This window comes from Eucyclogobius newberryi, unplaced genomic scaffold (genome assembly GCF_026437365.1).
Source record: "Eucyclogobius newberryi isolate DKJ021-1_F unplaced genomic scaffold, fEucNew1.0.hap1 SCAF_11, whole genome shotgun sequence".
NCBI classification, from domain to species: Eukaryota; Metazoa; Chordata; class Actinopteri; order Gobiiformes; family Gobiidae; genus Eucyclogobius; species Eucyclogobius newberryi.
Window position 1 is genome coordinate 14,042,793 of NW_027315735.1, and position 144,179 is coordinate 14,186,971.

The 144,179-nt window shown below is 43.7% G+C and overlaps 4 protein-coding genes, 1 long non-coding RNA gene and 3 pseudogenes across 5 annotated transcripts; all 8 read left to right on the top strand.

Moving 5' to 3' along the window:
* The first annotated feature begins 15,480 nt into the window (after window positions 1–15,480).
* LOC140349579 (uncharacterized) lies at window positions 15,481–19,025 on the top strand (annotated as a pseudogene).
* A 15,174-nt stretch (window positions 19,026–34,199) lies between these two features.
* On the top strand, window positions 34,200–36,323 carry LOC140348555 (uncharacterized; annotated as a pseudogene).
* A 25,875-nt stretch (window positions 36,324–62,198) lies between these two features.
* Window positions 62,199–91,934, top strand: LOC140346858 (uncharacterized). Its single transcript, XR_011924340.1, has 3 exons — window positions 62,199–62,230; window positions 91,713–91,787; window positions 91,861–91,934. It is a non-coding gene; the product is annotated as an uncharacterized lncRNA (long non-coding RNA).
* On the top strand, window positions 64,146–65,847 carry LOC140347634 (uncharacterized; annotated as a pseudogene).
* Window positions 71,742–75,457, top strand: LOC140347641 (uncharacterized). Its single transcript, XM_072434226.1, is given in 2 exon segments — window positions 71,742–72,708; window positions 72,711–75,457. Coding segments are annotated over 2 exon segments (3,714 nt in total).
* Window positions 91,935–92,046: 112 nt separating the features above from the next.
* Window positions 92,047–93,498, top strand: LOC140348562 (uncharacterized). The gene is made up of 3 exons (XM_072434514.1): window positions 92,047–92,065; window positions 92,499–93,310; window positions 93,436–93,498. Exons 1-3 carry the CDS (start codon window positions 92,047–92,049, stop codon window positions 93,496–93,498), a joined length of 894 nt encoding a protein of 297 aa, XP_072290615.1.
* Window positions 93,499–95,298: 1,800 nt separating this feature from the next.
* LOC140348569 (uncharacterized) lies at window positions 95,299–97,025 on the top strand. The gene is made up of 2 exons (XM_072434525.1): window positions 95,299–96,861; window positions 97,008–97,025. The coding sequence occupies exons 1-2, from the start codon at window positions 95,299–95,301 to the stop codon at window positions 97,023–97,025; spliced, it is 1,581 nt and encodes a 526-aa protein (XP_072290626.1).
* An 11-nt stretch (window positions 97,026–97,036) lies between these two features.
* LOC140348577 (uncharacterized) lies at window positions 97,037–101,135 on the top strand. The gene is given in 2 exon segments (XM_072434537.1): window positions 97,037–101,082; window positions 101,084–101,135. Coding segments are annotated over 2 exon segments (4,074 nt in total). The 5' UTR covers window positions 97,037–97,060.
* Window positions 101,136–144,179: the final 43,044 nt, after the last annotated feature.

Below are 144,179 nucleotides of genomic sequence, written 5' to 3' on the forward strand. Positions count from 1 at the left end.
GCCTATAGCGTTCCTTATTTCACGCTCCAGCTCTTCGGTGTGTCCGGCCGCTTCTTCCTCGTCTTCATCCTCGTCTAAGGTCAGCTGTAGACTAGGGATGTTTTCCAGCTGGATGAAATCGCACTGTTCATCTGTGACCTCATCTTCAGATTCAGAACTTAGATAGTCATCTGGATAAGCGGACTTTTCGCAGAAATAATCCAAAAGCGTGGAGCTATAACAGCCGCGGTTAAGCTCCAAAGCAATAGCAGAAGGATCCATTTTTCAACTGACTTTACACAGCGTGTGTTGCGTGTCCCTGTGTTGCTGCTTATCAAGTAGCCATGCGGCTGGCGGCTCAGCCCATTGGCTGCCTGCAGTAGCTCAGCTGTTCATATGGAAATGCGGTCACACCCACTCTGCACGTCCAGAGAGCGCCCGAAAACACCACATTTTAAACGGCTTTATTTATGCTTTTAATGCTGCAAATACTGTTATCTGATACATCGAATGGCTGGTCCATATCTTCAACTTACATAATGCAAAAAAACGAAAATCACAAATTTGGGGAAAAAAAGAGAAAATGCTGTTTATCTCAGTTCCCCCGAGGCCGACATGTTCCGGAAATTTCACCGTTCTGCCACATATAGCAACATCTGAACATTTGCATGTGACTACTTACTAATGGACTCAGACTTGATTTTAACAGCCACATCAAATCAATAACATCAGCAGCTTTTCACCATCTAAAAAACATTGCCAAAATAAAAAATATAGTGTCTAAACCAGACTTGGAGAGACTTATCCATGCCTTTGTCTCCAGTAGATTAGACTACTGTAACAGCCTGCTCACTGGCCTCTCCAAAAGAGCTGTAAAACAGCTGCAGTACATCCAGAACGCTGCTGCTCGGGTCCTGACTAGAACCAGGAAGTACCATCACATTAGTCCTGTTCTCAGGTCTCTGCACTGCCCCCTGTGGCTCAGAGAAGAGACTAAACATGGACCGGCCTCCTGCTGATGTCCAGAGTCAGGACTAAACATGGACCGGCCTCCTGCTGGTGCCAGAGTCAGGACTAAACATGTACCGACCTCCTGCTGGTGCCAGAGTCAGGACTAAACATGGACCGGCCTCCTGCTGGTGCCAGAGTCAGGACTAAACATGGACCGGCCTCCTGCTGGTGCCAGAGTCAGGACTAAACATGGACCGGCCTCCTGCTGGTGCCAGAGTCAGGACTAAACATGGGGAATCTGCGTTTCAGTTTTATGCAGCTAAAATCTGGAACAGTCTTCCTGAAGATGTGAGACAGGCTTCTACTCTAACAATGTTCAAATCTAAGTTAAAAAATGTTTTCTTTTAGCTGTGCATATGACTGAAAGGATTTTACTTTGCACTCTTCTCTTTTATTTCTTAAACTGTGATTTAATTGTTAACTGGCAGACAGACTATTCTTTGACCTATTTTTAACATGTTAACACTAAAATACGGGTCTGGGACTATTTTGAGGTAGTACCCTGCACCTTTAAATTGTATCCTAAAATAGCACCTTTAAATGTATTAATATTTAAACACAATACAATTTTAACAAGTAAATACTTCTGCTGGACACAATAGGCCATTGTGCCGGTGTCCAAGCGCAGCAGCAGAGCAGGTGCTTGGGGAGTGGATTAGAACACTCGCTGGTTAGGTTGTAAAGACCAAGAAGAGCCAGGCGCACCTGCCCACTGATCAATAGCCAGTTTTAACACTAAAAGCTTTGTTCGAGTTTTGTCTGAGACAATTAGTTTCGCTAAAGCTAAATCTAGGGCAGGGCAGATGAGACTGGGTCCGTCGTAAAAGATACATACGCTCAACACAGACGTGTGCAGAGGCAGATCGCGCGCTGATATGGGAAAGAGGCAATCTAAAAGTGATGTGTCCATCCTGGAGACGCCTGTCATGCTGCAATGTCAAATAAATATGGAAAAGAGTGTCTGGAATGCTATGTATATGGTCTGTGATTTCTTTGTGATTTTAATGCATTTTTCCTGTCGTGTGAAGCACTTTGAATTGCCTTCAGGCTGCGAAATAGACGGGGGCCCAGGGTTTGAATTAAGAGGGGGCCCGCCGTGCCCCTGTATCGAAATTCCTCGAAAAAATCAAGATTTAACTAGTAATTTGGCCATATTTGGGGCATTTTCATAGCTTAAGTTTAATTTTGACAGACATGCCACTTTGCAGTATTCTCGCTTCTCATTGGCCGAGCGGTGTCCGTGATCTGATTTCGATGAAAGAGGGCATCTGATTGGCCGCTGCGTTCGGTCGCGTTCAGGTGTACTCGGAAATGCCCGGTCTAATTTTGCGCCAAAAGTGATATCTAGGTTGGCGGGCGTCGATCTCTAAAAAGACTGAATTGCGGACTGAGTAAAGTTGTTTGCAACAAAAGCTATATGTCAATGTGGAAGTATCTTGAAGGGGGGAAACCACCACCACCAAAAAGACAAAAAGTTACAGATGAACAGAAAGAAAAAAAAAAAATGATTATGAGAAGACTGAAAGGGACAGGCAATATATGGAGTCGTGGGACACACCTTTCCCCTGGCATCAGTATGACAAGTCGACCTGCTCCTGACTCTTCTAGCACATTCAGCAGATTGTGAACGAGGATTCAGCCACCTCAAGCTAGTGAAGACCATCTACAGGACCCACCTTACAGATAAGAGCGTGACAGATTCCATCACCATCAGGTTGGAGACACCTTCTGTACCCCTGTTTGATCCACTACCTGCCATTCACCTCTGGAACGAGGGAGAGCAAGAAGGTTGATCAAGTCTGTGCCTGACAAACCTGACACAGAGTTAGATCAGGAGGAGGAGGATGATCCTGTGGAGGAGTATGTTCAGCTCGCAATGAAGAGACTGGAGCAGCTGGACTCTGAGCAGGAGGACTCTGAGCAGGAGGACTGTGGCCTCTGCTAAAACCTTTGGTTAGTGGATTTTCTAAAATTGTACAAACTAGGGTAGTATGAACTTGTTTTGGAGAACCTCTATGACAGGGGTGTCAAGGGGTCCAGCTCAGCCCGCCAGATGACTTTGCTAAGTGTGGAAATTACAGAAAGACATAAATAACATTTCTATAAAAGTAGCTGCATTTCCTAATCAGTCCACTGGGGTTGCACTTTCACAGAGCATACCCACATAGACTGTAAATAAAACAAGTGAAGAGTAAGAGTAGCGATTTACACTGAGAACTAAACAGCAGATGGTGGCAACCAGCTTTTTTTAATGCCTCCGGTCTTTTTCTGTCAAAAGCGTGACACCCAAATGTCAGAGAAAAGTGCAGTTTTCTAAGAAAAATGGACCACATCCTATTTTTTTTACAACGGTAACTGGAAAAACTGTGTTTATTGTGTTTGCAGCAAGTTTCTGTGCACAAAGAATATAATATTCAACGCCACAATGAGACTCACCATGGCGAAAAATACAACCGCTTGCAAGGAAATCTGAGAACAGACAAGATAAATGAACTGTTAGCAAGTCTAAAAAAAACAACAGTCCGTTTTTACCCGGAGTCGAGAGACAAGTGAGGCAGCATTTAATGCTAGCTACCTGGTGCTAACGAAATAGCATCAGCCTCAAAGCCATATTGTGAGGGTGAGTTTGCTGCAGAAATCATGTGCCCTGAAAAGTGACAGGCTTTTGCCAACATAAGCCTGACGAGGAATACTGTAACGGATAGGACTGCTAATCTTTCAGCGGATTTGGATAGCCAAAAGAAGCATTAAGTCAAGTCATTTGTAGCATTTTCAGTTGCAATCGATGAGAGCACATTACAGAAGTTGCTAAACTGGCCATATTCATTGGTGGTGTCAATGAGACTTTGGCGGTCACCGAGGAGTTCCTTGAATTGGTACCTATGACGGGCACCACTACAGCGAGTGACATTTTTAGGACTCTGGTTGACACACTGGACCGGGTCAGAGTGGGCTGGCCCATGCTGTCAGTGTGGCTACAGACGGCACACCATCAATGATTGGGAGAAAAACAGGCGTTGTGACAAAATTCAGGGAGAAAGTACAAGTTTTGGGACATTTCTCTGTATTTTGCACCAGGAGGCATTGTGTTGCAAGTCGTTAAAAATGGATCACATCATGAAAGTGGTTGTCCAAACTGTTAACGTCATCTGAGCAAGAGGGCTGAATGCCTCCTCAGTGATAAAGACATCACCTGTGGCCTACCATACCACACTGAAGTAAGGTGGTTTAGCCAAGGTAGTACGCTGAAGCTTTTTTTTAATCTATGAGAGGAAATTAGACAGTTCATGGAAAAAAAAAAGGGCAAACCAGTGCATTAATTAAAAAACCCACAATGGCTGCAAGACCTTGCATTTATGGTGGATATTACAGAGCACTTGAATAACCTGAACAAGATGCTGCAAGGCCGTAAGAAAGTTGTCACACAATATTATGCCAGCATACGCGCATTTAAGTTGAAGCTGACTTTGTGGGAGACACAGTTGTCGAGTGGTGCCGCCGCTCATTTCCCTCATCTAAGAAATGTGCAAATGACCGGAATTACTGCTGACATGAGTCACTACAAAGGCAAAATGACAGAATTGCTGCTGGAGTTTGAGCAGCGGTTTCAGGTCTTTGGTGAGCTTGAGACAGAGCGGATCTGCCCGTCGACATACTGCTTGAGATAATTTACTGACAATGTGATTAGGATTTAAAGAACAAATTTGCCTCGTCGGACATTTTATCGGTACCGTTTGCCAGGATACCCCAAAGTGATGCCCTGGCAGCAAAAGTGTTGAGCATGTTTGGGACCACCTACCTGTGTGGACAAGTGTTATCTGTAATGAACATCACAAAAACAAAGCTTCGCTCAAGACTCACACACAAGCACTTGACTGATGTTCTTGAATAGGCATATATTTGGCTCAGGCTGATCAGTTGTTTTTAGTTCTATAATTGTTTTGTGTTCTGTTAAAGGTTGAATGGACGATTTTTTTAACCCAAATCTGAGTCTTATTTCCTCGTGGCGTGGACTGCCGATTAGTCCTGCAACGTATCAATCATAAAACGCACCTACCGCTCACCTACAGCCTCGTGCGGTTCGTCCCCACGTTTCCACGTGTCTAAGCACATTGATCTATCATAATATAGTTCCCTCAGTGTACGGGACAAAATGAAGACAGAGAAAGACTGTTAGAATGGACTCAGAAAAAGATCGTCCTTAAGATAGAACCCTTTGATTAAAAAAAAGGGAAATAAGGTTAAATACAGAAGAGAATATTAATGTATGTGATAATTGGAATTTGTTACACCAATTTGTTGAAGTTCATACTGTTATACTGTTTATTTTGTTCAAACGTGATTGCACTTTATTTGTAAATGAACTGCTTTCTGAATACATTTTGACTGTTTAAATGGCAAATACTTACATTAGTATTCTAATTTTAATCATATTAACAATGTATTTTTACAAAGCCCTTTAAAGTGTTAAAGGCGTTATAATTTCCATACATTTTTGGACCCGCCCTAGACCAAACTGAGAGTTTGGCCCGTGCTCTGGACCTTCAGTTCTTCTTTATCTGTAAGCTGATACACTGCGCTTTGTTTGGGTCAATGGAGGTGAATGTAAAACATTTGGTCATCATATAGTCTACTGTGTAGGCTACAGTGGCAAGAAAATGTTTGCCATTAACACCTCAACAGCGTCAACACTTGTGCGCGGCTTCTCACGTACCGGGGCGCCCCTGCTCTGCAACCCGCGCTCGTGACGCGCCTAGATTGCTACTTGTTGAATTTGGACCCATGCGTTGTCGCTGAAATCACATGAGGCTTTTGGACTTCTCTGGTAAGAACAGCAGATCTCTACAGAAGGATAGATGCGCCACTTTGAGACGCGGAAGACCGAGGAAGCAACGCCTCTTTTTTCACCGTGTACGGGAAACTCTCCTAACACAACCTTGCACTACTTGCTTTTATCTGTAATGGGCAGATAAACTAGTTTTAAGTTCAGTTTAAAACGCCAAAAATGTATGTTTCCGTTACGTGTGGTTCAGTGTGTTGTCGTATGCGTTGGCTTTCAAATTGACGAACACAAGTCGTTTTTGCATTTAGTATTTGAATTTGAAACAATGGAAGTGCATTTCAGACAAGATTGTTAAGGTTACATATGATTTAAATACACTGATATACTTTTCATTCATCCACTGTTTGTTAACCCTTCGGGGTCCGGAGCGTTTTTGCCCGTTTTTGAGTACCTTCAATTTTGCCCTGATATACTACATTAAGAAATGTTTACCAGACCAATGTTGGGCATCTTTTTTTTTCAGCACAACCTATATGATCTGTTAGTATGTCAAAGTGAAAAACTAACTATTTCAACATACTGGACCTAAACACACACAGAAACCACAAAGTCCGTATTGTATAACCCTCAGACATGCTCAACCAAGCATTTAAAAAGGTTCAAACTGAACCACAAGGTGCAAATATGAACATATACAAGTATTCTTGTGATATATACAAGCAATAAACCACTATTTACAATAAAAAGTAGGTAAATCCTCAGGCGTTTTTCTATTTGTGCTACTTCTCAAAACAGTTTCTGTCCAAAATGACACAGAGAGCCACATCAGAAGGCGCTCTAAACCAGGTCTAAACCAGGTCTAAACCAGGTCTAAACCAGGACTAATCCAGGACTAAACCAGGACTAAACCAGAACTAAACCAGAACTAAACCAGGACTAAACCAGGTCTAAACCAGGACTAACCCAGGACTAACCCAGGACTAAACCAGGACTAAAGCAGGTCTAAACCAGGTCTAAACTTGATCAACATGAAGTGTGCCCCTCATTTTGCTTTACAACAACTGTATTACTGACAATGAAATACTTGAACTACTAAAACTCTCCAAAACTATTCAAAAACTGCATTATTCCGCTCGTTCGTTCTTCCTCTTTGACTATTTGTCATGTGACTAATGTTTACGTTCCTCGTGTGCATCCTGAACATCCGGGTTAGCACAAGGCTAACGTTTTTTCGTTTCGTTTTATCACTAAAGACGACAAAGTTATTATAAGAAAAGAGCGCATATTTTTCCGCACATTTTTAATGGAATTGAAATTTTCATAACTTTGGTTTTATCTGGTGGATTCAAATAAAACAAAAACTCAGACGTTGCTACGGATCTCCACTTCCGTATGACGTCAACGTTGCTTGGTTTTCATGCTACAGGGTCCTAAAGCCGACCATGTTTTCACACGCGCCGGCGCGGGCATCGACCCCGAAGGGTTTAAGGTCGTATTAAGTGTTTTCTTCCTTCACTTTACTGACCCAGATCCTGTTTTGCAAAAAATAGTAAGTATGCTATTATTTGATTCCTGTGAAAGACCATCAACAAAAATGGTATCTCCATGCAATATTTGTGGCAAACTGTCCAGCACGCCAATGGTGTTCATAAGACACACAAAAATTCACAACAGTTTACCTATGGTGTTGATGCACTGTTGCATGCTGTTTTTCCTGGATGACAATAATGATAAAATCAAAGAATCTGTCTTAAGCCATAATTTCACCCCTCTGAATACTTTAATACTTTAATTGCTCATGAAGCAACAGTGAAAGGCAAGACAAATATGCTTTTGGCAATAAAAAATACATCAGATGACCTTCTTTTTGGGCAAATTATTTTAGTTCTTCTGCAAAATAAGGAATCTGTCAACCTTATCACCAACAACTGTCAAACACTGTTTATCCCTGACATAGGAGTTTATGCCTTTCAACCAACAGGAGATGTGTCATGCATTAGTCAACAAGAGCTGGTTGATTTTACCTCTGTACACATGGCGTCAGATGCCAATTATTGTTCCTCACCATTCATTTCTTCCTATTTAAAGACAATGTCAACTTTAAATGAGTTGCGGAGTATCATCCAAAGGACCCTACCAACCTGTTCAGAGGAGACCCAAGAAAACATAATTGAGTGACTTGTTAGTTCTGGCATCAACTGCATTGATGACCTGAAGTATTTACAACAAGAGGATATCAAAGATGTTCTACCCGTTATTCAGCAAAGAAAACCAATGGAGGCCTTCAAAATGGGTACATTATTATTATGTTTTAATTATTTTACATCTTATCATTGCTTTTTCTTCATATCCCTAATGATTTGTGTCATGTGTCCAATTTAATGACGGAATCCATAACGCTGAATCTTGAAGATGTGACATGCGCCCTGGCTAATCATTGTACCAATCCCAGGTCCATGCAGCTCATCCTCCTCCTGCCACCCATTCTCTAGCGAATGTGAGGAAAGTCCAGGCACCTCCCAAATACTAAAAACATGGTCAGAAACCTTCCAAGTTCCCTGGAATCTCATGCCAGCAGACATACAATATGCTTGCCTGACCAGCCATTCCCAACACGTTTAGGCAAACTACTTGGGTGGGTCTGGGGCTCGACCGCTGAGGTTCAATTTCTAGGGCGGAGTTTAGAGAGCCAGAACCAATCACATAAACCCAGAAGTGACGCAAAAAACGCGACACGCTTAACCGGATATTACGTAGCCCATGTCAACAAGGCGTGTTCCGCGTTATCCGTCCCCGAACGCAGAAAATGTCTCCTGAATCGCGATGACGCCCTTCGTATAACCGCATCTAACGCACGTTCATCACGGCGAGTAGAGCGGACTTTCCTGATTGTTCAAACCGAAGCGAGAGCAGAAGTAAACACTCGGTCATGTTTTGGAACGGGGGTGGAAAGCACTACTTCCGTGTCTCAGTGTGACGCGTTGTCGGTAAATGGATTATCGACGATTTCATTGGCTCTGACTCTGATTCCAGACCCTTACGAATTTGAACAGAATGTGGCCGGGGCTGGCGGGTCAGGCAAACAATATGCTATTGCAGAGGAAAAAAAGAGTGTCACCAGGAGGACGCTGACAAATGGTGGGGATAATTGCAGACAAATTAAGAAAAAATGAGCTGAACCCCAGTGTGCAGTGGGGTGTCAAAACATCGTGAGGCAATATCCAAAAACATTCGCGGATCAGATGAGCAGTGGCCAAATAGTTGGAGGAGGATATAATTCTCTTCTACTGCAAATTAAGCATAGAAAATATTAATTGATGCACCAGCTTCAGGCAGCCTCACCTCAGCAATGGAAAGAAAAGAGGACCCACAGACACTTATGGGTGTACACGTTTTCAACCTGCTCTACCACCAGAGGAAACCGAAGAGACACTGGAGACATAAAGGAAACAATTATTGGAAATATATGCAAGAGAAGGGATGAATGGAATCGAGAGCGCTGATGTCAAAGAAATAATCGACGTGACTTTTGCCTTACAGTGGCTACACATTAATGCTCTTCCAACTCCAAGTATCGCTGAGCTTAAAACAAAGTGGCCCTACCTTTTCACCCAAAAAGGCCTGTTCAGTCATTTTGAACTTCTAACTGTGTTGAGCACACTGGCGATGGCAATGAAGGAATGTGGGAGGGCTATTATAGAGTTCTTCAGACAAGTTAAAGAAGTTCTCAAGTTGACCGCAGATGTGGAGGTCCCGTTTGTGGTGTTACAGCTCCTGATGGCACACTTTGGAGAACAACTCGACGGCTTAGTCCTGCTAGCACAAGTAAGTAGCCTACAGCACAGACATGGGGTTGCAGTGTAAAGTAGGACATCAGGCTTTCAATTCTTGGTGCCCAGGTCTGAGTCCAGGTCCGAGTCCAGGTCCGAGTCCGAGTCCAGGTCCGAGTCCAGGTCCGAGCCCAGGTCCGAGCCCAGGTCCATACTCTATACTTGCATTTCTCAGTTTGCCTTTAAACCACACATAAAATACAAATGTAAGATGAACAATATAACCAAATAAGTTATGTTTGTTGTTTTTTGTGTGAAAGGAACATATGACGTCTGCTTTCCCTTCCTGCCACCCCTCGTCTCATACTCTGTGGTATGTCACCTGAAGTTTTATTCATGTTATCATAGTTCTCTATCTTCTTGAGTTGTATTTTTGAAGGATTTATATATTGTCATTTGACAGCAGAATAAATACTGACTTTACACTTTATATATATATTTCACACTAAAATCGTTGTAGTTTTGCCTTGAGGACAGCACTGTCTCTGATGGGATCCAGACAACCTTCAGAACAGGACTTGCAGCTGTATTTTCCACCTATTATAATTTTAACCTGCAGTACGCGGAAGAGGCAACCTGCACTTTGGAGTTCATTCAAAGGTTAGAACAGTAATTATCAAAGTAATAAATACAAGTTATGTTCTATAAGTAATAGATAGACTGACTTTAAGCCTCTTCTATTTTCCAGGCGTTTCATAGGGATAAACCCTGAAAGGGGCACCAAGATTACAAGGGGAGAGGTCGTCTCCAGAAAAACTGGAAAAGTGACGGTGAAAAAGGCATCCACTGTAAACCCACGTGTCTCTTGCCTGACGAGCCATTCCCAACATGTTTTGACAGACTACTTTACAAAACCTGAGGGTCTGGGATCCAACCCAGTCACGCCAATTTCCAAAGGGAGTGATTGACAGGCGGATTAACCAATCAGACAAACGCATTGTCCGTTCGTGTCCAAACAAACATGGAGGATTACGAGGAAAGGATGAAAATAACACAGACTGAGAAACGTTGCCGACTTCTGCTGAGTCAACACGCGACGCACTAAACTAGACATTGATTGATATATTATTCTAGACAATAAGAATAGCTTTAGAATGGTGGGCGGGACTAAGGCCTTATTCACACAGAATCATCTGTATTCTCGTGCGTAAAGGCTGTAAAGAGACAGATTTTTGGGCAGGAGGCGACTAGATTTTACGCATAACGTTTTCTGAGATATATGTATTATTATACCAATATAAAAATATTATATATATATATTTATTTTTTTCACCTCTATATGGGAAATTCATGGGTAAACTCATATTTACACATACGTTGTTTTTAGCAGTTATAATGGGTATTAGTGGCCTACAAAACATCAAAATGTATGTTTTATGATCAAAGAGGAGCTAAAATTGTAATAAAACAGTTTGGCACAGTTAGCACATATTTGGATAACTTTCTGAATATACTTTTTGATACAAAAAGGTCAACAGCACCAAAATGCCTGTTCCCAGAGATCTGAAACTTTACACAGTTGTTGTCAACAAGATAAACAGCATGTACAGTGAACAGCATAAACACACAATGAAGTATGTCATGCTCAGGACCATTACAAATTGACAATATTCAGGCGAGACTAAAAAAAGGATGTTTTGTTTATGTTTGGGCCTCTGCAGTGTAAGTTCTGAAGCCCTGACAGTGTTCATGTGCACATCTGCAGAAACTAGAAGGCCTAAGCTTTCTAATGATCACACTTGCATGTGGGCTGTAAGATCCTCTTTTAATAAGCAATGCCATTTGGGTCCAACCATTGTGCACAGGGCGAAAATAGGTGGATGGTAACAGGTTAAAATAAAATCCTGCTGCTGCTATGGTTTTTATGTTACTATTTTATTTTTTGGTATTATTCACAGCCAATTAATTTTGATTTGCTTATTAAAACAATCAAAAATTAAAGCCGCAAGCGGCATCCAACGGCCCTCGCGGGCCGCCGGCCTTCCGACTCTGCTCTCTGCATTTTACAAAGATGGCGCTAACGCGCCCTCATTGTCTAAGAACTAAGACAGCGACACATTATACATGGCCCAACCACTACTTAACCAGTGCAAATGAACACAATTGTGGGTGAAATTGAAAGCTCCGCCACACAGAGACCATAACACTTAAGGGTCGTACAGACCGCGGCGGCTGAATCGCGCCCGACGCAGAAATTGAGCGCGTGTACATTTGAAAGACAAACGCACCGGATGCTCGTCCTCGACGCCCCGGACTCATGTCCGTAAAATACATTCAGCAGCAGACGTGCGTCTGAGTCGTCTGCACATGCTCAGTGGAGGAGTTGTGCTGTGTTGCTTTTCTCGTGGTGTAAATGGAGTTTAATATTGGACCATGGCTTTGGTTTAATAACTTTAGTCCAAAAGCGGAGGCGATGGGCCCCGGGGCCCGCCTGGGACCCGCAGAGACTTCAGAGCTGAACAGAGTTTAGTCAATATCATTATTTGCTCCAAGAGCTGCGTTTAAAGGATTTTTTTATTTGTTTAGTTTGTTTTGGGTCTTTTTCCGGGTCGTGCGTATCACGTCAGCTCTGATTGGCTGCTGCGACGCATCTGCTGCAGAAGCCTGAACACGTCGCGCCAGCCGTTTTGGGCTTTTATACGCACGCTCAAAGCGCCGAGAGCGTACGAAAACGCACCAATCGCGCGGCAAAAACAAAGAAATCGCACCACGGGAAAAGCAGGACGTGCTCGACGCTCATTTACATGGACTTTGAATGTAAACTGGACGCTTCGCCCGCCGCGGTCTGTACGGGCCTTTACAATAAAAATATGGATTCATTTTGATGCCCCGCTTGTGTGATACTTCCCAAAGTTAAGCTTGATCGGGCTATCGCCCACGGAGGAGTTTGTTTAAAGGTTGAATGGACCATTTTCTTGGCCCAAATCTGAGTCTTATTTCCTCGTGGCGTGGACTGCCGATTAGTCCTGCCACGTATCAATCATAAAACTCACCTACCGCTCACCTGCAGCCGCGTGCGGCTTGTCCCCATGAGCAGCACGTTTCCCTGTGTCTAAGCGCATTGATCTAGCATAATATAGTTTCCTCTATGTAGACGGAGAAAGACAGTTCAAGCTGACTCATAAGACAGAAATCTATGGGAGACGAGAGAGATGATGCGCTCCGTCGCGCTAATAAGCAAATGCACGTGTGTGTTGTATCAGTCCACACGGGGGAGTGCGCGTGTGCACTTCCACCTGCGTTCTCAAATCGCCGAAAAATTGTCCATTGTGCCTTTATGTGTGAAGCGTAAATGTGAACATTTCAGAGATTTTCCGTTTGTCCCATTTGTGACAGTATATTTACAGCACTTTAACTCTGGTAATAAAAATGTTGATAACATAATTGTTGTAAATCTTGGTGTTCTGATTTAAAACAAACTCAATGACAAAACCAATATGAAAAACCCTTTGCACTCTTCCGAGTCCTGAACTGAAGATGCTCTACCAGCCAGACTTTGTAAAATGTCCCCATGCTTGGAGTCTACTCTAACAGTCTCTTACTTTATGACTGATAAATGATTTGACCATTTTAAAGTGAAATCACTGCAGGATTCATAACTGGGTCTACTGTATTCTAACCCATTGCTCAACCTGTTTAGCCAAACTTCATGCCATTTTTTTGTACCGGCCGCGGCAAACTGTGATTGGCTGTAGTGACGCTGCGTGCGCGTAACGTGTTGTAAACGTAAACCACGTGACCGGATGTCGCATTCACGAACGTAGGGATTTGTAGTTTTTTACAAAAATAAAATAAAATAAATATATATATATATATATATATATATATATATATATATATATATATATATATATATATATATAATAAAGTAATATTGCATGGGTTTCACGCAGAAAAAATACATACATTTCTATCTTAAAAACAATGGCACCCAACCCCGCGCACCCCCCCTAGATCCACCACTGTCACTTATATTCCAAGCAGGGAGACAAACTCTATAATTTACACAGCAGCAATGATTTGACAATAAATATTACTTACAAACATTTATTTTGCCAAATTATTCTTTACACTGTCAGTTTTGTGTTAGGTCTCAGCAGTACTTCCTGTAATTTGAAGAAAATATATATTCATTTTTCATTTTACATACTGTTGTGCACAATAACACTTAATCTGTTACAGTAGAAAGATGGCGGCTTCATGTTCACTTTTCATGAGAACTCCATGTTTTCAAATATTTTCTAGCTTTTCTTAACACATTATGTCTCTGTGCTCTGATTGGTCCAACCAAATGCATCTTTCAAACTGATTGGTCTAAATGTTCAAAGGATGACTCTGCCCTCTTCTGAAGCACCTGGTCCTCCTCACTCGCTCCTGTTTCTGACTGGACTGAGTTTCATTTCTTCACAGAATTATTCTATATTTGGACTTTGGATCTACACTCGTTCGACTGTTCGCATCTAATTGTCCAAAAGCTCATATTTTCGGTTCTTTCCTTCCTCGAAGAAAAGTGTCTCACCGTGCGGTCTTCTACTCGAAGGTAAGTTTTTTTTTAATACAAAGCTGAGTTAATTTTGTGCTTGAATGTTGAATTTGCCCGTGTATGTGTTCAAACAAGCCCAGATTTAGTCCCTGTTTTAGTTCTGATTCAAGTTTTCAAGTTTTCAAGTCCAAGTCCAAGTCCTGGTTTAGACCTGGTTCAGTTTTGGCAGTGTGTGTGCGTGCGTGTCTCAAACTAAGGCCGCAGTTATTTTATTACTTGCTTTACAGATTTTTAAATGAAATATATTGCACAGGTGGACAGAATATAAATATACTTATTTAAATTTCAAAAGATGTTTTCTTCTGGGTTTGCCTAAAACGCACCCCGGGAGGAGAGGAGGGGAGGAAGGGGGGAGGGGAGGAGGAGAGGAAGGGGGGAGGAGAGGAGGAGAGGAGGGGGGAGTAGAGGAGGAGAGGAAGGGGGGAGGAGAGGAGGAGGGGGGACGCAGCGCGCAGGAGCGCGTAACAGTAGATTTAAATTTAGCTCCGGCTGAGGGTAACAGCCCGGTAAGTTTGTTAAAGGATAAAGAAAATGAAGCTAAATGCTTTCCAAAAGAGTTTCCCTTTGGACGCAATACGTTTCATACCCCTCGGAAAACACGTTTAACCTTGTGCCGATATTTTGTTAACCGACTAATGCATGTGGATGGCAGATTTGCAGAAAATTTTAAGTTTCTCTTTTTGGCATTATACATGTTGGAGGTTGAGCAGGTTGTGTCAAAAGTGTCCATAGCTTTGCGGAAGGGACATTCCGGTTCTGGTAATGCTGCTGCAGGTGAAGGAACTTTACAAGATTTACTACAGTTTGATAATGGTTATCGATTTATGACGGCTATAAGAGGAACACCGCCTTTCTGGCAATTGGCACAAAAAAATTTGTTTGCAAGCATTCGTCAGCTCGGTATTCCGACGTGGTTTTGTTCATTTAGTTCTGCAGATCTCCGGTGGCCAAGCCTACTGAAAACACTCTTAAAGCAGGAAGGTAGTACCCGGAGGGTTGCAGATTTGGACTGGGCAGAGAGATGTGACCTTTTGCGTCGTCATCCTGTAACCGCGGCTCGCATGTTTGACTCCCGTTGGCGCCGATTTTTGCGTAAAGTTATTTTGGCACCAGCTCAGCCCATCGGTAAAATCATAGATTATTTCTATCGTGTAGAATTCCAGCAGAGAGGTAGCCCACATTGCCACGCCCTCTTTTGGGTAGAGAATGCCCCTAAACTTGGTGTCAACACTGACGAGGAGGTCCTGAACTTTGTGGATCAATATGTCACGTGTAAACGACCCTCAGACCCAAATGTATTGGAAAAAGTTACTTCTGTGCAGCAGCATTCACAACGTCACTCCAAAACATGTAGGAAAGGTAAAAAGGTGTGCCGTTTTAATTTTCCCCGCCCGATATCGACGCGTACGTTTATTAAACAGCTGGACCCTGAATCTGTCCCACTTGTTACAAGGGAACAAGCTGAAGTTATTATGACTGCGCTTAAGAAGGCTACTCTTGATGAAAATAACCTGTCTCTTAGTGCTCAGGATTTGTTTGCGTCCTTGGGGTTATCGCAGTTCACTTTTGAACAAGTCTACAGTGTTGTAGGCGGACACACACACATAGTTTTGGCCAGGGAACTCGACGAAGTCTGGATTAATAACTACAACGAGAAGTTATTAATTTGCTGGAATGCCAACATGGATATTCAGTTTGTTGTAGATGCGTGGGCTTGTGTCGTGTACATTATTTCATATATTTCCAAATCAGAAAGAGAAATGGGTTTGCTCTTAAGTTGTGCGCAAAAAGAAGCTTCCAAAGGTAATCTTAGTGCAAAAGAGGCATTTAAAAAATTAGGCAGCGTTTATCTTCATAATCGAGATGTCTCTGCGCAGGAAGCTGTCTATCGTGTAATACCAGGGATGCATCTTAAAGAGTTTTCACGCAAGGTTGAATTCATTCCAACAGGCAATAATATAGTTCGCATGAGCAGACCCATAAGTGAAATAGATGAGGAAAGGCCGGACGATATTTGGATGAGAAACACGATTGATCGTTACTTGGGTAGACCACATAACGAGACATTTAATGACATGTGCATTGCGACATTGGTATCCGAATATCGCTTACTTTGTCCATCTGACAAATGTAAAAAGCCAATTATGTTACAAAATGGTTTGGGTGCAATTACTAAGAGAACACGGACCAAGCCTGCTGTCCTCCGTTATGCGCGGTTTTCTGAGACTAAAGTTACAGAGTTATTTCATCAAAGTATCCTTCAGTTATTCCTGCCATATCGCATTGAGGCTGACCTTAAGCCGCCTCCGTATGATACGTTTGAGGAATTTTATAAAAACGGAGAAGTTCGTTTGAGTGATGGGTCCCTACATACAGTTAAATCCATTGTTGATTCAAATAGGCGTTGCTTTGAACTTGCGACTGAGGACCTGGAGGAGGTCCAGGAGCAGATGGACGGTGATGACGTCTTAGAGGATGCATGGGGCTTGCTCTGCCCAGAGCAGGAAGTTGAGAGGTTGGAGTCAAAGGAGGAGAACAGAGAGAAGATGCAGGGAGTTAACTCTGAGCATGAGCAAGAGCCCATTCCCGAGTTGGCCGTGAGCAATCAGCAAATTGGTCATGTGGAGAAAGCAAATGTCATGAGTCGTAAAGAGGGTCTTTCACTTGTGAGAACTCTGAACGAGCAACAGCTGTCTATTTTTTACAAAATACGGCAATTTTGCTTAGAGAAAGTTGCAGGCAAGAACCCTGACCCATTACACGTTTTTATTACGGGTGGAGCAGGCACTGGGAAAAGTCACCTGATAAGAGCGATTCAATATGAGGCGTCTCGGTTATTGGCTCCTACATGCCATAGTCCTGATAATGTCAGCGTTTTATTAACGGCTCCGACAGGGATAGCGGCATATAATTTACATGCGGCTACTATCCATTCAACATTTAGTATCGGTACAAGTATTTCCCTCCCCTACACGCCGCTGGGGGAGGAAAAGCTCAATACATTGCGCGCTAAATACGTTGATCTACAAATTGTAATAATTGATGAAATATCTATGGTTGACAAAAAGATATTTACGTACATTCACGGTCGGTTGCGTCAAATGAAACAATCAGGTGACTTTTCTCCATTTGGAAATGTGTCCATCATAGTTGTTGGGGATTTCTATCAATTGCCACCAGTCATGGGTCATCCTCTGTACAAGGAAGACGTAGGCGTGAATTTCTTTGCAGATTTATTCAGAATTGCGGCGTTAACAACAGTTGTACGACAAAGCGATACAACTTTTGCAGAGCTACTAAACCGGCTAAGAGTGCGCTCAAGAGGAACACCCATGCTTGATGACGATCGAGCTTTATTACAAAGTCTTGAAACTGGCGAAGATCCTGATGTGTTGCACATTTTCACCAAAAACGAGTTTGTGTCAAATTATAATATCAAAGTATTAAATAGAGTATGCGAGGATACAGTGACAATCAGTGCGCAAGATTTTGGTTATGACAAAAAGACAGGGAAATTAAAACAACTGAAGGGACATCTCCATAAGTCCAAACAAGCCAGTTTGGAGGAGACTTTAATCCTGGGGGTAAATGCACGCGTTATGCTGTGTAAAAATGTAGATTTAGCCGACGGTCTAGTAAATGGGGCATGTGGCTTTGTTACACATATAGTTGAAAATCCACAGGAAAAGCAGCCTCCTTTAGCAATATATGTTAAATTTGACGACGATCGTGTAGGTGCGCAGAGAAGGAGGCAAACACGTACCCCTGCAGACCTGACTGGTTCTACCCGCATAGAACCAGAGGAGGAACATGCCAATAAGAGAGGCGAAAAGCGGCGGCAGTTTCCTCTAAAACTCGCGTGGGCGTGTACAGTACATAAAGTACAAGGTGTAACCGTCGATAGAGCCGTAGTATCTCTTAAGAAAGTATTTACGGCGGGTCAGGCGTATGTGGCCCTTAGTCGTGTTAGGAGTTTAGAGGGTCTGATAATTCAAGACTTTAAAGGAGATGCCATTTATTGCAACAATGGCATCAGAGCGGCCCTTGAGAGCATGCCTCCCTTCGTGGTCCAAAGTATGCCCTGGCACTTGGAGGCACATGTTCTGACATTCTTTTTCATGAATGTCCATGGTTTGGCTCGACATGTGTCAGATTTGGCTTTATGCACACAGCATTGGCGGCCTAACTGTATTGCTGTGGTAGAGACATGGTTAACTGTAGATTCATCTTTTCAAACCAGTCACATTGAAGGATATAACTTCCACAGTCGTCCCCGTAGTTTATCCTACCAGAGCAGTGGTCATCTGGCTCTGACTCGTTTACTGGGCCAACAGCACGGTGGAGTTGGCATGTACTGTGAAGAAAACCTTAACTATGAAGTCGCAGTACAAGACTTTAGTTTAGAATGTTTAGCTAATTATTTTGCAGAGCACAAAATTATAGTTGCCGTGGTTTATCGGCCACCGTCGTACCCCATGTCTCTCTTTAAGTATAATTTAGATAGATTATTGAATTGGCTTGAGTCACATTGTGCCACTGTGGCAGTGTTGGGGGACTTTAATGATGACATATTGAAATCTTCAAGTCTCTGCAATTTTATGATGGAAAGAGGTTATGTTCAATATGTCAAATCCCCCACAACTGAGAGGGGGACATTAATTGATCATTTGTATCTCAAATCTACAGAGTATGACTTGGACTCTGTAGTGGTGCCAACATTTTAGCGACCATGAAGGGATAGTGTGCTCTTTTAAGAGTTTAAACATGTAAAGCGCTTCAATTAGATGATGGATACATTTCTAAATGAAGTGGGCAGTTGTTGCTTTTTCACAACTCATCACATTGCTCATAGTTGTATGTGGGTTCTCTTTTAATTATTGGAGATTGTTATTAGTGTTGCTTTTATTGTCCAGTAATGTGAATAACTTTTTTAAAGTAACTTTTTAAAGTTGTTGTAAAGTGAGCATTGATGAAATACATTTTGCAAAGCTTGTTGTATGTTAAATGTAGTTTGGAAATGTTTTATGAATCGTGTGTGTGTGTGTGTGTGTGTGTGTGTGTGTGTGACTGTGTGTGACTGTGTGTGTGTGTGACTGTGCGTGTGTGTGACTGTGTGTGTGTGACCAAGACTGTGTGTGTGTGACCAATCCTGTGTGTGTGTGTGTGTGTGACCAACCCTGTGTGTGTGTGTGTGTGTGACCAACCCTGTGTGTGTGTGTGTGTGTGACCAACCCTGTGTGTGTGTGTGTGTGTGTGTGTGTGACCAACCCTGTGTGTGTGTGTGTGTGTGTGACCAACCCTGTGTGTGTGAGTGTGTGTGTGTGTGTGACCAACCCTGTGTGTGTGAGTGTGTGTGTGACCAACCCTCTGTGTGTGTGTGTGTGTGTGTGTGTGTGAGTGTCTGTGTGACCAACCCTCTGTGTGTGTGACTGTGTGTGTGTGTGTGTGTGTGTGTGTGGATTGTTATTAGTGTTGTCTTTATTGTCCAGTAATGTGAATAACTTTTTAAAGTTGTTGTAAAGTGAGCATTGATGAAATACATTTTGCAAAGCTTGTTGTATGTTAAATATAGTTTGGAAATGTTTTATGAATCATGAGAATTAATTTTGCGGCCTAAATGTCTGTCTGCCTCTATGTCTCCGTTCCGGTTGCGGGAGGGGTGGGGTGAGTGTGTGTCTCTGTGTGTGTGAGACCCCCTGTGTGTGTGTGTGTTTGTGACCCTGTGTGTGTGTGTGTGACCCTCTCTGTGTGTGTGTGTGAGACCCTCTGTGTGTGTGTGTGTGTGTGTGTGTGTGTGTGTGTGACTGTGTGTGTGACTGTGTGTGTGAGTGTGACCCTCTGTGTGTGTGACCCTCTGTGTGTGTGTGCGCTCTATCTCTCTCTCTCTTACACTCTCTCTTTCTCTCTCTCTCTAACTCTTTAAACTGTGTGGTGGGTTTTAGGGGGTGGTGGGTGGGTTTTAGGGGGTGGTGGGTGGGTGGTTTAGGGGGGCCCATCCGTGGTCTGACACCTTGCCGTGGTGGATGGGCTTGTGTCCTTTCATGATCCCAAGAGCTAGGCCGGCAGGGGTCTACACCCCTGGCAGGTTCAACCATGCCGGACAGGTCAAGGGGGAGAAGGCAGACTAAGATCAGATCATCAAACTATAACTAATGTAATGACTTTTCCAAAGTATTTATTTTACTAACTACCCCTTTTCCTCCTCTTTCAGGACACACAGACCTGCAGACTCACCATCTACAACAGCCAACATCTGTCAATTGCAGTAATTATTATTCTATAAGTACATAGAATACTTAAGAAACATTGCCCATTTGTTTTCCTTTTCTTTAACCTTCCCAACAATGTATTTTTTTCAAAGTATCAATGTATTGATTTATATTACCACTATGCATCAAGTTGTTAATAAAAGGCCAGTATCAAGTTCTTTGTCTCCTTTTCTTTCAGTGCCAATGTAACATATTGTTAGAGTTACAAATGTGTATATACTACTATAATATATATTACTACCAGTAAAAGAAGTTGAACTAAAAGTCTAATTAAACTTTGGTCCTTTACTATCCAATTCAACTACAAAAGGTGAAGTGATTCACAATGTGAAAGCCTCTTATCCTGATCTTACCAGATTGAAGTTGGAAAAAGGAAAACTTGTGCATTATGTAGCTTACTCCTCATTTTAAGTTATTGGGTAAAAGTGGACGAAGCGAGTTACCTTCTGTTTTTCTATTTTGTGCACAAATGACTAGACATTTCTCAAGCAAAACACAATCTTGAATGCATTTGTTGTTTTCCCTGACCCTCACAGCTCATGTGTTTGGTTCCTGATGCTGAAGATGCAGGACAACTGCACTGGTTTGGATAATAAATGTGAAATCACCTTACTGTCACTTGGCCAGGAAAAACACAATTTTCCCGCTCTTTGGACATAGACAAGAAAGCTACAGCATTCTATTTCCCTAACACAAGATGGTCATCATTTTGCCCAGTTAAGTCTTAAGTTCTCAAGACTCGTGCTCCTGGAAAAAAAGATTGACCCATTTAGTGAATTTTCAGCAAAAGTGAGCCAGATGAATGAACAGTAGGTTTTAGAGTTGCTGTCATTACTTTATCTGTCTGTCTGTCAAAGGTTGACAGCAAACCATCTGTTGCAGTGGATGAAGAGATTGTTTCTGAATTTTGTGCAAAATGTCATGTCTTTTGGAAAAACTCTATTGGCCACTCTGAAAGCCAAATAGTCCAAATTCTAGGAAAAGCCGCACAGAGTCCGTAAGACTTAGAATAAAATTATGGATACATTTTGATGCCCCGCTTGTGTAGATTATACTTCCCAAAGTTAAGCTTGATCGGGCTATGGCCCACGGGGAGTTTGTTTCAGTGTGAAGCGTAAATGTGAACATTTCAAGGATTTGGCGTTTTTCCCATTTGTGACAGTATATTTGCGGCTCCACCAAACAGAGACCGTAGCACTTAGAATCAAAATATGGATAACTTTGATGCTCCGCTTGTGTAGATGATTTTCCCCAAATATGAGCTTGATCTGGCTATTGCCCACAGAGGAGTTTGTTAAAGTGTGAAGCGTAAATGTGAACATTTCAAGGATTTGGCGTTTTTCCCATTTGTGACATATATTTGCGGCTCTACCGCACAGAGGCCCTAGTACTTAAAATCAAAATATGGATCACTTTTGATGCCACGCTTGTGTAGATGATTCTCCCCAAATATGAACTTGATCGGGCTTTCGCCCTAGGAGGAGTTCGTTAAAAGTGTGAAGTGTAAAAATGTGGTCATTTGAGAGATTTTGCGGTTTCCCCATAGGGATAACATGGGATTTTTCTGTCATCGCTACGGCTACGCTGTACAAAATATGACTTTGGCTCCCATACTTTTATTTTGGGGATGGCAAATGAGAATTGTGTGCAAAATGTCATGTCATTTGGAAAAACTCTATTGTTTATAGGCCACTCTGAAGGCCAAATAGTCAGAATTCTGGGAAACGTTTGCGGCTCCGTCGCACAGAGACCGTAAAAGTTATCCTTAAAATTTGGATAACTTTAGATGCACTACTTGTCTAGCGGACGTACACCGATTTTGAGGTTGGTGGGCAAAACGCACTAGGAGGACTTCGTTAAAGTGTAAAACATAAAAATGTGGTAATTTGAGAGATTTGGTGGTTTTCCCATAGGGATAACATGGAAGGTTTCTGTCATCGCTACGACTACGCCGTAAAAAATAAGGCATTTTTGTGATTGGCTTTTGTGATCGGGACGGCAAAATAGAATTTTGGGTAAAGTTTAGACAATTTTGGTAAAACTAATTTTTGACCTTCAATGTTAATTTAAAGGTCACTCTGTAGGGGGCGCTATCGCGCCCATTTCAATTTTGTCATCATAAACTGGTCCAAACTAGAAAGTTTAAGAACTGATTCAAATTTGGTCCTAATCGGACTCTTTTTGATCAAATGGGAGCAATTTTTAGATCTGCAATATTCCAAAATAAGTTGTCCAACTTTGCGGCTGCGCCGCACACAGACCGTAAAAGGTATCTCAAAAAATTGAATAACTTTAGATGCCCCACTTGTCCAGAGGACGTACGCCGATTTTGAAGTCGGTGGGCAAAACGCCCTAGGAGGAGTTCGTCAAAGTTTGACGTGAACAAAATGGCTAACACAGCGTGTTTTCATTTTCAAAGGAAGATGGCAGCCATAGGGTAAGTCTGGGGGCGTGGCCACAATGATTTTTTTTTTTTGTCCTCACGAGAGGAATGCGTGTCCCGAATTTCGTAGCTTTACGACAAAGTTGACCTCGGGGCGTCTCCCATAGGCGCAATGTATTTTGACTTTTGTCGGTGGCGCTGTCGCGCCATTTTTTAACGAAAAAAAAAATGGCCCAGAAAAAACAAAATTTTTCGCCGATTTTTAATTTTGGGCAAAGTTTGGTGAGTTTTTGAGCATGTTCAGGGGGTCAAATTAGAGTTCAAAGCGCTGAAGAAGAACAAGAAAAATAATAATAATTAAAGCCGCAAGCGGCATCCAACGGCCCTCGCAGGCCGCCGGCCTTCCGACTCTGCGCTTTCGACTTGATAAAGATGGCGCCCTTATTGTGTTGAATTAAAAAAGAACTTGACAGACGGCGACACATTGGACATGGCCAATCCAGTGCAAATCAACACAAGTGTCAGTCAAATTTGCTGCGCCGCCGCACAGAGACCGTAGCACTTGGAATAAAAATATGGATAACTTTTGCTGCCCCGCTTGTGTAGATGATATTTCCCAAAGTAAAGCTTGATCGAGCTATTGCCCAGGGAGGAGTTTGTTAAAGTGTGAAGCGTAAATGTGAACATTTCAAGGATTTGGCGGTTTTCCCATTTGTGACAGTATATTTGCAGCTCCACGGCACAAAGACCGTACCACTTAAAATCAAAATATGACTAACTTTTGATGCCCCGCTTGTGTAGATGATTCTCCCCAAATATGAGCTTGATCGAGCTATTGCCCTAGGAGGAGTTCGTTAAAGTGTGAAGCGTAAAAATGTGGTCATTTTAGAGATTTCGCTGTTTTCCCATTTCTGACATAAATTTGCGGGTCCGCCACACAGAGACCGTAGCACTTAGAATCAAAATATGGACAAGTTTTGATGCCCCGCTTGTGTAGATGATATTCTCCAAATATGAACTTGATCGGACAATCGCACTAGGAGGAGTTCATTAAAGTGTGAAGCGTAAAAATGTGGTGATTTGAGCGATTCTGCGATTTTCCCATAAGGATAACATGGGATATTTCTGTCATCACTACGGTTACGCCGTACAAAATATGACTTTGGCTCTCATACTTTTATGATCAGGATGGCAAATTAGAATTTTGTTCAAAATATCATGTCATTTGGAAAAACTCTATTGTTTATAGGCCACTCTGAAGGCCAAATAGTCAGAATTCTGGGAAACGTTTGCGGCTCCGTCGCACAGAGACCGTAAAAGTTATCCTTAAAATTTGGATAACTTTAGATGCACCACTTGTCTAGAGGACGTACAGCGATTTAGAGGTTGGTGGGCAAAACGCACTAGGAGGACTTCGTTAAAGTGTAAAACATAAAAATGTGGTAATTTGAGAGATTTTGTGGTTTTCCCATAGGGATAACATGGGAGGTTTCTGTCATCGCTACGACTACGCCTAAAAATTTTGGCATTTTTGTGATTGGCTTTTGTGATCGGGACGGCAAAATAGAATTTTGGGTAAAGTTTAGACAATTTTGGTAAAACTAATTTTTGACCTTCAATGTTAATTTAAAGGTCACTCTGTAGGGGGCGCTATCGCGGCCATTTCAATTTTGTCAGCCTAAACTGGTCCAAACTAGAAAGTTTAACAACTGATTCAAATTTGGTCCTAATCGGACTGGTTTTGATCAAATGGGAGCAATTTTTAGATCTGCAATATTCCAAAATAAGTTGTCCAACTTTGCGGCTGCGCCGCACACAGACCGTAAAAGGTATCTCAAAAAATTGGATAACTTTAGATGCCCCACTTGTCCAGAGGACGTACGCCGATTTTGAAGTTGGTGGGCAAAACGCCCTAGGAGGAGTTCGTCAAAGTTTGACGTGAACAAAATGGCTAACACAGCGTGTTTTCATTTTCAAAGGAAGATGGCGGCCATAGGGTAAGTCTGGGGGCGTGGCTACAATGATTTTTTTTTTTTGTCCTCACGAGAGGAATGCGTGTTCCGAATTTCGTAGCTTTACGCCAAAGTTGACCTCGGGGCGTCTCCCATAGGCGCAATGTATTTTGACTTTTGTCGGTGGCGCTGTCGCGCCATTTTTTAACGGAAAAAAAAATGGCCCAGAAAAAATAAAATTTTTCGCCGATTCTGAATTTTGGGCAAAGTTTGGTGAGTTTTTGAGCATGTTCAGGGGGTCAAATTAGAGATCAAAGCGCTGAAGAAGAACAAGAAAAATAATAATAATAATATTTTTAGCAAAAACAATATAGCCGTTTTCACTATAACAACAAATTATACATCGTTTGAAAGCTCTAAGCCTTCCCGATGCCGCCATGGGGTGGAATCATCATTACGAGCGCTTACGCGCTCGTCAGTCCCTATTCCGTCGGGATGCCCCGCCCTCTCCCCATAGACTTCCATTGATTTGAGCAGATACAAGCATGGCCCATGCCTGCGGCATGGATTCTCGCGTACGGGACGATGCCAGGAGGGTTTTTGGAGGAATGCAGCGCTTCGCGCTGCTGTTGTCAACAATTAGTGAATGGGCTACGCCCATTCACTAATTGTTGACTATTTCTGTCATAGCAGGAGTAAGTATGCATGATCCATGCCTTCGGCATGGGCTAGTTCACTGTACTTGCCAGGGGCGACGGGGTACCAAACATGCGGGCTGCGCCCGCATGTTTGGTCAGACAGTTGCAATGCTGCCTTCGGCAGCATTGCGGGAGCAATAGGCCCTCCGCCCTGCTGGGGCTCGGGCCTAATAATATTTTTAGCAAAAACAATATAGCCGTTTTCACTATAACAACAAATTATACATCGTTTGAAAGCTCTAAGCCTTCCCGATGCCGCCATGGGGTGGAATCATCATTACGAGCGCTTACGCGCTCGTCAGTCCCTATTCCGTCGAGATGCCCCGCCCACTCCCCATAGACTTCCATTGATTTGAGCAGATACAAGCATGGCCCATGCCTGCGGCATGGATTCTCGCGTACGGGACGATGCCAGGAGGGTTTTTGGAGGAATGCAGCGCTTCGCGCTGCTGTTGTCAACAATTAGTGAATGGGCTACGCCCATTCACTAATTGTTGACTATTTCTGTCATAGCAGGAGTAAGTATGCATGATCCATGCCTTCGGCATGGGCTAGTTCACTGTACTTGCCAGGGGCGACGGGGCACCAAACATGCGGGCTGCGCCCGCATGTTTGGTAAGACAGTTGCAACGCTGCCTTCGGCAGCGTTGCGGGAGCAATAGGCCCTCCGCCCTGCTGGGGCTCGGGCCTAATAATGCAAAAATTTTATAGGGGGGGAAAAACATTATACTGTTTTTGAAATTAGATTTAACGGGGTATTAAAATAAAATCAATGAAATCACAATGACATAATGTTATTTCATGAACAGTAACAAGCTGTTAAATTTGCAACAGTAATGCCCTGATAAATTAACGGTTAAAAAATGGCAACTATACTGCCAGTTCTTTCTGTTTTTTTTGAACAAGGGAATTCTTTACAGTGTAAACCTTTACAGACTTCTTGTGCTGCCCAGCTGTAACATCCTCACGAAGGACACGGAACACACAGTCCTCAACTACCAAAGATCATGGCTAATTGTGCCCGACCAGCTTGCGGCTATCAGGGAGATTGTGTGCATGTCATTAATTTTAGCATGTAGCAGGGATTGCAATGTATCTTGTGACTACTCACACCATGAGGACCGGGGGCACTTTAATTTCGTCTGAGGCATTTGGTGGATGTAGTAGTGGTAGAATCATAAGCTCTGGAGAAAGTCTAGAGAAATGAGTGAAACGAATGTGTCTCCCGAGGAGAACGCATAGCTGCTGCGTAGCTGCTGCTGATGCTGCTGCATGTGTAGCCATGTGCTTTGCAGGTCATTGGTTGAAAAAATAACAACACTGAGCAGCTGCAGTTCATATAAGTAGGTAACACCCCCAGGGGAGCACGGAAAAGACCCGAAAACTATCCAACTTTAACAGCTTAATGTATACTTTTAAGACAACGTCAGCGTCTTTGGGTCACTGAAAAGCGCTATATAAATAAAAGTTATTATTATTACAACCAATACTGTTATCTGGAACATGGAGTGGCTTCTATGTGACTTCAACTTGCACATTCTGCAAAAAAACAAAAATCACTAATTTGGAAATAAAAAGCTGTTTTGCACGGTTTCGTCTGTGCCGACTTGTTGCGGTTTTACGTATGGCCAGTCACAATTAGTACACGCAGAATAATGTCCAATGGGAGAAAGTACAATAATAGAAAATGTGTTTGTGGGTTTGTTTTAGATCCTGTGCGTGGGGAAAATGTAAGACGTTCCTTGGATGTTTGGAATGTCTTTAAAAAGCTAGGGAGGAAGCTCAGAGGGTTACCCCCCACGAGTCTGAAGGTTCGCTAGTCCGAAGGTTCACTGGTCCGAAGGTTCACTAGTCCGAAAGTTCCTCATAGGCTAAAGTGAAGGCGCAGACGGCATCGGGATGTAGTCAGTCTGTAAAATGCGCACGAAGCACGAAGACACGCACTGGGGCTCGTCACGTTTAATGTACCAGCTGCTCACAGGAGGCACCCCAAGTTGTACTGTGTATGTGAAAATAACAAGGGAACATATCGAATCCTCCACTCTATGCCTTCATTTGATTATAAGTATAGAAATACGCGTGATCCGATCACCGTAGGATTGTTAGTCAAAAAGGAAATTCAGCTCGCCAAGACGGGAGTGTCTACAGAGCCGCGGCGCGCGGCCGAAACGGCTGGGCTATTTGAGTTAATTCATTCATGAATAATACGATAAGGAGCTCAGGCTATGCACAGAAACAAGTCGGTTATGGAAAATATTTGAGTTTAATCATAAAAAGTGCATCAACACTAGAAAAGTCTTAAAAGCCAGTGTGTAGGGCAAAGGGAGGCGAGGAGAGCCCGCTGCGCGGACACACACCTTCGGACTAGCGAACCTTCGGATTTGTGAACCTTAAAATTTTGGGTAAATTTCGGACCCGTGAACCTTCGGACTAGTGAACCTTTAAAATTTCTAAATTTTCGGACTAGTGAACCTTCGGACCAGTGAGCCTTCGGACTCGTGGGCAGCCACCGCTCAGAGACGCAAGTTATTCCATCTTTCTGTGACATGTCAAGGTGGGTGGCACCTTTAAGGTTCTTTGGGGGCGGCGTGCACGCTACCCTCAAATGCAGGTATGCGCAGCGCGCGCGTGCACACCCACCTGTGTCTCAAGTGGGCTTTGCGGTGGCAGCGTGGTGCCACAGCTGGAGCAGATTTGGGCAGACATTTCCCATCTTGTGTACGCGTTGACAGTTTTTAATCAAATTGGTCTCCACGGTTTCTCGCGCATTGTTTAAGTTTTTGCCCTAGTTTCACTCCATCTCCTGTTCAGGGCTGTACCCACCTGGCGCTACTGCGCCCGTTCCCCTCCGTGTCGGGAGGGTGTGTGCCTTGGGCTTGTGTGGTCTTGGGGCTCTCTTCGGGTGAGTATGCACGTTGTCCCGCTGGCGCGTTGGTCTATGGGCCGCGGCTCATTATACATTCTGATACTCGTCCCCTTTTTGCTGCCCGTGGGTGCGCGCTCCTCTGCTCGACAGGTAAGCCAAGTCTTCACCGTCGCCTATGCACTGCTTTCAGTAACGCCCGTGTGTCATTCCTAGGCACGAGACGCTCGGCCGCCCTTCAGGCTGCCACCTCCTGTGGGGAGGCCGTTGTTTTGTCCACTATTAAAATTAAAACATCTACTTGTTCTTGTTAACCACCTTTTTAGTAATTCAAATTAGACTGTTTATAAATGCATGGGCATAGGCACAACGCACTTTCAACACTGCTGTGTGTCTCCACTTACATCTGGGTAAGTCCCGCCTGTGTGTGTTGCATGTGTTTTGTCATCTATTTTGTTGCTTTGTTTGAATTTTGTTTAATTCATTTTGTTTGATTTACATGTGTGCTCGTCCCATTCACTGAATTTGTCTAACTTGTATTTTTAACCTCTTTAACTATGTCTATTTTAACTTTTGAAATATTTAAATTAAACAAATGTACTTTGTAATAAATCCACCTCTCTTATTGTCCAGACCTAGCGCAGCCTTAAATCTGTAGTTTAATTTGTGGTCCCTGGGCCCCATTCCCTGGGTGGCGTTGTTGGTTCCACTATTTTAGAACTGCTATCTTCCACTCATGTCACATTTCCATTTTGTCCTTTTGGTTCTTTCTTCTTATTTGATGTAGAATATTTGCACTTGAAAGGTGACTCTTAAGATGTGGTGAATCATTTCTGGCATTACTGTTAACAAGCTGAAACCAGGAGCAACTCAATGTACAATATGTGGATATAAATAAATGTGTTTCTTATCATCCACAATATAACAATGACTTTACTTTACAGATAATGTGGCACAGTGTACTACATCATGTCCACAATGACCACACATGGACAACTGGCTGCTGTGACCACGAGCCACTGACGAAGAGCGCAGTCTGGAGACGCCATTGTCACAGTTCTGCCTTTGCCTTTTGTCTATCCTCAGTCCAGTTCCGTTTTTCAGCCAGATCCAGTCCATCCTTTGCTTCCTCTCTTGTTTCCCGGCTCTCCACAGCTGCCTCTCATCCCCTCATCCTCTCAGGGTCACTTATATATGCTCCTCTGTTCCTTCAGCCTCTGATAGATTATTGACTAGTCAAGACAGACACAAGCACTGCATTTATATCAAATCGGCTGCCTTGTATTTGGAATTGGATTCTCCGTTACTTATCATCTGTATTTCTATTTAGAGATTTCCCCCAGTTTTCTTGATCTCCCCAGTCTCTGAAGCTGTGGGCGTGGCGGGTTACAGTTGAGATTAACGATGTGATATGTTTTCTGTTGTTTTCCTTGCTAAAATACACCCACTCGGCAGCACTGTGTTTAGCCGTGTCTCTCTTTATTTGCATGTGCTTTTCAATTCAACTTCCTGTGGGTCAAACAAATGGGTTGTACAGAAACAAGTTGGGTAGGAACCAACTAAATATACAAATGCAGCAGGCGAAATTACTAAATGTACCCAAAATAAAATGAGTGCAACACAATATAAACAAACCCCAAATAATGTAAATTAAATAGAAATTAATGTTAAATAAAATCATGTTACAGAAGATATTTCTGTTCCGTCAATAAAGAAGTTATTTACCTGCCTTCTTTGTCATGTTTAAGGCTTTCCTGTTTAAAAGACACATTATGTTTTATCTTTGTTGCATTTGAATTCTGGTTATCTGTGTGAAAGCCATGGACAAAGCCATTTCAACTAAGTATTTAAATCAGGGGTATCAAACTCGATTGCACAGGGGGCCAAAATTCAAAACACACTTTAGGTCGCGGGCCAAACGGAATAAACATTTATTGAAGACACAAAAACAAAATGTTTTTTTTAACACATGAATAAAAAATGACAGGAATGTTCTGGAACAAATAAACTTAAACTTTAAATAACTTAAAATATCTTGCTCTCCATAAAATATATCCTGTCAAAATGTATACAAATTAGAAATATGAACATGCTGCAAAAGACGCCTGAAAAAATAAATAAAAGCCGAACCTGGAAATATGAATAAAATGTGTGCTTTTCAGCAATAACAACGAATCAAAACATTCCGTTTTCTTTGCTCTCGCTTTTTTGGCAATGAGTTTGTCCATGTTTGGTGTGAGGTCCCGTGTTGTGGAGATTCTCAAGATGGACTGCAGGTGCTCATCAGTGAGACGACTCCTGTGAGCAGTTTTGTTAGTCCTCATCACATCAGCTTCTCACACAGATATGTGCTACCAACATGCAGAAGGTTCGAGCCGCACGTAGACGGAGCTGGGGCATTGCTGTGGTAATGGAGTGAATAAACTCTGGGGGCCTCCAGCTTCGCCTTTAGTGTCCCATTACACTGCAGCTCAATCAGCTCCATCTGAATCTCCACAGATGCAGTTTCCACGTCGACGGCAAATGGGTTGCGAAGCAACTCGAAATTCTTATTTTGTTTTTCAAAGTCGTCAAAGCGCCGTGCGAACTCTGCAGTGCGCTCAGTTTATCAGCAAAGTGCATATTTGGGAACACCGTTGTGCCGACTTGGTTCAACATTACTTGGCAACAGGGAAAGTGGGGCAAGTTGCACTGGTGCATTTGTGTCTCCCATAAAAGCAGCTTCACTTGAAATGCCTTCAAGTACATGTCAGTGATCATGAGGTCACGTCCCTGGAGCTAGAGGTTTAAGGCATTGAGATTAGCTGTTATGTCAGCCAGAAACGCCAACTAACATTTTGCTGTCCATGAAATGTCCATGAACTGACAGATTTCGATGCTGAGCTCAAATGACAACTTTTCCCCGACTTAGCCAACGCACCTCTGTGTGATAAGGAATGTCGACAAACTCTGAATCCACCTCCTGTAGAAAGTACTGAAATTGCCGGTGATTTAAACCTGTACTTCGGATAAAGTTTACGGTTTGCGTTATAGTGCTCATTACATGGTCCATCTTCGGGACTTTGCCACATAGTTCTTCCTGGTGTATGATGCAGTGATATGCGATATATATATATATATATATATATATATATATATATATATATATATATATATATATATATATATATATATATATATATATATATATATATATATATATATATATATATATATATATATATATAATTTCAACTTGATAAGTAGTTTTGTGCTACTTATTCCCATTTGGAGTTGTACGCATATACATGTATAAATAGATGGTAATCTTTCTTTCTACACAGCTTGATGATGGGGACCACCTGTCTGTGGCTCTAGACATCGCCATGGCGGTGGAGTACATTCACCTCCAATAAAGTGGTCCACCAGGATCTTAAGCCGGCTAACATAATGGTAGGTGGTATACACATTTTTGTGTCCGCAACACAAGTTGGTTCAATCACGATTTCTTAACCCTGTCACGATACCTTTTTCATCTTCTATTTTGCTCTGCCGAAAAATTATATTGTATTATTATACACATGTTTCACATTAGTTGCAGACTCTCATAGATGCATCTGACATAAACCTATCTTAATCAAGAATTTGCAACTATGTGGTAGGAGCAAAATGTCCCAGAAGATGCCTTAGCAACTGTGTTCTAATCAAAGACTAAAGACTAAATACTGCCAAAATCATCTTTGCTGCCCTTAAAGTAAAATACAATCTTTAGTCATCGCATGACGCAGAAGTGTAGTTACTTAAAGTGCAGTCTAAATTTCTATGACTCTATCATAGAATTGTTCATTTAAAATTAAATTTAAACTGATTTTAAACTATAACCTGTCTTTATTGCAGGTGGAAAAAGCAAGCAAAAAAGCATTTGTGGCTGACTAGGGCATGGCAAATTTAAAGGACACGGTGGTCATGTCAAAGCGATTTGTGCGATTAGGGGGGACTTTTTTATACATGGCGCCGGAGTGTCAACTTCAGTATGAGGAGGCAAACCTCAGAAGTGACATTTGGTCTATGGGAATAACCTTCCTGGAACTGTTCACTGGGAAAGTTCCATATGACTGTAAACGAGCGCAGGAACTGGCCAGGAAGTTGATGAACAAGGAGCACCTGGATGCTTTGAAAAGCATAAAGCCCGAGCACACGTTTGTCTGTAAGCTACCGGAAAAACGATGACGGCTTCGCATGTTGTGGAGGAGCTAAAGTCCAACATGAACCTGAAGGAGCGTTATGGCCCGTTCAAACCGCAAACGCCTATTCGCGCGTTATGGCGAAGTTGGACGCAAGTACGCATGAAGAAAAACGCAAATACGCCGCGTTCTCGACGCAGCGGAGCAGAGCCGAAATATAGTAAGCAGACGCGCGTTTGCCGCGTGCGCATGCGCAGTGGAGGTGTTGTCAGTCTGGCTTCTCTAATGGCGGATCAAAGTTGAAAAAGTGCCTTTTGCGTATTTGCTCTTCAAAGCCCAAAAACGGAGACGCTCGGCGGCGTGTCTGGATCCACCAGTGATCCGAGTTGAGTCAATAACATCATTTGCTTCAAGACTGGATAAACATCGCTCACAGCTGTAGTTTCGTTTGTCCCGGGTCCTGACTTGTTTCCCGCATTGGTGAGCGGACATGTACCAGGACAACAACAACTACAGACGCCTGTCCATCAGGTCAGTACAGAAATATTCATGTCTGAGCGCAATAATAAAGTGTGTGTGCTGTGTGTGTGCTGTGTGTGTGCTGTGTGTGTGCTGTGTATCTGCTTGTGGTTGTGTATAAAACCAATGAAAAGTACATAGATAGTAAAAATTAAACATAGTTTTCATAGCATTAATATGTTGTTTCTACAGGACAATCACCAGCAGCTTCAGGTCCACAACAGAGGACTGGACGTCCACAACAGAGGACTGGACTGGACGTCCACAACAGAGGACTGGACTGGACTGGACGTCCACAACAGAGGACTGGACTGGACGTCCACAACACAGAGGACTGGACGTCCACAACACAGAGGACTGGACGTCCACAACACAGAGGACTGGATGTCCACAACACAGAAGTGTTTTTGATATAGGGATTTTCATATTTATAGCAAAGACCACATGCTCACTCAAGATTGAGCCCAAATGTCATCTTGTTTACACAGAATGAGATAAAGTTAAATGAATAAAATAGTGAGAAGCTTCTCAGCTCTTAAGTTCTCTGTTCTCTTTACTTCTGCACCTACTTGTGCGTTGTAACACTGAAATGTCCCCACTGTGCGGACTAATAAAGGATTATCTCATCTTGTCCTTGTTTGTTTTTGTTTATGATCTTGAATTGTGGTAAATTAAATAAGTACATCTTTAAATAGCCACTGAATTTCCCACAGACTCCCCAGTATTATATATATGAACAAGATGCATGTAACAGAACACACATTTATAATATAAAATAATTTATTTTGTGGAAAAATAGAACAGTAAATATATATATATATATATATATATATATATATATATATATATATATATATATATAATCGTCTGCCATTGTTGTGGTGCCGGTTCTTCTCAGGTGAAATGTGTACGTACATCACCGGAGCGTCATCTCTGATTGGCTGGTGTCCCGCCGCGCCGCAGAAAAGCTCAAAATTCTGAACTTATTTGCGGCGAACCGTTTTGATGCATTGATGCTTATACGCCCGTCAAAGCGTCTCGAGCGGAAAACGCAAAAGCGCGCCCGCCTCGCCGCGCACCTCGGCGAATCGCGCCGCAAATAAGCGGAAGCCGCGCCGCAAAAACGCAGGAGGTGCTCGACGCGCGTTTACATAGACTTTGAATGTAAACTGGACGCTTTTGCCGCACCGGTCTGAACGGGCCATTATGGCTACAGTTGGTAGCCATAACGCTCCAAACGACAAGTGAGAACGACATGACAAAGTACGAACGACAAAGGACAACTGAGAACGACAAAGTACGAACGACAAGTGACAACGATACGACAAGTGAAGACGATGACTGACGAAAAACGACAAGTGACAACGATGAATGACAATGTCCTAAAATGTACACCGTACTGATGGGAAACTAGTCCCATTGCTATGACTTTTAACCAATTTGAGATTAGTCCAATGAGGCATGAGGACATTTCTCATGATGTGCGGGATCTGCAGACTTTTTCCACTAACGACCTGACTAGATACTGTTTCAAACCATAGTTCTTCCTGTATGCGGAAACCACTCTACTCTTCGGCAGGAGACCTTGTGTTCTGATGAACTCATGTATAATTCTCTTTAAAACCCAAATTGAGTTTCTGTGCTATTGAGGAGAAGGTGGTAAATCAAAGGTATAATTGATTTTCCTTCCTCTGTGTCCTCTTTTTCGAACGTAAAATGTCTCAGACAGCATTTTTAAAGACAGGTCTTTTAAAATGTTTTGTTATATCCCCTACATCTTAAAGCCTCGTACAGACCGCTGCGGCCGAATCGCGCCCGACGCAGAAATTGAGCGCGTGTACATTTGAAAGGTTTACGCACCGGACGCGCGTTCGAGCTGTCTGCGCACATGCGCAGTGGAGGTGTTGTCGCATGAGCAGTGGAGTTGTTGTCGGTGTGGCCTTTCATTGTGTAAAATGGCGGATATCGAGAGTGTGTTGTTTTTTGCATTTTTGGTTTTCAAAACCCTCACACGGAGGCACTGGGCACGGCGGCGACGTGCCTGGGTACACCAGATACTGCAGAGGTGATCTGAGTTTGGCGAATACTACCATTTTCTTCAAGAGCTGCGTCTCGACGAACAGTGCTTTCAGCTCTATTTTTGTCTGTCCCGGCCCCAGTTTGACGACCTGTTGTCCCGCATTGGTGCGAAGATAACATACCAGGACACCAACTACAGACGCTCGATTCCAGCTGCTGAGCGCCTGTCCATCTGTCTTCGGTCAGTAATTCATTAGATGTAATAATAACAAAGTGTATTGTTAAACATATATAGGTAATAAAAGTAATCAGTGTAAATAGTCCTGTAATAGTTATTAAAAAGTCTTGTTCTTGATGCATGTTCTTGATAGATTTGATAAAAGTACAAGTAAACTGTATTTAGGCTATGTAGTTATTTGTATGTTTGTTTTTTGATCCAGATATCTTGCCACTGGAGACTCCTACAGGACAATTGCCAGCAGCTTCAGGGTTGGTGTGTCCAGTCGCCTCCATTGTCCCCGATGTAGCAGCTGCCATCTGGGACTGTCTTGTGGGCGAATTTATGGCTGTGCCCACACAGAGGACTGGAGGTGCATTGCAGCAGAGTTCAAGGAGCGGTGGAACTACCCTCTCTGCTGTGGAGCTATTGACGGGAAACATGTCCGGCTGAAGGCCCCTCCCAACTCAGGATCCAGCTTCTTCAACTACAAGGAGGATCACTCGCTGGTTCTCCTTGCTGTGGTCGATGCTCTGTATCGGTTCCGGGTTATCGATGTGGGGGGATACGGGAGGACGAGTGATGGGGGGGACCTTGGCCAACTCCGCATTTGGTCAGGCCCTGCATGAAGGCACTCTCCAGCTGCCCGGAGCTGAAGCCTACAGCCCCATGTTTTTGTAGCGGATGAAGCCTTCCCGCTGCAAAGACATCTCATGAGACCCTTCCCTGGACGTGGGCGCCTCCCCATTGAAGAGCGGGTCTTCAACTACCACCTCTCTCGGGCACGGCTGGTGGTTGAAGACGCCTTTGGGATCTGGACCTCACAGTGGAGGATGTTTCTGCGGCGCCTGGAAGTCCACTCTGAAGTTGTAGCAAAGTGTGTGAAGGCGACTTGTCTCCTCCACAACTTCATGCGAGCCACAGCGCCGGAGCATGTGCCTGGAGCGTGGGGAGCTGGAGCACAGGAGGAGCCACTTCCAGGTGTGGGACCGATCGGGGCAAACAACGCATCCCAAGAGGCCCTGAGGGTGAGGGATGTGTTTAAGGCCCATTTTAATGAAGAGGGAGCAGTGCCATGGCAGCCAACAGAATAGTCATGTCCGCCACAGGACTGACCCACAACGGCTCTTTTAAGAGCCACCCACTACACAATAAAGAGCCTAACGGACATTTAAATAATCAAACCGTCCTTTTAGGTAAATTTATCTACAGTCTGTTGTACAGTTGTACTATTGTTTTGTAGTTCAATAAATAAACAGTGATTAGCTTCTCAGTTCTTGTCCTTGGTTGTTTTTGTGTATGATCTTAGATTTTGGGACATCTTTAAATAGACATTGATATTTCCAACGGTCAACAAATGCCATACCTTCAGACCGAGTTTTAGAACTTCATATAAACGTATATATTTAAAAAGAACGTCCAGACAGGATTATGATGGGAGCAATATGAAATACGGAAAAGGTGCAAACACTACACATGTTTTGAAATATGAAATGTAAGTTTATTATACAAATAAACTATATACTAAAAGCCTTTCCTCTCGCGCAGAAGATGCCAGCTAATTGACATGCTCCAATGTCTCCAGATTTAAAACAAAAGAACTACAATTGTAGCACATTTTGTAAATTCTCATTTTCAATAGCTCCTTTTGCTCAGGAGGACACTTCTCCATGAGAGGAAGTAGACCCATGAAGAAGCTTTCATCTGGAGATGGTACACGAGAAGGAGTTTGAGTTTGAGGAGGTCTACTCAGAAGCGCCGTCAGCAAATCCTTCTCGTAGCTGTTGTCTGGCTCCCTGGACCACTTTCTCCTCCTGCCTAAAAAAAAAAAAAACCACACATTGCCATTTAGGTGACACAGGTTAAAAAAGCATATTTTCTCCAACCAAATGCTTTCACACACCTGTCCAGACAGTGGTGCTGAAGCAGTCCCTCAGAGCCTCCTCGCTCTCAGCAGACCACCTCCTCACCACACGGGGCACCACAGGCTGCCTGTGCACGATACGTAGGCCGCAGATGTACAAGGTTGTGGTCCAAGCTGCCCAGGGGAGGGAGGGGGGCGGAGGAATAAGCCTACTTGGTCTTGGCAAAGAACAAGTCCAGTGTTTTATTGTCTCTGGTGGGGCAGGTAACTGGGTATATGTTGGCAGAACTAGTTTGGTCGTCTTATTCTGCAAAGACCTAATGTTTCCCGTAACTATGACGGAGATTACCGGTCTGTAGCATCCATGCTTTTCCCGGAGTTTGCATCCCGCTCGCCGACTCCTCAGTGTTTTCCGTCGCATATCAGCCGGGATAGCATGCAACTTTGAATCAAAGCGGGTCCAGCGCGTGTCTGCGAGCCCTGTCCGTAAAAGTACAAAAATATTTACAAAAATACAATAAAAAAGCACAGAAAGTATGAAAGAGAGAGAGAGAGGGCGTTGCAACAGGCAGCCGGCAGACGCCAGCGCCGGAAGTCACGAGGAAACACTTTAACATCTATTGCATGTAGTTATAAGCTGTCAACTTAAAACTTTGAACACACTTTTGGATTTCCCCCCCAAAAAACATACATAATTTCCTAAAAAAAAAAATCTATAATAGAACTTTATAATACCTTTTACATAAACAATTTAAATTAGGACAAAATACCTTTACTGGACATTCCTCCCTGTGGATGGCGTCCCACAATGTGGCGCCATGCACACATATTCAGTTGCTATCAGAAATGTTTGGCCCACCTTGGCCACTGCCATCATGCGCACAATATTTGGATGGGAAAGGTGTGTATCAAAAAAGATAAAAACAAAAGAAATACATGAGGTATAGCAATATGTACATCCAATTCAAGACATTTTAATGCCACTGGACAATTTTAGCTTTAGACACAGGGGGACTATGTTGATTTTATTATTTGGGGTCTGCAACCTGCTTGACTTAATATAATCATTATTTAAAGACATAATATGGCTTTCTAATACAAATACAATTGAGTATAATTTTTTCTATATCTAGAGCTTATCTAGAACTGCGCAATTTACAGCTTGACGTTTTTACAAACTTTTAGTCAAAGGGATTTTCAGACTTGATTTACATTGCGTGCCTTTGACAGATTTTTAAAAACTGCACGCACAAAAAGATTGATCAATTCCATTCTACAAATGAGCAGGTGTATACAGTGAGGAAAATAAGTGCGAATTTTAAATTATGGAGCGGGCTTAGATTTTCTTCATAGGTGTGCACTGTGTTTCCCGCAGCCCTATTTAGCGTGGCTGGCCAATACGCCCTTTTCCTGAATCAATCAAAAGCCGCATCACAGACCGCGGTAAAGTGGCCCGTCTTTTAAAAGGTGACGATAATGTGGCCCGCACGAGAAAGCTGTTGCGCATTTTGCTTGTTAATTACAGTAATCGTAAAAACAACGGCAGTGGTGTTTGAGTTTAAGGACTAAACAAAACATTGAGACTGAAATCAAAGTTTGAAAAATAAAGTTCATATTCATGTTAAGTGTAATTCTTTGTTAAACAGTGTCCAAATGTGCCTATTACATATACTGTATGGACGTTTTTTTTAAATCATTGATGTCATATTTTTACTCCTAGGGTAAACGATGCATCAGTACTGCAATAATAAAATCAAAATATAGCCGCAAGCGGCAATGATCGGCCCTCGCCACGCCGCAAGAGGAGTCCTTGTCCTTTTATTACGCCTACTGCTGAATCTGTGACGCTGTCACATCTTCTCCCCTTTGTTTTACCATCAAAAAGCAATTTTATTTTGAATTCTTGGCAAAATGTGCTTTGCCGCACAGACACCGTGACTCTTTGAATAAAAATGTGTCTAACTTTTACCCCTGAAGATGAGTCTCACCAAATTTCAGGTTAATAGGGCTAACGCGTAAACATGTTCTGGCAATTTCCCCATTGGAATAACATGAAAGGTTGCGGTCATCGTTACGGCAACGCCATAACAATTATGACATGGGTCTCATTGACTTTTTTGATGGGGATGCCAAAATTGAGTTGTGTGTCAAATTTCATATAATTTCGCAAAACTAAACATTTAACCTCCATATAAAATCTGTAGGGGGCGCTGTGGCGCCAAATTAATTTATTTCACTTCAAGTAGGTTTAGGGCAAAGAGTTTAACAACTGATTCTAATTTGACGCAATTCAGACTTTATTTGCGCAAACGGCAGAAATTTTAAATATGGGAGATTTCTGAAATTCTAGCTACAGTTTGCGGCTTCGCCGCACAGAGACCGTGAGAGGTATCAATGTAATTTGGATAACTTTTGATGTCCCACTCCTCAGTAGCAGTTTCACCAAATTTCAGCTTTTTAGGGCCAACGCCCTGGGAGGAGTTTGTAAAAGTAAGACGTTTGGAAAAACTCCCAAGTCATAATTAGCCATTTTTGAACCAATATGGCCAACATTTGGTTGGGCGGACGGCGTTGCCGTGATAATATTTTTTACTTCTCTTGTCACCATCTACCTCTGCGCCAAATTTCATGATTCTACGATAAGATTTTTTTTTGGGTCATTTTCTATCTTAATGCATTTTTGGTACATTTGGGGGCCCTGACGCGCCAATTTTTTAAATTTTAGAAAAGGGAGATAGCCAGAATGTAGAGAGGCACGATTTTTAGAGGTGTGCAAATTTTTGTGACTTTTCGTCAATGTTCACTGGGTGAAAAATAGGGCGGAAGAAGAAGAAGAAGAAGAAGAAGAAGAAGAGTGCTCGTTTAGTGCGCACTTTTGCACGGGCTTCGCCCGTTTACAACGGTAATGTTCCATTTTCCTACTACTAATTAGTATGCACGGGGCGTGCATGAGTGAAGGAGTGCGTTAGTGAGTGTTTGGAAGTGGGCGAGCGCTTTGTGCGCACTTTCGCAGCCGTGCTTCGCACGGCCTTACGAGATTAATAGGCCTCTCGCCAGCTTGTGGCGCTCGGGCCTAATAAGGAGGAAAACAGATTTTCTCGTGCAGGCCACATTACCATCGACTCCTTAAAGGCGGACTACTTTAACGCGGTCGACACTGCCCTAATTAATCTACAGAATTTAAATAATACAATAAAAACACCATGATGGACCCCACGGTAACATTTATTTGTCCATATGAAACATAATTTGTGTTATTTATGGAATGTGATTTAATATTGAAATTAATCTTCAATTACTTTATCTTTTGTAGGGCCCCTAAAATCACAGCACTTATTAATAATGACTGTCTATCTACTACAACCTTTATTTTACCCAGCAGAAGCCTACTACATGTTTTATGATTAAATATGATGAATTATGGATATCACTCTTCAATAACTTTATTATTATTGGATGTAGCATCACCAAATTAACGGCACTTATCAATAATTGAAATATAAATACCTTTTATTGACTTGTTGCATTACCCACCACAAATCTAGCTTGTAAATAAATATGTTGTTGATAAAGTATTCTTTACTTGTTTGTGTGCCTCTTAAGAAGTAGCTATGTGCCCTTTCTGTAGGGAGGTTTGCCCTGTTTTTTAAATCTCACTAAACCCTTCTGAAATCCTGGGGGAAACACTTGGTGCATTTCCACTGTGTACCATGGAGTATAATTGCAAACCCGAATCTAAAAAAATGCGGGCACTAAAAGATTAAAGTCATAACATTGACATTAAAGTCATAATTACATCAGATTACATTCGAAGCCAGAAAAAAAGTTCTAAATTTACAAGGATATTCATAACATTTGGTCTGTTAGCTGTAGTTTTATGTGAAAACATTTGAAGTAACAAAAACAATATTAAAGCCGCAAGCGGCATCCAACGGCCCTCGCGGGCCGCCGGCCTTCCGACTCTGCGCTTTCGACTTGATAAAGATGGCGCCCTTATTGTGTGTTGAATAAAAAAAGAACTTGACAGACGGCGACACATTGGACATGGCCAATCCAGTGCAAATGAACACAAGTGTCAGTCAAATTTGCTGCGCCGCCGCACAGAGACCGTAGCACTTGGAATAAAAATATGGATAACTTTTGATGCCGCGCTTGTGTAGATGATTTTTCCCAAAGTAAAGCTTGATCGGGCTATTGCCCACGGAGGAGTTTGTTAAAGTGTGAAGCGTAAATGTGAACATTTCAAGGATTTGGCATTTTTCCCATTTGTGACAGTATATTTGCAGCTCCACGGCACAGAGACCGTACCACTTAAAATCAAAATATGGATAACTTTTGATGCCCCGTTTGTGTAGATGATTTTCCCCAAATATGAGCTTGATCGGGCAATCGGCCTAGGAGGAGTTCGTTAAAGTGTGAAGCGTAAAAATGTGGTCATTTTTGAGATTTCGCTGTTTTCCCATTTCTGACATATATTTGCGGGTCCGCCACACAGAGACCGTAGCACTTAGAATCAAAATATGGGTAAGTTTTGATGCCTCGCTTGTGTAGATGATATTCTCCAAATATGAACTTGATCGGGCTATCGCCCTAGGAGGAGTTTGTTAAAGTGTGAAGCGTAAAAATGTGGTGATTTGAGCGATTCTACGATTTTCCCATAAGGATAACGTGGGATGTTTCGGTCAACGCTACGGTTACGCCGTACAAAATATGACTTTGGCTCTCATACTTTTATGATCAGGATGGCAAATTAGAATTTTGTTCAAAATATCATGTCATTTGGAAAAGCTCTATTGTTTATAGGCCACTCTGAAGGCCAAATAGTCAGAATTCTGGGAAACGTTTGCGGCTCCGTCGCACAGAGACCGTAAAAGTTATCCTTAAAATTTGGATAACTTTAGATGCCCCACATGTCTAGAGGACGTACACCGATTTTGAGGTTGGTGGGCAAAACGCACTAGGAGGACTTCGTTAAAGTGTAAAACATAAAAATGTGGTAATTTGAGAGATTTTGTGGTTTTCCCATAGGGATAACATGGGAGGTTTCTGTCATCGCTACGACTACGCCGTAAAAAATTAGGCATTTTTGTGATTGGCTTTTGTGATTGGGACGGCAAAATAGAATTTTGGGTAAAGTTTAGACAATTTTGGTAAAACCAATTTTTTTACCTTCAATGTTAATTTAAAGGTCACTCTGTAGGGGGCGCTATCGCGGCCATTTCAATTTTGTCAGCCTAAACTGGTCCAAACTAGAAAGTTTAACAACTGATTCAAATTTGGTCCTAATCGGACTGGTTTTGATCAAATGGGAGCAATTTTTAGATCTGCAATATTCCAAAATAAGTTGTCCAACTTTGCGGCTGCGCCGCACACAGACCGTAAAAGGTATCTCAAAAAATTGGATAACTTTAGATGCCCCACTTGTCCAGAGGACGTACGCCGATTTTGAAGTCGGTGGGCAAAACGCCCTAGGAGGAGTTCGTCAAAGTTTGACGTAAACAAAATGGCTAACTCGGCTTGTTTTCATTTTCAAAGGAAGATGGCGGCCATAGGGTAAGTCTGGGGGCATGGCCACAATAATTTTTTATTTTTGTCCTCACGAGAGGAATGCGTGTCCCGAATTTCGTAGCTTTACGCCAAAGTTGACCTTGGGGCGTCTCCCATAGGCGCAATGTATTTTGACTTTTGTCGGTGGCGCTGTCGCGCCATTTTTTAACGAAAATGGCCCAGAAAAATCAAATTTTTCGCCGATTCTGAATTTTGGGCAAAGTTTGAGTTTTTGAGCATGTTCAGGGGGTCAAATTAGAGCTCAAAAAGCAGAAGAACAAGAAAAATTAAAATAATAATATTTTTAGCAAAAACAATATAGCCGTTTCCACTATAACAACAAATTATACATCGTTTGAAAGCTCTAAGCCTTCCCCATGCCGCCATGGGGTGGAATCATCATTACGAGCGCTTACGCGCTCGTCACTCCCCATTCCGTCGGGATGCCCCGCCCACTCCCCATAGACTTCCATTGATTTGAGCAGATACAAGCATGGCCCATGCCTGCGGCATGGATTCTCGCGTACAGGACGATGCCAGGAGGGTTTTTGGAGGAATGCAGCGCTTCGCTATTTCTGTCATAGCAGGAGTAAGTATGCTTGATCCATGCCTTCGGCATGGGCTAGTTCACTGTACTTGCCAGGGGCGACGGGGCAGCAAACATGCGGGCTGCGCTCGCATGTTTGGTCAGACAGTTGCAACGCAGCCTTCGGCAGCGTTGCGGGAGCAATAGGCCCTCCGCCCTGCTGGGGCTCGGGCCTAATTACGAGAGAGGCCTTTATACCATGCCGTACACACTGAAATTGAACCTAAGATGAACATTTCAAACCCCTCCATATTTTCCACGTGGGAGAACTTGCAAAATCACAGGGTTTTCAAGTACTTTTTTTACTCACTGTACATCATGTCTGAGATCAATACAGTAACTAAACAGTGAAATCCCACAGTGAAATCCAAATTCAGTCAAATCGGCATTGATACTGTATATTGGTACTACAGGCAGACCTTCACCTCATGGAGAAAATCTTTCTCACGCACCCACAGACCGATCTCGATTACTTTGATCGCTGTTGGGGTGCTGTACAGGGAACCTCTGTAAAGCTTGCCAAAGGTCCCTTCCCCTAAAAAAATCGTCTTTTTCAGGGATCCACAAAGGGCACCTTTGGCTCTGTTCATATGTAAATATAGTGCCACATGAAAAAAAAAACATTTAAAACTTCTCACATTATATACTTCAAGTTATGCAATTTGTTGTTAGATATCAAAATCTTTGTTACATTATTACCCCTTTTTACCTGATTCGTTCCCGTGCCTCTTTTCAGTAACTTTTTTAATCTTGTCCTGTAACATTGCGATAAAAACAAGCATTTTTGTCACAGTGCCTTTCCACACAGTGTTCTCGCTGGGCTGAGGGGTTTGTGCATGGCGGGTCACAGCCGCAGCAAACCCCCGCCATGCTCAAACCCCTCAGCGAGAACACCGATTCATCCGTATTTATTTAACTATTTATCTATATTATACAGACGACATCACAGCTTTCTGATTTTGATCAGAATCAGAAAAAAAGGTTTATTGCCATAGCAAATTATCTTAATTCACAAACATACGATTTTGCTTTGGTCTATAAAAAAATGTCTATTTACTCTTAAATCAAATAAATGATCTCACCTGATTTTCATCCTGAATGGATGCAAGGCCTATCAAAATAAAATGGGATACATAAATACACACACGCACACATTATCAATTTTTTAAATTTCACTGTGGGTAATACTTTTTCTAATGTACCTGCTGGTGTTGACGGCTTTGACATGATCGAAATGGAAATGTCCTGTAAAGATTACATATGTTAAGTTATAGAGACTGTGTGTGTCCCTCGTGTCCCTCGTACAAATAATGCCAAAAAGTCACATCTCCGAAAAAATATTTCAGGCGTCAGACCAAATAACTTAAGGAAAATAACAATCACAAATGACACAAATAAACAAATGAATAAACACGTAAAATGTGGACTGCTAAACATTAGAGCAATTTCCTCCAAATCGCTGTTAGTTAATGAATTAATTAGTGACTATAACATAGATCTTCTAGCTCTAACTGAAACGTGGCTTCAACAAGACGACTATGTCAGACTAAATGAGTCCACCCCACCCACCCATGTTAACTTTCAGACCGCCAGGAGCACAGAGGTGGTGGTGTGGCAGTGATCTCCCACTCAAGCCTACTCATGAGCCCTAAAATTAACAATGCATTTCACTCATTTGAAAGCCTCATGCTGTCAATCACATGTCCAAGTATGAAAAACCAAAAAGGAGTTTTGTTCATAGTTATCTACCGACCTCCTGGTCCCTATTCAGAGTTTTTAACAGAGTTTTCTGACTTTATATCAAACTTAGTGTTAGCCTGGGATAAAATAGTTATAGCTGGAGACTTTAATATCCACGTGAACATGAGTGATGACGCTCTCAGTAATGCCTTCAGCGCCTTGTTAGACAGCATTGGTTTCACTCAGAATGTAAATAAAGCGACTCACACTCACAAGAACACTCTGGATCTTGTCCTAACGTGTGGAATAGAGATTAGTGACCTCATTGTCCTCCCTCAAAACCCTATATTGTCAGATAATTTCCTAATTACCTTTCAGTTTATTCTTAAAGATCATCCTGTCCCACAAAATAGTCATAATGAAAAGGACAAAATCTGAAAAATCTATCTCAAAATTCAAAGAAATAATAGAGCCAATACTCTGACATGTCATGTGATCCTGCTGAGAACAGTTTTAGTCCCAGTATAAGTGATCAATTTGTCGACTTGACCATGAATTCTCTGAAGTCTGCTCTTGACGTTGTAGCGCCGTTAAAACAGAAGGTCATTAGGCCAAAGCGCGCCTCCCCATGGTACAACCAAGAACTGCGTTCACATAAACAAAGAGTTAGAAAGTTAGAGGGATTATTTCGTCGCTCTCACACAGAAGAATCCCTAAAAGCATGGAAAAGCTGCTACTGTCCTATAAGCAGGCTCTGCGTAAGGCCCAAACCAGATATTATTCAAATCTAATAGAAGTCAACAAAAGTAACACTAAATTCCTTTTCAGCACTGTAGCTAGGCTAACAAACTGTCACAGCGCAGTAGAGCCCTCAATCCCAGCTACACTCAGCTCTGATGATTTCCTCCTATTTTTTAACAATAAAATAAAAACAATCAGAGATAAATTAGATGAAATTACCCCGCTATTAGCCCTGAACTAGCCCAAGCTGTAAATCTAACGTCCCATATAAATCCACCTGTAAACTTAGAAAGGTTCACAGCTGTTGATCAAGCAGAGATAACTTCAGCCATTATGTCCTCTAAAAGCTCAACTTGTGTCCTAGACCCCATTCCAAGCAGACTCCTCAGACTTTCTCCCCCTAATTATAGACTCTATTCTTAATATAATAAATACTTCACTAGAAAGTGGCTATGTTCCACAGTCCTTCAAACATGCAGTCATTAAACCTCTTTTGAAAAAGCCTAACCTAGATCCTGACCTATTGGTAAACTACAGACCTATTTCAAATCTTCCCTTCGTCTCTAAAATCCTTGAAAAAGTTGTAGTAAAACAGCTTTGTCGCCACCTACAGGACAATAACTTATTTGAAGTTTTCCAGTCAGGGTTCAGAGCCCACCACAGCACTGAAACTGCACTAGTTAAAGTCACAAATGATTTGTTATTAGCCGCTGACGATGGACTGGTCTCAATCCTGGTTCTGTTGGACCTCAGCGCAGCGTTTGACACCATCGACCACAACATTCTACTGCAGAGGCTAGAATGTGATGTAGGTGTTGGAGGAACAGCCCTCAGCTGGTTTAAATCCTATTTATCTGATAGGTACCAATTTGTTAATGTAAACCAGAGCTCCTCACCATGCTCTAAAGTAATTTATGGTGTGCCACAGGGTTTGGTACTCGGTCCAATTCTGTTTACTCTTTATATGCTGCCATTAGGCAACATTATCAGAAAGCATGGCATTAACTTCCACTGCTATGCAGATGACACTCAGCTGTATTTATCAATGAAACCTGATCAGAGCGATCAAGTAGACAGACTTAGTGCTTGTGTGAAGGAGATAAAAACCTGGATGACACTAAACTACCTGCTTCTTAACCCTGAAAAAAACGAGGTCATTGTGCTGGTCCTAAACATCTACGAGACGCTCTATCTGAGCAGATAGTCACACTGGACAATGTTAGTGTAGCCTCTAGTTCTACTGTAAGAAATCTTGGAGTCTTATTTGACCAGGAGCTCTCATTTAAAGCTCATATAAATCAAGCTTGTAAAACAGCCTATTTCCATTTGCGCAACATAGCCAAAATCAGAAGAATCCTGCCTAAAAGCGATGCTGAAAAACTTGCCATGCATTTGTAACGACTAGATTAGACTACTGTAACTCCCTGCTCACAGCGTGTCCTAAAAGCTCCATAAAAAGCTTTCAACTGGTTCAAAATGCAGCAGCAAGATTACTAACTGGAACAAAAAGAAGAGAGCACATTACGCCAGTGCTGAAGTCTCTTCACTGGCTCCTGTCGAGTTTAGAATCAAATTTAAAATTCTACTCTTGAACTACAAAGCCATAAATGACATGACCCCATCCTACCTCAAAGATGCTATAGAACCATATCATCCAAACAGAGCTCTTCGCTCTCAGAATGCTGGCCTTCTGGTGGTGCCAAGAGTCTCTAAAAGTACTGTAGGAGGTAGAGCCTTCTGGTGGTCCCAAGAGTCTCTAAAAGTACTGTAGGAGGTAGAGCGTTTAGCTCCCAAGCTCCTGTGTTATGGAATCAGCTCCCGACCCATGTTAAATATGCTGACACAGTCTCTTCATTTAAGTCCAGGCTTAAAACGTTCCTCTTCGAAATCGCTTATGGTCAGACTAGTTAGGAACAGAAACATCAAATCAAAATCAAATCAAATAAAAATCAATTTATTTTTGTAAGGCCCAAAATCACAACAACAGTTGCCTCTGAGGGCCACAGGGAGAAATGAATCAACAATGTCTGTGGTGGCGATGAAGTCAGACAATGTCTGTGGTGGCGATGGAGTCAGACAATGTCTGTGGTGGCGAGGGACGATGTCCCAGGGTCCTCTGTCCTTAGACTCTCCTTCTCGGCCAGGAAAAACTACAAAAAAAACCTCTTTGGGAAAAAAGCGTAGAAACCTGGAGGAGTTCCAGTGAAGGAGAGATCCGACTCTCACAGACGGACGGACGGACACGAGGAGACTGGAGCTGGACCCACTCTTCAGGCAGATGAGGGACCGACTGAGGCGAACTGGACCCACTCTTCAGGCAGATGAGGGACCGTCTGAGTCGAGCTGGACCCACTCTTCAGGCAGATGAGCGACCGTCGGAGTCGAGCTGGACCCACTCTTCAGGCAGATGAGCGACCGTCGGAGTCGAGCTGGACCCACTCTTCAGGCAGATGAGGGACCGTCTGAGTCGAGCTGGACCCACTCTTCAGGCAGATGAGGGACCGTCGGAGGCGAGCTGGACCCACTCTTCAGGCAGATGAGGGACCGTCGGGGGCGAGCTGGACCCACTCCTCAGGCAGATGAGGGACCGTCCACACAGGGCAGGGACCACTTCACCAGGGGAGGGGCATCTGGGTCCACAGGTCCTCAGGAGTGAGAGAAAGAAAAGAAGGCGGTGAACAGTTTGCAAGTGGAATCAAAAAATAAATATTGTTTGATAGCATAAGTAGTCAGAAGAAGAAGAGGATAGTGCTCAAGCTGTCATACTTCCCCCAGCATAGTTACTCCTAGGGCAGCGTAGCTAAAGCTGTGGGTTTATGTTTCTGTTCCTAACTAGTCTGACCATAAGCGATTTCGAAGAGGAACGTTTTAAGCCTGGACTTAAATGAAGAGACTGTGTCAGCATATTTAACATGGGTCGGGAGCTGATTCCATAACACAGGGGCTTGGTAGCTAAACACTCTACCTCCTACAGTACTTTTAGAGACTCTTGGCACCACCAGAAGGCCGGCATTCTGAGAGCGAAGAGCTCTGTTTGGATGATATGGTTCTATAGCATCTTTGAGGTAGGATGGGGCCATGTCATTTATGGCTTTGTAGGTCAAGAGTAGAATTTTGAATTTGATTCTAGACTCGACGGGGAGCCAGTGAAGAGACTTCAGCACTGGCGTAATGTGCTCTCTTCTTTTTGTTCCTGTTAGTAATCTTGCTGCTGCATTTTGAACCAGTTGAAAGCTTTTTATGGAGCTTTTAGGACACGCTGCAAGCAGGGAGTTACAGTAGTCTAATCTAGTCGTTACAAATGCATGGATAAGTTTTTCGGCATCACTTTTAGGCAGAATTCTTCTGATTTTGGCTATGTTGCGCAAATGGAAATAGGCTGTTTTACAAGCTTGATTTATATGAGCTTTAAATGAGAGCTCCTGGTCAAATAAGACTCCAAGGTTTCTTACAGTAGAACTGGAGGCTACACTGACATTGTCCAGTGTGACTATCTGCTCAGATAGAGAGTCTCGTAGATGCTTAGGGCCAAGCACAATGACCTCGGTTTTTTCAGGCTGTGGGTTCAACATAAACCCACAGCTTTAGCTACGCTGCCCTAGGAGTAACTATGCTGGGGGAAGTATGACAGCTTGAGCACTATCCTCTTCTTCTGACTACTTATGCTATCAAACAATATTTATTTTTTAATTCCACTTACAAACTGTTCACCGCCTTCTTTTTCTTTCTCTCACTCCTGAGGACCTGTGGACCCAGATGCCCCTCTCCTGGTGAAGTGGTCCCTGCCCTGTGTGGACGGTCCCTCATCTGCCTGAAGAGTGGGTCCAGTTCGCCTTCGTCGGTCCCTCATCTGCCTGAAGAGTGGGTCCAGCTCGACTCAGTCGGTCCCTCATCTGCCTGAAGAGTGGGTGAAGAGTGGGTCCAGCTCGACTCAGACGGTCCCTCATCTGCCTGAAGAGTGGGTCCAGCTCGACTCCGACGGTCCCTCATCTGCCTGAAGAGTGGGTCCAGATCGACTCCGACGGTCCCTCATCTGCCTGAAGAGTGGGTCCAGTTCGCCTCAGTCGGTCCCTCATCTGCCTGAAGAGTGGGTCCAGTTCGCCTCAGTCGGTCCCTCATCTGCCTGAAGAGTGGGTCCAGCTCCAGTCTCCCTCGTGTCCGTCTGTCCGTCTGTGAGAGTCGGATCTCTCCTTCACTGGAACTCCTCCAGGTTTCTACGCTTTTTTCCCAAAGAGGTTTTTTTTGTAGTTTTTCCTGGCCGAGAAGGAGAGTCTAAGGACAGAGGACCCTGGGACATCGTCCCTCGCCACCACAGACATTGTCTGACTCCCTCGCCACCACAGACATTGTCTGACTTCATCGCCACCACAGACATTGTTGATTCATTTCTCCCTGTGGCCCTCAGAGGCAACTGTTGTTGTGATTTTGGGCCTTACAAAAATAAATTTATTTGATTTGATATATACATTTTTGACATATCATCAATTAATTTAATTTCCCAGGACAATATACCATCGAACACCTATAGTTTGGACTGAATGTCCTCAGGAAGGGACAAGAAGTCGCCGTAAAAGAATGAAATGCCATTCCAGGAATCCAGAAAAGGCTTCCACAGACGCATTTCTGACCTGAACGCAGTGCTGAGGGCCACTTTGTCAGAAGAGAGGTGGCTGAAGCGGCTTTGGCGAGACAAGAAGGGCCTGCCCTGCGGGGCCGAGCGTTTTCTCTTTAGACAAAGGAACGCCAGGATCGGAGAAGACGTTAATGAGAGTATATAGCCCTGAGCGGGGGGCAATGACTCGGGGGTCACGACCAAGAAGTCATCGAGGAGATGCAGCACATACGGAAGTTTGAAATTGTTAACTAGAATCCAGCACAAGGCCTCTGACAAAGAGTCGAAAATCTTAGGGCTGCGGCGACAGCCGAAGGTGAGTCGCACTGCGAATTAGTACGCTCCTTGGGGAGAGAGGAATCCGGTTTGGAAATGCCGAGTCCGAATCGGATGGGTTTATGGCTAGTTCCGGATCTATGCTGATTCCGCTCTGGGTCTACGCTGCGACTTGACGCACACTCAGTCAAGAGTGCAGAGAAAAACAATGATGCTTGAATGGACAGGTAGAAATAGGTTGCTGGGGAAAGGGGCGTTAGTTAGGAGGCGTGGCTAGCTGAGAGTGAAGGGGTTGCTTTCTTGGTGGACTATCCACAGTATCCTCTGAAATATAACAACAGTGTTCATTAGATTAAGAAGACGGATATGGTGATGATTTTATTGTGAACACAGACGTTAATGCCTCTGTTGGAGGGCAGCATATCTACCCTCAATTTTAGATTTTAATTTATACTGTCAAATACATCTAAATACTAAAATCTTTAACAGAGAAAAAACGCACCAGCCTTTTGATGTCGAATTATTTAATGCTTTTTGCATTTGCAGCCTCATAAAAACCTATTTGTGACAAAACTGACACTTTAGATTATGTGTCCCAATTGTGTCAGCTCATTGTGCAAGCTATATGGTTAAAAATTGCCAGTGTTATATTTTACAATTTAATTACACTTCTAAAAATCAATGTCATCATTGGGCTTTCTCAAATGCAAAAACGTGTAAAACTTAACACTCTCACTTGGTATATGGATTTTTTAATAAAATATATTGAACAGGCGGACAGAATATAAATATAATTTCAATTTCAAAAGATTTGTTCTTCCGGGTTTCCCCAAAACGCACCACGGGAGGAGAGTGAGGAGACGCAGTGCGCAGGTGAGTGGAACTGTAGATTTAGCGTCTTTTTCATTGATAGAACATACGCTTCTAAGTGTGCACCCTTAATCACGTTAAAACGCGCTGGAGAAAATGCGGTAAACGGGTTTAAAAAGTGTATTTGCGATATAAGGGATTTGGCGCGGCGAGCAGCAGACAGGGAAACGGGCGCGCGCGTCTTCACATGGTCTCCCCGGGACCGCGCACTGGACGGACCAGCTCCGTCACAACAATGCTGTCCAAAATAAATGACTCCCGCAGGATTTTGGCGAAATTTTTTTTCACGCGGTCTTATCTTTTGACTTAATACAGCTTTTTATATATAATTTAATGCTATTTTGCGTTGTCGGTGGAACTTTATTTTAAAAAAATTGAAAATAATTTATGTTATATTGTAGAATAACTAATCAAAGTAGGGCGGATCCGTAAACCTAGTAATAAAATAGCCGCGGCCTGAGCTGATGAAAGTGGCGTTACTGTGGCATGCCAAATTATTTCTGTTACTATTTATTGGTGACTGATGTAACATACATCCACTGCAAAACCAACCATAGTTCAGCCTAATCTGACATTCAGACATTTCACAAATATTCTTACCCGTTGATTTTTCATGTGCAACCATGAAATCTTTTTTCCAAGGTTGCGGCATGTCACCAACTGTGGCAAATTCTGTTTCAAAGTCAAGCTTTGGCCACCTTGATCAGTCCTGGTGGCATAAGGTGAAGGTGCCACCTTGCTGAGGATGTCGACATTATTTTCCTCTCCTCTGAAGATGAGGGTTGTGGTCGCATTTCGTCCATCACCTTACGGACAAACTTCCCCGGCATCTTTTTGGTTCGGACCTTCCACTCCATTGGGATCAGTTTGATCTAAAGTTTGATCATGTTCATAGGTCATATCATTAACATTTCACTGTGTTTTGCTCTATGCAAATGCTCCATTTACTACCTTGAAGGGCTTTGCCGTTGGCTTTCCCAATGGATACTGCTTTCGCTTTGTTTTTTTGAAAACCCCCAAAGCCTTTTGGAAGGCCATTTGTGGAGCTGAAATTGAGTTGTTTGTGCAAAGTCAAAACTTGAAAATGGAATGTGAAGTCACCAAATTTTGAGATTTACTTTTGACCGCATTGCAGCCAATTTTTGTCAACACTGCATCGACAGACATGCGGTGTGCTGAGCACGAGGTGTCTGTGGTGCAGTTTTAAGTATTGCATTATATTGTGGCAAAAAGCATCATTACACAATTAGTTATAGCTGCGCACATTGTCTGAATGTTGGTGGTTCAAATTAATTTACATGGGCCTATGACCATTGTATATTAGAACACATGGTTGGTTAGAAAATACATACAGTGTGTTGTACTGATCTCCTTCGATGTACTTGGTTGAGCTGCGTCTGCAAAGCATAAAAAGATCAAATCAAATCAATTTATTTTTGTAAGGCCCAAAATCACAACAACAGTTGCCTCTGAGGGCCACAGGGAGAAATGCGACAAGATAGAGAAAGATAATAACAGATACATTTACGAGACTTTAGTGCCTCAATCACACAGCCATTTGGACAGTCTGGTAGCTACTTTCCCATAACTATGGATCCTATGACTGGGACTAGTGATAACAAAACCTAAAGACGAAACCATGCTATTGTCATGTGACAGAGCTGCCCAGTCAACCAACGGCCGTGCGCTACCGTAAATATGTTGCTTAGAGCCCAAGTAGGGTTACTATTACTGCATAAATGTTGAACCGACCTAGAAATGCATGCATGTCATTAAACATGCACAATTACCTTTCCACTTGCCCATTCGATCCATATTTAAAAATGTCTCCAATTATGTGAGACACCAGGTGTGCACTTCTCGTCTTGCCGACAGCCTACTCGTCGCTCATGTCCAATTCCGCATACGTAGCTCTTTTTTGCAAATGTTTTTTGGTTGGATTATGTAATACACATGAGAGGGGCATGAAATTAAAAAAAGCGGGCCCATTTTAACTGCTGATCAGTTGGTGCTTTGTTGCAGAGTGGGCAACACCTGTTGAGCAGGAGGGAAAAAATGCTGGAGTTTGTGAAACCTTCCAGTATTTTTTTCTTTCTTCTGGGAAACTAAGGGATAAAATAAACCACCAAAACTGCATTTTATTCATGGCCATTGTGTTTTTGTTGTGGGCCCGCAACATGCCATTCATTCAAATATTACTGTACTTGTCGCTTGGTTATGTAATTGACAGTATGAACTTGATGAAATTAATACGTTTTGAAAGATAAGTGGTAAAATAATGTTTGAAAAGAACATCGCATTTTGAACGGGTAGCGAGTGAATTAATATATTTAATGATCACTTTCATATAAAATGTTTCTAGTGCTTTACATGTACTTTTACAGCCTGCTCTGTTAGAATATAGCAGCTTCTGTCCATGCAGCTGTTTTCTTCCTATTTTTTAAGGACGGCAGGTTTAACTCTTACATTACCAAGACGTAACATTGTGGACTGATATCTGTGGTTTTGGACTGAAACAGATATCACACAATTACATGAATATTGGCTGATACCAATACTGGGCAGTTATATTTATGAGCCCCTAAAAATATTTTGCACAAGGCATTGTCAGAACTATCATAACCTAAAATGTATGTTTACTTTATTACCTTACATTGTCCAAAGTGTCCTAACTTTATCCGTCAAACTTTTGTAGATGACATTATCTTACAACTATTTAACTTGGGATTTAAGCAGAGAGAGATCTGCTGTATGTTGACTTCATGTGGACATAAAATCAGGTGCAAATATTTGAAGTAATAAAACTAATACAACAAGTACTCCTGCTAAAACAAAATATAAAATGCACTATTGTCGTTTGCATCTAGTGAAAGACATCTACGAAGACGTTTAAGAAACCTTGGACTCAAAAGCCGAAGTGGTCACAAACCTCTGGCACAAATAAGAAATGCAGTGCAAGTAAGTAGTGTACATTGTATAACGTTGTAAAACAAGAAATATTTGTTTTAATTTTCCAGCATGAACTGAAAATGTGGTCCCCTCAACAAGGGATAAGAGCCATGCTTAAAGTAATAAGGGATGCGACCTTGCTACAGGTAATTTTATTGTGTGTTCTGTATTTTTGTGCTTGATAAATGCATATATTGTGGAAGTTTTCTAACTGGTTATTTCAATGTTGTATTTACTTTTGGAATGACATAGCACAAGTGATGCGGGACTTAGATTCTGTAGGTGTCAATCGATATCCTGGACAGAATTTAATTAAGACTGAACTACATAAGCAAAGGCCCAAATGACACCTGGCACATTGACGGTATCTAGAATATAAGTGTGAATAACTACTACTTAATATCTGCTGATGTACTTGTATTTCACCCTGGAGAGACGCAGAGACGACAAAGAAAGGACTGTTTAGCAAGCTTTATTACGTGGGTTATTTGGCGCTCAGACCCCGGCGGAAGACATTGCGATCATGGGCACTCCATGATCTATTTGTATTAGATGTCTCCCCCCAGGGCCTGGAGACTGGTGGTGGTAGATATGGTGAGAGGGTAGAGAGGATGATTAGGATGAGAGGGATGCAGAGGAGGAGGAGGGGAGGTGGTGGGTCGCAGTACGGTCTGAAGCGGCCGAGCCATCTGAGGTGAGGGTTAATATGGGACCGGCTGTGCGCTGATTGGGAGCGGAGGTGCGACGTGCGACGGGGAGGAGTGACTTGGTGCGTTGATTGAAGATGGGGAGAAGGTGCGAGGGGCGATGTCCTGGGAATCCACTGTCCTTAGGACTCTCCTTTTCAGCCAGGAAAAACTACAAAAATCTCCATGGGAAAAAGTAGAAACCTGGACGAGTTCCGTGGTGAAGGAGAGATCTGAACTCTCAAAGACGGACAGGCCGGACTGGGTGCGTTGGTTGAGCTGGGGAGCAGGTGGCCTTGATGTAGACGGTGGAGTTAGGTCTTCCAGGCTGAATTTACGCAGGCTTCATTTGTGACTTTCAGATTGATCTCTCAAATTATATTTTCAGTTGTGTAAAATTAACAGAAATATTAATAATTAAAGCCGCAAGCGGCAATGATCGGCCCTCGCCACGCCGCCACGCCGCAAGAGGAGGGGGCGCTAACGCGCCCCAATGGTCCTTTTATTACGCCTACTGCTGAATCTGTGACGCTGTCACATCTTCTCCCCTTTATTTTACCATCAAAAAGCAATTTTATTTTGAATTCTTGGCAAAATGTGCGGCTTTGCCGCACAGAGACCGTGACTTTTTGAATAAAAATGTGGATACCTTTTGATGGTCCACCCCTGAAGATGAGTCTCACCAAATTTCACGTTGATAGGGCTAACGCCCTGGGAGGAGTTGGTGAAAGTATAAAGTGTAAACATGTTCTGGCGATTTCCCCTTTGGAATAACATGGGAGGTTTCGGTCATCGTTACGGCAAAGCCATAACAATTATGACATGAGTCTCATTGACTTTTTTGATCGGGATGCCAACATTGAATTTTACAGAGATGGCGCTAACGCGCCCTCATTTTCTAAGAACTAAGACGGCGACACATTGTACAAGGCCAATGCTGTGTGTAACCAGTGCAAATTAACTCAATTGTCGGTCAAATTTGCAGCTTCGCCACACAGAGACCGTAACACTAAGAATGAAAATATGGATACATTTTGATGCCCCGCTTGTGTAGATGATACTTTCCCAAAGTTAAGCTTGATCGAGCTATCGCCCACGGAGAAGTTTGTTTAAGTGTGAAGCGTAAATGTGAACATTTCAGAGATTTTCCGTTTTTCCCATTCCCATTTGACATTATATTTATGGCACAGTGACAAAACCAATATGTACAAAGCTGATGGTCCCTTTGCACTCGAGTCCTGAACTCAAGAGCTTGGCAGACTTTGTAAAATGTCCCCATGCTTGGAGTGTACTCTAACAGTCTCTTTACTAAATGACTGATAAATTATTTGACAATTTTGGGGTAGAGTGACCCTCCACTCTGCACAAATGACATGTTTCACGTTAAGAAAATATAAATATGAAAAGAACAACATGAATAAAGTGAAATAGCTGCAGGATTCATAACTGGGTCTACTGTATTCTAACCCATTGCTCAACCTGTTTAGCCAAACTTGCCATTTTTTTCGTACCGGCCGCGGCAAACTGTGATTGGCTGTAGTGGCGCAGCGTGCGCGTAACGTGTTGTAAACGTAAACCACGTGACCGGATGTCGCATTCACGGACGTAGGGATTTGTCGTTTTTTACTGTTCAAGTAATATTGCATGGGTTTCACGCAGAAAAAATACATTTCTATCTTAAAAACGCGGGTGCATGCGCACCCCCCCTGGATCCACCACTGTTACTTATATTCCAAGAAGGGAGACAAACTCCATATAATTTACACAGCAGCAATGATTTGACAATAAATATTACTTACAAACATTTATTTTGCCAAATTATTCTTTACACTGTCAGTTTTGTGTTAGGTCTCAGCAGTACTTCCTGTAATTTGAAGGAAATATATATTAATTTTTCATTATATATACAGTTGTGCACAATAACACTTGATCTGTTACAGTAGAAAGATGGCGGCCAAGATAGTGGCCAACAAGAGGACAGCATTTCCAAAATGGCGGCTGCATGTTCACTTTTCATGAGAACTCCATGTTTTCAATTATTTTCTGGCTTTTCTTAACACATTATGTCTCTGTGCTCTGATTGGTCCAACCAAATGCATCTTTCAAACTGATTGGTCTAAATGTTCAAACGATGACTCTGCCCTCTTTTGAAGCGCGCGTCTGCTCCTCCTGTCTCACTCGCTCCTGTTTCTGGCTGGACTGAGTTTCATTTCTTCACAGAATTATTCCATATTTGGACTTTTGGATCAACTTTCATCGGATAGTTAGCATCTATTTGTCCAATAAGCTCATATTTTCGATACTTTCCTTCCTCGAAGAAAAGTGTCTCACCGTGCGGTCTTCTACTCGAAGGTAAGTTTTTTTAATACAAAGCTGAGTTAATTTTGTGCTTAAATGTTGAATTTGCCAGTGTATGTGTTCAAACAAGCCCAGATTTAGTCCCTGTTTTAGTCCCGATTCAAGTTTTCAAGTCGAAGTCCAAGATCCTGGTTTAGACCTGATTCAGTTTTGGCAGTGTGTGTGCGTGCGTGTCTCAAACTAAGGCCGCAGTTATTTTATTACTTGGTTTACAGATTTTTGAATTAAATGTATTGCACAGGCGGACAGAATATAAATATAATTATAATTTAAAATTTCAAAAGATGTTTTCTTCTGGGTTTGCCTAAAACGCACCCTGGGAGGAGAGGAAGGGGGGAGTAGAGGAGGAGAGGGGGAGAGGAAGGGGGGAGGAGAGGAGGAGGGGGGGGACGCGGCGCGCAGGAGCGCGTAACAGTAGATTTAGCGTGTTTTAGACAGACAGAACTGAAGCTTAAGTGTGTGCCCTCCTCCACCCCCCCAGTCACAGCAAAACGCGCTGAAAAAAATGTGGTAAACAGGTTTAAAATGTGTATTTGCGATATAAAGGCGGGACTGTGCGTGCTCCCCTGGGGCCGCGCTCTGACCGAGACTCTGGTCTAGTCCAGGACTCTGACCGAGACTCGGGTCTAGACCTGGTCTCAGACCTAGACTCGGGTCTGCAAGCCTTGAAATAATTATTTTTGCGTCCCTGTCAACATGACAGGTACTGATCATAGCCTGATCATAGTACCTGTCATAGCTAATTCTGAATCGGTCACAAGGAAAGGATAACAGAATAACATCATTAATGAAAAATAAACTTTTATTAACATGTCTCGTTATCATCGCACACATGCGCTCCACGCGCTCTCTGCGCGCACACACGCGCTCTGTCAGGTCTGTCATGTCTGTCACACGCGCTCTCTGCGCGCACACGCTCTGTCATGTCTGTCAGGTCTGGTTTAGTCTCTTCCTCAGGTTCTTCTCGTTTGCACATTTGAGCCTTTAATGTTGATGATTTTCAATATTCGTCCTTATTCCTCCACATTATGTATCAGATGCCTCGCCAAAAGGGAGTCAAGCGCTCTTTGGCTGCTAAGGAGCGCCGGGCGGAGCAGCTGAGAGCAGCAGAAGTGCTCTCTCAGATTCAGATCGTGCTCCCCCCTCGCGTGACTCCTCCTCGCAGCCCCTCCAAACCCAAGCCTGTCTTTGGTAAGTTAGTCTCTGCACTTTGACCTTTCTGTACAAGTTTGTCTGATGATTGTTCCCTTCAGCTGGTACTGGTCACCGCCATTCTCCATGGAAACAGAACTGGCCAAAGTCTAAGGTTACCAACCGTTTCTACAAGTTAATCCAACCCAAAGTGTGTCCCGACAAGAAGGTGAGCATGGATTCCTGAAACAAGATACTACTCATTTGACAGGGCTTTTTATTTATTTATTTAAGGACATAGCATTTACATTGGATGAACCAGATGCAATGTTTTAAGTGTTATAGCAGAATCTGCTAATTTTCAACACCTGTCCATTGGGCAAATTTAGAGTTTCCAATTTCACCTAACACGTGGCTCCAGATCGTGACTTAATGCTGGAGTTTTCCCCTTATTTTTTCCCATGTGACCCCAGATTTTTGTTTATGTGATTAAGTATTTACCAAACTGTAATAATTCAGTCAAAACTGCCGGGTTAAATGTATTAATTAGCATAAAAGTGTACAATTAGGTCCAATGTCTCCTCTGCTCCGTGTCTCCTCCTCTGCTCCGTGTCTCCTCCGCTCCGTGTCTCCTCCGCTCCATGTCTCCTCTGCTCCATGTCTCTCTCACAAATGAGTTATCGCTTTATCGCATGCGCCCTTGACTCTTGTGCTTGTGACTCTAATATTTTGGGGTCTACAGTGGCCGTGGAATGTAGTTTTAAATTGTACATATGTTTTCTAGTTTGTGTTCGTGATCGGCCACTCCCATCTGCGTGCCATCGTGGATGGGTTCGTTGAGATGCCAGAGGGATGTCTTTACTTTGGCTTCAGTTCGACACCTGGAGGTTCATCTCAGGATCTCTATGATCAGCTGCAGAAGACTAAACTGCGCATAGGTGAAGTGTTAGCCGAATTTAGTTTAGCTTGTCTGCTTAACTATACTGACTTCAAACTTCATTTAACAGAGCCTGATCTGGTGTGTCTCCTCGCTCCGTGCAATGACTTGGGAGCTTTTGGTACCGTCACCGAGGCTGGCAAGGCGTTTGCCCATCTCCTTAGCTACCTCTGTGCACGGTTTAAGAAGGTAAGAGGGTTTCTTATTATAATATTTCAATTTATACATTTGATTTCACTTCACCGGATGTTAACATGTTCATATCTGACACAGGTTGTGGTCATGGACTTCCCGACTCGTATCGCTCAGGTTGTGGAGCCCCAAACACTTCTGAGGCAAAAGTTTCAAAGTGTTGCAGTGGACTTGGGTATGTTCACAGTATAATCTCATTTTCATACCTGCAGCTTTGGTGCAGACGTGTGAATCTGCACACACTTTTATTATATACCAATAATATATTTAACACAGAAATCTAAGCTGTGGAGCAAGGATGGTGTGAGTAGTCATGTTATCTCTGACTCTTTGCACAGCTTTGTGTCTGCTTTATCAATCCATTGGCTGTACTTTAGCTCCTCAGCATATCTTAAAATTAAACGAGAAGCCTATCTTACATTTTGCAAGAACAAACTCTGATGTTTCCTAACCAGCTGAAGTTCTCTGATCCGTCCTAAAGTCTAACCTTAGCTCTGTTTATTTGTAATGAATGCTTATAGTTTATTTCTCTCTCTCAGATTCATCTGAGTGACAATCATGGGATGGTGATCTTCGTGAAGTTGTTGTGGCAGGCCTGCTACATACAACTGGAGTCACCTGCTCCCACTGATCCCATTCCTGTGCCACTTCCACCCCCTGATGACTTCACTCTGGTTGAACGACGCAGAAAGGTGTGTGTGTGTGTGTGTGTCTGTGTCTGTCTCGCTAATAACAAACAAAACAAAAAAGCATTAAAGAGGAACTTGTACAGGCATTACTGTACAAGTTCCAGGTCACACACCACTGGTCACTAAGGAAACTGTCAGTCACAACACGTCACTGCTCTGCCACTTGGACAACGTGCGTTTGTTTTGGTCAGCTAACAAAACATTTTGACACTTTGTTACCTCACTGACGAGGCCTGGTTGACAAATGTTCTGTCACTTCTTCCTGAGGAATAAAAAAAATCACTAACAAACTTATTTTATCTCTGAATACTGTTTGATTTTCTGTCTGTTACAGAAGAACCGGCCAAGGGCCCTGCAGACCTCTCCTGTGGGACACCGGGCTCGGCTGGTTCAAAAGGAGGTGATTTTGGATAAGGACTTTATGTGAGTGGCATTCTTGGTGTTAATATTGTGGGCTAAAACATTTTCTTAATGTCCACAGGTGGAGAGCGTCTTCTCCATCCCCCTCTCGCCCACAATGTTCAACCCCTCTATCTTGATGGAGATGAACAAGATTGTTCCATCTCGCCTTGGCTTTGTGAAGTCAAGTCGCTCGTTTCCAAAGGGAAAAAAGGTAATTCCTGTCGAGTTGTGTATAATAATTTTGTGCTTTGATGTAGCAAATGTTTAACGAAGTTACCATTTTCCTTTTTAAAAAGACGTCTCACGCGAGACGTCGTAAAGCTGTTGCCCGGAAGTGCCAGCCCAGGGGAGCGGTCGAGGCAACGGCTGAGGAGGTGATTCCCTCCTGCTCACCTCCCATTACATCGGGGACAGAGGAGCAGACGGTGGGTGTAGCATGAACGCATTTATTTAATGTCTGACACTTGTAATAACTCACTTGTTTTTTGTTTTGTAGCCTGTTGTGGAAGTGAGGGACCGCCGCTCACGTTCACGCTCCTTTCCCCGTCTGGGAGTGAGACCCCGCTCACCTTCCAGCACCTCATCCGCATCCCTCATCCGCATCTGAGGGGGGCCAGGTCAGTGTCAATGTGCTCATATTTACATGTCAAAAGATGCCACTCACTCATTCTGTGTGTGTGTGATTCTGTAGGCGGTTTTGGAGGTGAGAGGTCGCTCACCTGCCCGCCCCTCCTATGCAGACGTGGTGAAAGGCCAAACACCCGTCACCTCCACATCTTGGATGGCAGGGAAACGCCACGCACCTGCCAGCTCCACATCCGGGATGGAGGAGGATGTCTCGCGAGAGACATTAAAACCTGCCTCAAAGCGACGTCGCTCCCAGCGGCCGGTGAGACTTTGTACAGTTTTTTGCCCTGTATATGTATACATATATATATTATTTTTTTTATGACTAATTGCAACTTTTTATAACAAAGATTGAGGCAGCACCTGTTCTTGAGGTGAGATCCCGCTCACCTCCCATTACATCGGGGACAGAGGAGCAGACGGTGGGTGTAGCATGAACACATTTATTTAATGTCTGACACTTGCAATAACTCACTTGCACTCACGTGTTTTTTGTTCTATAGTCTGTTGTGGAAGTGAGGGACCGCCGCTCACGTTCACGCTCCTTTCTCCCCGTCTGGGAGTGAGACCCCGCTCACCTTCCAGCACCTCATCCGCATCAGAGGGGGGCCAGGTCAGTGTCAATGTGCTGATATTTACATGTTAAAAGATGCCACTCATTATGTGTGTGTCTGATTCTGTAGGCGGTTTTGAAGGCGAGACGTCACTCACCTGCCCGCCCCTCCTATGCAGACGTGGTGAAAGGCAAACCACCCGTCACCTCCACATCTGGGATGGCAGGGAAACACCACTCACCTGCCAGCTCGCAAGAGAAATTAAAACCTGCCTCAAAACGACTTCGCTCCCAGCGGCAGGTGAGACTTTACACAGTTTTTTGCCCTGTGTATGTATTATTATTTTTGAAATGACTAATGGTAACTTTTTATGAAAAAGATTGAGGCGGCACCTGTTCTGGAGGTGAGACCAGGCTCACCTGTCACCACCTCATCTGAGGTGGAGGTGAACCGGGTATGAGCTTTCCCTTTTTCATTTAATTGTAAAAGGGGTACTATGTATGTTTTAGGTGGATGATCTGAAACACTCTATTGACTGTAGATTTATTGTTTTGCCCATAATGTTCCACATAAGACAAAGTTTTTTTTTTTCTCTTTAGTTTAATTACCATCTGTCGAGGAATCAGGGCATAGATTCTCAGCAAACACAGGCAACTGGCCGTCTTCCACCAAACCTACCATGAACATAATTCTTGCTTTTTATTTTATGTCATAGTAAAGTAATAAAATGTATCAAGGATTTAATTAAGTCAGATCTCTCCTTCACTCCTCGAGGTTTCTACTTTTTCAAAAAGGGATATGGTTTTTTAATTTTTTTTAATTTTGGGGGCTACAAAAACAAATAAGATTGAATTAATAGTGTGCAATTTCATAAATGTACTAGAACATTATCTAAATTATGAATTAATGAAAATGAAATGTTCCAACAATTTCATAAATAACATTCGTCATCCTGTATATGCATGGAGATGGGGGGATTCCAGAAACATCACCTACCAGTGTCACCATCTTTGACGTCTTCCTAGAGGATGATCTTCTGGACCAGGTAGGCTACAGATCTTATAATTTGAATGTTAATTTTTGTAACTATTGTTTGTCTGATCCTGTGCCTTTTTTATAAACACTTGGTATGCACTTTTTACATTTTCTTTTTTAGCTTCAGTTAAATCAAATATTGCCAGTATAAAATGTGCTTACTTAAATATGGCTCAATTATTTGTTAGAATATTATGACATGTTTTCTTAGATTCTAATTGGGTTCCACTAGTTAGCATCTTTTATGCATCAACGTCACAATGAGGCTGAAGATTATTTTAACAGTAAGAAACTAGGCACTGAAGACGGGATTTTACAGCTTTCACTCCATTCCCAGAATGGAAATCCACAGAGCAATGTGACACTGGGGCAGCTGGACGTCCACTCTAGGGTCCCTCCATCAAAAGGAGTGTGAGTCCAGTTCAGTACTGCCTCCACTGGGGGCAGCTATAGTTCTTAATGACTTCTCCATTCCAGTGAGTGTTGACAGCTCATGCAGTAGCTGATTCCACACAAAACAGTGACTAGTTCCTTAGTAGGTCCAGACAGAACAAACAGCAGAAGGTCCTTATGCAGCCATTTTGTTTATTTTGAGTCTCATTCAAGAAAGTCTCAACCTTTTCTTTTGAGCTGGTCAATGTACCAGACTTTGCCAAACCAAGTACTTTTCTAGCAAACCTGAATGTGTTCTTGATGAAGTGCTCTCTCCTTTTCCCTGATCCTTTCAGCTCTCCTTGGTCTGCAAATACGTCAGTTGAGTAGATGTGAGCTATTTCAGGTCTTTTTTTTTATCAGTGTTTGACAAATTGTCCATCTAGGTGTTCATTGCAGTTTGTGCTGAAGGTCCACTCCCAAGTCTGTCAATTAAAAGCGCTAACATGCTTCATTTTTAATTTTTTTTACCCGGGCAAATCTCTGGGTGAAGTTCTATCTCCACTGAGGGCAGCTATTCTGAATACTTTTTACAGCGGTTTTGCAAAACATGCATGTTCACCTCCTGTCTTCCCTGGTATTATCATCTAGAAATTGGCTTTATTTTTATCTTGATTAAAACTTTTCTGATGTTTTTTCTCTTGCTTAAGGTTTATTTTTGACTCTTGTCTCTTGCTTTTCTCAACCTCTCTTTCATGACTGACATGAGTATTGAAGTAATTCAAAACATTTTCTGCATGCTTTTAAGATGACTGAAAGATCGCAGCTCCGGATCTCACCAGCTCCTGGTCCAGGTCCTGTTGCTCCCAATGAAGACGACAAAGATAAGTCAAATGATTCTTCCGCACCGTCACACATTAGGAGTAGTTCAGATGAAGATGGGGAAATAGTACTTCCAGTTTACAACACCAGCCAGTCCATCCAGATTCCTGACAACATTCGAGGTGATTTCCATCAGGGTGAGGACTTCTTTGAGTATCGGGGTGTGCAGTGCATGGCCATTGCATTAGTGGCTTTGGAAAAACACACGGTTTCCTCTGTGTTTTCTTGGGACCAAGAACAGTTGAATTCCGTTTTGATTCTTGGTAATGAGCTTTACACTGGGATCCGTAATGCTGGCAAAATCACCAAAGGGGAAGAGACATTGATGGTTTCCAATTTGCCAGTGAATCAAACTATCGACGGTCAAGAGTTTGAGTTTCGCTATGGCAATGGTGTTGGTGGTGATGCTGATGTGGTGCAAAGTGACGCAATTCATTTACAGATTGAATATAGTTTGCACTCTGGGCTGGAAGTAATTTTGGCAGAGTATGACTTGTGTCTTTTCACACTTTGCGGTTCTACCTGTGCTATCATTGTAGAGGATGGACGTTTTGCAGTTGTTGATTCCCATTCTCGGAGTGCAACGGGAATGCCAGTTGCGGGTGGAAAGAGTGTGGTTTCTTTCGGTTGTTTAGGTGATTTAGAGGGCCATCTCTGTCGCTTGGCTAAATGCTATAAAAGGTCAGATAAACCGTTTGAGCTTCAAGGGGTTGTTGCGAAATGCTTGGCTTCAACCGAAGATCAACCAGAATCTCTGAATCCGGTGGGTATTTCTGGGTTTGAGAAACCAGAGTCTCCAAAACCGGTGAGTATTTTTGGTTCTAAAGAAGTGGAGTCTCCAAAATCAGTCGGTGTTTCTGGTCACAAAATAACCAAACTGTATGATGACGCAAATTCTGATTTAGAATTTGTAAATCAAACTGTGCTCATACTTCCATTTAATCCCCTGAGTGACACAGTCTGCCAAGCTTTGTGCCAGCACTTAAAGATTCAATTTGAGAAGTTGAATAGCAAAGTTCCCTCTAACATAGGCCAAATAGGCATCCCTTGTCAAAATGAAACAATTGTTGCTGATGGGAATTGTTATTTCAGGGCCATCTCTCAAGCTGTAAGTGGTACACAAAAAAAACACAGAAAAATTAGACTGGCCATTGTTCGAGAACTGGAAAATAATTCAGCCCAATATCAACCTGTTATCAGGGATGGTTTTTTCGGTCACTAATTACATCAACAAAAGTAATATGCGTTGTGTCAACATTTGGGCTACAGAAATTGAAATACAGGCCACTGCAAATTATTTAGGCATTGACATATTCACCTTCCTCAATGGTCAATGGCTTAAATATAAATGCAATGCAAACTATTTAAGTAACAAGGCAATTTATTTAGAAAACTGTCATGGAAATCACTATGAAACTGTTGTCTGTGTTAAGGTGGTTGACAGTCAAACATGTTATAACTGTTGCAAAGTTTCTGAGGGGTATAACATCAGATCAAAAGTGGACTCTAAACAAGTGTACAGTACCCCATCTATGAGGGATAAGAAAAAAACAAAACGGCAAATGTTTTACCAAAAACATAAAGAGGATCTAACAGAAATGTTACAAACTAAATATAGAGATGATTGAATGTACGCAAATATAAAATGGATGTCCAGCATAGAGAGAAGAAGTTGGAGAGTAAACATTTGAGTAAACTCAAATATGAAGATGAACAACACAGAGAGAAGAAGATGGAGAGTAAACATTTGAGTAAACTCAAATATGAAGATGAACAACACAGAGAGAAGAAGAAGATGGAGAGTAAAGAGAAATACAGAAATAATTTATTACATAGACAAAAGGTTAGGACTGAAACAAAATTAAAATACGACACAAATCCTAACTTCAGAACTCAGGTCAAGAATGCAAACCAACAATGGAAAAAACAAGTAAAAAACAAAAAAGCAGACATTGCTTATGTTATTGATCAATTCTTATTAAAGATTAAAGAGGGTGGTCCAGAATATGTGTGTTGTGTTTGCTTTAAGTTGTTTTTCAAACAACAAGTAAAACCCTGTGACAATATCGATATCTTAAATCTTGCTCCAGCTGAGGGCAACAATCCTCTCAAGTTGTGGTCTGATGAGGACCATGAAGCCAAATGTTTCCCAAAGTTGTTCCCTTTTGCACGTAATACATTTCATACTCGGAGAAGCATCCCTGTGACATTATTCCGGTATTTCCTCAATAGAATAATGCACGCTGATCGCAGATTTGCCCATAATTCAGAATACATTTTTTTTGCTCTGTCTTTGATTGAGGTTGATCAGGTCGTTTCTAAAGTCTCAATAGCATTAAGAAAAGGACACTCTGGTGCTAAACCTCCTATTGGTGAAAATGTCAAAGAATCTCTTAAAGAAATGTTGGATTGTGATGCTGGGTATCACTTCTTGCACCCGATTAGAGGCACTCCAGCTTATTGGCAGACAGCACAAAAAGACTTGCTTGCTTGTGTAGGATATGCAGATGTCCTCCCCCTGTTGCCATGGTGACAGGAATGCGGGCTAGGTGTTATCTACTGCCCGTGTGGAGTTTTACACCCCTCAGAAGAAAGAGGATGTAATAGTGACAACAGAGACGCTCTGAACTTTGAAAATAACTTTTCATCAAATGACTCCTTTTGGATTTCAGAGAGTAACGATCTCTTCAAGACAAACGCTCAAACGCTGAAAGACTATGCGGTTTAAGTGGTTTTAATAGACAAACATCAGATTGCAAAAATGTGTCCACCAGATGACTTTACATGTACATATTGTGATATCGTGTTTAACATGTCATTTTAACTGTTTCATAACTTGTTTTGTGGACAATTTTACCTTTTGTGTAACTCTTGTGGCCTAAAGCCAGATCTCGTCTCCTTATCAGCTCTGACCCCAGCGTGCATGCTGATTGGCTGAAGCCACGGCGCCAAAACCCCCGCGGGGTAAGACAAAGGAAAGTGCAGGGAGTTACAGACCAGTTCCATCCGAGCTCCAGAGCGAGTTCCATCCATCCATCCATCTTCTGCCGCTTTATCCGGGGCCGGGTCGCGGGGGCAGCAGTCTGAGAAGGGACTCCCAGACTTCCTTCTCCCCAGACACTTCCTCTAACTCCTCCGGGGGGATCCCGAGGCGTTCCCAGGCCAGCCGAGAGACATAGTCTCTCCAGCGTGTCCTGGGTCTTCCCCGGGGCCTCTTCCCGGTGGGACATGCCTGAAACACCTCCCGAGGGAGGCGCCCAGGAGGCATCCGAAACAGATGCCCGAGCCACCTCAGCTGGCTCCTCTCGACGTGGAGGAGCAGCGGCTCTACTCCGAGCTCCCCCCGTGTGGCCGAGCTCCTCACCTTATCTCTAAGGGAGCGCCCAGCCACACGGCGGAGGAAACTCATTTCGACCGCTTGTATCCGCGATCTTGTTCTTTCGGTCACTACCCAAAGCTCATGACCATAGGTGAGGGTAGGAACGTAGACCGACCGGTAAATAGAGAGCTTTGCCTTTCGGCTCAGCTCCCTCTTTACCACAACGGTCCGATGCAGCGACTGCATCACTGCAGCCGCTGCACCGATCCGCCTGTCGATCTCACGCTCCATCCTTCCCTCACTCGTGAACAAGACCCCGAGATACTTGAACTCCTCCACTTGGGGCAAGGACACCCCACCCACCTGGAGAGGGCAAGCCACCTTTTTCCGGTCGAGAACCATGGCCTCGGATTTGGAGGTGCTGATTCTCATCCCAGCCGCTTCACACTCGGCTGCAAACCGTCCCAGTGCATGTTGCAGGTCCGGGTTTGATGGAGCCATCAGGACAACATCGTCTGCAAACAGCAGAGATGAGATCCTGTGGTCCCCAAACCGGACACCCTCCGACCCCTGACTGCGCCTAGAAATTCTGTCCATAAAAATTATGAACAGAACCGGTGACAAAGGGCAGCCCTGGCGGAGTCCAACATGCACTGGGAACAGGTCTGACTTACTGCCGGCAATGCGAACACAGCTCCTGCTCCGGTCATACAGGGACCGGACAGCCCTGAGCAAAGGGCCCCGGACCCCGTACTCCCGGAGCACCCCCCAAAGGACACCCCGAGGGACACGGTCGAAAGCCTTCTCCAGATCCACAAAGCACATGTGGACTGGTTGGGCAAACTCCCATGAGCCCTCGAGCACCCGATGGAGGGTATAGAGCTGGTCCAGTGTTCCACGACCGGAACGAAAACCACTCTGCTCCTCCTGAATCCGAGGTTCGACTATCGGTCGGATTCTCCTCTCCAGTACCTTGGAATAGACCTTACCCGAGAGGCTGAGGAGTGTGATCCCTCTGTAGTTGGAACACACCCTCCGGTCCCCCTTCTTGAACAGAGGGACCACCACCCCGGTCTGGCAGTCCAGAGGCACGGTCCCCGAACGCCACGCGATGTTGCAGAGACGTGTCAACCAAGACAACATCCAGATACTTTAGGTACTCAGGGCGGATCTCATCCACCCCCGGAACCCTGCCACCGAGGAGTTTGCGAACAACCTCAGTGACTTCAGCTTGGGTGATGGATGAGCCAGCCTCCGAGTACCCGGTCTCTACTTCCTCTTCGGAAGACGTGACTGAGGGATTAAGGAGATCCTCAAAGTATTCCTTCCACCGTCCGACGACATCCCCAGTCGAGGTCAGCAGGCCTCCACCCGCACCGTAAACGGTGTTGGTGAGACACTGCTTCCCCCTCCTGAGGCGCCGGACGGTTTGCCAGAATTTCTTTGGTGCCGACCGATAGTCCTCCTCCATGGCCTCCCCGAACTCCTCCCAGGCCCGGGTTTTTGCCTCTGCGACAGCACGAGCCGCGGCTCGCTTGGCCTGCCGATACCCGTCGATGACCTCCGGAGACCTACAAGCCAGAGTGGCCTGATAGGCCTCCTTCTTCAGTCTGACGGCATCCCTTACTTCCGGTGTCCACCACCGGGTTCGGGGGTTGCCGCCACGACAGGCACCGGAGACCTTGCGACCACAACTCCGAGCAGCCGCATCAACAATGGAGGCGGAGAACATGGTCCACTCGGACTCAATGTCCCCAACCTCCCCCGGGACATGGGAGAAGCTCTCCCGGAGGTGCGAGTTGAATATCCTACTGACAGAGGGCTCCACTAGACGTTCCCAACAGACCCTCACAATGCGCTTGGGTCTGCCAAGTCTGTCCGGCTTCCTCCTCCGCCAGCGGATCCAACTCACCACCAGGTGGTGATCGGTTGACAACTCTGCCCCTCTCTTCACCCGAGTGTCCAAGACACGCGGCCGGAGTTCTGATGACACGACAACAAAGTCGATCATTGACCTCCGGCCTAGGGTGTCCTGGTGCCATGTGCACTGATGGACACCCTTGTGCTTGAACATGGTGTTCGTTATGGACAATCCGTGGCTAGCACAGAAGTCCAATAACTGAACACCGCTCGGGTTCAGATCGGGGAAGCCGTTCTTCCCGATCACCCCTCTCCAGGTGTCACTGTCATTGCCCACGTGGGCGTTGAAGTCCCCCAGTAGAACAACGGAGTCCCCGGTCGGTGCACTGTCCAGTACCCCTCCCAAGGACTCCAAGAAGGCCGGGTACTCTGCACTGCTGTTCGGCCCGTAGGCCGCCACAACAGTGAGAGACCTGTCCCCCACCCGAAGGCGGAGGGACGCGACCCTCTCGTTCACCGGGGTAAACTCCAACACGTGGCGGCTGAGCTGAGGGGCTATCAGCAAGCCCACACCAGCCCGCCGCCTCTCCCCGCGGGCAACACCAGAGAAGTGGAGCGTCCAGCCCCTCTCGAGGAGATGGGTTCCAGAGCCCAAACTGTGCGTGGAGGTGAGGCCGACTATATCTAGTCGGTATCGCTCAACCTCCTGCACAAGCTCAGGCTCTTTCCCCCCCAGCGAGGTGACATTCCATGTCCCCAGAGTTAGTCTCTGTGTCTGGAGATCTGGTCGCCGAGGCCCCTGCCATCGACTGCCGCCCAGATCTCTCTGCACCGGCCCCTTATGGATCCTCCTGCGGGTGGTGGGCCCACGGGAGGGCGGCCCCACGTCGCTCTTTCGGGCTGTGCCCGGCCGGGCCCCGTGGGGTAAGACCCGGCCACCAGGCGCTCGCCATGGAGCACCCATCCCAGGCCTGGCTCCAGGATGGGGCCCCGGTGACGCCGATCCGGGCGACGTAAACAGCCTTGTTCGTGTCGTCGTCATAAGAGGCTTCTGAACCAATCTTTGTCTGACCCGTCACCTAGGACCTGTTTGCCTTGGGAGACCCTACCAGGGGCATGAAGCCCCCGACAACATAGCTCCCGGGATCATTCGGGCACTCAAACCCCTCCACCACGTTAAGGTGTCGGTTCAAGGAGAGGTAGTTCCATCCGAGTTTCTTTTGAAGCTCGACCCTTCATCCAGGGTCCCACCAGCAAGGTCCATGAGGCCTTGGGAGCAGGCCTCGGGCCTAGTTAGCGTGAGCGATGCTACGCTACGGGACAAAGACTTTTCCAAGAGAAGCTAATGTTCCCTCCCGGAACTATGAAACCTGTGCCCGTTTTTAAAAACGTGATTGATGCTGCATCACGCAAAATCAAGCAAGGACCTTTTGCAACTTTTTCAAGTCCACAGCCTTTTAGATCAGCCACATCGGTGGAGCAGCACGACGGCCTTTTCATTCGGGAACGCAGATCGCAGAACCGATCCAGTCCTTCTTTGGCCAGACAACGTCAGAGCCAAACTCCAGAGCAGGCCCTTGGACCCCACGCAGGCCCTTGGACCCCAAGCAGGCCCTTGGACCCCACACAGGCCCGTCTCCTCAGGATCACAGCTTCTGGTTCCGTTCGTATGAATGCACCTCACAGGCTGGCTGAATTTCATCTGAGAGTTAACTCTTGCATACACCTAGATAGATCTAGAACCATCATGTCTAGTGTTTTCCATCTGTTATCGACTCATTTGCATATTCCTGATTCATATTTATCTGTTTAATTCTTTGGTCATTAAATCTTCATAACCCACATTTGGTTAAGTGTTCCTTCATTTCCAGAAAAGGGGTCAATGTCACGGTTACGTCCTCAAACCTTTAGATCAACGAGCAAATTAATTTCTAATTAATTAATTAATCTAGATATCTGATATTAGAGTTGTTAAATTGCCGATTATCCGGCTGGTGCCCCATTCTTCTCTTAAAAATACGATTCAAACTTACCCACACTTAGGCAGTGTGTCATGTTTGAATTCTTGAGCAATTCTTTAATCAATATCAAACCTGAATGCCCCGCCCCCTTTACAAGTGGGTGGACATTCATAACCTTACAGTACTTGTACTAGTATGTTACCCTACACTTGTTTGCATCAGCTTGGGTTGCCTACTTGGTTCTGCTCTTTTAGTTCAGCAGATCTCAGATGGGGAGAGCTTCTTGAAACCCTTTTAAAAATAGAGGGGAGACAAGTTACTGTTGAAGGCTTGACGTGGGAGGAGAGATGTGATTTTGAGACGCAATTCAGTTGTGGCAGCAATGATGTTTGATCACCGTTGGCATGCTTTTCTAAATGATGTCATCTTGTCTAAGGCTGAGCCAATAGGAAATGTTCTTGACTACTTTTACCGCGTAGAGTTTCAGCAAAGAGGCTCCCCTCACGTACATTGCTTGTTTTGGGTAAAGGGGGCGCCGAGGATTGGGGTGGACCCCGACGAAGAGGTTGTGGCGTTTGTTGACAGATATGTGACCTGCAGACTACCAAAAGATGATGATGAGCTGTTGGAATTGGTTACGTCTGTGCAGCAACATTCAAAGCGGCACTCTAAATCGTGCAAAAAGGGTAATACTGTTTGTCGCTTCAATTTCCCCAGACCGCCATCAATGCGTACATTTATCAAGAAAAAGGACCCAAAGGAAAAATGCAAGAAGTGTGACCTGAAGGAAGAAGATAAAAATTGCACTTGTTTAACGCCAAACCGCATGACTAGAGAACGTGCTAAAGCAATTATGACTGCCATTAAAAATGCATGTAAAGATGACAACAACCCCTACGGTTTGGTGGCTAGATTGTTTGAATCTTTGGGTCCCACCCAGGCCACCATGGAGGAGGCTTTGAAAAGATTAGGGGGCAATACTCAAGTTATTTTAAAGAGGGAGCTTGATGAGCTCTATATTAATAATTGGAATGACCCGTTGTTGAAAAGTCATAAGGCCAATCTGGACATTCAGTTGGTTGCTGATCCATGGGCGTGTATTGTATACATTATTTCTTACATTTCCAAAGTAGAGCGACAAATGGGGTTGTTGCTGCGCAATGCTGCATTGGAAGCTAAAAAAGGTAACCTTGATGCAAAAGACTCAATGAAAAAGATGGGAACTGCTTACCTCCATAATCGGGAAGTGTCTGCTCAAGAAGCTGTATATCGTCTGTCAAATATGCATTTGAAGGAATGTTCTCGAAAAGTAGTCTTTGTGCCAACGGGTGACAAAGTTGTTCGACTGAACTTTCGGATTCAACAACACCAGACAACATGTGGATGACAAATCTTGTTGATCGATACAAGAACAGACCAAACAATACCACCTTTAATGACATGTGCATATGCACATTTGCTTCAGAGTACCGTGCTCTTCCTTCAACTGAAAGATGCAAAAATGCCATTCCACTACAAAAGGGATTAGGCAGCGTTGTAAAACGAACACGGGGAAAACCAGCCGTTGCTCATTATGCACGTTTTTTGGAAAACAAGAATCCTAAAGTATTCCATCAAAGTCTGCTTCAGTTGTTTTTGCCATACCGTAAAGATGATGAACTTAAACCATTGAGATATGAAAGCTTTCAGCAATTCTATGCCAGTGGCTCAGTTCAGTTCAGTGATGGAACGCTGCATTCTGTTAGTTCAATCGTGGATGCCAATAGAAATAGGTTTGAGGCACAACCTGAAAACTTTGATGACCTTCAAGAAATAATGGCTAATGATGACCTTTTAGAAGATGCATGGGGCCAGCTTTGTCCAGAGCAAGAAGTTCAACGATTGGAGTCAAAACAAGAAGCTTTTGAAAATCAACAGCGGAAGGATCCATCGGAACAAGACCCGACTCCAATAATTCCTGATTTAGCAATACGTACCGAGGATGTTTGTCGCCTGGAAAAGTTGAACAACTTGCCCCGAAGTGAAGGTCTAGCTTTAATCCGATCTCTAAATGAAGAGCAGCTGTCCATATTCTATCAAATACGGCAATGGTGTGTAGACAAGGTATCAGGGAAGGAGCAAGAGCCATTTCATGTCTTTGTCACAGGTGGTGCTGGAACAGGAAAAAGTCACCTTATTAGAGCTATTCACTATGACGCAACTCGGATCTTGGCGCCAACTTGTAGTCAACCAGATAAGGTATCAGTCTTAATAACTGCACCAACAGGCATAGCAGCTTATAACTTGAATGCAGCAACAATCCATTCAACATTTAACATAGGGATAAACGTCACACTTCCCTACTCTCCGCTGGGTGATGATAAGCTTAATTCATTGCGTGCCAAGTACAGTGACCTTATGATCCTGATCATTGATGAAATCTCCATGGTACATCACAAGTTACTGGCCTACATTCATGGGAGGTTGCGGCAAATAAAACAGACTGGTGACTTCTCCCCATTTGGAAAGGTTTGCATTCTAGCTGTCGGAGATTTTTATCAGTTATCTCCAGTCTATGGTCAAGCTTTGTTCATCCCTCTTGACATAGGTGATTTGTGGAATGGTCTGTTCAAGGTTGCAGAACTTAAAACAATCATGCGGCAAAAGGATGTCCCCTTTGCACAGTTGCTAAATCGCTTGAGGTTGCGTTCTAAAGGTACGCAACTGCGCAGAAGGGACTTGGAGGCCTTGAGACAACGGGAAACGGGCGAAGAGACTCCTGATCTACACATCTTTGCCAGGAGATCCCAAGTTTATGCGCACAATATTGAACGGCTGAAACAACTTGACTCGGACTACATTACAATGTATGCCCAAGATTTTTCATTTGAGAAAAATGGCAATGCAACACACACCAATCTGGAAGCCACACTTGAAATTGCCAAGAATGCAAGGGTCATGCTTTGTAAAAATGTTGATCCTGTTGATGGTCTTGTTAATGGCGTGTGTGGCACTGTTACACACATTGAAAATCCAAATAATTTGCGCCTACCTGTAGCAGTTTATGTTACTTTTGATGACCCAACAGTTGGTGTGCAAAGAAGGCGTCGGAGTCAGGGGCCAGCAGATCTTGTTGGTTCCACTCTTATTGAACCAGAGGAAGAAATGGCTACTAAAAGAGGAGAGAAACGTCGCCAGTTTCCTCTCAGACTTGCCTGGGCCATTACAGTGTACAAAGTGCAGGGAATGACCTTAGATAGAGCTGTGATTTGTTTGAAGGGGGTCTTCACTGCAGGACAGGCGTATGTTGCCTTAAGTCGTGTTAGAAGTTTAAAAGGACTCATAATCCAAGATCTTAGCGAGACGCTTATATACTGCAATGAGTCAGTTAAACTTGCAATGGAGCGCATGCCTCCATTTATTGTGGAACCTACACCTGTGAGACATGAGGGTGATGTTGTTACGGTCTTGTTTAACAATGTGCGAGGCTTGGAGCAACATATTTCAGATCTTGCATCATCTGTCCGAAGGTTGCAGCCCAACATCTGCGCTGTGGCAGAAACATGGTTGACCGATGGTTTTCCATTCCATACCATCCAAATGGAAAACTATTCCTTCTATAGTCAACCTCGTAGTCTATCCTATCACAGCCAGCACCCTCCTCTGCTTTCATTGCAGAGCCAACAGCATGGTGGAGTTGGCATCTACTGTGATGACCACTACATCTATGAAATCACAACACCACCATTTGATTTAGAATGTTTGGCTTTTCATTGTTCAGAGTTTGACATGATGGTAGCATGCATTTATCGCCCACCATCATACCCCATGTCTCTATTTAAGTACAACTTGGAAAGGTTCTTGTGTTGGCTGAGTTCACAAAGTGAAAATGTTGCAGTTGTGGGAGATTTCAATGAGAACCTCTTGAAGGCTTCAAACCTTTCAAACTTCATGCTCGATAAAGGTTTCACTCAGCATGTCTCATCTCCCACCACAGAAAGGGGCACAATAATTGACCATCTATACATCAAATCTACACACTTTGAAGTAGAAGTTGTTGTGGTGCCAACTTACTACAGCGATCATGAGGGACTCTTTTGTACTTTTAAACGTGTATAAAAATATGATCTTTTCTTTTCTTTTCTTTCTTTTTCATTTATCCTCCAGACGTATCTGAATGTATTTTTGTTTGGCCTGGTGGGTCCAGACGTCCTGTTTTCGCTTTAATTTTCTCTAGGGAAAGTTTAGGGGTTGTTTTTAATGTTAGCGTAGGGACAGCGGCGCTCTGGCAGCTTCTACGGCCCTATATCGGGTTGGCCTGACCAGAGTTTCGTCCTTATTTTATGTTGGCTGGCTCACCGTGGTCTTTCCTTTTTTTTTTACTTTGTGTATTTTTGGGCACAGAATTTGTTGGGGCTTTTCCTTCCAAAAATAATACTTTTGGGACTTCAAATGTTGCGTTGGGACTTCACGTGCTGCGTTGGGACTTCACGTGCTGCGTTGGGACTTCACGTGCTTCATTGCGTTGGGACTTCACGTGCTTCATTGCGTTGGGACTTCACGTGCTGCGTTGGGACTTCACGTGTTACGTTGGGACTTCACGTGCTGTGTTGGGACTTCACGTGCTTCATTGCGTTGGGACTTCACGTGCTGCGTTGGGACTTCACGTGCTGCGTTGGGACTTCACGTGCTGCGTTGGGACTTCACGTGTTGCGTTGGGACTTCACGTGCTGCGTTGGGACTTCACGTGCTTCATTGTGTTGGGACTTCACGTGCTGCGTTGGGACTTCACGTGCTGCGTTGGGACTTCATGTGCTTTATTGCGTTGGGACTTCACGTGCTGCGTTGGGACTTCATGTGCTTTATTGCGTTGGGACTTCACGTGCTGCGTTGGGACTTCACGTGCTGCGTTGGGACTTCACGTGCTGCGTTGGGACTTCACGTGCTGCGTTGGGACTTCACGTGTTACGTTGGGACTTCACGTGCTGTGTTGGGACTTCACGTGCTGCGTTGGGACTTCACGTGTTGCGTTGGGACTTCACGTGTTGCGTTGGGACTTCACGTGTTGCGTTGGGACTTCACGTGTTGCGTTGGGACTTCACGTGCTTCATTGCGTTGGGACTTCACGTGCTGCGTTGGTTCTTCACGTGCTGCGTTGGTTCTTCACGTGCTGCGTTGGGTCTTTAACGCTTGCTTATTGTTAATGGCACCCTCAGGCATGTGTCTTGGGTTGTTTTCAGTTCTTCCCAGAATAGTTGAGTCACACCCCATCTCACTCACCCTCGTTTGAGTTGCAGGATAGGTTAGCATAGCACAGCATTGCATTTATTATCCACAAAGGGAAATTAGTCTCCTTTTGTAGTGTATTGTAGTATAGTATGTCTCTCATGTCTGTGTGCACGTCTTTCTCTCCCACTCATCTGTGTCTTGCTCCATGTCTGTCTCTATCTTTCTCGCTCTCTCTCTCTGACTCTCTCTCTGGCTGTCTCTCTCTCCCTCTGTCTGTCTGGCTCCCTCTGTCTGTCTGGTTGTCTCTTTGTCTGTCTGTGTCTGTCTGTCACTCTGTCTCTGTCTGTCACTCTGTCTCTGTCTGTCACTCTGTGTCTGTCTTGTCACTCTCTGTCACTCTGTCTGTCACTCTGTCTCTGTGGGTCACTCTGTCTCTGTCGGTCACTCTGTCTCTGTCGGTCACTCTGTCTTTGTCTGTCTGTCTTGTCACTCTGTGTCTGTCTTGTCACTCTCTGTCACTCTGTCTGTCTGTCTGTCACTCTGTCTGTCTCTCACTCTGTCTCTGTCTGTCACTCTGTCTTTGTCTGTCTGTCACTCCGTCTGTCTGTCTGTCACTCCGTCTGTCTGTCACTCTGTCTCTGTCTGTCTGTCACTCTGTCTCTTTCTGTCACTCTGTCTGTCTCTTTCTGTCACTCTGTCTCTGTCTGTCTGCCACTCTGTCTCGGTCTTTCCGTCTCTGTCTGTCTATGTCTGTCTATGTCTCTGTTTTTCTCTCTCTCTGGCTCTAGCTCTGGCTGTCTCTCTGGCTGTCTCTCTGGCGGTCTCTCTGGCTCTGGCTGTCTCTCTGGCTCTGGCTGTCTCTCTGGCTCTTGCTGTCTCTCTGGCTCTGGTTGTCTCTCTGGCTCTATCTCTCTGGCTCTGGCTGTCTCTTTCGGTCACTCTGGCTCTGTATGTCCCTCACTCTGTCTCTATCTTTCTGTCTATGTCTCTGTCTATGTCTCTGTCTTTCTGTCTATGTCTCTCTCTGGCTGTGTGTGTTGTGTGGTGTGTGTGTGGGTTGGGTGTGGGGATGGGTGGGTTGGGTGTTGGTGGTTGGGTGGGTGGGTGGGTTGTGTGTGGGTGGTTGTGTGTGGGGGTGGGTGTCTGTGGGTGGTTGCGTGTGGGGGTGGGTGTCTGTGGGTGGTTTAGGGGGCGGTGGGTGGGTGGGTGATTTAGGGGGCGGTGGGTGGGTAGTTTAGGGGGCCCATCCGTGGTCTGACACCTTGCCGTGGTGGATGGGCTTGTGTCCTTTAATGATACCCAGATTTAAGCCGGCGGGGGGCTACACCCCTGGCAGGTTCAACCATGCCGGACAGGTCGAGGGGGAGAAGGCAGACTAAGATCAGATCATTCAAATGACACTGAAATGACATTATGGTGGCCTTAAATAGAATAGTCTTCATACACACATTCTGTATTGAAATTCTATGCTAATCATATCTTTTCTTTTTTTCCAGGGTGCTGTGACCCATTTATCACAAGCTGAGAAAGAACAACCATCATTGTTATATATTTTATATTTTTTTGTTATCATTACACCTTTTTACTTTTTAAAGCTTGTTTTTTGTATGTATGGTTTTTACATTGTCAATATAATGATCTGTAAAATGTATTGATTAATCTATTGCATAGTTATTAAATTAACAAATGCCAATGGTCTGTCTTTTTATCACTTGCAATAGAGTTGTTTGGCCTTGTCACAGATAGAAATGATCAGGTTCAATAATTGATGCAGCAGGAAATTGGGATAAAACTGGGGAAGGACAGTGCAGCAAATCGTGTTGGCATTATTAAAACACATGGCGCACAGCCGTAACAAATGTGACATGGGTGTCTTTGACTTTTTTATTGTAAAGCCAAAATATATTTTTTTGCAAAATCTGATCGATATTGGGAGAACTAAATGTTATGGTCCCCATTCAAAAAGCGATTTTGTTTTGAATTATTGGCAAAATGTGCGGCTTTCACGCACAGACCGTGACTCTTAGAATAAAAATTAGGATAACTTTTGATGGTCCACACCTGAAGATGAGTCTCCCCAAATTTCACGTTAATAGGGCTGACGCCCTAGGAGGAGTTGGTGAAAGTATTTATAAGTGTAAGCATGTTCTGGTGATTTCCCCATTGGAATAACATGGGAGGTTTCGGTCATCGCTACGGCAAAGCCATAACAATTATGACATGGGTCTCATTTACTTTTTTGATGGGGATGCCAAAATTGAGTTTTGTGTCAAATTTCAGATAAACATTTAACCTCCATATAAAATCTGTAGGGGGCGCTGTCGTGCCAAATTAATTTATTTCACTTCAAGTAGGTTTAGGGCAAAGAGTTTAACAACTGATTCTAATTTGACGCAATTCGGACTTTATCCGCGCAGACGGCAGAAATTTTAAATATGGGAGATTTCTGAAATTCTAGTTACAGTTTGCGGCTTCGCCGCACAGAGACCGTGAGAGGTATCAATGTAATTTGGATAACTTTTGATGTCCCACTCCTCAGTAGCATTTTCACCAAATTTCAGCTTTTTAGGGCCAACGCCCTGGGAGGAGTTCGTAAAAGTACGACGTTTGGAAAAACTCCGAAGTCATGTTTAGCCATTTTTGAAGCAATATGGCCGACATTTGGTTGGGCGGACGGCGTTGCCGTAATAATATTTTTTACTTCTCTTGTCACCATCTCGGCGCCAAATTTCATGATTCTACGATCAGATTTTTTTTGGGTCATTTCCCATCTCTCAATGCATTTTTGGTACATTTGGGGGCGCTGACGCGCCAATTTTTTTTATTTTAGAAAAGGGAAATAGCCAGAATGTAGAGAGGTACGATTTTTAGAGGTGTGCAAATTTTTGTGATTTTTCGTCGATGTTCACTGGGTGAAAAATAGGGGGGTTGGTCCCGAGAAGAAAGAAAGAAGAAAGAAGAAAGAATATTAAAGCCGCAAGCGGCATCCAACGGCCCTCGCGGGCCGCCGGCCTTCCGACTCTGCTCTCTGCATTTTACAGCGTTGGCGCTAACGCAATTGTCTAAGAACTAAGACAGTGACACATTGTACATGTACAATGCTGTGCTTAACCAGTGCAAATGAACACAAATGTCGGTCAAATGTGCAGCTCCAGCGCACAGAGACCGTGACACTTGGAATAAAAATATGGATAACTTTTGATGCTCCGCTTGTGTAGATTATTTTCCCAAAATATGAGCTTGATCGAGCTATTGCCCACAGAGGAGTTCATTAAAGTGTGAAGCGTAAATGTGAACATTTCAAGGATTTGGGGTTTTTCCCATTTGTGACAGTATATTTGCAGCTCCACGGTACAGAGACCGTAGCACTTAAAATCAAAATATGACTAATTTTTGATGCCCCGCTTGTGTAGATGATTTTCCCCAAATATGAGTTTGATCGGACAATCGCCCTAGGAGGAGTTTGTTAAAGTGTGAAGCGTAAAAATGTGGTGATTTGAGCGATTCTACGATTTTCCCATAAGGATAACATGGGATGTTTCTGTCATCGCTACGGTTACGCCGTACAAAATATGACTTTGGCTCTCATACTTTTGTGATCAGGATGGCAAATTAGAATGCAAAATATCATGTCATTTGGAAAAACTCTATTGTTTATAGGCCACTCTGAAGGCCAAATAGTCAGAATTCTGGGAAATGTTTGCGGCTCCGTCGCACAGAGACCGTAAAAGCTATCCTTAAAATTTGGATAACTTTATGCCCCACTTGTCTAGAGGACGTACACCGATTTTGAGGTCGGTGGGCAAAACGCCCTAGGAGGACTTCGTTAAAGTGTAAAACATAAAAATGTGGATATTCGAGAGATTTAGCGGTTTTCCCATAGGGATAACATGGGAGGTTTATGTCATCGCTACGACTACGCCGTAAAAATTAAGGCATTTGTCTGATTGGCTTTTTTGATCGCGACGCCAAAATAGAATTTTGGGTAAAGTTTAGAAAATTTTGGTAAAACTAATTTTTGACCTTCAATGTTAATTTAAAGGTCACTCTGTAGGGGGCGCTATCGCGCCCATTTCAATTTTGTCATCATAAACTGGTCCAAACTAGAAAGTTTAACAACTGATTCAAATTTGGTCCTAATCGGACTTGTTTTGATCAAATGGGAACAATTTTTAGATCTGCAATATCCCAAAATAAGTTGTCCAACTTTGCGGCTGCGCCGCACACAGACCGTAAAAGGTATCTCAAAAAATTGGATAACTTTAGATGCCCCACTTGTCCAGAGGACGTCCGCCGATTTTGAAGTCGGTGGGCAAAACGCCCTAGGAGGAGTTCGTCAAAGTTTGACGTGAACAAAATGGCTAACACAGCGTGTTTTCATTTTCAAAGGAAGATGGCGGGCATAGGGTAATTCTGGGGGCGTGGCCACAATAATATTTGTTTTTTGTCCTCACAAGAGGAATGCGTGTTCCGAATTTCGTAGCTCTACGACAAAGTTGACCTCGGGGCGTCTCCCATAGGCGCAATGTATTTTGACTTTTGTCGGTGGCGCTGTCGCGGCATTTTTTAACGAAAAAAAAAATGGCCCAGAAAAAACAAAATTTTTCGCCGATTTTGAATTTTGGGTAAAGTTTGGTGAGTTTTTGAGCATGTTCAGGGGGTCAAATTAGAGCTCAAAAAGCAGAAGAACAAGAAAAATAATAAAAAATATAGCCGCAAGCGGCAATGATCGGCCCTCGCCACGCCGCCGCCACACCGCCGCCACGCCGCAAGAGGAGGGGGCGCTAACGCGCCCCAATTGTCCTTTTATCACGCCTACTGCTGAATCTGTGACGCTGTCACATGTTCTCCCCTTTGTTTTACCATCAAAAAGCAATTTTATTTTGAATTCTTGAATGAAAATGTGGATAACTTTTGATGGTCCTGAAGATGAGTCTCACCAAATTTCAGGTTAATAGGGCTGACGCCCTGGGAGGAGTTTGTGAAAGTCTAAAGTGTAAACATGTTCTGGCCCCATTGGAATAACATGGGAGGTTTCGGTCATCGTTACGGCAACGCCATAACAATTATGACATGGGTCTCATTGACTTTTTTGATGGGGATGCTAAAATTGAGTTGTGTGTCAAATTTCATATAATTTCGCAAAACTAAACATTTAACCTCCATATAAAATCTGTAGGGGGCGCTGTGGCGCCAAATGAATTTATTTCACTTCAAGTAGGTTTAGGGCAAAGAGTTTAACAACTGATTCTAATTTGACGCAATTCGGACTTTATCTGCGCAAACGGCAGAAATTTTAAATATGGGAGATTTCTGAAATTTTAGTTACAGTTTGCGGCTTCGCCGCACAGAGACCGTGAGAGGTATCAATGTAATTTGGATAACTTTTGATGTCCCACTCCTCAGTAGCATTTTCACCAAATTTCAGCTTTTTAGGGCCAACGCCCTGGGAGGAGTTCGTAAAAGTACGACGTTTGGAAAGACTCCGAAGTCATGATTAGCCATTTTTGAAGCAATATGGCCGACATTTGGTTCGGGGGACGGCGTTGCCGTAATAATATTTTTTACTTCTCTTGTCACCATCTACCTCTGCGCCAAATTTCATGATTCTACGATCAGATTTTTTTTGGGTCATTTCCCATCTCTCAATGCATTTTTGGTACATTTGGTGGCGCTGACGCGCCAATTTTTTTTATTTTAGAAAAGGGAAATAGCCAGAATGTAGAGAGGCACGATTTTTAGAGGTGTGCAAATTTTTGTGACTTTTCGTCAATGTTCACTGGGTGAAAAATAGGGGGGTTGGTCCCGAGAAGAAGAAGAAGAAGAAGAAGAAGAAGAAAGAAAGAAAGAAAGAATAATATTCCGATGCGAAAACAATGTTTCCCATTTTTCAAATATCATAAACTATACATTTTCGGAAAGCGCTCGCGCTTTCCTACCTCATGGTGTGGGTCCCTGGTCACTGACGGGTACTTTCGATAATTTTGAGTGGGCTCCGCCCACTTTGTGTTTTTGGCCCTCTATACAGTAATAATGTTCAATTTTTGCATTACATGCTTATATGCACGGAACATGCAAGAGATGGGGAACGTATTCGTGAGCTACTTAGCGCAAATGAGTGCTTTATATGGGGATGACGACCGCTTCGCGGTCGTCATCCCAATGTAAAGTGCTCGTTTAGTGCGAACTTTTGCTCGGGCTTCGCCCGTTTACAACGGTAATGTTCCATTTTCCTACAACTAATTAGTATGCACGGGGCGTGCATGAGTGGAGGAGTGCGTTAGTGAGTGTTTGGAAGTGGGCGAGCGCTTCGCGCTCGATTTCGTGCGCACTACGTGCGCACTTTCGCAGCCGTGCTTCGCATGGCCTTACGAGATTAATAGGCCTCTCGCCAGCTTGTGGCGCTCGGGCCTAAATATAGCCGCAAGCGGCAATGATCGGCCCTCGCCACGCCGCCGCCACGCCGCAAGAGGAGGGGGCGCTAACGCGCCCCAATTGTCCTTTTATTACGCCTACTGCTGAATCTGTGAAGCTGTCACATCTTCTCACTTTGTTTTACCATCAAAAAGCAATTTTATTTTGAATTCTTGGCAAAATGTGCGGCTTTGCCGCACAGACACCGTGACTCTTTGAATAAAAATGTGGATAACTTTTGATGGTCCACCCCTGAAGATGAGCCTCACCAAATTTCAGGTTAATAGGGCTAAAGCCCTGGGAGGAGTTTGTGAAAGTCTAAAGTGTAAACATGTTCTGGCGATTTCCCCATTGGAATAACAAGGGAGGTTTTGGTCATTGCTACGGCAACGCCATAACAATTATGACATGGGTCTCATTGACTTTTTTGATGGGGAGGCCAAAATTGAGTTGTGTGTCAAATTTCATAAAATTTCGCAAAACTAAACATTTAACCTCCATATAAAATCTGTAGGGGGCGCTGTGGCTCCAAATTAATTTATTTCACTTCAAGTAGGTTTAGGGCAAAGAGTTTAACAACTGATTCTAATTTGACGCAATTCGGACTTTATCCGCGCAAACGGCAGAAATTTTAAATATGGGAGATTTCTGAAATTCTAGCTACAGTTTGCGGCTTCGCCGCACAGAGACCGTGAGAGGTATCAATGTAATTTGGATAACTTTTGATGTCCCACTCCTCAGTAGCATTTTCACCAAATTTCAGCTTTTTAGGGCCAACGCCCTGGGAGGAGTTCGTAAAAGTACGACGTTTGGAAAAACTCCGAAGTCATGTTTAGCCATTTTTGAAGCAATATGGCCGACATTTGGTTGGGCGGACGGCGTTGCCGTAATAATATTTTTTACTTCTCTTGTCACCATCTACCTCTGCGCCAAATTTCATGATCCTACGATCAGATTTTTTTTTGGGTCATTTCCCATCTCTCAATGCATTTTTGGTACATTTGGGGGCGCTGACGCGCCAATTTTTTTTATTTTAGAAAAGGGAAATAGCCAGAATGTAGAGAGGCACGATTTTTAGAGGTGTGAACATTTTTGTGACTTTTCGTCAATGTTCACTGGGTGAAAAATAGGGGGGTTGGTCCCGAGAAGAAGAAGAAGAAGAAGAAGAAGAAGAAGAAGAAGAAGAAGAAGAAGAAGAAGAAGAAGAAGAAGAAGAAGAAGAAGAAGAAGAAGAAGAAGAAGAAGAAGAAGAAGAAGAAGAAGAAGAAGAAGAAGAAGAAGAAGAAGAAGAAGAAGAAGAAGAAGAAGAAGAAGAAGAAGAAGAAGAAGAAGAAGAAGAAGAAGAAGAAGAAGAAGAAGAAGAAGAAGAAGAAGAAGAAGAAGAAGAAGAAGAAGAAGAAGAAGAAGAAGAAGAAGAATATTCCGATGCGAAAACAATGTTTCCCATTTTTCAAATATCATAAACTATACATTTTCGGAAAGCGCTCGCGCTTTCCTACCTCATGGTGTGGGTCCCTGGTCACTGACGGGTACTTTCGTTAATTTTGAGTGGGCTCCGCCCACTTTGTGTTTTTGGCCCTCTATACAGTAATAATGTTCAATTTTTGCACATGCAAGAGATGGGGAACGTATTCGTGAGCTACTTAGCGCAAATGAGTGCTTTATATGGGGATGACGACCGCTTCGCGGTCGTCATCTCAATGTAAAGTGCTCGTTTAGTGCGCACTTTTGCACGGGCTTCGCCCGTTTACAACGGTAATGTTCCATTTTCCTACTACTAATTAGTATGCACGGGGCGTGCATGAGTGAAGGAGTGCGTTAGTGACTGTTTGGAAGTGGGCGAGCGCTTCGCGCTCGATTTCGTGCGCACTATGTGCGCACTTTCGCAGCCGTGCTTCGCACGGCCTTACGAGATTAATAGGCCTCTCGCCAGCTTGTGGCGCTCGGGCCTAATAATAATATTTTTAGCAAAAACAATATAGCCGTTTCCACTATAACAACAAATTATACATCGTTTGAAAGCTCTAAGCCTTCCCGATGCCGCTATGGGGTGGAATCATCATTACGAGCGCTTACGCGCTCGTCACTCCCTTTCCCGTCGGGGTGCCCCACCCACTCCCCATAGACTTCCATTGATTTGAGCAGATACAAGAATGGCCCATGCCTGCGGCATGGATTCTCGCGCACGGGACGATGCCAGGAGGGTTTTTGGAGGAATGCAGCGCTTCGCGCTGCTGTTGTCAACAATGAGTGAATGGGCTACGCCCATTCACTCATTGTTTACTATTTCTGTCATAGTAGGAGTAACTATGCATGATCCATGCCTTCGGCATGGGCTAGTTCACTGTACTTGCCAGGGGCGACGGGGTACCAAACATGCCTTCGGCAGCGTTGCGGGAGCAATAGGCCCTCCGCCCTGCTGGGGCTCGGGCCTAATTAAAGCCGCAAGCGGCATCCAACTGTGTTGCTTTTCTCGTGGTGTAAATGGAGTTTAATGTTGGACCATGGCTTTGGTTTATTAACTTTAGTCCAAAAGCGGAGGCGATGGGCCCCGGGGCCCGTCTGGGACCCGCAGAGACTTCAGAGCTGAACAGAGTTTAGTCAATATCATTATTTGCTCCAAGAGCTGCGTTTAAAGGATTTTTTTTATTTGTTTAGTTTGTTTTGGGTCTTTTTCCGCGTCGTGCGTATCACGTCAGCTCTGATTGGCTGCTGCGACGCATCTGCTGCAGAAGCCTGAATACGTCGCGCCAGCCGCTTTGGGCTTTTATACGCACGCTCAAAGCGCCGAGAGCGTACGAAAACGCACCAATCGCGTGGCAAAAACGAAGAAATTGCACCGCGGGAAAAGCAGGACGTGCTCGACGCTCATTTACATAGACTTTGAATGTAAACTGGACGCTTCGCCCGCCGCGGTCTGTACGGGCCTTTACAATAAAAATATGGATTCATTTTGATGCCCCGCTTGTGTGATACTTATCGCCCACGGAGGAGTTTGTTTAAAGGTTGAATGGACCATTTTTTTGGCCCAAATCTGAGTCTTATTTCCTCGTGGCGTGGACTGCCGATTAGTCCTGCCACGTATCAATCATAAAACTCACCTACCGCTCACCTGCAGCCGCGTGCGGCTTGTCCCCATGAGCAGCACGTTTCCCTGTGTCTAAGCGCATTGATCTATCATAATATAGTTCCCTCTATGAAGACGGAGAAAGACAGTTCGAGCTGACTCATAAGACGGAAATCTATGCGAGACGAGAGAGATGATGCGCTCCGTCGCGCTAATAAGCAAACGTACGTGTGTGTTGTATCAGTCCACACAGGTGAGTGCGCGTGTGCACTTCCACCTGCGTTCTCAAATCGCCGAAAAATCGTCCATTGTGCCTTTAAGTGTGAAGCGTAAATGTGAACATTTCAGAGATTTTCCGTTTGTCCCATTTGTGACAGTATATTTACGGCACTTTAACTCTGGTAATAAAAATGTTGATAACATAATTGTTGTAAATCTTGGTGTTCTGATTTAAAACAAACCCAATGACAAAACCAATATGAAAAACCCTTTGCACTCTTCCGAGTCCTGAACTGAAGATGCTCTACCAGCCAGACTTTGTAAAATGTCCCCGTGCTTGGAGTGTACTCTAACAGTCTCTTACTTTATGACTGATAAATGATTTGACCATTTTAAAGTGAAATCACTGCAGGTGATAACTGGGTCTACTGTATTCTAACCCATTGCTCAACCTGTTTAGCCAAACTTCATGCCATTTTTTTGTACCGGCCGCGGCAAACTGTGATTGGCTGTAGTGACGCTGCGTGCGCGTAACGTGTTGTAAACGTAAACCACGTGACCGGATATCGCATTCACGGACGTAGGGATTTATAGTTTTTTACAAAAAAAAAAAAAAAAAAAAAAAAAAAAATATATATATATAATAAAGTAATATTGCATGGGTTTCACGCAGAAAAAATACATACATTTCTATCTTAAAAACAGGGGCACCCAACCCCGCGCACCCCCCCTGGATCCACCACTGTCACTTATATTCCAAGCAGGGAGACAAACTCTATAATTTACACAGCAGCAATGATTTGACAATAAATATTACTTACAAACATTTATTTTGCCAAATTATTCTTTACACTGTCAGTTTTGTGTTAGGTCTCAGCAGTACTTCCTGTAATTTGAAGAAAATGTATATTCATTTTTCATTTTACATACTGTTGTGCACAATAACACTTGATCTGTTACAGTAGAAAGATGGCGGCCAAGATAGTGGCCAACAAGAGGACAGCATTTCCAAAATGGCGGCTTCATGTTCACTTTTCATGAGAACTCCATGTTTTCAAATATTTCCTAGCTTTTCTTAACACATTATGTCTCTGTGCTCTGATTGGTCCAACCAAATGCATCTTTCAAACTGATTGGTCTAAATGTTCAAACGATGACTCTGCCCTCTTTTGAAGCGCGCGTCTGCTCCTCCTGTCTCACTCGCTCCTGTTTCTGGCTGGACTGAGTTTCATTTCTTCACAGAATTATTCCATATTTGGACTTTTGGATCAACTTTCATCGGATAGTTAGCATCTATTTGTCCAATAAGGTCATATTTTCGGTACTTTTCTTCCTCGAAGAAAAGTGTCTCACCGTGCGGTCTTCTACTCGAAGGTAAGTTTTTTTTTTTAATACAAAGCTGAGTTAATTTTGTGCTTAAATGTTGAATTTGCCAGTGTATGTGTTCAAACAAGCCCAGATTTAGTCCCTGTTTTAGTCTCGATTCAAGTTTTCAAGTCCAAGTCCAAGTCCTGGTTTAGACCTGGTTCAGTTTTGGCAGTGTGTGTGCGTGTGTGCGTGCGTGTTTCAAACTGAGGCCGCAGTTATTTTACTACTTGGTTTACAGATTTTTGAATTAAATGTATTGCACAGGCGGACAGAATATAAATATACTTATAATTTAAATTTCAAAAGATGTTTTCTTCTGGGTTTGCCTAAAACGCACCCCGGGAGGAGAGGTTCGTTGAGATGCCAGAGGGATGTCTTTACTTTGGCTTCAGTTCGACACCTGGAGGTTCATCTCAGGATCTCTATGATCAGCTGCAGAAGACTAAACTGCGCATAGGTGAAGTGTTAGCCGAATTTAGTTTAGCTTGTCTGCTTAACTATACTGACTTCAAACTTCATTTAACAGAGCCTGATCTGGTGTGTCTCCTCGCTCCGTGCAATGACTTGGGAGCTTTTGGTACCGTCACCGAGGCTGGCAAGGCGTTTGCCCATCTCCTTAGCTACCTCTGTGCACGGTTTAAGAAGGTAAGAGGGTTTCTTATTATAATATTTCAATCTATTCATTTGATTTCACTTCACCGGATGTTAACATGTTCATATCTGACACAGGTTGTGGTCATGGACTTCCCGACTCGTATCGCTCAGGTTGTGGAGCCCCAAACACTTCTGAGGCAAAAGTTTCAAAGTGTTGCAGTGGACTTGGGTATGTTCACAGTATAATCTAATTTTCATACCTGCAGCTTTGGTGCAGACGTGTGAATCTGCACACACTTTTATTATATACCAATAATATATTTAACACAGAAATCTAATGTGATTACATGTTTGTTTACAAAGAAACCCACTACTTCCCGGTGACTGAGCACTTCCCAATGAATCGCCGAGAGCTGTGGAGCAAGGATGGTGTGAGTAGTCATTTTATCTCTGACTCTTTGCACAGCTTTATCAATCCATTGGCGGTACTTTAGTTCCTCAGCATATCTTAAAATTAAACGAGAAGCCTATCTTACATTTTGTACAAACTCTGGTGTTTTCCTTTTCAAAGACCAGTTGAAGCTCTCTGATCCGTCCTAAAGTCTAACCTTAGCTCTGTTTATTTGTAATGAATGCTTATTGTTTTTTTTCTCTCTCTCAGATTCATCTGAGTGACAATCATGGGATGTTGATCTTCGTGAAGTTGTTGTGGCAGGCCTGCTACATACAACTGGAGTCACCTGCTCACACCGATCCCATTCCTGTGCCACTTCCACCCCCTGATGACTTTACACTGGTTGAACGGCGCAGAAAGTTGTGTGTGTATCTGTGTGTGTGTCTCTTAACCTCTCTCTCGCTGATAACAAACAAAAAAGCATTAAAGAGGAACTTGTACAGGCATTACTGTACAAGTTCCAGGTCACACACCACTGGTCACTAAGGAAACTGCACAGTCACAACACGTCACTGCTCTGCCACTTGGACAACGTGCGTTTGTTTTGGTCAGCTAACAAAACATTTTGACACTTTGTGCAATGTTACCTCACTGACGAGGCCTGGTTGACAAAAATGTTCTGTGTATTGGCCATGACCCTGTATTGTATTGTATGTAAAGAGCTTTGATTGTGAGTGGAGGGACTGATTCACTTCTTCCTGATGAATAAAAAAAATCATTAACAGACTTATTATATCTCTGAATACGGTTTGATTTTCTGTCTGTTACAGAAGAACCGGCCAAGGGCCCTGCAGACCTCTCCTGTGGGACCCCGGGCTCGGCTGGTTCAAAACGAGGTGAGTTTGGATAAGGACTTTATGTGAGTGGCATTCTTGGTGTTAATATTGTGGGCTAAAACATTTGCTTAATGTCCACAGGTGGAGAGCGTCTTCTCCATCCCCCTCTCGCCCACAATGTTCAACCCCTCTATCTTGATGGAGATGAACAAGATTGTTCCATCTCGCCTTGGCTTTGTGAAGTCAAGTCGCTCGTTTCCAAAGGGAAAAAAGGTAATTCCTGTCGAGTTGTGTATAATAATTTTGTGCTTTGATGTAGCAAATGTTTAACGAAGTTACCATTTTCCTTTTTAAAAAGACGTCTCACGCGAGACGTCGTAAAGCTGTTGCCCGGAAGTGCCAGCCCAGGGGAGCGGTCGAGGCAACGGCTGAGGAGGTGATTCCCTCCTGCTCACCTCCCATTACATCGGGGACAGAGGAGCAGACGGTGGGTGTAGCATGAACGCATTTATTTAATGTCTGACACTTGTAATAACTCACTTGTTTTTTGTTTTGTAGCCTGTTGTGGAAGTGAGGGACCGCCGCTCACGTTCACGCTCCTTTCCCCGTCTGGGAGTGAGACCCCGCTCACCTTCCAGCACCTCATCCGCATCCCTCATCCGCATCTGAGGGGGGCCAGGTCAGTGTCAATGTGCTCATATTTACATGTCAAAAGATGCCACTCACTCATTCTGTGTGTGTGTGATTCTGTAGGCGGTTTTGGAGGTGAGAGGTCGCTCACCTGCCCGCCCCTCCTATGCAGACGTGGTGAAAGGCCAAACACCCGTCACCTCCACATCTTGGATGGCAGGGAAACGCCACGCACCTGCCAGCTCCACATCCGGGATGGAGGAGGATGTCTCGCGAGAGACATTAAAACCTGCCTCAAAGCAACGTCGCTCCCAGCGTCAGGTGAGCCTTTTGTACAGTTTTTTGCCCTGTATTTTTTTTTTTTTTTTTATGACTAATGGCAACTTTTTATAACAAAGATTGAGGCAGCACCTGGTTTGGAGGTGAGATCCCGCTCACCTCCCATTACATCGGGGACAGAGGAGCAGACGGTGTGTGTGGCATGAACGCATTTATTTAATGTCTGACATTTATAACAACTCACTTATGTTTTGTGTTTTGTAGCCTGTTGTGGAAGTGAGGGACCGCCGCTCACGTTCACGCTCCTTTCCCCGTCTGGAGGTGAGACACGGCTCACCTTCCAGCACCTCACCCGCATCAGAGGGGGGCCAGGTCAGTGTCAATGTGCTCATATTTAGATGTCAAGATGCCACTCACTCCTTATGTGTATGTGTGTGTGATTCTGTAGGCGGTTTTGGAGGTGAGAGGTCGCTCACCTGCCAGCCCCTCCTATGCAGACGTGGTGAAAGGCCAAACACCCGTCACCTCCACATCTTGGATGGAGGAGGATCAAACCTGCTGCTCAAACCTGCTGCCTCAAAGCGGCGTCGCTCCCAGCGGCAGGTGAGACTTTACACTCAGACTTTACATTCTAGACTTAAATGTAAACTTTTAACAGAATGTTATTGTTAAAACATAGATTAGATTTATCATAAATCTAATTGTAATTCTTGTAAGAAAATTTGGACTTGCATATTTTTCCCATGCCGTGTAGTCCTGCTTAGTCCTTTTGTAGCCTTACTTTAAACCAGCTATAGACTTTAGTTGTGATTTAATTCTGCTTCAAACTTTAAGTATTGGTATAGAACTGTTTTTTTAGTCCTGCTTCAGTTCAGCTTTTGACTTACTTTAGTTCTGGTTTAGACGTTGTTTAGTATTTGTATAAAACTGCTTTAGTGCTGCTTTTTTCCAGTCTCTGCACGGCTCAAGTCCTGATTCCGTTCTCATTTAGACTGTTTTAGCGACGCCAAATTAACCTCAATCTAATTGTAATCACAATTTAAATGGACCTAATTAGCAACTCACAAAGACTACAGTTTTTGGTATTTGTATTATTCTGCCAAACAATGGTTTAGATGTGTGAGTCTAATAGATTATCAGCTCATCAGCGTATTTCAGTCTTTAAGTTTAAGTGTGAACTATTAACCCAATCCTATTGTTGAAACTTAAATGAAACAAATCATGAATCTAATTAAATTCTTATCCAAAATGTCGCAATTAGATTCTTCCAATATTGCACATCCCTAATTTGCCCTGTTAATGATTAGAAAACACGTTGACTAAAAGCAACTTTTCTTTACACAGACTGAGGCAGCACCTGCTCTGGAGGTGAGACCCGGCTCACCTGCCAGCTCCTCATCAGAGATGGAGGAGGACCAGGTTTGTGTGGGTTTAAAGAGCTTCATAATGTTTTATGGTTTGTTACCTATTCATAATGTTAAATTGTTTCTAGGCGGTGGCAGTTGTGGAAGACGTGACACCAGGGACGTCCCCCACTAGTGTGGTCTTGATGGACGCTTTGCTGGAGGACAAGGTTTGTTTTTTATTCTTGTTTTTTAATGAAGTTTGTACGGAATGTAATGTAATACATTTTTGTTGTTTGTGGCTACAGGTGGGAGATGTGGAGGAGACCCCAGGGATGTTGACAGACCAGTTGAGTTAATATGGTTTATTTATACTTAATTGCTAGTGTATTCTTAATTATACTTTTTATTTTTTGTTTTTATTTTATAACTTTGGTCCTGTTTTGCTCAAACAGAAAGTCATTGCTTTATTGTATTTCTTTATTCCCTGTTTTTAGGCTGATTACATATGAAAAATAGAATGTTGGCTAATTCTGGCATATGTTTATTAGTATGCACTGTCCCTGAAATAAATAAGATATGAAATCAAAAATAAAAGATGACTAAAGACCTTTTCGCCTCATATTATTCATGATATGAGTCCCATTTGGTCCATAGTCATTCAAATTTGTCGATTTTGCAACTTAAGTCCAAACTTAATTGTTTAATTTATTTAAATATTAAGGCAGCAGAAACAAAACCTTTTGTATTGCAGTAAGACTGAATAGACAATCTGTGTAATTTGAAGACGCTAATGTTGTTGTCCTTCTCAAGAAGACCAGCCCCCCACCAGTAACCCAGCCTTCTCCACACCGCCCTCCCAAGACCACATACGGCAGACAACCTTCTCCTTGCCTCAGCCCTCCTGTGACCAGTCAGCCTTCCCTACACAGCATCCCACCAGCTGACAACAAAGCTAAGTCCCAGCTTGATGTTTTACCTCCTGCGGTTAGGGGTAGCTTTAATCAGAATGATCGCCGGTTCCTTTATGCCGGTCTACAGTGTATGGCGATTTCACTGGTGGCTTTAGCCAAGCACACAGTGTCCAGTGTGTTTTCATGGGAACAGAGGCATTTAGACAGGGTTTTGAAACTCGGGGATGAACTGTACAAGAAGCGTCGTCTAGGTGGATTTACTAAAGGCTTGCTACTTGTTTCGGAGTTGCCAACTGAGTGGGTTGTAGATGGTCGTTGTTTCAGATTTGCTTTCAGTGATTCACTTGCCGGGGATGTAAACGTTGAAAAGAGCGACATGATTGATATGGGCTTGTGCGTGACCTTAGATTGTGGTTTAGAACAGGTGTTTGCGTTGTATGACACATGTCTTTTCACGCTCGGTGGTACCACTTGCGCAGTTATTAAACAAAATGTTCGATATGCAGTGGTCGACTCACATTCGCGCGGTGCTGATGGTTTGGTACACTATGATGGTAAGAGCGTGGTTGTGTATTTTAAAAGCATTGATGCTGTGTCCAGTCATTTTAGTGCTTTGGCTGGCGGTTATGAAGACGTTTCAAAACCATTTGAGATTACTGGCGTGAATGTTGTTGTTGCCGATGGTGTAAGGGGTTTAAAGAGCAGAGCTCCCCCAGGAGTTACTCCTTCTGTTACCCCATCCACTAGTATGAGGGGTTCAAAGAGCAGAGCTCCCCCAGGAGTTACTCCTTCTGTTACCCCATCCACTAGTATGAGGGGTTCAAAGAGCAGAGCTCCCCCAGGAGTTACTCCTTCTGTTACCCCATCTACTAGTGCGAGGGGTTTACAGAGCAGAGCGCCCACAGAAGTTACTCCTTCTGTTACCCCATCCACTAGTGTGAAGGGTTTAAAGAGCAGAGCGCCCGCAGAAGTTACTCCTTCTTTTACCCCATCCACTAGTGTGAAGGGTTTAAAGAGTAGAGCGCCCCCGGGAGTTACTCCTTCTGTTACCCCATCTACTAGTATGAGGGGTTCAAAGAGCAGAGCTCCCCCAGGAGTTACTCCTTCTGTTACCCCATCCACTAGTGCGAGGGGTTCAAAGAGCAGAGCTCCCCCAGGAGTTACTCCTTCTGTTACCCCATCTACTAGTGTGAAGGGTTTAAAGAGCAGAGCGCCTGCAGAAGTTACTCCTTCTGTTACCCCATCCACTAGTGTGAGGGGTTCAGAGAGGGAGCCCGCAGAAGTTACTCCTTCTGTTACCCCATCCACTAGTGTGAGGGGTTCAAAGAGCAGAGTGCCCGCAGAAGTTACTCCTTCTGTTACCCCAACCACCAGTCGGAGGGGTTTGAAGCGTAAAGTGTCTCCTGCAAGTCCAAATAGTCTGAGTGGTTTAAAGCGCAGAGAGCCTGCAGAAGTGTCAACCTCTGTAACCACAACCAAAGAGCCAGCAGACGTTTCTCCATCTGTTCCCCCAACCGCTAGTCTGATGGATTTAAAGGGTGAAGAGCCCGCAGAAGATTCTTCTTCTGTAACCTCAACCACCAGCCGTAGGGGTTTAAAGCGCAGAAAGCCTTCAGAAGTTTCTCCTTCTGTAACCCCAACCACCAGCCAGGGTTTAAAGCGTAAAAAGTCTGCAGAAGTTTCTTTTGTACCCCAAGATGCATTTAAAACTACGAAAGACACAGACGGTGATTTTGATGTGCTGTGCACTGGTGTTCAAGACAATGCCCTGTTCTTCAATCCTATTGGTGAAGGTGTTTGCAAAGATTTTTGCAAACTCCTAAAGGCAGAGTTTCTGAAGTTTGGTGTAGCAGATCCTGAAACTATAGGGCCACTGGGAACGCCGTGTCAAAAAGACAAAATTGTTGCGGATGGTAATTGTTTCTTTCGCGCTGTTTCGCAGGCAATTAGTGGCACGCAAAAATATCATCGGAAAATTAGACTTGCGATTGTTAAACAGCTCCAAAATGACGCTCAAAAATACAGAACCCTTTTGCGCGAAGGCCACTTGTCTGTTGAACAATATATCAGTGCGACAAAAATGCGTCTGGTTGGCACATGGGCCACAGAACTTGAAATCCATGCCGCCGTGGATTATTTAGGCGTAAATGTCTATACTTTATATAACGGACACTGGCTAAAATACAGTTGTACTACTGAGCCTTTGTCAACCAAAGGCATTTACCTGGAAAATATTAATAATCATTATGAAACTGTAACTTGCGTCAAACAACCTATTACTCACAGTTGTTATGAATGCTGCCAAATCTCTGCATTACCATTGAAAGGCTACCATATTCGATCTAAAAATTTAGATGCCCAATCACTAGTTAATCCAACAGATAATGATGACAAAAGTACAATCAAAAAAACTGCGTTATCAAAGTACATGCTAAAGAAAAAGAAAAAGAGTCAGAAAAACACATACAACAAACATCATGATGTGATCAAACAGACAGTAAAGCAAAAATATATACAACAACGGGAACAAGTTAAACAACGTTGTTTGGTACGATACAAACTTGATGTAGAGTATAGAGAAGGGTAAAGGCTGCAAAGAAACATAAATATAATGTGAATATAGACTATAGAAATAAAATAAAGACTGCAACTATGCAGAAATATATAACCAATATGCATTATCGAGAAAAAGTTAAAGCAACATTTAAAAATAAATACAGAATTGATTCACAATATCAATGCAAACTTAAAGCTGCCAGCATTAACAAATATAAAGCTAATTTACAATTTCAAAACAAACTTAAAGCTGCCAGCATTAACAAATATAAAGCTAATGTACAACACAAACAAAATGTCAAAGCAGCCAGTAAACAAAAGTACAAGACCAATCCCCTTCATAAACAAAAAGTTAAAGCACTTGTTGAACAAAAATACCGCCATAATGAGCAATTTAAAAATAAAACTCGAGAAGCATACACAAAAAGTAAAAAACAATTGAAACAAAAACTGGAAAACTTCACTTTTGTCATGGAACAATTCATAAAGGAAGTTGAAGATGGTCCAGAATATGTTTGTTGTGTGTGTTTAAAACTCTTATTTAAGAACCAGGTCTTACCTTGTAAAAAGGAAGACTTTATGGCTAAACCTAAATGTGCTGCTATAGCTGATGCCTGTATCTCAGAGGCTTATTTACATACATGCGACAAAAAGTGTCCAACTCCATGCCCCCTCTTGGATTGCAGAGGTAGTTTATGGATCTGCTACACATGTAACTCCAAACTCTGTAAAGGTGAAATGCCAGCTGAAAGTTCAGTCAATAATTTACAATTGGATGACATTCCACCCGAACTTGCGTGCTTGAACACCGTTGAACAGCATATAGTGGCACTTAATATAAATTTTATGCAAGTTCTAGCCTTGCCAAAGGGGGGTCAACGAGGAGCGCATGGTCCTTCGACATGTGTCCCCTCCCGAATTACTGAGACCGTAAAGCTCTTGCCGCGTAGCAATATGGACGGTTGTTTGTTACCGGTAAAACTTAAGCGCAAACTTTCTTATAAAGGACATTACGAGTATCAGTATGTGGATACAGAGCGTGTGCGGAGGGCCATTGAGTTTCTTAAAAGAAACAATCAATATTATATAGACATTGATTTTAATGAGGAGTGGGTTAATGAGTTTGAGAGGGAAGAACATGAAGCTATGGATACGGGAGTGAACGTTAACGTAGCGGCTGAGGATACGGGAGTGGACGTTAATGTAACGGCTATGGATACGGGAGTGGACGTTAATGTAACGGCTATGGATACGGGAGCGGACGTTAATGTAACGGCTATGGATACGGGAGCGGACGTTAATGTAACGGCTATGGATACGGGAGCGGACGTTAACGTAGCGGCTGAGGATACGGGAGTGGACGTTAATGTAACGGCTATGGATACGGGAGTGGACGTTAATGTAACGGCTATGGATACGGGAGTGGACGTTAATGTAACGGCTATGGATACGGGAGCGGACGTTAATGTAGCGGCTATGGGTACGCGAGCGGACATGGATTTAATGGCAAATCAGGTGGAGCAGGAGCAAGCCGAATTGGATGATGAGCTTCTCCATAATCGACAGCGGCATTGCATGTACCAGGACACATTCTTCATGCCTGCTGATATAGGGCAGGAGGCTCTTGACCACTATTTTGAAGGTGTTTTAAATTTAGCTCCGGCTGAGGGTAACAGCCCGGTAAGTTTGTTAAAGGATAAAGAAAATGAAGCTAAATGCTTTCCAAAAGAGTTTCCCTTTGGACGCAATACGTTTCATACCCCTCGGAAAACACGTTTGACCTTGTGCCGATATTTTGTTAACCGACTAATGCATGTGGATGGCAGATTTGCAGAAAATTTTAAGTTTTAATTTTAAGTTTCTCTTTTTGGCATTAAACATGTTGGAAGTTGAGCAGGTTGTGTCAAAAGTGTCCATAGCTTTGCGGAAGGGACATTCCGGTTCTGGTAATGCTGCTGCAGGTGAAGGAACTTTACAAGATTTACTACAGTTTGATAATGGTTATCGATTTATGACGGCTATAAGAGGAACACCGCCCTTCTGGCAATTGGCACAAAAAAATGTGTTTGCAAGCATTCGTCAGCTCGGTATTCCGACGTGGTTTTGTTCATTTAGTTCTGCAGATCTCCGGTGGCCAAGCCTACTGAAAACACTCTTAAAGCAGGAAGGTAGTACCCGGAGGGTTGCAGATTTGGACTGGGCAGAGAGATGTGACCTTTTGCGTCGTCATCCTGTAACCGCGGCTCGCATGTTTGACTCCCGTTGGCGCCGATTTTTGCGTAAAGTTATTTTGGCACCAGCTCAGCCCATCGGTAAAATCATAGATTATTTCTATCGTGTAGAATTCCAGCAGAGAGGTAGCCCACATTGCCACGCCCTCTTTTGGGTAGAGAACTCCCCTAAACTTGGTGTCAACACTGACGAGGAGGTCCTGAACTTTGTGGATCAATATGTCACGTGTAAACGACCCTCAGACTCAAATGTATTGGAAAAAGTTACTTCGGTGCAGCAGCATTCCAAACGTCACTCCAAAACATGTAGGAAAGGTAAAAAGGTGTGCCGTTTTAATTTTCCCCGCCCGATATCGACGCGTACGTTTATTAAACAGCTGGACCCTGAATCTGTCCCACTTGTTACAAGGGAACAAGCTGAAGTTATTATGACTGCGCTTAAGAAGGCTACTCTTGATGAAAATAACCTGTCTCTTAGTGCTCAGGATTTGTTTGCGTCCTTGGGGTTATCGCAGTTCACTTTTGAACAAGTCTACAGTGTTGTAGGCGGACACACACACATAGTTTTGGCCAGGGAACTCGACGAAGTCTGGATTAATAACTACAACGAGAAGTTATTAATTTGCTGGAATGCCAACATGGATATCCAGTTTGTTGTAGATGCGTGGGCTTGTGTCGTGTACATTATTTCATATATTTCCAAGTCAGAAAGAGAAATGGGTTTGCTCTTAAGTTGTGCGCAAAAAGAAGCTTCCAAAGGTAATCTTAGTGCAAAAGAGGCATTTAAAAAATTAGGCAGCGTTTATCTTCATAATCGAGATGTCTCTGCGCAGGAAGCTGTCTATTGTGTAATACCAGGGATGCATCTTAAAGAGTTTTCACGCAAGGTTGAATTCATTCCAACAGGCAATAATATAGTTCGCATGAGCAGACCCATAAGTGAAATAGATGAGGAAAGGCCGGACGATATTTGGATGAGAAACACTATTGATCGTTACTTGGGTAGACCACATAACGCGACATTTAATGACATGTGCATTGCGACATTGGTATCCGAATATCGCTTACTTTGTCCATCTGACAAATGTAAAAAGCCAATTATGTTACAAAATGGTTTGGGTGCAATTACTAAGAGAACACGGACCAAGCCTGCTGTCCTCCGTTATGCGCGGTTTTCTGAGACTAAAGTTACAGAGTTATTTCATCAAAGTATCCTTCAGTTATTCCTGCCATATCGCATTGAGGCTGACCTTAAGCCGCCTCCGTATGATACGTTTGAGGAATTTTATAAAAACGGAGAAGTTCGTTTGAGTGATGGGTCCCTACATACAGTTAAATCCATTGTTGATTCAAATAGGCGTTGCTTTGAACTTGCGACTGAGGACCTGGAGGAGGTCCAGGAGCAGATGGACGGTGATGACGTCTTAGAGGATGCATGGGGCTTGCTCTGCCCAGAGCAGGAAGTTGAGAGGTTGGAGTCAAAGGAGGAGAACAGAGAGAAGATGCAGGGAGTTAACTCTGAGCATGAGCAAGAGCCCATTCCCGACTTGGCCGTGAGCAATCAGCAAATTGGTCACGTGGAGAAAGCAAATGTCATGAGTCGTAAAGAGGGTCTTTCACTTGTGAGAACTCTGAACGAGCAACAGCTGTCTATTTTTTACAAAATACGGCAATTTTGCTTAGAGAAAGTTGCTGGCAAGAACCCTGACCCATTACACGTTTTTATTACGGGTGGAGCAGGCACTGGGAAAAGTCACCTGATTAGAGCGATTCAATATGAGGCGTCTCGGTTATTGGCTCCTACATGCCATAGTCCTGATAATGTCAGCGTTTTATTAACGGCTCCGACAGGGATAGCGGCATATGATTTACATGCGGCTACTATCCATTCAACATTTAGTATCGGTACAAGTATTTCCCTCCCCTACACGCCGCTGGGGGAGGAAAAGCTCAATACATTGCGCGCTAAATACGTTGATCTACAAATTGTAATAATTGATGAAATATCTATGGTTGACAAAAAGATATTTACGTACATTCACGGTCGGTTGCGTCAAATGAAACAATCAGGTGACTTTTCTCCATTTGGAAATGTGTCCATCATAGTTGTTGGGGATTTCTATCAATTGCCACCAGTCATGGGTCATCCTCTGTACAAGGAAGACGTAGGCGTGAATTTCTTTGCAGATTTATTCAGAATTGCGGCGTTAACAACAGTTGTACGACAAAGCGATAAAACTTTTGCAGAGCTACTAAACTGGCTAAGAGTGCGCTCAAGAGGAACACCCATGCTTGATGACGATCGAGCTTTATTACAAAGTCTTGAAACTGGCGAAGATCCTGATGTGTTGCACATTTCCACCAAAAACGAGTTTGTGTCAAATTATAATATCAAAGTATTAAATAGAGTATGCGAGGATACAGTGACAATCAGTGCGCAAGATTTTGGTTATGACAAAAAGACAGGGAAATTAAAACAACTGAAGGGACATCTCCATAAGTCCAAACAAGCCAGTTTGGAGGAGACTTTAATCCTGGGGGTAAATGCACGCGTTATGCTGTGTAAAAATGTAGATTTAGCCGACGGTCTAGTAAATGGGGCATGTGGCTTTGTTACACATATAGTTGAAAATCCACAGGAAAAGCAGCCTCCTTTAGCAATATATGTTAAATTTGACAACGATGGTGTAGGTGCGCAGAGAAGGAGGCAAACACGTACCCCTGCAGACCTGACTGGTTCTACCCGCATAGAACCAGAGGAGGAACATGCCAATGAGAGAGGCGAAAAGCGGCGGCAGTTTCCTCTAAAACTCGCGTGGGCGTGTACAGTACATAAAGTACAAGGTGTAACCGTCGATAGAGCCGTAGTATCTCTTAAGAAAGTATTTACGGCGGGTCAGGCGTATGTGGCCCTTAGTCGTGTTAGGAGTTTAGAGGGTCTGATAATTCAAGACTTTAAAGAAGATGCTTGCAACAATGGCATCAGAGCGGCCCTTGAGAGCATGCCTCTCTTCGTGGTCCAAAGTATGCCCTGGCACTTGGAGGCACATGTTCTGACATTCTTTTTCATGAATGTCCATGGTTTGGCTCGACATGTGTCAGATTTGGCTTTATGCACACAGCATTGGCGGCCTAACTGTATTGCTGTGGTAGAGACATGGTTAACTGTAGATTCATCTTTTTTTCAAACCAGTCACATTGAAGGATATAACTTCCACAGTCGTCCCCGTAGTTTATCCTACCAGAGCAGTGGTCATCTGGCTCTGACTCGTTTACTGGGCCAACAGCACGGTGGAGTTGGCATGTACTGTGAAGGAAACCTTAACTATGAAGTCGCAGTACAAGACTTTAGTTTAGAATGTTTAGCCAATTATTTTGCAGAGCACAAAATTATAGTTGCAGTGTTTTATCGCCCACCGTCGTACCCCATGTCTCTCTTTAAGTATAATTTAAATAGATTATTGAATTGGCTTGAGTCACATTGTGCAACTGTGGCAGTGTTGGGGGACTTTAATGATGACATATTGAAATCTTCAAGTCTCTGCAATTTTATGATGGAAAGAGGTTATGTTCAATATGTCAAATCCCCCACAACTGAGAGGGGGACATTAATTGATCATTTGTATCTCAAATCTACAGAGTATGACTTGGACTCTGTAGTGGTGCCAACATTTTAGCGACCATGAAGGGATAGTGTGCTCTTTTAAGAGTTTAAACGCGTAAAGCGCTTCAATTAGATGATGGATACATTTCTAAATGAAATGGGCAGTTGTTGCTTTTTCACAACTCATCACATTGCTCATAGTTGTATGTGGGTTCTCTTAATTATTGGAGATTGTTATTAGTGTTGCTTTTATTGTCCAGTAATGTGAATAACTTTTTTAAAGTAACTTTTTAAAGTTTTTGTAAAGTGAGCATTGATGAAATACATTTTGCAAAGCTTGTTGTATGTTAAATGTAGTTTGGAAATGTTTTATGAATCATGAGAATTAATTTTGCGGCCTAAATGTCTGTCTGCCTCAATGTCTCCGTTCCGGTTGCGGGAGGGGTGGGGTGTGTGTGTGTGTGTGTGTGTCTGTCTCTGTGTGTGTGTGTGACCCTCTGTGTGAGTGTGTGTGTGTGTGTGTGTGTGTGACCCTCTGTGTGTGTGTGTGTGTGTGTGTGTGTGTGTGTGTGTGTGTGACCCTCTGTATGTGTGTGTGTGTGTGTGTGTGTGTGTGTGTGTGTGTGTGTGACCCTGTGTGTGTGTGTGTGTGTGTGTGTGACCCTCTGTGTGTGTGTGTGTGTGACCCTCTGTGTGTGTGTGTGACCCTCTCTGTGTGTGTGTGTGTGTGACCCTCTCTGTGTGTGTGTGTGTGTGTGTGTGTGTGTGTGTGTCTGTCTCTGTGTGTGTGTGTGACCCTCTGTGTGACCCTCTGTGTGACCCTCTGTGTGTGTGAGTGTCTGTGTGACCAACCCTCTGTGTGTGACCGTGTGTGTGTGTGTGACCCTGTGTGTGTGTGTGTGTGTGTGTGTGAGACCCTCTGTGTGTGTGTGTGTGTGTGTGACCGTCTGTTTGTGTGTGTGTGTGTGTGACCGTCTGTGTGTGTGACCTTCTGTGTGTGTGTGTGTGACCCTGTGTGTGTGTGACCCTGTGTGTGTGTGTGTGACCCTCTGTGTGTGTGTGTGTGACCCTCTGTGTGTGTGTGTGTGTGTGACCCTCTGTGTGTGTGTGTGTGTGTGTGTGTGTGAGTGACCCTCTGTGTGTGTGTGTGTGACCGTCTGTGTGTGTGACCCTCTGTGTGTGTGTGTGACCCTCTGTGTGTGTGTGTGACCCTCTGTGTGTGTGTGTGTGTGTGACCCTCTGTGTGTGTGTGTGTGACCCTCTGTGTGTGTGTGTGTGTGTGTGTGTGTGTGTGACCCTGTGTGTGTGTGTGTGTGACCGTCTGTTTGTGTGTGTGTGTGTGTGACCGTCTGTGTGTGTGACCTTCTGTGTGTGTGTGTGTGACCCTGTGTGTGTGTGACCCTGTGTGTGTGTGTGTGACCCTCTGTGTGTGTGTGTGTGACCCTCTGTGTGTGTGTGTGTGTGTGACCCTCTGTGTGTGTGTGTGTGTGTGTGTGAGTGACCCTCTGTGTGTGTGTGTGTGACCCTCTGTGTGTGTGTGTGTGTGTGTGTGTATGACCCTCTGCGTGCGTGTGCGCGTGCACGCGCGCGCTATCTCTCTCTTACACTCTCTTTCTCTCTCTCTCTCTCTCTAACTCTTTAAACTGTGTGGTGGGTTTTAGGGTGTGGTGGGTTTTAGGGGGTGGTGGGTGGGTGGTTTAGGGGGGCCCATCCGTGGTCTGACACCTTGCCGTGGTGGATGGGCTTGTGTCCTTTCATGATCCCAAGAGCTAGGCCGGCAGGGGTCTACACCCCTGGCAGGTTCAACCATGCCGGACAGGTCAAGGGGGAGAAGGCAGACTAAGATCAGATCATCAAACTATAACTAATGTAATGACTTTTCCAAAGTATTTATTTTTCTAACTACCCCTTTTCCTCCTTTTTCAGGACACACAGACCTGCAGACTCACCATCTACAACAGCCAACAACTGTCAATTGCAGTAATTAGTATTCTATAAGTACATAGAATACTTAAGAAACATTGCCCATTTGTTTTCCTTTTCTTTAACCTTCCCAACAATGTATTTTTTTCAAAATATCAATGTATTGATTTATATTACCACTATGCATCAAGTTGTTAATAAAAGGCCAATATCAAGTTCTTTGTCTCCTTTTCTTTCAGTGCCAATGTAACATATTGTTAGAGTTACAAATGTGTATATACTACTATAATATATATTACTACCAGTAAAAGAAGTTGAACTAAAAGTCTAATTAAACTTTGGTCCTTTACTATCCAATTCAACTACAAAAGGTGAAGTCATTCACATTGTGAAAGCCTCTTATCCTGATCTTACCAGATTGAAGTTGGAAAAAGGAAAACTTGTGCATTATGTAGCTTACTCCTCATTTTAAGTTATTGGGTAAAAGTGGACGAAGCGAGTTACCTTCTGTTTTTCTATACATTTGTGCACAAATGACAAGACATTTCTCAAGCAAAACACAATCTTGAATGCATTTGTTGTTTTCCCTGACCCTCACAGCTCATGTGTTTGGTTCCTGATGCTGAAGATGCAGGACAACTGCACTGGTTTGGATAATAAATGTGAAATCACCTTACTGTCACTTGGCCAGGAAAAACACAATTTTCCCGCTCTTTGGACATAGACAAGAAAGCTACAGCATTCTATTTCCCTAACACAAGTTGGTCATCATTTTGCCCAGTTAAGTCTTTAGTTCTCAAGACTCGTGCTCCTGGAAAAAAAGATTGACCCATTTAGTGAATTTTCAGCAAAAGTGAGCTGGATGAATGAACAGTAGGTTTTAGAGTTGCTGTCATTACTTTATCTGTCTGTCTGTCAAAGGTTGGCAGCAACACATCTGTTGCAGTGGATGAAGAGATGGTTTCTGAATTTTGTGCAAAATGTCATGTCTTTTGGAAAAAAAAAACTTAAGTTTGCGGCTTTTCCTCACATACATCGTTAGACATATAATAATTGTGATAACTTTTGATGGAGTGTAAAATGATTCTCACCAAATTTTAGATTGGTCGGGCAAACGCCCAAGGAGGAGTTTGTTAAAGTGTGAGGCGTAAATGTGAAAATGTCAGGTTTTTTCCCATTTGTGACTGTATATTTGCGGCCCCGCCACACAGACATTGTAGCACTTGTACATACAATTTGGATAACTTTTGATGCCCCACCCGTGTAGATGATCTTCCCCAAAGTGAAGCTTGATCGGGCTATTGTGAAGCGTAAAAATTTGGTAATTTTAGAGATGTTGCAGTTTTCCCATAAGGATAACATGGGATGTTTCTGTCATCGCTACGGCTACGCTGTACAAAATATGACTTTGGCTGCCATACTTTTATGATCTGGATGCCAAATTAGAATTGTGTGCAAAATGTCATGTGATTTGGAAAAACTCTATTGGCCACTCTGAAAGCCAAATAGTCCAAATTCTAGGAAAAGCCGCACAGAGTCCGTAAGACTTAGAATAAAATTATGGATACATTTTGATGCCCCGCTTGTGTAGATTATACTTCCCAAAGTTAAGCTTGATCGGGCTATGGCCCACGGAGGAGTTTGTTTCAGTGTGAAGCGTAAATGTGAACATTTCAAGGATTTGGCGTTTTTCCCATTTGTGACAGTATATTTGTGGCTCCACCAAACAGAGACCGTAGCACTTAGAATCAAAATATGGATAGCTTTTGATGCCCCGCTTGTGTAGATGATTCTCCCCAAATATGAACTTGATCGGGCTATCGCCCTAGGAGGAGTTTGTTAAAGTGTGAAGCATAAAAATGGTAATTTTAGAGATTTTGCGGTTTTCCCATTTGTGACATATATTTGTGGCTCCGCCGCACAGAGACCGTAGCACTTAGAATCAAAATATGGATAAGTTTTGATGCCCCCCTTGTGTAGATGATTTTCTCCAAATATGAGCTTGATCTGGCTATTGCCCATGGAGGAGTTCGTTAAAGTGTGAAGCGTAAATGTGAACATTTGAAGGATTTGGTGTTTTTCCCATTTGTGACAGTATATTTGCGGCTCCACCGCACAGAGACCGTAGGACTTAGAATCAAAAGATGGATAACTTTTGATGCCCCACTTGTGTAGATAATTTCCCCCAAATATGAACTTGATCGGGCTATCGGCCTAGGAGGAGTTTGTTAAAGTGTGAAGCGTACAAATGTGGTGATTTGAGCGATTTTGCGATTTTCCCATAAGGATAACATGGGATGTTTCTGTCATCGCTACGGTTACGCCGTACAAAATATGACTTTGGCTCTCATACTTTTATGATCAGGATGGCAAATGAGAATTTTGTGCGAAATATCATGTCATTTGGAAAAACTCTATTGTTTATAGGCCACTCCGAAGGCCAAATAGTCAGAAATCAGGGAAACGTTTACGGCTCCGTCGCACAGAGACCGTAAAAGTTATCCTTAAACTTTGGATAAATTTAGATGCCCCACTTGTCTAGAGGATGTACACCGATTTTGAGGTCGGTGGGCAAAACGCCCTAGGAGGAGTTCGTTAAAGTGTGAAACAGAAAAATGTGGATATTGGAGAGATTTAGCGATTTTCCCATAGGGATAACATGGGAGCTTTCTGTCATCGCTACGACTACGCCGTAAAAATGTAGGCATTTTTGTGATTTGCTTTTGTGATCGGGACGGCAAAATAGAATTTTGGGTAAAGTTTAGACAATTTTGGTAAAACAAATTTTTGACCTTCAATGTTAATTTAAAGGTCACTCTGTAGGGGGCGCTATCGCGGCCATTTCAATTTTGTCAGCCTAAACTGGTCCAAACTAGAAAGTTTAACAACTGATTCAAATTTGGTCATAATCGGACTGGTTTTGATCAAATGGGAGCAATTTTTAGAGCTGCAATATTCCAAAATAAGTTGTCCAACTTTGTGGCTGCGCCGCACACAGACCGTAAAAGGTATCTCAAAAAATTGGATAACTTTAGATGCCCCACTTGTCCAGAGGACGTACGCCGATTTTGAAGTCGGTGGGCAAAACGCCCTAGGAGGAGTTCATCAAAGTTTGACGTGAACAAAATGGCTAACACAGCGTGTTTTCATTTTCAAAGGAAGATGGCGGCCATAGGCTAAGTCTGGGGGCGTGGCCACAATAATATTTTTTTTTTTTGTCCTCACGAGAGGAATGCGTGTCCCGAATTTCGTAGCTTTACGCCAAAGTTGACCTCGGGGCGTCTCCCATAGGCGCAATGTATTTTGACTTTTGTCGGTGGCGCTGTCGCGCCATTTTTTAACGAAAAAAAAAATGGCCCAGAAAAAAAAAAAATTTCCGCCGATTCTGAATTTTGGGCAAAGTTTGGTGAGTTTTTGAGCATGTTCAGGGGGTCAAATTAGAGTTCAAAACGCTGAAGAAGAACAAGAAAAAATATAGCCGCAAGCGGCAATGATCGGCCCTCGCCACGCCGCCACGCCGCAAGAGGAGGGGGGCGCTAACGCGCCCCAATTGTCTTTTTATTACGCCTACTGCTGAATCTGTGAAGCTGTCACATCTTCTCCCCTTTGTTTTACCATCAAAAAGCAATTTTATTTTGAATTCTTGGCAAAATGTGCGCACAGACACCGTGACTCTTTGAATAATAATAATAATAATAAATATAGCCGCAAGCGGCAATGATCGGCCCTCGCCACGCCGCCGCCACACCGCCGCCACGCCGCAAGAGGAGGGGGCGCTAACGCGCCCCAATTGTCCTTTTATCACGCCTACTGCTGAATCTGTGACGCTGTCACATCTTCTCCCCTTTGTTTTACCATCAAAAAGCAATTTTATTTTGAATTCTTGGCAAAATGTGCGGCTTTGCCGCACAGACACCGTGACTCTTTGAATGAAAATGTGGGTAACTTTTGATGGTCCTGAAGATGAGTCTCACCAAATTTCAGGTTAATAGGGCTGACGCCCTGGGAGGAGTTTGTGAAAGTCTAAAGTGTAAACATGTTCTGGCCCCATTGGAATAACATGGGAGGTTTCGGTCATCGTTACGGCAACGCCATAACAATTATGACATGGGTCTCATTGACTTTTTTGATGGGGATGCTAAAATTGAGTTGTGTGTCAAATTTCATATAATTTCGCAAAACTAAACATTTAACCTCCATATAAAATCTGTAGGGGGCGCTGTGGCGCCAAATGAATTTATTTCACTTCAAGTAGGTTTAGGGCAAAGAGTTTAACAACTGATTCTAATTTGACGCAATTCGGACTTTATCCGCGCAAACGGCAGAAATTTTAAATATGGGAGATTTCTGAAATTCTAGCTACAGTTTGCGGCTTCGCCGCACAGAGACCGTGAGAGGTATTAATGTAATTTGGATAACTTTTGATGTCCCACTCCTCAGTAGCATTTTCACCAAATTTCAGCTTTTTAGGGCCAACGCCCTGGGAGGAGTTCGTAAAAGTACGACGTTTGGAAAAACTCCGAAGTCATGTTTAGCCATTTTTGAAGCAATATGGCCGACATTTGGTTGGGCGGACGGCATTGCCGTAATAATATTTTTTACTTCTCTTGTCACCATCTACCTCTGCGCCAAATTTCATGATTCTACGATCATATTTTTTTTGGGTCATTTCCCATCTCTCAATGCATTTTTGGTACATTTGGGGGCGCTGACGCGCCAATTTTTTTTATTTTAGAAAAGGGAAATAGCCAGAATGTAGAGAGGCACGATTTTTAGAGGTGTGCAAATTTTTGTGACTTTTCGTCAATGTTCACTGGGTGAAAAATAGGGGGGTTGGTCCCGAGAAGAAGAAGAAGAAGAAGAAAGAAAGAAAGAAAGAATAATATTCCGATGCGAAAACAATGTTTCCCATTTTTCAAATATCATAAACTATACATTTTCGGAAAGCGCTCGCGCTTTCCTACCTCATGGTGTGGGTCCCTGGTCACTGACGGGTACTTTAGATAATTTTGAGTGGGCTCCGCCCACTTTGTGTTTTTGGCCCTCTATACAGTAATAATGTTCAATTTTTGCATTACATGCTTATATGCACGGAACATGCAAGAGATGGGGAACGTATTCGTGAGCTACTTAGCGCAAATGAGTGCTTTATATGGGGATGACGACCGCTTCGCGGTCGTCATCCCAATGTAAAGTGCTCGTTTAGTGCGAACTTTTGCACGGGCTTCGCCCGTTTACAACGGTAATGTTCCATTTTCCTACAACTAATTAGTATGCACGGGGCGTGCATGAGTGGAGGAGTGCGTTAGTGAGTGTTTGGAAGTGGGCGAGCGCTTCGCGCTCGATTTCGTGCGCACTACGTGCGCACTTTCGCAGCCGTGCTTCGCACGGCCTTACGAGATTAATAGGCCTCTCGCCAGCTTGTGGCGCTCGGGCCTAATAATAACTTTTATTTATATAGCGCTTTTCAGTGACCCAAAGACGCTGAACATAATAAAAAAAGGGGGGGTATTTACAGACAGGGGGGGACAACACGTACAATACACATTAATATACAGATAAAATGAACAAGACAGAAGAAGTAGAGAGAAAAAGATGGGGATGTAATAGGGGGTAGAAGAGTAGGCAATGGGGTAGAGGAGGCTAGGGGTAGGGGAGGTCATAGGCTTGGGTGAAGAGGTATGTTTTTAGGCGGGATTTGAATGTTGTGAGTGAGGGAGAGTGGGACGGGGGGGAGGGAGTTCCAGAGTCGGGGTGCTGTTCGGGAGAATGCTCTGTCGCCAAAAGTTTTGAGTCGGGATGTTGGTGCAGTCAGGGTGAGAGAGGAGGAGGATCGGAGAGCTCGGGAGGGGCGGTGGGGGATGAGGAGGTCAGACAGGTAGGGGGGGGCAAGGTGGTGAAGAGCTTTGAAGGTGAGGAGGAGTATTTTAAAGTTTATGCGCTGCTTGATGGGGAGCCAGTGGAGAGAGCGGAGAACGGGAGTGATGTGTTCACGGGACCGGGTGTGGGTGAGGAGGCGGGCAGCGGAGTTTTGGACCATTTGGAGTCTATGGAGGGAATGGGAGGAGATGCCAGTGAGGAGGGAGTTGCAGTAGTCGAGGCGGGAGGAGATGAAGGCGTGGATGAGGGATTCAGCAGCGGGGAGGGTGAGGCAGTGTCGGATTTTGGCGATGCGGCGGAGGTGGAAGTATGAGGTCTTGACGATTTGGCTGACATGGGGAGTGAAGGAGAGGGTGGGGTCCATGATGACACCGAGATTGCGTACCAGGGTAGAGGGGGTGATGGTCGAGGTGTCGATGCTGAGTGAAAAGGGACCAGTTTTATTGAGAGTGGATTTGGTGCCAGTGAGGAGGAGCTCTGTTTTGTCACTGTTCAGTTTGAGGAAGTTGAGAGTGAGCCATGATTTTATTGTAGAGATGCAGGTTTCGATGTGGCTGAGGGGAGGGTTTGGGTGGATTTGGTGGTGAGGTATATCTGGGTGTCGTCAGCGTAGCAGTGAAAGTCCAGGTTGAGTTGGCGGAGGATGTGACCAAGGGGGAAGATGTAGCAGATGAAGAGGAGGGGGCCGAGGACTGAGCCCTGGGGGACCCCCTGCGTTACTGGGGAGAGGGTAGATGAGTGACCGGAGAGGGAAATGAACTCTTGCCTGTTGGTGAGGTAGGATGTGAGCCAGTCGAGTGCAGAGCCCTCAACACCCAGTTGGCGCAGCCTTTGTAGGAGGATGGAATGGTTTATAGTGTCAAAGGCTGTGCTGAGGTCTAGTAGTAACAGGATGTTGAGGGCCCCGGAGTCTGCAGAGGTGAGGAGATCGTTGAGTACTTTGACCAGGGCTGTTTCAGTGCTGTGAAGTGGGCGGAAGCCAGATTGGAGGGGTTCATAGAGGTTGTTTGACTGGAGGTGGGTGTGAAGTTGGGCGGCGACGATGCGTTCCAGCGTTTTTGAGAGGAACGGCAGGTTGGAGATGGGGCGGTAGTTGGAGTGGTTGGCGGAGTCTAGGGTGGGTTTTTTGAGGATGGGGGTGATGGAGGCCAGTTTGTAGATGGAAGGAACATGGCCGAGGGATAAAGACTGGTTGAAGAGGGTGGTGAGATGGGGGATGAGAGCAGGGAGGCAAGCCTTGGTTAGAGTCGTTGGGAGGGGGTCGAGAGAGCAGGTGGTGGTTTTGGAAGCGGTGATGAGGTCTATGATATGAGAGGAGTTAACAGAGGAGAAGGTGGTGAAGGGAGGGAAGGGTGGGTGGTCAGGGAGAGGGGGGGGGGGGGGGGCAGGGGTGGGGGTGGTGATGGAGTTAATGGAGACGGCAGTCATGGAGCTGTTGATTTTGGAAATTTTGTCATTGAAGGCAAGGAGGAAAGAGTTGCAGAGGTCAGGGGAGGAGGGTGGAGTGATGTCCGGTGGCTGGAGCAGCTTGTTGACGGTGGAGAACAGGGTGCGAGGGCTCCGGTGGGAGCTGTTGATGAGGGTGGAGAGGTGGGCAGATTTGGCGGCTTAGAGAGCGTCACGGTAGGAGATGTGTAATTTGAAAGCTTCGGCGTGGACGGTGAGGCGGGTTCTTTTGAGGAGTCGTTCGAGTTGGCGGCCAGTCTGCTTCATGGTGCGGAGTTCAGGGGTGTACCAGGGGGCAGGGTTGATGTATGAGACGGAGCAGGTTTTCCAGGGGGCTAGGGAGTCAAGGGAGTCGGAGAGGGTGGTGTTGAGCATGACAGCATAGTCGTCGGGGGAAGAGGGGGGGGAGTCAGGGGGGAAAGCAGAGGATATGAGCTGGGAGAGCGTGAGGGGGTTGACTGACTTGATATTGCGGTAGGTGATGGTGCGTTTTTTGGGGTTGTGGGGCGAGGGTAGGGGGGCGGAGAAAAGGATGCAGAGATGATCAGAGAGTGGGAAGGGGAGGGGGTGGGGCTTAGATATGGGTAGGAGAGAGGAACAGACTAAGTCCAGAGTGTGGCCTTTGGTATGGGTGGGGAAGTCAATATGTTGGGTGAGATGGAAGCAGTCCAGGAGAGAGAGGAAGTCGGATGTCAGTGGGGCGTTGGGGCAGTCAATGTGGATGTTGAAGTCACCAGTGAGTAGGAGGCGGGCAGAGAGAGAGGATGCGATGATGAGGAGTTCAGACAATTCAGTGAGGAAAGAGGGTGGGGCTTTGGGGGACGATAGATCAGGATAGCGGTGATAGAGTTGGGGAGGGAGAAGGCGAGGTATTCAAATGATGAGATGGATGGAAGGTTGAGGTTCAGTTCAGTGATGGATGTAGATTTTTTATGAATAACAGCAAGACCTCCCCCACGCCCGGAGAGGCGGGGTTTAGCAGTGTAAGTGTAGTTGGAGGGAGTGGCTTGGTTGAGAGCATAGAAGTCCAGGGGCTGTTGCCATGTTTCACAGAGGAGAAGCAGATCAATGTTATTGTCCAGTAGCAGTTCAGATATAACAGGTGATTTGTTGGAGAGGGAGCGGCAGTACAGCAGTGCAAGGGAGATGGATGGGGGCGCGGAGATGGATGGGGGCGCAGGGGTGGGGGGGCGGAGGTTGCTGAGGTTGGCAGTGCGGCAGGTGGGGGTGACGGGGGGGCGAAAACTAGTTCAGAGTGAGGGGATAGGTGAGCCGTCGTTGGAGTGTTGGTTATGGGAGAGACCAGAGCCCCTGTGGATGTAGCGGGGCCGGCGAAGGATCCCAGCTGAGCTAGCTGCAGAGGCAGCAGCAGCTGGGAGACGGTGGTTATGGTTCAGGAGGTGAAGGTCAGCAGCGGTGTAGGTGAGTAGGCGAGAAGTTGGTGGAGCGGTGGCCTGGAGGCGCGGGAGTGATAGTCCGAGGAGGAGATGGAACGTAGCAGCAGATGAGAGTAATCCAGTTAGTATGTTGGCGGTGGCTAGAAGCTGGTTAACTAGAAGCTGGTGGGCAGAGAGTTGTGAAAAAGCAGCAGTGGACCGGGTGTTGAAGCTGGTGGAGTGAGTGGCGTTGGTTGCCCCAGACCTTGTCTGCACGGCAGGGAGGCCCCGCGATACCATGACGGACCTCAGCAGGTGTTAAGCCAGCTGTTAGCTGGCGGCTAGGGCAGTAGATAGTCCAGGAGTGAGGGAGGAGATGAGCGATGGACGGTGCAGTAATGTCCGTTGAAGTTAAGGAACAGGGATGTAGACAGAAGACAACACAGAGACGCGGGAACAAAACAAAACAATGGAAACGACTAACAAAACAAAGACGTTGGGACAGAAGCGGCAGTCCACATACCAGACGCCGGCGTTGCTCTAGCCCAATCAAGACGCATTTGAGTCCAGTTTTGTGACCAGATCGCCCCCGTCTGTGGAGCGGGGAAAGCAGAGAAACGGGGCTGTACCTTGGTTGTGTGGGGCTGCTTTTCTCCGGGTGGAGCCGGTGCCCCGCTCTCCGTGTCTGCTCCTGTGGCGGGCTGGGGCCACACCTTCGCCCAGGTACAGACCTCCGGGGCGGCGGGTGCGGGAGCGCGGAGCCGGTGTTCGGGCGTGGAAACGCCGGTGCAGCGGAGGAGAAGCGGAGCCGCGTGCGGCTCGTGGCGGTGCGTGCCGCTCGTGGTGGAGCCGGTGATCGGACACGGAAACGCCGGTGCAGCGGAGGAGAAGCGGCGCCGCTCGCTCGTGGTGCGTGCGGCTCGTTGTGGTGCGTGCCGCTCGTGAATAAATTTGTGTATAACTTTTACCCCTGAAGATGAGTCTCACCAAATTTCAGGTTAATAGGGCTGACGCCCTGGGAGGAGTTTGTGAAAGTCTAAAGTGTAAACATGTTCTGGCAATTTCCCCATTGGAATAACATGGGAGGTTTCGGTCATTGTTGGCAAAGCCGTAACAATTATGACATGGGTCTCATTGACTTTTTTGATGGGGCCAAAATTGAGTTGTGTGTCAAATTTCATTGTTGACTATTTCTGTCATAGCAGGAATAAGTATGCATGATCCATGCTTTCGGCATGGGCTAGTTCACTGTACTTGCCAGGGGCGACGGGGTACCGTCATGCGGGCGCAGCCCGCATGTTTGGTCAGACATGTTTGGTCAGACAGTTGCAACGCTGCCTTCGGCAGCGTTGCGGGAGCAATAGGCCCTCCGCCCTGCTCGGGCTCGGGCCTAAATATTCCGATGCGAAAACAATGTTTCCCATTTTCCAAATATCATAAACTATACATTTTCGGAAAGCGCTCGCGCTTTCCTACCTCATGGTGTGGGTCCCTGGTCACTGAAGGGTACTTTCGTTAATTTTGAGTGGGCTCCGCCCACTTTGTGTTTTTGGCCCTCTATACAGTTATAATGTTAAATTTTTGCATTACATGCTTATATGCTCGGAACATGCAAGAGATGGGGAACGTATTCATGAGCTACTTAGCGCAAATGAGGCAAGGCAAGGCAAGGCAAGTTTATTTGTAGAGCACATTTCATACACAAGGCAATTCAAAGTGCTTCACAGCAGGAAAAATGCATTCAAATCACAAAGAAATGACAGAAACAGAAATACAATAAAATTAACTAAATTCAAAATTATCAATCCAACTGATTTTCTAAACTAATAAAATCACAAACAAAAGAGAAGAGTGCAAAGAAAAAATCCTTTCAGTCATATGCGCAGCTAAACAAAACTGTTTTTAGCTTAGATTTGAACATTGTCAGAGTAGAAGCCTGTCTCACATCTTCAGGAAGACTGTTCCAGATTTTAGCTGCATAAAACTGAAACGCAGATTCCCCATGTTTTGTCCTGACTCTGGGCACCAGCAAGAGGCCGGTCCCTGAGGTCCTCAGAGTCCGAGATGGTTCATATGGCACTAACATATCCAAGATGTACTTTGGTGCTAGGCCATGGAGAGACTTGTACACAAGCAGAGCTGCTTTAAAGTCTATTCTCTGAGCCACAGGGAGCCAGTGCAGAGACCTGAGAACAGGACTAATGTGATCATACTTCCTGGTTCTAGTCAGGACCCGAGCAGCAGCGTTCTGGATGTACTGCAGCTGTTTTACAACTCGTTTGGAGAGGCCAGTGAGCAGGCCGTTACAGTAGTCTAATCTACTGGAGACAAACGCATGGATAAGTCTCTCTAAATCTGGTTTAGACTCTATATTTTTGATTTTGGCAATGTTTTTTAGATGGTAAAAAGCTGCTGATGTTATTGATTTGACGTGGCTATTAAAGTTCAAGTCTGAGTCCATTATTACCCCCAGATTTCTAATTTGGTTTGTAGGTTTTAGAGCGAGACTCTGGAGGTGACCGCTAACACTTTCTCTTTGTTTCTGTGGGCCAAAAACGATTATTTCAGTCTTGTCTGAGTTCAGCTGGAGAAAGTTGTTTTGCATCCACAAACTGATCTGTTGGATGCAGTGACAGAGTGAATCTACTGGTCCATAGTCACCTGCCGATAGTGAAACATAGATCTGAGTGTCGTCTGCATAATTGTGATAGGACACATTTTCACTGCGTATCAACTGACCTAACGGCAGCATGTAGAGGTTGAACAGAAGGGGACCCAGGACTGACCCTTGGGGCACTCCACAGGTCAGGGTCATGTGGTCTGAGACACAGCTACCAATTTCAACAAAGTACTTCCTGTCTTCCAGATAGGACCTTAACCAGTTTAGGGCAGTGCCAGTGATGCCCACCCAGTCCTCTAGTCTCTGTAAGAGGATCCCATGATCGACAGTGTCAAAAGCAGCGCTCAGATCTAACAGAATTAAGACTGAGGCTTTGCCCGTGTCAGTGTTCAGGCGGATGTCATTTGTCACCTTGACAAGAGCAGTCTCAGTGCTGTGATGAGGTCTAAAACCTGACTGAAAAACATCAAATGAGTTGTTTATTAAGAGGAAATCTGTGAGCTGTTGGTAAACAACCTTTTCAAGGACTTTGCCCAAAAATGGCAGATTAGAGATGGGCCGGTAATGACTCAGTACTGCGGCATCAAGACTGCTCTTCTTTAGGAGAGGCTTTATGACCGCAGTTTTCAAAGACATTGGGAATGTTCCAGATTGAAGCAACATGTTAACTATGTGAGTGAATGGTGCTAACAAACTGTTCAGCACAGACTTTAGAAATCTGGTGGGTAACACATCAAGGCAGCATGTAGATGAACTCAGAGCTAACTCACTTTGCACCAGTAACTGACAAAACTGTCCATGAGATCATCACCAGTCTAAGTGTCTTGGTGGTTTTAGGATAATTTTTTGCATTGTGGGATTTATAGCATTTTTAATGCCCTGAACTTTGTCATTAAAGAATAATGCAAACTCATTACACTTGGATGTGGAAATGAGTTCTAACGGCAGCTGAGCTGGATGGTTTGTTAATCTGTTTACTGTGGCAAACAGGACACGCGAGTTGTTACTGCAGCTTCCAATTATTTCAGAAAAATATCTTTCCCTAGTTCTACATAAGATTAGGTTGTACATGTTCAGCTTTTCTTTGTAAATCTCTTTTTGAACCTGGAGCTTTGACTTGCGCCATTTCCGTTCGGCCCTGCGGCACTCCCTTTTCTGTGCCCTGACCAAATCATCATTTCTCCACGGCGCCTTCTGCTTATTTTTAACCATTTTAGCCTTTATAGGGGCGATGGTGTCCAGAACATTCAAAACACTAGATGTAACAGAGTTCAACAAATCATTTACATTAGAACATGAGACATTTTCAAAGTTTATCATTTCCATAAACAGTGCACCTGTGCCATCACTTATATGTCTCCTCTGAACAACTGCAGGACCAACCGGAGGTTGGGGAGAAACAGACAAGTCAAAGAAGACACAGAAATGATCAGACAGAGCAACATCGATCACATTAACATTTGAAATATTTACCCCCTTTGTAATTATGAGATCTAGAGTGTGTCCTTTGCTGTGGGTGGGGCCTCTCACATGCTGAGTAAGACTGAAGGTTTCAAGGACAGCATCAAGCTCTTTAGCGTTTCTGTCACAAACATTATCAACATGCACGTTGAAATCACCTGTAATGACCAAACCATCAAAGTCTGTGCATATGACTGAAGGCATCTCAGTAAAATCATCAATAAAACTTTGGCAGTGCTGGGGAGGCTTGTATAAAACAATGAAGAGAATGGATGGAGACCGTTTTAGCTCCATTTTAAAGGATACATACTCAAATGATGAAAACACCCCAAAAGACAACCTGCGGGTAATTATTTCATTTCTAAAGACAGCACAGACTCCACCCCCTTTTTTGTTTTCTCGTGTTTCAGATTCAAATTTAAAGTTGGGTGGAGCAGATTCTATCAGAACTACATTTCCTGTGTTTTTGTCAAGCCATGTTTCAGTTAAAAACATAAAATCAAGATTATAAGAAGAAATAAAATTATTAATTAAGAGAGATTTGTTACATAAGGATCTGACATTTAGCACAGCAAGTTTCAGACTAGTTTCAGTGGGACTGGGCTTTATCTTTTCACAGGGAATATGAATCACATTTCTCAGATTGGGCCTGACTCGCATTTTGTTTTTCCATCTGTGTGATGATGTGACTACAGAAATAGCACTAGGGGGGGCTCTTTTTACATAGGGCCCCGGGTTGGTTTGATTTTTAATGTGACAATAAGTCCCGGCAACGCTGAGACCCAGTGCATCCTAGCTATGGGAGATACCAGGTGAAAGGCGAGGTTGGATGGGTGGTGGGGCTTTTGTAGCCAAGGAGAGTTTGGGACCAGGTGAGAGGCGAGGGGGGATGGGTGGTGGGGCTTTTGTTGGTGTAGTCGGCATAGCCCTTGCTATATTGGGCGTGAGTGGAGCCATCTTAATGCCTGATTTGATCAGACTTTCAAAATGGCTGGGAAGGCCCATGGGTGAGAGTGGAGATGAGAAGGAGAATGATGAATCTTTAGTGGGAGTAGATGTTGCAGGGGGAACCCAGGGCTGGTGTGAAGGCAGGGGCGATGACAGGGATGTTGTTGGGCTTGTCACAGATGGGTCCAAGGCCTTTGAAGATTATTCCTTTGCTGGAGGCGGTGGAGGTGAATGTGGAGCAGCTGGAGCTGAATCCTTTGCTGGTGGTGGTGGAGCAGCTGCTGATGAATCCTTTGGTGGAGGCTGAGGTTGTGGTGCTTTTGATGTTGAAACATTGGCTCGGTCTCTGGCTGAGGGAGCAGGAATTCTTCTCTCATTCCTCTCTTCTCTAACTATCTGCTCAGGACCCTGTCCAGGCCCAGTCCAATGCCTCAGAGCGTGGAGCAGGTTCTCTGTCAGCACCCTCACTCCACCTCTGCATAGGTGGGGGCCATTTCTCTTAAACAGGTCCTCTCGTTTCCAGAATAGATAGAAGTTCTCAATATAGTGTAGTCCTCTCGGGGAACACTCTTTGGACAGCCATGTGTTCAGCTGAAGAAGCCGGCTAAACTTGTTTATCCTCCTGTCGATGTTTGGAAGAGGTCCACTTATGAAAGTTTTGATTTCCATTTTATCAAGCACGTCGAATAACTTCAAGAAGTCTTTTTTCAAAACTTCAGTCTGTTCCCGCCGCATGTCCACTGCACCTACGTGCACAATCAGCTGTTTAGCTCCTCCATGCTTAGCCATAATATTTGGAAGGAGTGACGTTATCACAGAAACAGTGGCGCTTGGAAAAGAATGTGTGTTTATCTTTTCATGCGTCACGTGACTTATCGCGCCGTCCCCAACTAAAACAATCTTGACCTTGGCTTGTGGCACAGATCCTCCTCGCTGTATTTTGGCCACGTCATCTTTCCTTTTTTCATTTAATTCCATCTCTGAAAGTGGTAAAAATCTGTTGGTGAGCTGTATTTTAGGCGACTTCACGTTATCTTTGTATCGCTTAGGCTTTGCTCCAAGTTTGTTCCAAGAAACAGCCTGGTCTTTCTGGTTTTTAGACAGTTTTGGAAACGACACAGAGTCACTGCGGTTTAGGTTGAAAGTAGCAGTTTTTCTTGTAAAAAGTGTGCTCTTCTTACCGTCGGTTGACACAGGAATGGTATTGTGAAGAACTTTTTCAGATTCCAAAACAAATATCCGTGTTTTCAGCTCATTAATTTCTTGTTGATATTTCCGACAGCGTTCACAGTCTTTCTCCCTTCTTCTCCTTGACATGTCGCTGGCGTCAGATATGTTGTTAAAACTGGAAAAATGTTCTTAAAATCCTTGGTTTACTTGAAAAAGTCTAAAGCAAAAATGTTTGGAAGACAAAAACTGATTAAAAAGCAAAATAAATAAGGAAAGCAGCGATAGCAAGCGGAGCGAGCAAAAAAAGCGTGTGCACTCTTCGGAAGCAGTCTATGTTTCCGATGGGGATGACGACCGCCAATGTAAAGCGCTCGTTTAGTGCGCACTTTTGCACGGGCTTCGCCCGTTTAAGATAAGATAAGATAAGATAAGATATTCCTTTATTGTCCCACATGGGGAAATTTCATTAGTGCAACTCAGGTAGATACAGAGGTAGATACAGAAGAACAGATCACTTATAGGAAGTCTGAAAAACACTTTCAGTAGAAGATCTCCTATAAATAAATAAAAACTCCCATAGACAAATAAATAAATAAATACCATTGCATGTGATCCCGACAGTAATTGCACATGAATATGTGTCACGACAGCACATAGATTGCACATGAATTTCACAGTAATTGCACATGAATTGCACATGAATTCCAACAGCAATTGCACATACGACAGAATTGCACATCAGTATTAGGTTAGGTCAGTATTGCGACGGGATAACGTGACGATCTCCGGGTAAGACGACTGTTCTCCGCAGTTTCATGAGTTCCTCCTTTGTGTAAACGCGGTACCGGGGGGCGGGGCCGGAGCCGGGGGACTCAGAGCCAAGACACATCGCAACGACACGACGAAAACACTCAATCCAGCCGAATAAAGTCAAAACAAGTTAATTTAAAGCGATTCCAGTGCGTGTCCCGATCGTTCGTTAAGTTCCTCTTTCATATAAACGTGTATATAAACGTGTACCGACGACACGCCGTACTTTAGCGCGGCCGGAGGGCGCGGGGAGGGGCTGGTGGGCTCGCTCGGAGCTAGCTCACGTCACAACAACACAACGAACGCAACAAAAAACGCTCAAATCCAGCTGAAAAAAGTCAAAAACAGTTGAATTAAAAAAACTATTCCAGCGCGTGTCCCTATCGTACAGTAAAATAGAAAAAATATACTAACTATATTTACAAAATATAGGAGATAAAGCACAATAAGTGTGAGAAAGAAGAGAGAGCGTTTACACCGGGCTGCCAGCTGTACCAGCGCCTTATGATGTATATGATGGGATAAGATATTCCTTTATTGTCCCACATGGGGAAATTTCATTGGTGCAACGCAGGTAGATACAGAGGTAGATACAGAAGAAAAGAACAGATCACAACGGTAATGTTCCATTTTCCTACTACTAATTAGTATGCACGGGGCGTGCATGAGTGAAGGAGTGCGTTAGTGAGTGTTTGGAAGTGGGCGAGCGCTTCGCGCTCGATTTCGTGCGCACTACGTGCGCACTTTCGCACGGCCTTACGAGATTAATAGGCCTCTCGCCAGCTTGTGGCGCTCGGGCCTAATTATTTTATAACATTATTTTTAGTACAATACAGATTTAAGACTAATTTGGAATGACAGCAAGGCACACAAACTGTGTGCCCTAGACAACATGTTACCAAATGTATTATTTTATAAATCTGATGACTTTTAACTTAATGGTTTAATTTCATACAGGAAATGACAAACTGAAGTTTTTTGGGCTATGGATCCATTTATGTATAGATGGGTAAGTATATGGAAATAAAGTTTATGTCGATAATGCTGATAAATTGAAGAACTTTTTTTTTTTAATAAAGATTTTCACGAAAAGTTATTTGGTTGAAAGTTGGAACAACAAATCGTAGACCAGCAGTGATTGCGAAATATCTTTACAATGCTGTAAAGGAACTTGGAGGTAGGAGTAAAGGTTCTAGAATATAATATAACATAAGTAAATATTTTTTTATGTTTAAATGTGTTTGTTGTTGAGCAGGATTCAAAATGTATGTCTGTAAACCTAGGTATACTATACGGTAGGAAAATGCCTGCAAAATCTGCCAACTTTGATTTTAATATTTTTTTAAAGGGTCAACACTTGTATGGACACTGGACTTTCAGATATGTTTATGCGTTACAAGTGTCAAAACTCCAGACATTTGTCACTGCCCAAACACTTCTTGGTTACCATCTTGCTCAGTTACTGCCTAGAAATGGAAACCCAACCATCCAGTGTGTTTTAGTCATGCAAATCTTAAATGGCATTATCCAAAATTAGAATGATTTATTTTCCTAATAATCTTTGACATGTATTAGCACCTCAAATGGACACATAATCTCATGAATTTATATTGTGTCAGATTGCCCTAGATTGGTTAGAAGTGATGGAGGAAAAGAAAACCTGATTGTGGGACGAATGTAGATAGCATTCCAAATGAAGGATATTGGCGATCGTGCTAATCTGTTCACAACCACGCAATATTTCATATTTAACTATCAGACTTCTTTCATCTGTATTTTTAGAGAGCAGAAAGCTTTAACAGCATTTTGAAAAAAAACTGGATAAGAAAATGGCTGTCTACATTTGAGGTGTGTGTCTGTGCTTGCGTGCGTGTGCGCGCGCGATATTTATATTTGTATGTATAGATTTACTGTTTATGAAAGGCATATAAATTACAATCATAACTACATATTTCTGTTACTATAGCTTATGATGGAGTCTGGTATCCTGGAGCTTGACAATCCTATTCACATGCAAGTAAAGGTTATGTACTATGTCATAATTTTGCCGGGGTGCGATTTATACTCCGCAGCATAACCAGCGTAAACAACAAATAATATGTTATATCCAAGTGTGACATATGTATTTTTCTTCTCTATTATACATTTTTTGGCTGGTGCGATTAATATCCTGGAAAATACGGTTCTTTAAACAAATATAATTATCAGATATTTCATATTATTGAAACTGAATGGTCTGAAAACATTTTCCATATTTGTCACAAGGATGCTCTTGTTTTGACAGAACTTGATCTGACAATTTTGTACAATCCCTGCTATGGATTTGACTGCACATAGTTGTTCCATAATATCTCACTTGTATGCAATGCTATTATAGAATAGTGTAAAAACATGGAGTAGGAATCTGTGTTCATTTTGGCCATTTGATTTTAGAAACCAAAAAGTGGGGAATGGAGGAAAACATATCATGCACACAACAAAATGACTTTCTGTTTGGAGTAGCCATGTGTTAAAATTGAACACACGTAATTTGCATATCGATCATACTTGAGTATGTGCTTTTGGGCATGTCAAACTAACAAGGTAATGTAATTTCTTGTCTTTTAGACACTGCCTGCAGTATGCTCTATTCCCAGTTCTGCAGGAGGACCTGTCAAATGAGCAACGAATGTGGAACTCTCATGATATCCACAAGCAGAAGAATGGATTTGGTCCATTTGGAAAGCCAGAGTTGCTCTATATGTCACCCCCTGCAGGTATATTCCAACATGATAACTGTCCATTTCTAATATATGACTTGGGAGTAATGATTTTTATGTTTTCCCTCATTGGGCCTGTCCATGTTGTTTGATCACGTAATGACACTGTAGAGGCCATACGCCAGACTCTGTAGAGTGAATCACCGCTACAGCGGGATGGGGGATAGAACATTTCTCCACTATAAAAAACGTTATGAACTAATAAATCTAACCTCGAGTTTCCACACGGGAAATTCCTGCAGTTTTCGCGTACTTTCTAATCGAAGGTGGAACTATTTTTCGTCTGTCGCAGACGAGTGAAGAGGCGCGAAGCAAGTCTGAACCAATCAGAACAGCGCTTCTTGGATATAAGATCCGGTCTGTTTATCAACAAACATGGCGTTGAATCCGCGAAAGCGGCGCCGTGGATCTTCAGAAAAACCTGCCTGTTGTATGCACATTTTAGAAAATTGCACCGAACAGACATGCGTCATGACTGAGGTCAGCTGGGAAACGTTTCGGCTGATTGCGAAAGAGTGTTTATCGCTCGACGGGACTGAAGCGAGCGCTGTACAACCCGTGCTGAACTGTTTGAATCTGCAATACACCGAGCTGGAAACTTTGCCGAGTTTCCACTCATCGTGTTACAAACGGTTTACAGACAAACTGCAACTGTACTATGCCAAAGAACGCCAAAAAAAGTCACTTGAAAATCTTGAAGGTAAGAAACTTTGATCATTTTTGTAGGAATAATTGTTTTTGGAGAATGTAGTCCTTGTTTAGTCCTTGTTTAGTCCTGGTTTAGTCCTTGTGTAGTCCTGGTGTAGTCCTGGTGTAGTCCTGGTGTAGTCTTGGTGTAGTCTTGGTGTAGTCCTGGTGTAGTCCTTGTGTAGTCCTGGTTTAGTCCTGGTTTAGTCCTTGTGTAGTCCTGGTTTAGACCAGATGTAGACCAGGTGTAGTCCTGGTTTAGTCCTTGTGTAGTCCTGGTTTAGACCGGTGTTGTGGAAAAAAATATAATCTGGCCCTTTGCCTTTTTCAATTTTCATTTTTCTATTCTATTTAGTTTGAACACATAAAGTCACACCCTGACACAACCCCTCCATGCCTAGAAATTTACATGTCCAAGGCCAGGCCCCGTTTGGTTTCACACTAGGACAAAGACAGCCAGACTTGTGAATTGAATTAATGCAAAGGTTATCCACTGTCTCCTTCCAGGAACCCCTGCTCCTTTTGTACCTGAGCCGGTGTCCTGGTGTAGTCCAGGGTTCAGACCTGGTGTAGTCCGGGTTTAGAACGGTTTCAGGCCTTTTTTATCATGTTCCTATGCTCAGTAGTTGTGTTATGCCGATGCTCATTTGTCTTGTTTCCCTAGAATCCACTGAAATTGGAGATGTGTCATCCCCGAAAAGACTCCGGTCAAAGACAGAGATTATCGCACCCCGACACCAGGCTTCTCTCCTCCCACAAGTATGCTTGATATGCAAGAAGAAAGACCTCTACATTACAGTTAACCAAAAAAGAGTGAAGGATAAATTGGCAAAGGCTGAAACAGAATCATGTGGTATGTATAGGCTTAAATTATAGTTCACAATCTCCCAAAATACCACATACATATAGAACAGCCTTTGGTATATAATAATTCAATTTCACTCTTTCTGTATAATAAAAATGCACTTTACATATCTATCATTTGTCTCTTGCTAATTGTTTGTGGTTGTGATTTTCCTTCAGGACGTCTACGAGAGGCACATCCTGGATAAGGACTGTATGGCAATAGAGGCAAGATACCATCACAGGTGCTCTAACAAGTACACACGGTTCCTGTTCACCAAAAAAACAACACAAGATGAGAGCGCAAGGTAAATTAAGATATGATATTAATAGAAAATATATCTATTGTTAGGCCTAGAAATGGTTGAAACAGAATAAAGTTACTCTAGAAATGATTTTCATTTACCATATAATTTCTGAACCCGAGCGGTGTTCAGTTATTGGACTTCTGTGCTAGCCACGGATTGTCCATAACGAACACCATGTTCAAGCACAAGGGTGTACATCAGTGCACATGGCACCAGGACACCCTAGGCCGGAGGTCAATGATCGACTTGTCGTGTCATCAGACCTCCGGCCGCGTGTCTTGGACACTCGTGTGAAGAGAGGGGCAGAGTTGTCAACCGATTACCACCTGGTGGTGAGTTGGATCCGCTGGCGGAGGAGGAAGCCGGACAGACTTGGCAGACCCAAGTGCATTGTGAGGGTCTGTTGGGAACGTCTAGTGGAGCCCTCTGTCAGTAGGGTATTCAACTCGCACCACCGGGAGAGCTTCTCCCATGTCCCGGGAGAGGTTGGGGACATTGAGTCCGAGTGGACCATGTTCTCCGCCTCCATTGTCGATGCGGCTGCTCGGAGTTGTGGTCGCAAGGTCTCCGGTGCCTGTCGTGGCGGCAACCCCCGAACCCGGTGGTGGACACCGGAAGTAAGGGATGCCGTCAGACTGAAGAAGGAGGCCTATCAGGCCTCTCTGGCTTGTAGGTCTCCGGAGGTCATCGACGGGTATCGGCAGGCCAAGCGAGCCGCGGCTCGTGCTGTCGCAGAGGCAAAAACCCGGGCCTGGGAGGAGTTTGGGGAGGCCATGGAGGAGGACTATCGGTCGGCACCAAAGAAATTCTGGCAAACCGTCCAGCGCCTCAGGATGGGGAAGCAGTGTCTCACCAACACCGTTTACGGTGCGGGTGGAGGCCTGCTGACCTCGACTGGGGATGTCGTCGGACGGTGGAAGGAATACTTTGAGGATCTCCTTAATCCCTCAGTCACGTCTTCCGAAGAGGAAGTAGAGACCGGGGACTCGGAGGCTGGCTCATCCATCACCTAAGCTGAAGTCACTGAGGTTGTTCGCAAACTCCTCGGTGACAGGGCTCCGGGGGTGGATGAGATCCGCCCTGAGTACCTAAAGTATCTGGATGTTGTAGGACTGTCTTGGTTGACACGTCTCTGCAACATCGCGTGGCGTTCGGGGACCGTGCCTCTGGACTGGCAGACCGGGGTGGTGGTCCCTCTGTTCAAGAAGGGGGACCGGAGGGTGTGTTCCAACTACAGAGGGATCACACTCCTCAGCCTCCCCGGTAAGGTCTATTCCAAGGTACTGGAGAGGAGATTCCGACCGATAGTCGAACCTCGGATTCAGGAGGAGCAGAGTGGTTTTCGTCCCAGTCGTGGAACACTGGACCAGCTCTATACCCTCCATCGGGTGCTCAAGGGCTCATGGGAGTTTGCCCAACCAGTCCACATGTGCTTTGTGGATCTGGAGAAGGCTTTCGACCGTGTCCCTCGGGGTGTCCTTTGGGGGGTGCTCCGGGAGTACGGGGTCCGGGGCCCTTTGCTCAGGGCTGTCCGGTCCCTGTATGACCGGAGCAGAAGCTGTGTTCGCATTGCCGGCAGTAAGTCAGACCTGTTCCGAGTGCATGTTGGACTCCGCCAGGGCTGCCCTTTGTCACCGGTTCTGTTCATAATTTTTATGGACAGAATTTCTAGACGCAGTCAGGGGTCGGAGGGTGTCCGGTTTGGGGACCACAGGATCTCATCTCTGCTGTTTGCAGACGATGTTGTCCTGATGGCTCCATCAAACCCGGACCTGCAACATGCACTGAAACGGTTTGCAGCCGAGTGTGAAGCGGCTGGGATGAGAATCAGCACCTCCAAATCCGAGGCCATGGTTCTCGACCGGAAAAAGGTGGCTTGCCCTCTCCAGGTGGGTGGAGTGTCCTTGCCCCAAGTGGAGGAGTTCAAGTATCTCGGGGTCTTGTTCACGAGTGAGAGAAGGATGGAGCGTGAGATCGACTGGCGGATCGGTACAGAGACTGCATCACAGCGGCTGCAGTGATGCAGTCGCTGCATCGGACCGTTGTGGTGAAGAGGGAGCTGAGCCGAAAGGCAAAGCTCTTTGTTTACCGGTCGGTCTACGTTCCTACCCTCACCTATGGTCATGAGCTTTGGGTAGTGACCGAAAGAACAAGATCGCGGATACAAGCGGTCGAAATGAGTTTCCTCCGCCGGGTGGCTGGGCGCTCCCTTAGAGATAAGGTGAGGAGCTCGGCCACACGGGGGGAGCTCGGAGTAGAGCCGCTGCTCCTCCACGTCGAGAGGAGCCAGCTGAGGTGGCTCGGGCATCTGTTCCGGATGCCTCCTGGGCGCCTCCCTCGGGAGGTGTTTCAGGCATGTCCCACCGGGAAGAGGCCCCGGGGAAGACCCAGGACACGCTGGAGAGACTATGTCTCTTGGCTGGCCTGGGAACGCCTCGGGATTGTTGTGGAAAAAATATAATCTGGCCCTTTACTTTTTAACTTTCAATTCTATTTCTAATCAGATTTAGTTCTAACAGCCTGACAACCCCTTTTGGCTTGGAAATTTACATGTCCGGACTCCCTGGAGTGGCTAGGAAGTCCCACGTTATGTTTCACACTAGGCAAGACATGTGAATTGAATTAATGCAAATGTTCTGTACTGTCTCCTTCCTGAAACCACTGTTTCTTTGATGTCCCATTTGCTCCTTGGTTCCTTTGTACCTGAGAGACCAGTGACCGGGAACTTCTGTGTGTGTGTGTGGTCATGTGACCATCGGTGATTTAAGGCAGGGGACAGAGGTGGGACGGGAGGATTTGGGAGACAGACATTTTGGGAAGCAGGCAAGAGACAGACGCCTGGACTCGGCCTTCTATGAGAATGGCCGAGTCCACACGAGTTTCTTTCTGATTCAGCCACAAGATTAAACAGTTTACTTTTGAAACGAGACAACTTGCTTCTTTGTCTTAACAAGAGATTTTTGCCACCACAGGATCCCCCCGGAGGAGTTAGAGGAAGTGTCTGGGGAGAAGGAAGTCTGGGAGTCCCTGCTCAGACTGCTGCCCCCGCGACCCGGCCCCGGATAAAGCGGTAGAAGACGGATGGATGGATGGTTTTATCATTGAGTCGCCCAATTGGATTGTTATCTTCAGCTGGAGCAACACTGACAACATTATCTAAATACTGATCAAGGGCTTCTTGACCTAAATCAAGTGGTTGAGAACATGTGCTGTTGTCCCTCGTATAGGAGGTCATCTTCAGTTGGGTCTTCTATCGGAGGGTCATCTTCAGTTGTGTCTTCTATTGATGGAGTTTCATCTTCAACACCGTTGTTGCCAGTGATTGCATCTTGTTCTTCTTGGTCATCTGGTCTACTGAAATCATTAAGCCACTCCTCATTAAAGTTGATTTCTTGAAAGTGGATGTTGTTGCATTTAAGCCATCTTAAATGCTGTGTGTTCACAAATTAGAATTCATAATGGCCTTTATAAGTCAATTTCCTTTTCAGTTTGACTTGCACCAATCCTGGAGTGTGTGTATGTGGGAGCAGTTTTTCACATGCTTTTACGACATTGCTGGGCACGCACACAACAGGTCCAAGGATTCCAGCCTGTTTTGTCCTTGGTAAGACCATGTATTTATAAAACATCAAGTTTGGTGACACAAGATGCGTTTCTAAACTATTTTAGAAAGCTCTGTTGGTATTGGGGGCAATTCCAAGTTGTTTTTGGCACACTCTTCAGGAACTCTACCCCTTATCATTTTGCTGTGACAAGTTGAACATATGTATAAATGTCCTCTAAACACTGCGAAATTACATGGCAGGCGGCAAGAGTTGTCACAAGTATGCAAGTATTTATCTGATATACAGTACTTCAAGTCAGTTGCAGACAATTTGATGTATTGTTTTTTTTTGCACATTCTAACACTTGTTTTAAACCATAGCCTGTGGCATACACAGCACACAATCTGTGGTCCAAATTTGACCCGGTCTAAAAATATGTTCCCGACATGATCCAAATGTTTTGAGTTGTCTTTAAGTTGTTTCTTTCTGTGAAGGCTACGGGCAATGGTCTGAGCTTTTTGTTGTGGGTTGCTGTATTTAGTTTTACTTAGATTTTTCAGGTAGTTTCGATGAGTTTCATTGGTTCTGTATTTGTCAATGCTGTTAGATTTGACTCTGTTCCGATGAGTTAAGATTTGTGGCATATTTGCCCATGCTGTTAGATTTGACTCTGTTCCGATGAGTCAGATTTGTGGCGTATTTGTCAATGGAACGTTGTTGTACAATATTGCAATGGGTTTCATTTTGTGCATATCTTAGCTTTTTTGTGCCAAATTTTGTTTGTATGCAACATTGCTAGCATGTTTATGTGTGCAATTCTCTCGAAGCTTTTGTTGGTAATGTGGGTTGCAAGATTTATACCCAGATGTGTTTTTGTTTTGTAGGAATAAGTTAGTGTGATCATTTGCTTTCTATAGTTGCTTCTTTTTTTTCATTCTATGTTTGGAGTGTTTATCTGAAAGTGTTATGTCTGGTTGGATTAACTTATGGTCTGTAAATGGGCTCTTTTGCAAACGTGTTTTGTAATGTGACCCACATGCATTAGTAACTTCACACAATTTGTAGCAACAATGGCCATGAGCCGGTGATACGCAGATAACAGTTTCGTAGTGATTTTCATTACAATGTTGTAAATAAATGCCAACAGATAAGAGTTGAGTGGTTGAACTGTATTTGATCCACCTATTACTCGTGAATGTATATAATGGAAGTCCTAAGAAATCAGCAGTATTTGACTCGCCCAAGTGTTTAATTTGTGCATGTTTGTTTGTTGAATGTATTCTTGAACAGATGCGTAGCCTTCACATAGATTAACAGACATGAGGATATTTTTTTTGTTGTTTAACTGCTGCTAGGCGAATTTTTCGGTGGTATGCTTGTGTGCCAGAAATTGCATGTGAAATAGCACGGAAGAAACAATTGCCATCAGCTAAAATACTTTGATTTTTTTCAAATTGAAAATGAGCTTAGCTTTAATTGATTCCTCATCATTGACAAATACATTCCCTGAAATGAAGTCCCCCAAAATAAATGTAAAGAAGTAGCCATTAATAGTATCTTCCTTTGGCAATTCCTTCACCAACATTTGTTGAGGTTGATCTCGTGGATGATATTTATCATACATCTTATCACCAAAACGAACTACATCGTCTAAATCAGATTGAGTCCATGTCAACACACTTTTCCTTTGGTTCTCAGCCATGGCAACTAAGGCAATTGGCATACACTAAGTACCTGGATGTAGCAATGATCCCAACCCCTGGTGAAAAGAACCTTTCAAGTTCTTTGGAATATTAATAGATTTGTTTTCTTTAACATTAATAGCCTTAATGTTTTCAATACAGAGAGTTTCTTCATCTGTGAAAAGAATAGTTTGATCAAAAGCACAAGAGAACACTTCACTACCCCCTGCATCTAATGACACATTTTCACCAACAAGATTTGGAGCACAGTGGCCATTAAACTTAGCTTTGCAGTCTTCATTAGGGCTTGGCTGGTGGTGCCGGCTGGTTGATGATGTGGTCTTGGGTACCTAATGGGACATGTTGTTATTTTGTGTGGCGTGATAGGCACATGATAATGTAGAGAATGTAATCACCTTGTGAAAACGGACCTCCCTATTGCTTGCAGTTGCAGTCAGAGGAAGATCTGGGAAGATTTCTGGGACACCTAATGGCATCTGTAATCAGAATAACAAATATTTGAAGATATTGAGAACAGTTTGGACGAGCTACTTTTGAGTGCACATCTTTCTATAGGAAATTTAAATTGATTTCATATTGGAAACATGTGTTGGTGATATGGGAAGACGATCAAGATCAGGAACAAACCTGGTAGTTCACGAGATGAGTTTGGTTCTCTGCTTGATCAAGCTTGATTGAAGAAGTCTATAAGTGTGAGGCAAGGCAAGATTTTTTGTAGAGCATTATTCATACATAAGGCAATTCAAAGTGCTTCCACCACAGTGAAAAAAGCCAGCAAAGGAGATTAATGTGTATATGGACTGACACATGCCACTGTCTTTATGAAATAGTTTTATGAAATATGCATTGATTTAATAATTTTAAGACACTATAATAATGACAAACCTCATCAGATGATGTGGAGCTTTCAGTGGCGTTTTGTGCTGTAGGTGTGTGCCTCTTGCGTATCCTCTGTCCAAGAAAATCAATTTAGTTTACAGTCAGCAGTTTTGCAAGGCAATGGGTTTGATATAAGGCACAAACATAACAAACCTGTCGCTTTACATGACGTCTTTGTTTGGCTTTCCTGTGCTTAACGGACGAGCCCTAGAATCAAAATGACATGTATTAACACTATGATCACAATTTGTGACTTTCTGTGAACTTTGAACTACAATATTTTAAACAAATATATATATATATATATATATATATATATATATAAAGTCTGATACTTGAGTTTGTGACCTGAATTCATCACTTTAATTTTTATCCTACAATTATACCATTGGCTATAAAACATGTCCAGGTCCAAAGATGACCACATCTTTGGACCTGGACATGTTTTATAGCCAATGGCATAATTTGCCAACAAGTAGAGTACATTCTACCCCAATGGGACTGGACAGTAGTTTTTGGTTGATTGGCTTGTCATCTCCATTGCCTCATCCATGGCAGGTCTGAAGGTTACAGAGGAAACTGGGATGCCAAACTCTGTGACCTGAAAGGAAATGCAGCATAGTTAACATTTTGAATCTGCTGGTAAGCATAAGCTTGCTAATAAAAGGGAATTCAAATCTGTTGTGTTACATCATGCAACAAAGTGGCCTTTTTGAATGAATGATTTGAAAGAGACTATAATAAAGACAAACCTCATCAGATGTGGAGCTTTCAGAGGAGCTTCGTGTTGTACGTGTGTGCATCCTGCGTACCCTCTGTTTAAGAAGGTACCGTTAGTGTAATATTCATACTTGAAATTAAGGCTAAATAAACATAACTTACCTGTTGCACATGATGACGTTTTTCTTTGACTTTCCTATGCTTGAGGGATGGCACCTAGAACATAGATGAACAAAATCATCAAAAGATATGAATGAACATTACCATCATAATGTTGGGAAAATTTGAAACAGAAATTTCCTCAAATATAGTAATTTAGTCAATATACATTAATCTGACATTAGTTTGTGGCACGAAATCACTTTCAGTGTTATTTTATAGTAGTCATGTTTGAACCTGAACATGTTCAGGAGCCAGTGGTTTAAATTTGTCAAGTAAAAAGTACCTTCTCCTCCACTGGGATGGCAAGGTCTTCTCCACTGGATGGGCTTATTTTCTCCATCATTTCAGCATTTTCAGGGCTGAAGGTTACCGGGGAAAGTGGGATGCCAAACTCTGTGACCTTGAAGGGAATTTAGCATATTTAACATTGTAAACTTGCTAAGTATATGTTGCCAATAAAGGGATTCTTATACAAACCTCTGATGTAGCTTTATGCAACAATCTGTGCTGCGTCTTCTGGTAGCACATAAACAAAACAGTTAATTTATATGCAACAAGGAAAGTAGTATCAGTGCTGTAGCCTTAAAATCAGCTTGTAAACATTTTTTTGTAGAAATTGCTTGGTGTGACAGTTTATGTGCTATAGCGTACTTTTTAAACAACTTGTGATCATTTTTAACCACTGCATTCATGTGAATAGATGTTCTAGAAAACTAGCAATGTAGCAGGAAGTGCAAGTGTTTGACACAGTGTAGAAGAAGATGTCTGTATGGTAAGTACTGGCATAGGGAATTGGCGAGTTCTATGCTTTTACCTTAAAATGCTGTATGTTTTTTACTCAAGACTCGTACTCAATAGGAAAATCAGTTAAATACATGCAATTTGTGCTACAGGATATGCTGCATTGACTTTTTGGGCTGACCTGAGTCACGGGTCAAAAGACAACATGTGTATCACGACTTTTTTTGGGTGTAAATATCTCATGTTACAATAATTACTCGCTCATTAAGTATGACGAACCATACTGTGAACGCGTTCATTCTAGTGCCTTTGATTGGCACGTTTATTCTTTTATTTTTGTTCAATAAGGTGTCAGATGTCTAGAAATTTCAAGGGGAAAAACACACTGTTAAATTGGCCCACCAGATCCTATGTCTGGCAAGTGTGAGGGTTCCAAAGTTGTAGAGGCCGATATGAAACATATTGAATTACAGTATTAAAGATCATGATCTCTGGTTTATAGGAATTCACTATTTGTGCTCTTCATATCAAATAAAATATAAAAGTACTTTAAATTGTTTTACATGCTAATAATGAGTTTTAAAACAACAAATTTATCTTGTTCTTATGACGCCGTGATGCCACGCGCGCTTGTGGACCCTGAAATTGCTGGGGGGGCCCTTAGTTTTTTGGGTAGGGGGCCCTCTGGCCCCTAACTTTGAATATCTATTTCTCAGCCTGCATATTATTGGAAAAAAATAACTGAACTAGTTCATTTCTTGGAGTTGTGAACTTAGTTCCAAATGTAGAATTATTAACCATGAACTGAACTAGTTAATTTTAAAATGTGTGCATTATGAACTGAACTAGTTCATGTAGAAAGTGAACTTTCCCAACTCTGCTGTCAAAAATATCATGTGCGCAGGTTTTATTCAGGAGTGCTTTATAGCCTGAAAAGGCTATAAAGGCTTCAAAAACTGACAGTTGAAAGAATATCAGTGTCTGTTTAGATGTAGACTTAATGTACAATCTGCTTACCTTAGCAAAAGTTCCCACTACTTCTTTTCTAGCAGGTCTGATGAAATGGTTACGAGGCATGAGTTTTCTGGTGGAAGCTTTGTATTGTGCAGTCACTGGGAGAGAGACAGTCACAGGTGATTTGGGTCTGCAACGCTACTTGGCAAAGATGAGAGGAGGAGGGCGCAGCGGGCTGCAAGGAAGAGGGTTTTCATTTTGCCTTAGCTGGTGTTGTTCGTTGGTTAGAACTGTGGGCATCTTCACCTGATGGGAGAAAAAGTTATTATATTTTGTTCGATCATGATATGATATGTATCACTCACTTTGCGAGGAGTTATTCCACAATTGCTATCAGTTGTAGTCACAGGAAGATCTGGGAAGATGTCTCTGTCATCTAATGGTATCTGTTGAACAGAACATACAAATACAGGTGTATTTTGACGGGCTAAAAATGTAATGATCAGTCTGCTCATTTAGAATAACAAACCTCAGGACAAGAAGGGCTGCAAGGAAGGCATTTCAATTCCTTCATGCAGGTAGCCCACAGCTGTTTGATGAGAATGGGTAGGCCATGTCTGTCACTCAGGTGCGTCTGTAACATAAAACATTTTTAAGCCCTGCATTTACAAGAGCAAATAGGGTTTAGCATCATTATACTTACACCATCTCCAGCCCACAGCTTGTCCCAGAATGTCCCAAACCTCATCAGCCACACAGGTCTGTTTGTTTGAAGTCAGATCAGCAGTGCTCCAGGAGAGTGTCAATAACCTGCAGATAAACAAAGAAATACGGGTTATGGTTCATACATATGCAAGTAAATATACAACTAGAGTTCGCTAAAGTTAGCTAAAGTTTAAACAAACTCAAACCATCGCAACACATGCAGATAAACCAAACTCCTTTTACAGTTTTGGGAGCGTTGTGCCCTTATTTTACTACACCAAATGCTCTTATTTTATAATAACACTCATGCATTAATAAACTCATAATGTCTTACCAGTTTAAAAGATCACAAGTAAACAGCATCAGACACGGCTGGGAGAAGAATGTAGCGGCGCAGTGCTCCAGCTCCAAGAACCACGCTCCGAGACCCGCGCTCCAGGGCCAGCACACCGGGCCCAGTGCTCCGAGGCCCGCGCTTCAGGCTATAAAGGTGCCTCTGAAATTGACCGGTAGATTGCGTTCGACACATTGGGCACCCCTGGTGTTGTTACAAACGGCTACCTGATTTAGCTGCTCTCCTAACACACACACGGATGGTTAACCGTCTGAGCACGGCTATGAGCTACGAGAATATCGCGATATTTCGCGCTAAGGAAGTAATGGGAAGACGGATAGAAAAAAGAAACTACAAAAATGGAGAACTACAACAGATGTTCAGAAGCTCGGCCTCGCTCGGTCGCATTGTGTTGGCAACAGATGACGTGAAATGTACCTGAGCTCCAAAGGAGGCCCGTCCTCCATGTACCTCCATCACCTAACAACAGAGACCCGACGCTAATGCTAATGCTAGCGCCAGTGCTAGTGCTAGTAACAATAACCAATATTCATGACACTAACGCTAAGCTAACGCTAATGGTAAGACCCAGCATGAGAGGAAATTATCCCTTCAAAATAAAAGAAGAAGAGGAAGCCAATATTCAATGTGCTCCCGCTGGCCAATAGTGAAAAAAACACTATCTGTAATTTTAAAAAATGTCATGGCGTGTCGAGGAAAATATAATCCATGAGTGTCAAAAAAAATCTGACAATGTTGAGTTTTTCACACAATGGGTAGGGGGCACTATAGAATAAATTTGTTACATGGGTATTAATTATTTACAATAAGTCCATAAAAACGCATTAGTGAGTGAAATATGAGCTCCGTAGCTCAATTCCAATAGATATATAGATATATAATAGAAAACAAGGCTTTAAAAAAGCCTTGTTTACGCGGAGACCGTAAGGAATAAAAAAAAAAGAAAAAAAGAATGATTATTAAATTTCAATGTCTCTAGATGCAGAACGTGTTGTTTTGAGCTCGATCGGACGAAAAACCTAGGACAAGTACGATTTTGAAAAAAAAAACAGTCAAACGCTTTGATTCGACATGGCTGACTTCCTGTTTATCATAGAGCAATGCTGCTAGGTGCGTTTTACTCGTCAAAGGTAGCTCTATCACTGTGACAAGTTTCATGTGTCTAGGCTAAAGATTAAGAGTTTCATGTTTTTTCTCTTTTGCTCTAGGTGGCGCTATTTCGACGGGCGTTCTCGCAACCTATATTTTATTAAATTTTGCGCCGAACCGATCGCGTCTATACCCCCATGTGGGACTTTTCATCGATGTGCAGGGGTTCAAAAATGCCTCTCAAATTCTAATAAGAGAATAATAATAAGAAACCAAAGAAAAACAATAGCTCTTGCCATTTCATGGCTTGAGCTAATTATCGGGCCCAAATAAAAAGATGCCATGATACTTGTATTTTTGGATGACTGAGCGCTTGGCCTTGGTACGCCCCCACTGCTCTCGTACCATGTAGCTCCTTTTTGGGGCTCTGAGGAAGCTGTTGAGGCTGAGGCTGCAACTGGTGCCGAGGCTGCATTTGAGGCCGAGGCTGGGGCTGAGGCTGCAACTGGGGCTGCGGTTGAGGCCGCAGTTGAGGCCGAGGCTGGGGGCCGAGGCCGCAGTTGAGGCCGAGGTTGGGGCTGAGGCGGAGGCGGAAGCTGGGGCTGGGGCTGGGGCTGAAGCTGAGGATAAAGTTTTGCCAAGTTGGATGGAATCCTTTTGCTTGGAAGGATAAAGCGTGTCAGGTGGTCAATGATGGGCAGACTTTTTCGTTTGCCATCCTGGCTGACCAGATGAGCACTTTTACCTTCCACATCTATGATTAGAAAAGCCAAGAGTCACAATAAATCAGAGCAGTTAAAGATTTTAAATCCCATCCAAATGATGTGTGCCGTAAGGGACTACTTTAATTACCAGCTATTACAAATGGTCCCAAGAGGTCACACTACAATTTCCCTCCTTTCCTCTGTAGGGCCCGCATGTTCTTTTTGGAGGACCAGATCCCCCTTTTTAAAATCATCTTCTACCCCAGTTTTCTCTCTTTTTGCAGAAATGTTCTGCTGGCTTTTTTGTATGTTACATTCCACCTCTCAATATTGCTGAGGCAATATTCTCCTCTGGATCTGATCTGGACATTAAAGCCTGAATCTAGACAATGCAATTGATACAGTGACTATGTAATCGCAATGTAATTGCCATCAATGCACAAACCTCATAGGATTCGGGTATTTCGGAGGAGTACCTTGCCTCTCATCCAAACACCAGATAGAATGGGCTGTATTTTGTGATGAGTTGTTTTTTTGTCCTGAGCGCAAACATCGTGGGCTGCAGGTACTCGTCCCAAGTGTTGGGATTATCTCCCACCATTTTGTTGAGGGTTCTGAAATATACACTAACCAAAAAGCTAAATAATACACCGAACTGTAGCCCATATGATGACATCTGAATTTGCCTTTGGATTGTGTTTTTCAACAAAGCCATTGGTTTGGGGATGATAGGGGGCTGACAGACTCTGCTTTATGCCCAGATTCTGGCATACCTCAGTGTTGAGCTAATATAGTACAAGAGCTGAATGATTTTGCAAACATAACAGAAGAACATCTAACATAATGTCATCTTACCTTATTGCGGAATTATGGCCCTTGGTCTGTCAGGAGCACCTTTTTGGTGCCCCAAAACGGTACACAGAGGATATGCCTCCGGCCATTTGGTAAAATAATCTACCATTACGCATATATATTGGTAGCCAGTTTTTGTTGGATTTAGCTTGCCTACTAAATCCATCCCCACCAGCTCTAATGGTTCTGAGACCTATGAATCAAAAACATTTAGTTAAATCGAGCTGGCATAACTTCATTTAAACAGTTCAGTTAATTATGCATTTCATTTATACAGTACCTTTCAAGACATCAAACGATCTTGACATTACATAAATCATTCACTCACTCCATACTGTGTACTGTATGAGTGTCCAAACTAATGTCCGGGGGCCAAATGCGGCCCTCAGATAAATTTGTTGGCCCTCAAGCTTCCTGCTAAATCTAAAAAAGCAGTATTTGACTGTAAAATGTGACCCGCCGCCGTAAAAAATGCCTCAAGTCGGCACAGACAGTAACAGAGCTTTTACGTTTTTTTTGTTTTTTTTTAGTTAAAATGATTTTCGTTTTTTGCAGAATGTAAAAGTTGAAATCACGTATAAGCCACTCTGTGTTTCAGATAACGGTATTGGTTGTCTTAAAAGCATACATTAAGCTGTTAAAGATGGGTAGTTTTTGGCTCTTTTACGTGCTCTGCTCAGGGGTGTGACCTATTTTCCAGCAGCACAGTGTTGTTATTTTTCAACCAATCAGCTGCGGCTACTTATGCAGCATAACGCCCTGCAGCAGCTAGTGTTCTCTCCTTGGGAGACACTTTCGTTTCATTCATTTTTCCAGACTTTCTCCAGAGCTTATGATTCTACCACTATTACATCCACCAAATGCCTCAGAAGAAAGTGCCCCCGGTCCTCATGGCGTGAGTAGTCACAAGATACAATCCCTGCTATGTTGTGTTGTTTGTTCCTGTGCTAGCTCGCGGCTAACTTGGCTAGCTTGTTGTTGTTGTTATCAGCCTCTCTGCGACTTATTCTTTCGTGTTGTTCTGTATTTCTTGACCCGTGGGTTGTGTGGGTCGAGCGGGGTGTGTTTTATGGTTGTTTGGTGTTAGTTTTTGTGATTTTATTGTCACTTTTGCCACTGAGTTCGGCTTGTTGTTGTTCCGACCGGAGCCGGACAGAGCTAAGCTAAGCTAAACTAAGCTAAGCTAAAACGCTGCAGCACAGTTGAGTGCTGTGAGATCTGCAGCACTGGACCCCTGCATTATTGGACTCGCAGAGACCATTTGCAACGGAACTGAGGTACTTTTACTCTGAAGGATTGCTTTAACGCTGACTTTTGGGGGTCGAGTTAGGCTACTGGATCCGGGCGGTGCTAAGCTAAGCTAAAACGCTGCTTCAGGCTGGAACTGTTAAGCACAGACTAATAGGAAATCATTGATAAATAAGGCCTCTAATATTAAACGGACAATGCACAGACGGCAAAGGAGTGGTTTTGAAGTTGTGGCAAAACAAACAATGAAATAGATGAGAATGTAAACAGTCACTGGTCCAGTAGGGTTGCCAACCTTCCGGGATTGCCCGGGACGTCCCGAATTATGATTTTATTATTTTGATTTGTCCCGTCCGGGACAGCTCCAGTCCCATATTCCAATCACAGCCTAGCCTAGCCTGTAAACGCGCTACGCATACATTTACCACGCGCCTCTCGAAGCTCCACTTCCTGGAATCACCGTGACAGACGCGCATCTCAGCCAATCAGCGCGCAGCAACTGAACAGCGGTTGCTGCGCGCAGATCCGAGGTTGGATTGAACTGAAATACCTGGCCTGTTCTCATGCCATCGCCAGCTCAAGATCAAGTATTATTCATATCCATAGAGGGAAACTGAAGGTAAAGCATGTTTAAACCGAGGCGCACGGATATTGGAGTTTGGCGTGAGGAGAAAAAACCTAGCTGCTGCTGCGCACGGACAGGTGCACGGACAGGTGCGGAGAACTTGAGCTGATGTTGAACAAGCATCATTCTTGTGGATGATGCTGATGTGTGCTGAGAGTAGGGTTGAGTAGGAGTAGCACGAAATATCGATAGAAGTAGTAACTTAGATGGTGAGTCTTCTTTTGACTTTCTTTGTTAATTTAAAATTCTTATTTATGCCCCACACATATCCTCAGGTTAGGGGCAGTATTTCTCAAACTAAGAATGATTTGTTTCCGTCATTTACTCCAGGGTTAGAGGAGGTCCATGAAACAGACAGAGACACAGACAACTGAAGATAACAACAGAGACAGTCAAGAGACAATACAGTTATAAGAACAGAAACAGGTCAGGAGAGCAACATTAATACAATTTATGTAGGAGAGAAAAACTGAAGACATGAATAATGACAAAAAGTTCTACACCCGTTAAATGACATGTATTAAAAGCTTAAATGTCGGAGTTATAATAAAATGTTAATATGTAACTTACATACATGTCTTTTTCCCCCCTTCAATATGATATGGCCTCCCATGTACTGCTCAGAACTGGGATAAATGAGTTTGACAATGGTTTAGGCCTAAAGCTTTTCAGTGTCTGCAGCATATGGTTATAGTCTAATGCTAACATGACATTTGAGAGAAACTTGTAATAATTGTCTTCACTATTCCCATGAACAATACATCCAAGTACAGTAGTGGTTTGCCAAAATTACACTGAAATTAGTAGGTTTATGGTATGGCTAATGAACCTTGCAACCTTGCAATTTCCATTATTGTTGGTCAACTGTTGGCGCACGTGGAAGAAAGTGTCCCTGATTTGGGGTTGAGACAGTTGGCAACCCTATGGCCCAGTGACAGTGCATCTAACATTGGCAATCTGCTCTTATATTAGCTTAAGCTGAAATTTTATTTTTAAATTCAACTCTGACTTCTGGATGATAGAGATTGTTAACGTGAAAATAAAATTTTATTTAACTCTGTGTTTGTGTAGATTGTTACTGTTTGCGATTAGTGTAATAAACATTACTTAATTCTAATGTTGTTCTGAATGCACCAAAAACAATCAGTGTGACAGTGTGAGGAGGTGAGGGCTTATCTAAATGAGATGCAAATGAGCACATCTTGTGAGCCCAGGTTAGGAATGTTTGAGCCCCGTTTTCTCAGTAAAAGTTTTTCAGAAGTCTATACATTCAAATGACCACAACATATTCAAATATTATCAGATGCACATGAGTGAGACATCATTGGATAGCTTTGAAAGTACACTTTCAGAATCTGTGAATAACTCAGAGGAGACTTGTGCCTGGTTTATCCACGGCTGGTCACAAATTATAATCAACCTGCTATCGTAACCTAAATAACAAATTATTTGATGTTGTGCAGACCTAAACGTGACAATCCAAATCTTATTCAAAAGGTGTGATGGCTTAATGTCAATGCCACATTTTTAAGGATTCACTTCCTAGCAATGTCTTCTGTGTCACTCTGCTCTGTATACGTTTCAAAATGTGGCCCCTGGTGTAGTGGTAAGCCACCAATGTTGCTGCAGCTGCCTTAGTAAAACAATCCATCTTTAACAGCTTAATGTACACTCCTTCATAACTTCAACTTGCAGATTCTTATTTTGGCTTTTTCTCAGTTTGATCGGGGCCGACTGGTGGCGGTTTTTACCCTGGCCAGTCACATTTGTTTGCTACGCGAGTTACTACCTTGTTTGACCTCTGCAGGTAATTAAAACCCTATTTCTACACCTAACTGTTTCCTGTGTCATGCTATTGGGTTCTTGCCTACCGTTTTGTGACACCTGACACTAAGGAAGTTACGGGGCCGATGTTTTTTTTTGTCAGAAAGCGGCATGGCTCGACAAAGGAAAAGCTGCTTGAGCTGTGGCAGGGAACCTCCAGGCAGGACTGAGGGAAGGTCTATGAGGAGAAAATCGTCCAGCAGGTGGAGCACGGAGGGGAGGCTGATATTGTTTAGCAGAATCCAACACAGTGCCTCGGAAACCATCTTAAACATAAGGCGCACAGCAAAACAAAACTTTTGCGCCCCTCTAGTGCCAACAAGGTGACATTGAGAAGGATGAATGTCTGTCTTGGCGCCGCAGCCTGCCTGTTTTGATAAGATAAGTGAGTAAAAAATTAACTATAGTTCGGTCAGGGTGGAGACGCAATTCGGCGACCAGCTCGGGAACGACTAAGGGAGTGGACAAATTATCACTAATTAAGCTTTGTAGCCACGATGAGCCACCCTGCCTGAGCGGCGAGGGCACACGGATTTTGGGTGAGCGTCCTTGCAATGGCTGAGAAAGTGACAATTAGACAGAAATGATTGCAGATTGGAACCTTATCAAATACCACGATCTTTCTCCCTTTGCGGTCCATGAGGACAGTCAAATGTATTCTGCCTTACCTACAATTTATTTGTGAATTTACCTTCAGCTTTTTAAAAGAGAATAGTCAACAAATGCCATACATCCAGACCAATCTTGATTACTCATTCATATATTTAACAAAGAAAATCCAGACGGGATTTAAAATTTGATTTCCTCTGTGCAGACCTTGTTTCTACTTATGATGAGAGTAATATGAAAACGGTGCAGAGGTATTCAGGACACATGTTTTAAAATATGAATTGTTTAGTTGTCACAAAAAACTATATGCAAAAATAAAAAACAATACAAAAAGTAACTGTACAAAAATCTCTTTCCTCTGGTGCAGAAGATGCCAGCTCATGTCTAATCGACATGATCCAATGTCTCCAGATTTAAGTCAAAAGTCTTACTATCATAGCACATTTTGTACAATTTCAATTTCAAATGCTCCTTCTGCTGAGGAGGAACTTTCTGCACGAGAGGAAGTAGAGCCAGGAGGAAGTGTTCGTCAGGACATAGAACATGAGGAGGAGGAGGAGGAGGAGACAACGACGACAACAACAACGACAACGACGACAACAACAACAACGACGACGACTTAGGAGCAACGCCAGTAAATCCCGTTCATAAGTGGTGTCTGGCTCCCTGTGACGGGTTATAAAAGCATATTGTTATTTTCTTCAACCAAATGCTTTCACACACCTGTGGGTGCAGCAGAAGTAGCAGCATGGAGGGAAGGCAAATCCAGATCTTCAAAAATAAACTTGTACAGCAGTTATATTTTAGCCCAGTACATTTATTGCTATATTATCCAGTTTCATAACAACAACAAACCTGATTGGGAGCGCCCTGCTGCTGCTGCTTCTTCAGGCTCTTCTGGGTCCTCTGTGGCCTCCTCGGCCCTTCTCTCCATGTTCCCGCTGGTTTCACGGGGGGGTGATGAAAGGGTCGAGGAATGTGAGGACAGCAGAGTACCGCCATTTCGCAGCTGGCAGCTGACCCTGCTGCATATCCACTCCTCTTTTCTTTGTCCTTCTCCCTCATGTATGTGTCCCTCAGACTTTTCCAGCGCTTTCGGCAAACGGCCTCTGAATAAACACATGAACTCGTCAAAACACAAACTAGCGCAAATTATTTGGACCGCATCATCTATCAACCCGTTGATCGTTTAAAAGTTGTAAGTTGTTACCAGGCAGTCCAGTCTCCTCGCTAATCTTTCTCCATCCAAGGTCCTTCTTGTTCCTCTCCCTGAATTCCGCCGAAGACACATCGTACAGCTGCTTGTGCTGACACATCCTCTCATCCGCCATTATCGCCGGTACAGTGCTTCTTCTCAGGGGAAAATGCGTACGCACATCACTGGAGCGTCATTGATTGGCTGCTGTGCCATGTTGCCCCGAAAAAGTTGGACAAAGCTCAACATTTCTGCGTCGGACGCTTTGGACGCGCCGCGCTCGACACCAAAACACAGGAATGGCGCCGTGGAAAACGCAGGACGTTTCTACATAAGGACATTTCACCCTGGAGAGACTCGAACACAGAAAAGATTGATTAACAAGCTTTATTACGGAGGTTATTTGGCGCTCAGACCTCGGTGGAAGACAGTGATCATGGTCACTCATAAATCTAATTGAATTAGAAGTCTCCCCCCGGAGCCTGGAGACTGGTGGTGGTAGATGTGAAGAGAAGGTAGAGGATGAGGGGAATGCAGAGGAGGAGCAGAGGAGGTGGTGGGTCGCAGTACGGTTTGAGCGGCCGAGCCATCTGCCTGAGGGCTTAAATGCGACCGCCTGGCGCTGATTGGAGCGGGGAGGAGTCACTTGAGAGCGTTGATTGGTGATGAGGAGCAGGTGCGAGGGCCATGATGCAGACGCCCCCTGACCTTTCACTATTTAGGTCTTCCAGGTGAATTTACGCAGGCTTCATTTCTACATAATTATAGTTATCAATGCAAGAAAATTTAAAAAATAAACAATAATCTGAAGTAAAAGATTATTCTTTATTTGAGAATGTTTCATCGAATAGATTTGTTTCAACCAAAACATTGTAAAATCAGGCATATTAGGCAAGACTGACCAAAATATGAATTAACGAAACTCCCATCAAAATGCAAAACCACTGAAAACGAAATGGCCATAACCTGAGAATTAAATGCCTGTAGTGGGTGGATAACATTGTTTGAATAGAAAATGTATTCAATAAAACATAACTAGATATAATTTCAGATGCAACAACAGCAATAATAAATGTATATTTATGTTCAAACTAGAATCCCAAGGCCAATAGAATATCTAATCTTCCTCTTCATTCATAAATACGGTTGCACAAGTGTTTGTTTAAAAATGTGTTATCTTAAAAAATATCAAACCTATTTAAACTAAAAAAAACAACAACAACAATGTTCAAAATGTGTAGGATTATCTACTTGGATTCATGCATAAAAAATCTCTTTACGTACTTTAGAGCGGGTCCCTAACAGGCGCACGAGTCGCGAGGAGAGTTTCGGACTACAGAACCTTCAGACTACCAAACCTGTGGGCAGCCACCGTCTGTCGGTGTCAGTTATGTTGGGTCGGTTTAATATGTCAAAAAATCACCCACCTTACCTCGAGGCATCCATAAGAATGTCTAATGGCCCGTTCAAACCGCAAACGCGTTATGGCAAAGTTGGACGCAAGTACGCATGAAGAAAAACGCAAATACGCCGCGTTCTCGACGCAGCGGAGCAGAGCCGAAATATAGTAAGCAGACGCGCGTTTGCCGCGTGCGCATGCGCAGTGGAGGTGTTGTCAGTCTGGCTTCTCTATTGCCGGATCAAAGTTGAGAGAGTGCCTTTTGCGTATTTGCTCTTCAAAGCCCAAAAACGGAGACGCTCGGCGGCGTGTCTGGATCCACCAGTGATCCGAGTTTAGTCAATAACATAATTTGCTTCAATACTAGATAAATCTCGCTCTCAGCTGTAGTTTTGTTTGTCCCGGGTCCTGTTTGATGACTTGTTTTCCCGCATTGGTGCGCAGATATGTACCAGGACAACAACAACTACAGACGCCTGTCCATCTGTCCATCAGGTCAGTACAGAAATATTCATGTCTGATAATAAAGTGTATCTGCTGTGTATTTGATGTGTATGTGCTGTGTGTGTGCTGTGTATCTGCTGTGTATTTGATGTGTATGTGCTGTGTGTGTGCTGTGTATGTGCTGTGTATCTGCTGTGTGTGTGCTGTGTATCTGCTGTGTGTGTGCTGTGTATCTGCTGTGTGTGTGCTGTGTATCTGCTGTGTGTGTGCTGTGTATCTGCTGTGTATCTGCTGTGTATGTGCTGTGTATGTACTGTGTATCTGCTGTGTGAATTAATGAGCTGAAAACACGGATATTTGTTTTGGAATCTGAAAAAGTTCTTCACGATACCATTCCTGTGTCAACCGATGGTAAGAAGAGCATATTTTTACAAGAAAAACTGCTACTTTGAACCTAAACCGCAGTGACTCTGTGTCGTTTCCAAAACTGTCTAAAAACCAGAAAGACCAGGCTGTTTCTTGGAACAAACTTGGAGCAAAGCCTAAACGATACAAAGATAACGTGAAGTCACCTAAAATACAGCTCACCAACAGATTTTTACCACTTTCAGAGATGGAATTAAATGAAAAAAGGAAAGATGACGTGGCCAAAATACAGCGAGGAGGATCTGTGCCAGAAGCTAAGGTCACGCAGATTGTTTTAGTTGGGGACGGCGCGATAAGTCACGTGACGCATGAAAAGATAAACACACATTCTTTTCCAAGCGCCACTGTTTCTGAGATAACGTCACTCCTTCCAAATATTATGGCTAAGCATGGAGGAGCTAAACAACTGATTGTGCACGTGGGTGCAGTGGACATGCGGCGGGAACAGACTGAAGTTTTGAAAAAAGACTTCTTGAAGTTATTCGACGTGCTTGATAAAATGGAAATCAAAACATTCATAAGTGGACCTCTTCCAAACATCGACAGGAGGATAAACAAGTTTAGCCGGCTTCTTCAGCTGAACACATGGCTGTCCAAAGAGTGTACCCCTAGAGGACTACACTACATTGAGAACTTCTATCTATTCTGGAAACGAGAGGACCTGTTTAAGAGAAATGGCCCCCACCTATGCAGAGGTGGAGTGAGGGTGCTGACAGAGAACCTGCTCCACGCTCTGAGGTATTGGACTGGGCC

Coding starts and splice junctions, on each gene's coding strand:
- LOC140348569 (XM_072434525.1), top strand. CDS start 95,299: ATGCATTATCGAGAAAAAGTTAAAGCAACATTTAAAAATAAATACAGA.
- LOC140348562 (XM_072434514.1), top strand. Junction 93,311..93,435: donor ATGTTGTTGTTGCCGATGGT/GTAAGGGGTTTA, acceptor CCCATCCACTAG/TATGAGGGGTTCAAAGAGCA.